This window comes from Micromys minutus (assembly GCF_963924665.1).
Source record: "Micromys minutus genome assembly, chromosome: 16".
NCBI classification, from domain to species: domain Eukaryota; kingdom Metazoa; phylum Chordata; class Mammalia; order Rodentia; family Muridae; genus Micromys; species Micromys minutus.
This window is the reverse complement of record NC_137985.1, coordinates 11,810,872-11,955,050: the sequence shown is the minus strand read 5'-3', so window position 1 is coordinate 11,955,050 and position 144,179 is coordinate 11,810,872. Positions and strand designations below refer to the sequence as shown.

At 43.7% G+C, this 144,179-nt stretch overlaps 1 protein-coding gene and 1 pseudogene across 6 annotated transcripts; both read left to right on the top strand.

The window, feature by feature from the left end:
- Window positions 1-64,805: 64,805 nt before the first annotated feature.
- On the top strand, window positions 64,806-123,649 carry DEUP1 (deuterosome assembly protein 1; the record flags this gene model as incomplete). Of its 5 annotated transcripts, XM_080929867.1 has the most annotated exons (13): window positions 64,806-64,834; window positions 76,696-76,867; window positions 78,021-78,116; window positions 79,729-79,860; window positions 85,387-85,500; window positions 86,362-86,604; window positions 95,518-95,663; window positions 99,081-99,186; window positions 103,723-103,917; window positions 105,120-105,206; window positions 112,952-113,148; window positions 120,694-120,805; window positions 123,473-123,649. In XM_080929867.1, the coding sequence occupies 13 exons, from the start codon at window positions 64,806-64,808 to the stop codon at window positions 123,647-123,649; spliced, it is 1,806 nt and encodes a 601-aa protein (XP_080785993.1). The 5 variants fall into 5 exon arrangements, with proteins under 5 accessions (XP_080785993.1, XP_080785994.1, XP_080785995.1 ...); XM_080929868.1 differs by lacking the exon at window positions 78,021-78,116; XM_080929869.1 differs by lacking the exon at window positions 103,723-103,917.
- On the top strand, window positions 90,080-91,016 carry LOC308430825 (serine/threonine-protein phosphatase PP1-gamma catalytic subunit-like; annotated as a pseudogene). The gene has a single exon. The product of its transcript is annotated as a serine/threonine-protein phosphatase PP1-gamma catalytic subunit-like (transcript).
- Window positions 123,650-144,179: the final 20,530 nt, after the last annotated feature.

Here is a 144,179-nt window from a genome sequence, read left to right as displayed (position 1 = left end):
GTGTGTGTGTGTGTGTGTGTGTGTGTGTGTGTGTGTGTGTGTAAATGTTGGTAGGGGTGTGTGAGTGTGTATGTGAGGGAGAGTGAGTGTGTGTGTGAGAGATAGAGTGTGTGTGAGTGTGTCTGTGAATGAGTATGTGTGAGTGTGTGTATGTGAGTGGGTGTGTGTGAGTGGGTGTGAGTGAGTATGTGTATGTATGTGAATGTGTGTGTGAACACATGTATGTGTGTGAATGTGTGTGTGAGCATGTGTGTATGTGAGTGAATGTGTATGTCTGTGAGCGTAAGTGTGTGTGTGTGAGTGAATGTGTGTGAGTGTGAGTGAGTGTATGTGTATATATTTAAGTGTGTGTGTGAGTGTGTATGAGTGTGTGTGTATGAGTGTGCTCGTGAGCGTGTGTTTCATGTTTGTCTCAATACTGGGATTGAACCTAGAGTCTTCCTACCAAGTGAGCCCTTCGTCACTGAGCCACATCTCAGCACATTTTTCTTTTCTTTTCTGAAATCGAGTTTCACTAAATTGCTTATGTTGGTTTCAAAATATTATTCCTCCTGCCTCAGTCTTCCTAGTTGCCAAGTACGTATCATCTTGTCTGACACAAAGTCGCCGTTGCAATACCAGCCGCCTCTATGGCTGAGGACTGGGTGTCTCGGACTCTAAATGTTTACAGTCTTTGCAAAATAATGAAGAAAACATATTTTCTGAAATGTTCATTAAATTATTGTACTTAGAATCAAAAGGAACTCACATATTAATTAAAGACTGTTGACCCATAAGTAGTAAGTTTAAACTAATACTAATGCACCCACTATGATCCCTTTTTTAAATTATTTACATGTGAAATTTTGTCAGGAATCATTGTAATCAGGTTCCTTTGGGGCTGGACAAGGTTAACATTCCAGAGACTGCGATCTGAGCTGGAACACTGGTCACACTGACTGACCTAAGGGGTGTCTGGGAAAGCATAGCACAGCTAAGAAAGAGGAAGGTCACACTGAAGAGCGGCCTCACTGAGGTTTGCATTGCACCAGACTGACTGCTCTCAGAATTGTGGAGCAACAGACACTGTTAAACCTGTAACGTGGCAAGTACAACTGAGCACAGAGGGCAGTGTGTCGGGGAAGTCTTTGGACAAGCACGCTAAGTCATGAAATCTTCTAAAGGCTCACATGCAGAAGGCATTGAAATGTCCCCAGATCATCCGCTGTCCTCAAAGGCAGAATTTGATTTTGACGTTCACACTATAAGGATTGTGACAGTCAGGAAACATGCTAACCCCATACCTCCCCTGCTTCCTACCCACGTCACATTCGCTTTATGCCCAGTTCGCCCTGAATGCCCAATGGCTCCTGTGAGTTCTGCTTCCAGTAAAGATTGCCCAGTGGGTTCCTGGAAGGGGACCATGGGCAAAGCTGAGCTATATATTCACTCCCCTTGAGCCCTCTTTATAAAGAATACCGTTCCTGACTAGGGAGCTGTACTCTCCCATGTTGACCTCAAAACGCCTGCTTTCTTAATAAGTAGCCTTCAGGAACCAAGTTCCATTCAGTGGGTGTCTGGTAAAGAGACTGACTACTTGCAGTTCTCTGGGCTGGAATCTGAAATGAGGGTGTCAGCAGAGTTCAATCAAGGTGAGCCTTGTCTGCGACACTGACTTCTCAGTGGGTCCTCACATGCCAAACAAAGACATGGCTCTCAGAGGTCCGTTTTGTAAGTATTGATCTTGTCCATGAGGCTGTCACCCTCATAACCTCTCAAAGACCACACTTCTGGTCTCACTGGGATTAGGGTTATCTGGCCCTCAGCCTGCTCATTCTACCCACAAAAGCAAGCAAACAAACAAAACCAGGAAACGGTTCTTTCCTTATTCTGCTGCCTGTAGTTAGTTCCTCCGTGTGCCTCTCTTTCGTCCCTCAGTACTGTCCCTCCATGCAAGCCTCTGCACGTGTATATCTGGGGCCTTGCTGGTTTCAGTGACGGGCAATGAATAAGTTATGGAATTCTAATTTACAGCTTGGAGGCTACAGTCAACATACAGTGTGCACAGTATGCTGGAAATTTACAAACGTAGGTATTCAATGAGCTTACTATATATTGATGGCACAAAGGTACCACACAAAGTGATGGCTGTGTTGCTTGACTAGGAGAACCATATTTCACAGTGTAGTATCTATCAAGATACCACATATGGTACACATACATTCAATTACTTTTTTATTTATATATTTTTGTTTTTGTAGGACATGGTCTCATAGAGTCTAGGCTAGCTCTAACCATATGATGTAACCAAGGTTATCCTTCAACTTGTTCTTCTCCTGCCTTCATTCACCCCCAACACACACACACACACACACACACACTAGGGGAACGCCGACACTGGTGGCACAGGCCTGTAATGTCAGCTACTTGGAACGCTGAGAAAAAAAGGATGGTAAGTTCAAGGTATGACGGGACTACATGGTGAGTCGAAGCCAGCCAGCCTGTCTCAGAACAAAAACAATAAAATAGGGCTGGGGCTCTAGCTCAGGGATACATACAGCATTTGCCTCCTGGTGAACACAAGTCTTAAGACCACAGAACATCACAGGAAATTTTATTTTAAAAAAAAAAAAAAAAAAAAGGAGAGGTAAAATGCTTCAGACTAAGCAACTTGCCCCAAGTGTCACCCTTGAAACCGAGTGCAACCATGGCTCCAGGAAGATGTCCACTGCTCTACCTCACAGATCCTCAAGGTCCTGAGCAGGCCTCTGAGTGCTGTCCACACTGCCCCTCACCGTACAGTATGTGTCAGTCATCACACATCTGTGAACTTGTCCTCATGGGAGCAGTGAACAATCAAGAAAGTCACTGTGCCCCTAAGGGGACAGGAACTCCACAGGAAGACCAGCAGAGTCAACTAACCTGGACCCCTGGGGCTCTCAGAGTCTGAACCACCAACCAAAGAACATACACAGGCTGGACCTAGGCCTCCCCGCTCATATGTAGATGTGCGGCTTGGTCTCCGTGTGGGTCCCGAACAACTGAAGCAGGGGCTACTCCAAATGCTGTTGCTTGTATGTGGGAATATGGTCTACTAGCCTGGCTGCCTTTGTCTTCAGTGAGAGAGGAAGTGCTGGGGAGGTGGAGACACCCAGCAGGGGCCTCCACCTGCTCAGAGGAGAAAGGGAGGGGGAGGGGGAAGGGTTGTGGGAGGGGGTGACCTAGAGGGGGCAGTGAGTGGGATAAAAGATGAATAAATAAATAAATGAAATCTAATGTAAAAAGAAAGAAAAGGTCACTGTGGAATCAGGTACCTAACTGCTGCCGATGTCGCTCCTGACACACAAACATACTATTCACATTCAGAAAATGCACAGAGGAAAAGAGACAGGAAATGACTCATGCTAAGAGATGAGAAGCACATGAATGGCCCAAACAGCTCAGATTCTAATAAATGTGTGGTTTCAGATACTTGGGTGAAAGACAAAGTTTTCCCATTCTGTTGTAAGCATTATATCTCAGTTAACCCATGAGGATGTTGTTTCACTGGCTGTCTTCGAATCAAACTTGTCCTGCTGAGCACGCACAGCTGGATTTCCTCTGGACACTCAGACCCTCCTGTGTAAATTTAACTCTCTGTCTCAGGATTTTAACATCAAGGTTGGCTTGGGATTTAATTTCACAGGCTGCGCCTGTCAGGTCGTGTGGAGCCCACTTTCATCACACTTCAAAGGGAGAATGGGAAAGACTTCTGCTAAGCAGGTCACTGGAGAGCCGTGTTATTCGTGAGGAAGTCTGCAATCCCGGCACCTGAAGCTCATGTGATCCGAGGTGCATGCTTGCCACTTAGACACTGTTGAGAATACCAGCCCCTCTGAGAACCCCAGCTCCCAAGGGAAGCTGGCCTAGAATACACAGGTCCCTCGTGGTCCAGAGTGAAGAAAATGAGCCTCAGCATCCAGCCTCCACAGTGCAGACATTAGAAAGCTTCAGGAAGAAGTTCCAGTAGGACAGTCACATCCCAATCCCTGCAGCTCGTGCCACCAGACCTTTATGGGACTTGGAGAGAGGCTTTTTAAAAGGGGTGGCATTGAAAATGGGGGCAGGGGAAGGACCTAACCTGTTTCCCTACAGCCTGGTTGGTAGCCAAGCGCTCTGTCCTCGGTTAATAAACAGAGTGCTTTCCGGCCAATCTCGTTTGCAGTTGTTGAAGTAGATGAGGATCTACCTGTCCTCAGCAGACCCAGGCCTTGACTTATCCTTAACAGAGATACCTTCTTATGAGATTACTAAGCAGAAATTTACCAACTCAGTCTCCCAGCTTTCTTTAGTCTTGGTGATTTCTGACTGTGTCTCTTGCTCTCAATTTCTTGCTCTTTCTTATCCCACCCCACAATTCAGATGAAACAGGTTCCCTTCTGAGTTGAGCGGTATCTATAGGTTGGAGATGCTGACCCAGCTTGCCTGAGGAGTCTGCATTTTTCTGTCTTGTTCCAAGTGTACCAGTTTGAAGAACTTATGTCCTCATCTAACATGAAGCATGGCTCTGAGTTCTGCTAAGTCCCTTCTACCATCAAAGCCGCTCTGGTTTTGGTGTTGTTCACAGGGACATACATAGTTACCAGAAACAAAATCTTAAGAACATAAACTGAAAGAAGGTGTTAAATTCTTAAAATGCATCTTCCTTCCGAGATCAACTGAACACCTACCTCCCAGGAAAAAACGGAAAGTTGTCAGACACTTTGACTCTTAGTAATACGTTGTGTGTTTCTTTTTTTTAATGTTTATTTATCATATGTAAATACACTGTAGCTGTCTTCAGAAACACCAGAAGAGGGCATCAGATCCCATTACAGATGGTTATGAGCCACCATGTGGTTGCTGGGATTTGAACCCAGGACCTCTGGAAGAGCAGTCAGTCCTCTTAACCACTGAGCCATCTCTCCAGCCCACGTTGTGTGTTTCAAGAACCCATCTGACTCTCCAGCCCCGTGCAGCTCCTTCAATCCTGAATCCCTGAGAAAATGTTGGTGTTCCACCGGTGAACAGCTTCCTCTTTATGCTGCACAGAAGCAAACAGCAGGCATCTGTTATGTTAGCAAACAGCAGGTGCAGAGCACAGGGCAGGTGAGGAGCAGCCACGTGCTCCACAGCTGTTCTCAGGAAGAGGCACCATGGTGACAAGGCACACTCAGCAAAGGCTATGTAGCTTCTTTGTCCCCTCTAATTGAGAGTCATCTTGCTATAAAATTATACTTTTTTCTTTTTTCTCCTTTTTTCTTTTATTGAAAATGAATAATTTTCTTACATATATCTTAACTACAGTTTCCCTCTCCTTACTCCTTCCAGCTTCTCCCAACCACCCCTCCCATCCAGATCTACCTCCTTTCTGTCTCTCATTAGAAAACAACCGGGCTTCTGTGGTTTAATAACAAAATAAAATAAAAATAGACACATTGGAATTAGACAAAATGAACAAACAAGAAAAAGAACCAAAAGAAAGTATAAGTCACAGAAACCCACTGAGGAATCACATAAGAAAAAAAAACACTAAATTGGAAGTTTACATATATGTATGCATATAATCTGTAGAATAAAAAAGGAGGTAGATAGATGCATACATACATACATGCATACATACATACATACATACATACATACATAGATTCATAGATACATAGATACATAGTTAGATACAGAGATGCATATGTGTTTTGTTTTTATATATAATAAAATTGTTTAAAATATAATTGGGGAAAAAAACAGGAAAAACTCTGTAGGGGCTAATTTTGTGTTAACTTGACACAAGCTGGAGTTATTACAGAGAAAGGAGCCTCAGTTGAGGAAATGCCTCCAGGAGACCCAGCTGTAAGGCATTTTCTCAACTAGTGATCAAGGCAGAGGGCCCAGCCCATTGTGGGTGGAGCCATCCCTGGGCTGGTAGACTTGGGTTCTATAAGAAAGCAGGCTGAGCAAGCCAGGGGAAGCAAACCAGTAAGTAACATCCCTCCATGGCCTCTGCATCAGCTCCTGCTTCCTGACCTGCTTGAGTTCCAGTCCTGACTTCCTCTGGTGATAAACAGCAATGTGGAAGTGTAAGCTGAATAAACCCTTTCCTCCCCAACTTGCTTCTTGGTCATAATGTTTGTGCAGGAATAGAAAACTTGACTAAGACAAACCTTGACAGGATGTTATGAGAAAAGAGACTTCCAAATATGGTGTTGAGCTCATTTTCTGCTGGCCATCTACTGACGGACATACAGCCTACCCTTATGAGTAGTTTGTTTCCCCACTGAGACTCCCTTGGAGGAAACTAAGTTTTCATTTGCAGAGATTATCAATGGAGATTGCTTCTGGGTTCGGGATAGGGACATGTGTCCAGTTCTCCTTTCGGCTCAAGGATCTCTTCGGGGCAGACCTGTGCAGGCCCCGAGCATGCTGCCCCAGTCTGTGAGTTCCTATGTTCATGGATCCTGTTTACATAGAGAGCCTTGATTTTATTGGTATCCTCCACCCCTCTGGCCCTCGTATTCTTTCTACCTCCTGTTTCTTGAGAGTTTGGCTGAGCCCTGAGGGAAGGGAAGAAGACATTCTGTTTAAGGCTGAGTGGTCCAAGGTCCCTCACTCTGTATAATGTCTGGCCATGAAGCTCTGCATTTGTTCCCAACTACTGCAGGGGAAATTATTTTGATACTGGCAGAGCAAATCATTTAACTATAAATATAGCAGAATGTCATTAGGAGTCATCTTGTTCCTATATTTCTGGGGTTTTGTTTATTTTGGGTTTTTGTTGTTGCTGTTGTTTTTAAGAACAAATATGTAGCTCCCTGAGCTATCTAGTCTCTGTTCTTGAGACTAAGCCATGCCAGGTATGGGTTCCATGTCATGGAGTGAGCCTTCAGTCAAATTAAATATTGGTTGGTTCCTCCTACAACCTTTGTGCCACCACTGGACACCATTGTCAATCCAAGAGTTTGTGGCTGGGTTATGTTCACATTTCTCTTTTGGTAGCATGCAGAGTACCTTCCTGTACCAAAGACGCTAACATGTAGGGGTGAAGGCTCCCCATATGCAGAAGCCCAGCTTCTCCATGTTCAATGAGTTGTGTTTGAGATATCTTCAGCAATAGAGACTTTCTTTCAGTTTATGGAGAGCTGTTATATTGGCAACAGCCTGGGTTTTTTGGTAGTTCTTATGAGACCCTTTGGCCAAAAACCCAATTACATGAAATCTATTCCCAAAACTGGAAGCTTCATTTGATGACAATATGACTGTATTTTTAAGGACTTTATATCAGGTTTCTTTAACTAAGCAAGAAAGCAAGGGTGGCAATCCTCACAGACTTTATGGAACTCAAAAGATTGTAAATTAATTCAGCGCCATTATGACTGGGATATGAAATGTCCCCCATAGTCTCACCTGTTTGAACACTTGGCCCCAGTTGCTGGTGTCCTTTTACTTAATGTTGTAGAACTTTTAAGAGGTGACTTTTGCCTAGAGGAGGTTACTAGGGCAGGCAGCTTCACATCCTCTGTTTCCTCTCCAGCATCCCAAATATGTAACAACTACAAAGTCTAGCACCAAGGCCAGAGGTCCACCCGCTGCACAGAAACTGCAATAAAATGAGTAGTTCTTTCTCTGAGTTGCTCCTAATCAGGTATCTGCAGACAAGGTCAAGAAAAAGTAACTAGAAGACATCATGTGGCTCCTGGCCATGCTGCAGTGCCTGACTGTTGTAGTTTCAGCTTTGTCGTGTGATAAAACACCCTGAACAAACAACAACAACAAAACTACTTAGGGGAAAGAGGATTTATTTAACTTACAGTTTCAGGCTACAGTCCATCAAAGCAGGAACATCACATTGGCAGCAACTGAATGCAGCTGATCACACCCAGTCAAGAAGATAAACAAACAAATGCACACATGCTTGCTCATTTCTTTGTGCTCAGCTTTATTTCTCCACTTTTATACAGTTCATGATTCCCTGCCTAGGGATTGGTACTGCCCATGGTAGCCTGGATCTTTCCACATAAATTAATTAAGACATTTCTTCATAGATATGCCCACAGGCCAACCCAATACAGGCAATCCATCATTGAGGCTCTCTTCCAAGGTGATTCTAGGTTGTGTCCAGTTGACAATAAAACTAACCATCACACTTACCAAGCTATAATTCATTAAGATTGCATTTCTTAAGACAGGGAAGAGTAATCAGAAGGCAAAGGAGAACCTACCAGGTGCCTAAAAAGGAGCAGAAACAAAGGTTGATGAAAGCACAGAAGAAGAAAAGATTAGCTTTTCCTTAGCGGACAGTGAGAACTTCACAGAGATGGGCTATGCTATCATAAACATTGTCATACACACAAACACATTAACTGGTACTGATGGAGTCTACATAGTTCAGATGCACTTTTATATGATTTTTTTCATTTTTGACTCAGAGAAAGGATAATTGAGAGAAATAGAACTGAATAAGAAAGATCCAAGGTGGCAAAAATGAGGTGTGGCTTGAAGGAGGAGTTGGTATCTTAAACATCAGAGTAATAGATGTCAAAGTCATTCAGTAGCTACTGAGGTTCTCTGAAAGCAATGGTTCAGGAGTCATGGCAGCAGATGTCCTGCTGGAGATCTACTGGGACTCTCCTTCAGAGTGCTATCACGGTTTGGGCTAAGTCTCAGTGCCCTAACGGCTGCATGGGAACAGCTGGAGGCAGGGTACACAGCCAGCATGTAAGGTGCTGTGTTGGTAAACACCAAGTGCAGTGTGAGGTACTATCCCAGGAGCTGTGCATCATATGTGAGTGGTGTGTCTGAGTTGGTAGGACTTGCAGATGAACACGGCTGGAAGAGAAAGCAGGCAGACTGATACTCAAGAGCCACACTTGGACGATGGTAGTGTGCTTGATCAAAACTGGAAAGACAGAAAGTGATCAGGATTAAAGAATGAGATCCTTAATCTGGTTTTAAGAATCCTGAGTTTAAGATGGTACCAGGTAACCTCAGGTAGAAGTGGATAGAAAATGTCTGTCCAGAAATCTGCTGTCTGGGGATTTGATTTTATCTGCATACACTTTAGAACTGAAGAGACAGGATGTGTAGTATAATCAAACTTTGCTTTATTGAGATAAATAGATGGCAATGTAGAGCAAAAAAGTTTCCAGTAATAAATGTTGACCAGATACACAGTGGTGAGAAGTCCATGGTGGATTCCTCGAAGCATCAGACAGACAAGGAAATTGGGGGCACAGAGGCAGTAGACACAGAAGATGTTGATCCAGGAAGGTGTTTTCTCAGCATTGCTGCCTTGCATTCTTAAAGATGATAACTTTTAGTCTGGTTAGATGTTTGTGCTGTGGAATACAAAAGCCAGACACTGGCTAACTTAAACAGGAAACTAGGCAGTGTCTGAGGAACTTCTTGGGCAGTTAGGAATCAATACGTAGTTTCACTGCATCACAAAAACTTGAGGGAGAGAGGAATGACAGCTCAGCTCTGTCTCCAGCTCTGTCACTGAGAAGGAAGGGTGGGGCTAGAGAGCAATAATATTGGTAACAGGGGCTTCACAGCCACTACTGTAGACCTGTCGACCAGTGAGAGGTTTGTGAATTAAGAAATGTCTTGGACCTTGAAAGAAGGCTCAGCAGCTGAAAGCATTAGCTGCTTCATCAGAGGCCCTGGGTTGGGTTCTGAGCACCACATGGCTCACAGCAGTTTGTAATGCCAGTTCCAAAACACTGGATGCCCTGTATGCTATCTACTTATATGTTGTCTTGTTTTGTTCTGAGATAAGGACAAACTGACAATCAACAGACTGGGAAAAGATCTTTACCAATCCTACATCTGATAGAGGGCTAATATCCAATATATACAAAGAACTCAAGAAGTTAAACTCTAGAGAACCAAACAATCCTATTAAAAATGGGGTACAGAGCTAAACAAAGAATTCTCAACTGAGGAATATCAAATGGCTAAGAAGCACCTAAAGAAATGCTCAACGTCCCTAGTTATCAGGAAAATTTAAATCAAAACCACTCTAAGATTCTACCTCAAACCAGTCAAAATGGCTAAGATCAAAAGCTCAGCTGACAGCAGATGTTGGTAAGAATGTGGAGAAAGAGGAACACTGCTCTACTATTGGTGGGATTATAAACTAGTACAACCACTCTAGAAATCAGTCTGGCAGTTCCTCAAAAGATTGGATATAGTACTACCTGAGCACCCAGATATACCTCTCCTGGGCATATACCCAAAAGAAGCTCCAACATCTAACAAGGACACATGTTCCACCATGTTCATAACAGCCTTATTTATAATGCCCAGAAGCTGGAAAGAACCCAGATGCAATAGAGGAATGAATACAGAAATTGTGGTGCATATAGACAATGGAATACTACTTCTCTATTAAAAACAATGTGTTCATGAAATTCCTAGACAAATGGATGGAAGTTGAAGCTATTATCCTGAGTGAGGTAACCCAGTCACAGAAGAACACTCATGGTATCTACTCACTTATAAGTGGATACTAATCCAAAAAGCTTGAATACCCAAGAAACAACTCACACAACTTACGAAGCTCAAAGAGAAGGAATGGCAGAATGTGGATGCGTCAGTATTTCTTAGAAGGGAGAACAAAGCACTCATGAGAGGAAATAAAGGGATGAATAGAGGAGCAGGGATTGGAGAAAAGATCATCCAGAGACTGTCTTACCTCGGATCCACCCCATATGCAGCCACTAAACCCAAGCACTATTATAGCTCATGCCAATAGTGCTTACTGGCAGGAGCCTGATATGGATGCCTCCTCAGAGGCTCTGCCAGAGCCATACTGATATAGAGGAGGATGCTTGTAGCTAACCATCGGACTGAACAGGAGGACCCTAATGAAGGAGCTAGAGAAAGGACTGAAGGAGCTGACAGGGTCTGCAACCCCATTGGAAAAACAAAATTATCAACTAACCAAACCTACCACAGCTCCCAAGGAATGAAGTACCAACCAGTGAGTTCACATGGAGAGAACCATGGCCCCAGGTGCACATGCAGCAGAGGATGGCATTGTCTGGCATCAGTGGAAGGAGAGGACTTTGGTCCAGTGAAGGCTCGTTTTCCCAGTGTAGGGGAATGCTAATGTGCTGAGGTGGGAGAAGGTGGTTGGGAGAGAAAGCACCCTTGTGGAGGCAATGGGAGGGAGAGGAAGGACAGGACCTGGGGAAGGGAATAACATCTGAAATGTAAATACAGAGAATATCCAATAAAAAATGAAAAAAAAGAGATAATATCACGTTGCATAGTCTGATCTCAAACTTACCATGTGATTGAGGATGACTTTGAATGCCTGTTTCTTTGCCTTCCACCATTCAGGAGCTGGGATTACAGGTGTGTGCTACCACACAGGACTGATGAGTGGGCCTCAGCACCAGAAAAGGGGAACGATGATCACTCCCAATAACTCAGTCTCTCCCAAGACTTTCCACCCCTACTCTTACTGGATATAAACACAGAACACACACACACACACACACACACACACACACACACACACACACACACACTCGCACATTCAAAACATCCTAGAACTTTAGACTCTGCTATAGTTTGGAAATATCTTGTTTCCAAACGATTTCTGTACTTGAAGCTCTATCTCCATTGTGGCAGTATTAATATGGCAGAGCTTCTGAAAGGTGACCATGGTGTGCACATGTGTAATCTCAGCAGGAGAAGCTAAGAACAATGAGGTCAAGATCGTCAAGATCAGTCTACCCAGCAAGGGTCTAGGGCCACCAAACAAGAAAGAAAAAAATGAAAAAAAAGGGAGGGGGGAAGGGAGAGAGACCAGGGGAGGAGGGATGGAGGGAAGTGGAAGAAAGGCCGAAAGATGGAGGGAGGGAGGGAGAGAGGGCGGGAGGGAGGGAGGGAGGGAGGGAGGGAGGGAGGACCAGGTGAAGGCAGGGAGGAGGGGAGGAGTGGAGCAGAGAGGGTAGAGGCAGAGAGGAAGCAAGCATCAGGCTTAGCTAAAAGTAACCAGCCATGGGCAGCAGCAACCCATGAGTGGATGGCTTCCTGCTGCTTCTCAGGTCTTTGGGGACAGGTCAATTGTCTGCAGTGGCTGTTGCCCCTACACAGTGGCCTCCACATGTGAGGACCCAGTCAGCATATTTGTTACACTGTATTTACCCAGGGAGCCCTTGTCACTAGAATTGTTAGCCAAATAAACTTTTTTTCTTAAATGTGACCCAGAAACAAGCCAGGATCCTACCAGAGCATCACATAGACTAAGACAGACTCTAAGACATTCAAAACTTTAAAGCAGATATTAGATATACATTGACATAATTTTGAGTTGCAAGCCGTAACCCTTTGTTTACCTAAGTGAATCCGGACATCCACTGACATGGTCCACTGACAGGCCAGCCCTGGGTTCTCATGCGGTTAAGGGAGTGATAACACTGTGAATGTGAAGACACGTGTCCTGAAAAATGCCAGCTACCACAGAAAACACCGCCAAAGTCCTTGTGGGGGGCTCTGGCCTCAGCTGCTATCATGCTCACACAAACCCTGCTCTCCGAAGCAGGATGAGAAGGCTGTACGCGAGAGTCGGGTACTCCGTTATGGTTCAGGGGGCTCTGGAGCAGGCTTAGCTCTTCACCCATGGACGGCCTGAGTCCTAGGAGTCCTCAGAGTGTAGTGGCAGGGGCCTTGCACACTCCTGACACATAGCAAATGCTCTGTGAATATTAATTTCCCACTCTTTCTTTAATGGATATAGGTGTCTCTATAAATTCTAGTAACAGAATATGAAAAATTAAAATCTACTTTTTAAATCGAGGGGTAGTTATCTCAGGAGAACAACTACAGCATCTCAAGGCACACGTCACACTGTCCATTTGCCATAGCCTGCAAAGTGGCAGGACCCACCACCCTCACAAGTCTCTCCAGCCCATGCCTTAGAGGGATGGTTAACTATGCTGTGGGCTTTGCTGCCACCTTGTGGGAAGTTGAATTATTACTGACTGAGCTAGGAAGCAATTGTGTAGGTGTCTGCATGCAGTTAACAGTATCAAGCTCCTAATGGGAGTTTGTGTGAGCGGAGGTTAAAATAAAAACACAGAAAATTCCATGCGATCTGCCCAGTTACAGACACACAGATGCGGAGAACATTCCTTAGGAGCCTCCAGTAACCTGGCCACTGAAACAGGTCTGGCACAATGACAGGTGACTTAGATCGATGCTTACTGTCGTTACCAACAGGAAGCAATGGTGCCTACTAAAATAAATCAATAAAAAGAAGTCAGCCTAGCCAGCTAATCACATTTCCCCGTGTTTTCACTCATAACTTCTTACCTTGTTCTTAGAAAGACTTATGCCATCGCATACATAAAGAAGAAATTCCTTCTTAGGAAGAACAACGCATGTTAGAGCTGGAGGGGTTAGGAGAACCCCAGCCCCAGAGTTCTTTGCCTGGTCTCTGGATACTGTGGTGGGATCATCAGGAAAGACTTTAGGATGGACCGTATATCTGTTGCCTTTTCTATTATCGTGTTAAAATGCCCTGAAAAAAGACAAGGCAGGGTTATTCTGTCTCACAGTTCAAAGGCATACAGTCATCATGGTGGAGCAGAAGCTTGAGGTCACGGTACTTCCAGGGTCAGGAGGTGAATGCTGCCAATCAGCTCATTTCGTCCTTTTTATTCTGCCTGGCAGCCTGGCCTGTGGAGTAGAGCTGCTTACAGCAGCCCAGTAATCCCACCTCCGATTCAGTCCAGCAATCCCACCTCCGACTCAGCCCAGCAATCTCACCTCTGACTCAGCCCAGTAATCCCACCTCCGACTCAGCCCAGTAATCCCACCTCTAACTCAGCCCAGTAATCCCACCTCCGACTCAGATTAGCCCAATCCAGAGAGTCCCTCACAAGCATGCCTCATGGCTTGACACTTCAGTGGCTCTCAATCCTGTTGGGTTGACAAATGATCAATATTAAAATCACTGACGGTAACAGTTCTGCATGTTCAAAATGTCTGCTCACCCTAGAGTAGAAAGTAGTAGGTGAAAATCAGGTTTCTGTGAAAGTCCAGCTCGGTGAGTAATGAGTTTCTTGAAGTTACTTACAGATGCATGGGTGACTCGTGGGTGACTCGTGGCAGCTACAGCACCAGAGGTCCCTGTCAGCTTACAAGCAGCCATGTTACCAAAAAGTCCCAGCCCTGTGGTTTACAGTTTCTGTGTCCTTTCTGAGAAAAGGAGACCAGAGAGGATGTCATTAGTGCCCCTGAGCCCTGAACCTTGTGAGCCTTCCTCCTCCCTCCACAGGAAAACTTTAACGGCCCCATCTCATGAGCATCTCCTGCAGGTGGCCAATGATGATCCGATTCAAGACAATGCAGAGCAAGCGAATATATATGTATATGTATATGTATATGTATATGTATATGTATATGTATATGTATATAATTTTAGTTTCTTTGAAGTAATTATTTAAACCTGTCACTTGTCACTTTGGGCTACTGCTAAAGGTTCTTCCCTTTTTATTTACTCATGTGTATGAGTGTGTTTGCCTGCATGTGCACCACGACTGTCTGGGACACTCGGAAGCCTAAAGAATTCGTGATCCCCGTGTGCCAGAATGATAATATTTGTGATGGTCATGAGCTGACATGTGGGTGCTGGGAACTGAACCTAGGTCCTCTGCAAAAACAAGTGCTCCTGACAGCTGAGCCATTGCTCCTGCCCATAAAAAACATAATCCTTTCTTAATCCCTCATTCTATAAAATAAACCTCCTTAATTTTCACAACAGGAATTCCATTTCTGGAAGGCTCTTTAAACTTGCTTGGTTGATTCTAAAATCCACAAAACATAGTTTACAAGTTGCTGCACACAGCTTACTTTCAACACTGAATATGTATGCTTCCTTTGCTTTTACATTGGGAAAATGCATCTTAGCAGACATAAGATTTAGGGATAGCGTTTCATGTACACAGAGCTTTGAAGTCAGCCAATGGCATTCACCACATGGCATGCCTTGATTTCAACAGTCCTGTCAGATATGTCTGGAGTATTAATATTTATTTTATAGATCAGCAAACAGGAGGTTCAGAGAGGTAAACGAAGCTTGAGGTCAAGTATCTGAAGTCTTGAAGGTTGGATTGCAGTCTGAGTTTTCTGGTCGTGGGCTCACTAGGGGCACAGCAGTCAGTGGTCAGCACTGACCAAGAGATCAATGGGGGAGGTGCTCTGTGAAAGAACTCCTCACTTTCTTACAGGGGTAACAACTAGCACATACCAGCGAGCAAAGCCCCTGAAGGGAGAGGACAATGAACAGGGAGTGCAGGCATCATGTCTGAGTCAGCGGTGCATGCCCGAAATCAGGGGAGGGGGAGGAGCCAACAGGAGTCCAAGAGAAGTGAGCCTTGCGGTGCACAGAGATGGAATGTGTCTCCTTTCTGTTTGATTCTCTAATCTGGAGTGTACATGCACATTTCCCAGGAGACCCTCTGCCCTTGCCTGGCCTGAGGCTGGGACAGCCAGAGGAAGGGGCCCCTGGAGTAGTAAGCCCTTCCTTTCTACAGTCATTGCTCTCCAGCAGGAAGCTGGGATTCCAAGCAGACTTGGGTCACAAGGATCCTAATCCCGACACTAGGCAGACCGTCCTCATGGTGGCAGTGTGGCCTTAATTAGCGGCTGCTGGTACCTGCAGGTCTGTAGAGCTGCTCTAAGTGACCTGCTGACGCTGGGCCTGATGTGGGTGAATGTTGGTGTTTCTTAAGAACTCTGTTCCCGCTTCTTCAGACCAGTATTTATCTATTCTGTGAGTGTGTCGCTTTAAAACCTACTGAACATAGTATGAGGAAACATAGCTCAGGTATGAGGGAATGCAAAGATTCATCTTTAATTTTAGTAATTTATATTCTGCCCTAGGACTGGGTCTAAATGCCCAGTGAAAGAGAGATGATGTGTTACTGTAGCCAGTACTGAGCGCTACAGTGGTGACACAGTCTTCAAATCTCATCCTAAACGTGGCTTCCATCCTAAATGCTGTGGCCCTGGCCCTTCAGTCAGGTTGTGTACCTCTGTTCTGTGGCATCTCAGGTCCCTGCAGGTCTCTGCTGTGTTGTTTATTCCTTGATCAGCCATTTCTTTCCTGCCCAATGGAACAAGATGCTCTGACAGGAGGCACTTCAGCCCAGTCCCGCATCCCATCCCCAGCATCCGTCAGTAAGGTCTGGCTTATGGTAGGAGGCTCATAAATGCTGAATGAAGGAGAATGGGGGTTCCATGGTGTCTGCAACACACACACACACACACACACACACACACAATGTCTTCATTTTCTAAACCAAAGAAAAGCATCCATTTACCAAGATTAGTTATAAATCCACCATGTGCTCTAGATTCCCTTTTGCTCCTAAAGGCCATACCAAAATCCTGTACAGGGGAGCTGCGACCTGTCTTGGCCAGCTGGGCCTATTGTGCTGCTCAGATGATACCAGCACCTGTCACCAGCATCGCTCTGTCCCCACCCAAACCCCAGTTGAACATCTCATCTCAAACCTGCCCACAAGGAGTGCCTCAGTGCTACCTGAGGCCCAGAGTACACAGGCATCCTGCCCTCCCTAGTCCCTGGAAAGACACTTACAGGTCAGGCCACACCAAGTTTAGCCCCTCTGCTAGATCTCTCCACCCAAGCACCCCTGTGGTTCTTCTTGTATGGAAATATTTGCAGGGGAAACATTTGCAAATAAACCATGGCTGACTAGCAGCTTCACAAAAGAAAGCACCAGCTAACCTTTACAGCTAACTCCTCCTGTTAATAAACAAATGTGTGTCTTTGAGAGCAAACTTTCCAAGATCTCTCCATAGTCCTCTCTGCAAGTAACTAAACAATAAGATGATAAGAATCTAGACACTCAGGATTCATTTTGAGTCTCAGAAAATGGTCGTGCACCACATAATGACATTTTAATCAACAGCAGCCGATGGGTTGTGGTCTCTTACCCTCATAATGCATCTAAGAAATAACTATCCTTGTGATTTCAGTCTACTTTCTATGTTTAATATGTTTAGATACACAAATATTTGACATGGCTTGTAGTCTACACAACAGTCTACAAACCAGGTTTGTAGCTTATAAGTAATGGTCCCTACTACACACATCAAGAGTGTAGTGAACTTTACCTCAAAGACCAGGAGTGCAGTGAGCACCACCTCCAAGACGAGGAATACAGTGGACTTTACCTCAGAGACCAGAGATGCAGTGAACTTTACCTCAGAGACCAGAGATGCAGTGAACTTTACCCAGAGACCAGGGATACAGTGGACTTTACCTCAGAGACCAGAGATGCAGTGAACTTTACCTCAGAGACCAGAGATGCAGTGAACTTTACCTCAGAGACCAGAGATGCAGTGAACTTTACCTCAGAGACCAGAGATGCAGTGAACTTTACCCAGAGACCAGGGATACAGTGGACTTTACCTCAGAGACCAGTGATGCAGTGAACTTTACCTCAGAGACCAGTGATGCAGTAAGATCCACCTCAAAAACCAATGTATACACTTTGCCATGGAGACCATTTGAAGTGTAAGGGTATTTTACAATGCTACCACAACTGAAATGCAGACAATGTGTGTCTCAAGGTGGGTCCCAAAGTCAAACATCTCATGACCATGCTTGTATCCTATGAGACAATGGAGATCATGTCTTTGAGCTCTCCTTGGGAACTAAAGTCCCGTACACACACAGAAGACTGTTATCACCAACTGGTGATTTCTGTATTCCTCAGCCAGAGAGATGACAAGATAAATGACTTCTGGGGGCTAGTCCAATTCTCTCATGATAGCTTTTTAGCTAAAAAATCATCCCATAGCTCTCCATTAGTCTAGAAAGCACTGCTGTCCTAAAGAGGCACCCATGCGGGAGTTACACATCTTTCTCTTTCATCCTGCCCTCAAATTCAATTCTGAGGTCTTAAAGCATTTGACCTGAAACTGTGAAGGCAGTAGACGAAGAAGAGGCATCATAAGTCTCTGTGCTCTCAAATCCTGTGACTTATCAAGACTTCTGTATGATAACAGCAAACGTCTGTGTCTGCCTCTCCTTAACCCTTTCATTTGAGACCATTTATTTGGCACCTACTCTATACGTGCGTCATTCTCAATATTTCTTATATTGATAATTGGCTACCAACCCCCCCAAGTACTGTCGTGATAACAGCTGATATTTGGTACTTTTAGCTCACAGATCTCTCCCCTCTCTCCACAGAACATGCCCAACACTGTAAATTCATCTTTCAGAGCCCAAGTCATTGGTAGGGGAGATGGCTCTGTGGCCACAGTAAGTACTGGGACCTATGTGTAGATCCCCAGAACCAATGTCAAAGTGGACTTAACTGTAATCCCAGTGCTAGAGGGTAGAGACAGATGGATTTTGAAATGTAAAGACTTGTAATGCCCAAGAATCTGCTGGTCAGCCGGTCCTGCTGAATCAGGGAGCTTTGGGCTCAGTCCCTGTTTCAAAAAATAAGGGAAAGAGCCATAGATGAAGACAGCCCAGTGTCAACCTCTGGCACACGTATGGGTGTGTGTGTGTGTGTGTGTGTGTGTGTGTGTGTACTCATGCACACATACCCATGACACCCCCATTATATACATACTAAGCGTTATACACTGAGCCCCAATCACTGAGCTCCTTCCTCTTTTCTCTGTTTTCTCTGTCTGTGACTGCTTTAGGGAGAATGTCGCCACCTCCTTGCAAGGTGGTTCCCCACTGCGCCACAGCCTGTTGATATTGTTAGAGGAAAGGGTTCTGAAAGCCGGAGTGAGAAACACACAGAGATGAAAGCAACAGAATAAAATCTCAGCGTGAGACAGAATAAAAATGTTGATCTCATGAGCGGCCGCCTCCTCTGCAGTAGCCAGAGAAACAGCCAGTGTGAAGAGTCTGAGCAGGGGTGGGGACACGGGCTGTGTACCTGCCTCTCAGACTCTGAACATGCAGAGGGACCATTTCATCTTAATACTGAAACTGTTGGCAACCCAGTCGGCATTTGTCCTGTGCCTGCCATTCCTCGTCTCCTTTCCTATTAAGTTGTATCTGCTCTACCTGCTGCCTCTTCAAAAACCCAGCTGGGTTTGGTCCCCTGTTCTCCTAAGCTGGTCGCTATCCCCAAGGTACGGGTCCAGCAGATACCAAGTCAAGCAGTTCCCTGAGGGGGGTGCGAGGGCTATAGGGAAAATGGGGAAGAAGACTCAGAGACAAAGGTTAAAAATCCGGAGGGGGCTGTCCAGTCAGGACTGCAGCAGCCCCGAGTTTGATTCTCTTAGGCTTTATATACTTTACAGTATCCTGGGAAACAAAGTAACACGTTAGCTGAGACAAAGGCTGATGTACATTCGATATCTGTACCCATCGGGGGCCTTTCTATTCCTTCCTGTTCCTTCCTCCAAGATCAACAGGACATTTCGCCCCTTACACTGAGCTTTCAGTCTATCCACTCTTATCATTCCATGCATCGGCAGGCCAGGAAATCTGCCAGCGGACGGACCCTGGCCTGACTCGACTCTGCCTGACACGCAGGCTCTCACAGAAGCAGACAAAATGGCTCCTGATACCCCACTCCCTATAAAAGTTGCTATGGAAGAGGCGGCAGGGCCAGCTACCCAGTGAAGAAAACCCCCTCCCTGAAGAAATTTCAAAATCTACACTAGTTTTATTTTATTTTGAATTTTCATGTAAATGGGACCACAAACTGGGGCTTTTTTCATGTTTGGCTCCTTTTGTCCCCAGCAGATTAGCCTGTGGGAAGAACTGTGGGGTGGTTCTTTTTAGTGATTGACATTGGAAGGACCCAGCCCACTGTGGGTTGGTATCACGGGAAGTCCTGGGTTGTATAAGAAGGCCACTGAGCAAGCCAGGAGGAGCAAGCTAGGAAACAGCATTCTTCCCTGGCTTCCACTTCAGTTCCCGCCTTGAGCCTCCAGTGACCAACTACAACTTGAGAGTTATTACATGAAATAAACTCTTTCCTCCCCAAGGTGCATTTGGTCATAATGTGCTTTATGACAACAATAGAAAGTCTAACCAGGACAGCCTGGAAGGGTCTTCCTTGTGGGCTACAGGAGCTGGGGCTTGCCTGTCCAACAGACTAACACTGCAGCATGCTGTGGTTCACGGAGCCATGTTTCCAGCTTGAGGTCATTATGAATATTGCTAATGGAGACATTGTTGCTCCTGTGACTGAGTGCATAATTTCTGTTGGGTCAGTACCCGGATATAAAGGGCAGATTTTGAATTCAGAAGTCAGGCAACTGGGAAGGGGTAGTGAATGGGACATCGTTGGCACATAGGGAGAGTCTCAGTAATCAAGGAGAATGTTCCCAGGCTGTGATTCCAAGATTCACCATCCCACTCAAGTCAGGCTTATAAAAACTGTCCTCTTGAAGGAGAATGTTTACCCACAGCGTGTGTTTCAGGGAACAGGTGCCTGAAGGACACTAAACCCACTACTGTTTGGATTTCTACCGTGGGAAGCATAGAAACAGATTAGAAGGCCACATGATGGAACGGATGCAGCAGAGAACAACTCTGCAGTCAGCCCGATGCCTGGCAAAGGATTTGTCCAAACTCACAGGCACGGGCTGGATGGACTGCTGTTAGGGAGGACTATAGAGCTCTATGTCTGAGCTGTGAGGCGGGGGCAGCCTTAGGAGAGGAAGCCTCTCTAAGCAGGTGCCGGTATGGACAGAGTGTTTGGTCTGACTGCTGCATGTGCCAGCATCCTTCTGCCAGGCGTAAACTCTAGTCAACGGTGTGTCTGCCTGTGCAAACTGAGGATGCCAGTCCTCTAGTTAGCACTGTGTCCCCAACATCAGCACCCGTGACTCTGTGAGTGCTCCTACCTACCTTCCTACTTTACCTGCTGTGTCTAAGTTCAGGCTATTCGGCTTCTACAGCCTCAATGCTTGATTCCTGAGTGCACAGGTGGAAGGTCAGGCCGCTGTGTGACCTCAGTTGCCTACTCTTTGGGCAATGCTTCCTCCTTCTGGTTGTTATCTCCTCTGCCTCTCTCCTCCCCCCCACCCACACACAAAACAGGATTCCCTAGATCCAGATTCCAATGGCTGTGGGAAGGCTGGCTACTCTGGAGTAGAGGCCCACAGATCATAGAAACAGCCTCATAGTATTTCTGTGGCTTCTCAGAGACTTATACTGTCCTCTACAGAGGCCCAGGCCCAGGGGCCACATGGGCATATATTCCTGAGGTAATAAAATTAGAAAGAATGATTCTTTAAACTTGAATGTTTACGTCATGTGGTCTTTATTTAGACCACTGTACACTCTGGGCAATTCTGCTTAAAGAAACTTGCCGTTGACCCCTTGCCTGCTTCTTGACCACTGATGAATTAGAGGGTTGGGGTTCTGCTTTGTAAATGGTACTGTCTGCAATTTAAGGAAATATTTATTGAGGTTCAACCTGGGCATATTGTTGAATAAGACAATATGATCACCATCACACAGTTGTCTGACCTCTGGCTTGATACCACATGGGATGCTGGGTCACAAAGGCCTCCCTGCCCGGCACAGACACAATCAACTCAGAGCACAGAGTCTGTCGGTCATTTTCTTATTCACTGCTCAGTGGGGTGTCCAGCTCAGGCATCTGTGAGTGTGAGGCAGGGTCAATGGAGGAAGAAACTGCCAGTCTAGCTGTGGAAGGTCATGAATTCTTAAAGCAGGCCTGAAAGAAAAACGCATACTGCTTCCCGACCCCCAACAAGGTTTTGAGCATTTATTTTGAAAATGGGTTTGTTACCAAAGCTAGCGTGGCTGCCTCACGCTCAGTCCCAAAAGTTAGCTCTTGCTACATGGTGTCTTCTCCCACACTATTTTATCAAGAAGACTCCAGCCAGAGGAAGCCCCTTAACCTTGAAAATTCCAGATATGAGCACTGCCACCGGACTACTCTATAAATGACATAGTCTCAAGTGTTCTCTTCTGGCCCCACAAAATGCCCAAGATGCGTCCTACGTTGCTCCAGCACACACATGTTTATGTTCACGGCACCAACACCTGACGGAGCAGCAAGAGAAAGAAGTCTGAATATTCACTTTGCACACTCCCGCCATTCCAGCCACAGACTGGAAGAGCTGAAACGAATAAGCTGTTATGAAAAGCAAAGGATGCAAAGCCATTTGAGCTCTACATGAGCTGAAAAAGAACCAACCGTGGTGGTTTGAATAACAAACGCCACCCCCCACCCGACCCCAGAGTCCTGCACTGGAACGCTTGGCCCCCAGTTCGTGGCGCTGCTTGAGGAGGTTATGAACCTTTTAGGAGGGGCAGCCTTACTGGATAAAACACTCACTGCAGGGCTGGGGTGGTGAGGGTCTTAGCCTCACCACGCTTCCAGGTGTTTCTCTGCTCCCTGAATATAGTTGAAGATGTGACCGCCCAGCTTCCAGCTATGGCTGCCTGCTGCTGCCACTCCCCACAGACCCCACCCGACACCCACTCCTGTCACATGGACTTTCCATGGAGAAATCAATCCCAAATAAACTGTCTTCCTTTGGTCACAACAACAGAAAAGTACCCAATGCATCAACAGGTTACCGACCATAGGGTTTCACTTGATTTTTCTTTTGGGTTTTTTGGGACAGGGTTTCTCTGTGTAGCCTTGGCAGTCTTGAAATTCACTCTGTAGACCAGGCTGGCCTCAAATATCTGTCTGCATCTGCCTCCCAAGTGCTGGGATTAAAGATGTGTGCTACCATTACCACTAGCACCACCACCACCATTATCACCACCACCACCACCACCATCATCACCACCACCACCACCATTATCACCACCATCATCACCACTACCATTATCACCACCATTATCACCACCACCACCATCACCACTACCACCACAACCATCACCATCACCACTACCACCACCACCACCACCATCACCACCATCATCATCACCACCACCACCATTATCACCACCACCACCATCACCACCATCATCATCACCACCACCACCATCACCACCATCACCACCACCATCACCACCATTATCACCACCACCACCACCACTACCATTATCACCACTACCACCACCATTATCACTACCACTACCATCACCACCACCATCATCACCACCACCACCATCACCACCATTATCACCACCATTATCACCACTATCATTATCACCACCATTATCACCACCATTATCACCACTATCATTATCACCACCATTATCACCACCACCACCACCATTATCACCACCACCACCATCACCATCATCATCATCACCACCACCACCATTATCACCACCACCACCATTACCTCAGCTCTGATTTCATCTTTATAATAAATAATACAGCTAAACCTACTAACACGGCGTTCAAGAATACACATGCAAAGTCAGATACAATGTTAAAAATGATGCACCCAATAAAAAGCTGAAGTTGATCCCAGCTGTGGCACGTTCCTCTCTACCTCCTCTAATGTTTTGGGTTCCCAAATGAGAGACACACACGCAGCAGGGCCTCTTCCTAACATCTGCATGGCTAATCCATCTCCCTCCGATATTGCTGTGCTATTACTTACTAAATCCTATCGTGGGCCTCTCTCCCCTGGCTCCTACATGGTGCTATGCTCTCTGTCCCTCACCTTCTCAGATGTGGGGCCTCTCTCCTCCTTCACCTCCTCCTCCTCTTTCTCCTCCTCCTCTTCTTCTTCTTCCTCCTCCTCCTCCTCCTCCTTCTCCTCCTCCTCCTTCTTCTCCTTTCATGGCAGATCGCCTTCTCCTTCCTTTGGTCCCTCATCTAGAAATCCCAAAAGTTCCACCTCTGTCTGCCCTGCCCTGCCCTGCCCAGCCCTTGGCTGCCAGCAACTTTCTTCACTGGTCAGAACCTTCTGGGAGCAGGGTCCTAGTGTCCTATGTGTGAACTCTTGTGCAAACATTTTGAGGGCCCAAATTAACATAATACAAGCAGCCACACACTAGACCAGGCAGTGGATGTGGATCTAGATTTGTGAGCTACTTACAGATTAGTTCCTTTGCATTGTTAACTCAGGATTATAATACATTCCCAATCATAAGAAGGGAATAACCCCCAAAAGATATCATACCCCCCTAGTGTGTCTGGTGTTACTGATCTTTCAGTGTAGTCCAACTGTCTCTCTACCCAGGCAAGTTGTCTAAGTCAGCGCATTTAGTCTCCAATCTGACTCTTTTTACCATGTAGAAGGCAGCAAATTATAAACTGTAATTCCAGGTTTCTTTCCAGCCAAAACAAATAATCAGATGAGAGATTGATTCAGACCTGGACCACATAGCAAGAAAGTGGGGAGGTCACATCTGTTTGTTGATTGGACAACAGCTTTGGCAGAGAGGTTATGGGCTCAGGAGCAAACGGCTGAAGCGGCGGCGGCACCCGGCATCACTAGGCTTGAAGGCCCTGCCTGCAGGGGTGTGTTTGGCTCCCGGAGTTGTTCTTGGAATTACAGCTAAGAAAACAATTCTCTGGCTCTGGCTCCTACTGATAAAACAAGTCGTGTAATACCCTTCAATAAATGTCCTGTTTTAAATTTTTCAGAACAGAATCTGTTCTTCACAAGTCAATATCAGTTTATACACTCTTCACAACAGAATGTCTTCTCTTTTCTGACTCAAAGAATAACTGAAAAAGAAAAGCAAATGCCATTGTTTGGTCTTCTTTCTTTTTCTTTTTTATAAGCTTTATTTCGGTCAAGAAAGACTTAGAGCAGGTGGAAAGAGAGGTTTACTGAGTAAGGAAACCTGTTCTCCGCAAGTGTGAATTGTGAGTCTGAATCCACAGCACACATGAAGAAGCTAGGCATGGCTGAATGTGCTCATGACCCTAGCACTAGGGGCAAAGACAGGCGCATCCCAAGAGCTCACTAGTCAGGTAGCCTAGCCAAAATGGTGACCTTCTGCTTCAGAGAGAGACTCTGTCTCAGGTTATGAAGGCAGAGTGATAAAGCAAGACAAATGACATCTACTGCAGACTCTGTATTCGCGCGGACAAGTCTGTCCCCCTTCATGCACACTCACATATATGCTCCACACACACAACACATATACGTACTAAAAAAAAAAGGCAAGAAAGCAAAGGAATGGCAGTATCCCCATGCTTCAGTTTAAATAAGACTGACCCTTACATCCTGAAAGTGTGGCAGATAAGAATATTTATACTTCAGGGTTCATCTTTTGTGAGCCAGATGACAGATGACTTAGCAAATCCTATCAAATGCCTTTACAGTGAAACCACGGCATGCTTGATTATTAAAATTCTACAAATGTTGAAAAATGTGCGGCGGTATAATTAAATAAACTTCAACTTGCTATTAATGTCAGATCTACTGAGAAAAACCCTAACCCACATTTATGAACAAGGCTTGTCAGAGTCCGATAGTGGCCGGAAGTGTGTGTGACATGAGCAATTACTCAGGCAGGTCAGCATCCAGCTAAAAGGATTCAGTAGGGTGCCTGTTCATCTTCAGAGAATGGCTTCATACCCAGGCAGGAGTCCTGCCTGATTATGCGTCCTGACTCTTACCTGGGAGATGCTCCACAGGAAGTAGTCTCAGCAACCGGCACTTCTGGAAAAAAGCCTTCTGCTACCCACATGTTGAATCCATGGTAAGATGACAACCTAGGGCAGGAGAAACTGCAGAAATATGGTCACAGCAAGGCCACCTCTTGCTGCTGGAGTCATTTCTTATGGCTGCTTTCTATTTGAGTAATATAGGTTCACATTAAAACTTAGTTCAGCATAGCAAAACATACTGCTGAATGAGGCAGGAGGGTCACGAGTTTAAAGCCAGCCTGGCCTGTGTATTAGCTTTGAGGGTAGGCGGAGTTACACAGACATCTTGCAAAAGTATTTCTTTAAACCATCAACTGTGTTAGGAAGACACGCTGAATCGGATGACACCATCCTGTGGGCTTGCGACTCATATGGAATAAAAGGGGATGAAGGGGAGGGCGGGCAACCAGCGTTCATCTTTCTCTACTTTCTGCTCTCCCCAGATGTAAGTGGGCAGGATAATGCTCTCAGTGCCTTGGCTTCCCTGTCCTTACTGTGTATGCCTCCTAACTGTGAGCCATACGAAACATTTCCTCTTTTAAGTTGCTTCTTTTCTAGCAGTGGGGGAAAGTCATGGCAATGGGGAAAAGCAATACTACAGACACTTGTCAGACACTGGCGAGAATAACCATTTCCGAGGTCTCACGATGACTGGGATGGTGCACACACATCTTAGCTTCCCTGAGCCCCTTCGTCCATTAGAAAAATATTAGAAATTATGTTTTATAACCACATGGACTAGATATGTTCATGGCCCCGACAGTACTGTGGGTCACAGGCATATGGGAACAGTATTGTACCTAGTGGATAAGGGGACACTGGGAATCCTAACGTCTCTGAGGATTAGACAGGAGGAACTTTAATCAAACATACTGAAATTTCATCATTTCCTCTAAGAACACATTGGTATTCTTTAAGGCCAGCTTTGTGTATCTTTGAAAACATATGACCAGTCTGACAGCAAACACTCCCTGTTTTAAGCTGTCAGTCTCTAAGTGGTTGTCATTCCCATCCCAAAATTGATGTGTTTTTACTTTTTTGTCTCCCTCAAAGAAGTATATGACTTCATATTGGCTCACCGTAAGGATGCGAGTAACTTTCAAAATTGCGAGTATCTCCTCAGAGCATCAGTAGAGGAGGCCTGATCGAAAAGGAGATAGAAAATTTATCAGAAGAAATTATGAAAGAGCTGACAAAAATTCAAGGAAAGGTAGCAATATATGTGAACGATGTATTCCGACTTATTCCAGATTTAACCGGCTTCAGCAGAGTGACTTGGCTCCACCTACCACTAGCCTTCAGGAAGCCAGCTTCCTTGTGTATTCCAGCCACTCTAGTGCCTGGAATGAAATAAGCAAAGCTCACGTAATGCTATTTATGAAGTGGATAAATAGCAATTATAAATACAACCGCTTCTCTGCAATTCTGTATATTAAAATATAATTACAATCTTTTTTGAGAATATGTTTTAATATGAATTCAACTTGTATTCAGTAATTTAACATCTCTTCTTAGTTGGTCTTTGACAGATCAAGTTAACCAAAGGCTAGAATTTCTTAATACTTTGGGGATTAGAAATTGTTCTAATAACCAAAAGAATATTTTGTTTAAATCTATGAATTATGTACCTCCAAAATGGTACATAAAGCAAAGTTAGGAGGGAGCTTAACAACGATCAGACAATAAAGCAAAAAAGATCTCAAGTAAAAAAACTATAGTTGTACCTCAAGGCATTCCAAGCACAAATCAAATAAAAAAATTAGTAAAAGAGAGGAAATACTAAATATCAGAGCAGAAGGAAAACAGACTAAAAATGCACAAGATCCGTGGAACAAGGCACTCTGCTCTTTGCAAATATAAACAAAACTTAAAACACTAACAGAATCCTTCCACTTGCATTCCTCTGTAGTTCTGTATATGTTTTCTGTCTGTTTATCTTTTTCTGTACATTGTTTTTGCTTTTCACCTAAGCACTTAGGCGCCATCGGTGTGGCTCCCAAGCAGGAGTCTCCCTCATTGTCTGGACCTGACACCCTCGCCACTGAGAGCCAGTGACTGATGTCTGTCATTACTCATCTGAAACAACACATCTGTTCAGCCCAAACCTTCGGAGAGCAGAGATTTATTACACATTAGCGACTACTTCAAACATTGCAGATTAATGAGGCGTGCGAGACTACTTCAGACTTCCCTGGTCTCAGGAGTTTGGTAAACACAGCAAGCATTTCAGTCAATGTTGAAAGGTCAGATGGGGCCCAGCAGGCCTTATTTATGGAAGGACTGGTTCTATCCAGTTCTGGGCCTGCCCTTTTATATTGATAGAAGATTCAAAAGATGGTTCAGGGTTACTGCACATGATGCCTTTCTCAGGGATAAGAAAACTCTCCAGCCAGCCACCTTCAGGATTAGGCATGCTTCTGCGGAGTTATCTGAAAATGTAGAGGTTAAAGGTCACCTGTCTGTTCCTCTTATCTTAAACACTTGTCACGCACTATGAACACCAGAGACAAGCCTGCCTAAATATAAAGACAGAGTTCCTGCATCAAATGCCAGATACTCAGAGAACTGGATTACAAGAGCAATCAGCATTCTTGGAGCATCCATGGAGTCCTGCTGGGAGAGGCAATGAGAATAAGACATTTTTTTTAATGGCTGGTTTCACCTGTATGGTTGGACTCTCAATTCTGCTGTGGACTCCTGAAATCCAAGCAGACGGCATTTTGCTCTGTGCTTGTGGAAGAAGTTTTAAGAAGTCAGTCATGGGCTCCCAACTGCTTGAAAAAAAAAAAATCTCTTTCTGTTTTTTGTCAGAGCTTTCCCTGACCTCCTTTGGAACCTGAGCCACTGTGGTGCCACACCCTATGTGCACTCCCAGTGCAGTAGCTGACTATGTGTCATTCTTCCATGTTCTGTCTGTTCTTCCCATGTCCTGAGCCTGCCAAGGTATGAACTCAGTAAGCACCGTTTTAATGGACCCATGAATAAAGTCACTGGAGAAGATGTTTCTAATGAAAGATGGGGAGACATTCGTGAAAACAGGCTCAAACTTTGCCACACCTTTTAGGTGACTAACTGACAGGAGAAAGAAAGGGGAAAGGAAAGATAGCAGCAGAGCTTACGTGGGTTAAACAAAAACATGGAACCTTTAGAAAGATGACCCCAGGGCTAGAGAGATGGCTCAGTGGTTAAGAACACTGACTGTTAACTTTCAGAGGTCCTGAGTTCAGTTCCCAGCAACCACATGGTGTCTCACAACCATCTGTAATGGGATCCGGTGCCCTCTTCTGGTGTGTCTGAAGATAGCGACGGTGTACTCACATACATGAAATAAATAAATAAATCTTTCAAAAACCAAACCAACCAAACAACAAAAAAGATGATCCAGAAACAATGACCTCCTTACTCTACCTTTCTGAGAGGTTTGCTGTAACCACATCCCTGTGTGTCCAGCCATCTATCTAGCCATATAAAGCATTGGCAAACATCATTACAATTGACAATCTCCCTGTCCATACAGAAGAGTGTCCCAGCTCCAGGTAAGCCACTGATATCAACTTTGTGCTTGGCAATGATCATATAGCCAGAAACAAGAAAAGTATTAGCCTTGCCTCCCGTGGATTCGATATGATAGTAAGTAAAACAGCCACTAAAAATTTTAAGTTGATATAAATGATTAAACCTTGGATAAGCGCCATATCCACAGTCTTGTTATAGGTATTTTAAACTGAGGTGTGACCAGATGAGTGTGCTCCAGAACAATAAAGCCAGCAATGGGGGTACACTCACACACGCACAAAGGTGAAACCAACCATCAATTTTTAAAATGTTTTCCTTTGGAGAGTAGAAAGTTAAACATAAAAATTTTAAGCCTCAAATTCATTCCTTATGTGTTTTTAGGTCTGTGGCTTGTCCGTCTCACAACAAACTTCAGTCTTCATCCGCCTCCCAGTGGATTGTGGAGCATACTGTTTTCAAATCACTGTGTAGAGTAATTTTATCGGACAGCTTGACCTGACTAAGCTATGTCAGAAGGGTACTGGCTATTATTTCTGGGTGTTCCTGCCTTCAGTGGTGCTTGCTAACAGGTCAGTACTTGAACCAGTGGGGTGGATAAAGATGAGCCTCTGGCAGTGTGGGTGGGTGTCATCCAAAGCGCTAAGGATCCGAGCGAAACTAAAAAGGCAGAGAAGGGATAGGTTCACCTTCTGCTTAAGTTGGGACAGCCATCTTCTCCTGCTCTGTACATCAGGGTTCATGATTCTCAGCCCTACTTACCGACTGGGACCAGCTGACCAACACTTCAGTGAGGAGGTGAACTCAGAATGCCTTCAGGAAGAAACAAAAACAGCATTGGTTTTTCTGGGCCTCAGGCTTTCAGAAGCTAGACCATGGAATTTCCCCCACTTCCTGTTTCATAACTGCATGACCTAGTGCTATATGACAACATACAGATAAATTCCTCTGTATCTCGAGTCCCTTTCCTAAGATTTTCACTAAGTTCAGAGTAAGGCACTCTACACTCAAACACCATTTTGTCAGTGGGAAGACTTTAGAAAGTTACCCTCTTTGACGAAAGAGGATATTCTTTCTATACAGGCCTACAGAATGTAAACATCAATACTCTAAAGAAAGAATGCACAGACGTTAGAGATTGGATGATGCTGGAGAAGTAGCAAAGACAAGGACCAGAAGAGAAAGGACTGCGGGGCTTCTGTCACAGAAGGCTCCATTAGAGATGAAGCACAAGCTAGACCATCTCCACACTGTCTCCTCTCTGGGAGGAGACTAGAGACATCAGATTAGATTTTTATCTTGGGAGTTTGGGGGACTTAGATCACGTCACAGATTATTAAAATAGTGAACCTTATTTCCATCCATCACTGGAGGCAGATGTCATTCATACCCTCAGCAGGGTACCAATGAAAAGAGAGATGGGAAGGGAGCCTAGGTGTAGAACAGGGCTGAAAAAGGAGAACTTGTAAGGCAGCCATTAATTCTAACCACGGCACTGCACTTGGCTGAGAGTGTGGCTGGAAGAGGGGGAATGCCTGCACCTCTGGACTTGAGAGACAGAACACATGTAGGTCCAGAGACACCCTAGGAAAGTTCAAAGAAAGTGTCAACAGCCACACTACTAACAACATATTTGCCTATGGGTGGGCCCATCCACATAGAGTACATCTCAAGGTAATTAATTATTCATCTCAGCTCTTCACCTTTTCCCTTCTACAAGTGAGTACACTTTAAATGTTAAAAATCCTGCTCATTGATTGTTACAATCACTTTAACTGTGAGTCTTTCATTAATATTTTTATAAATCTTTTAATTATTTAGAAATAGAGTTGTATTGCATTGTTTGGTGGCACTTCAATTTTGTGGCTGTCAAATAATTTCTACTAGTTATTAACATAATAATTCATTGCACAAAATAATGGGTTTCACTCATTATGACACTATTCTGCACATATGTCATGTAACCTGATTTTTTTTTAAATGTAGAAAGCACAAAACATTGATGAGACCTGGTCTTTTCATGTTTTCTCAGCGGAGATCTGCTAAGCCTCTCTGATAACTGTGGGACAGAGGATACAGAGATCTGAGAACACAGCTTATCCAAAAACACTCAATAGAATTTCTCTTCCAGTCAAACTTTAATACTTAAAAATAAATAAATAAATAACTCACAGGCATTTTCATTTATGACAAAACAAATATTTGGTTGTTTTCAATAAGTTTAGTCCAGAGTTCAATTTGATGAAGGAAAATGGAGGAAGAGTAAATCTGGGCTCAGGGGAGAAGGGAAGAGGAGCAGAGGGAGCGGAACTGTGGTCAGGATGTACTATGTAAAAGATGAGGGGCAAAGGTTGCATTTGAGAATCTCATCTCCCTGAGAATGTAGGGAAATAAAACACTCTTGATGCTCTGACGCTCTCTGGTAGCTGTGGTGTAACCAGCAATCTGTAACCAGCAACAATCATAGCAAATACACTCTAGAAGGTCCAACAAATGCTACTTGTAAGCCATGTGTGGTGGCACACACAATCATGAAGTCTTCATGAGTAGTTTAATGTCACAGACTGGTATGTGCAGGAGTTTGAAGCTGAATTTTCCATCTGCACAGTTCAGAGTTCTTAATTCCTTCACCCATAACCTAGTCATCGTTCCATTCTCTTCGTGTTCCCCTCTGCTCCGTGTGGACTACTGACTCTGTGAAATGTTCTCCCCTGCAGTGTCCTCATGGTGACCTGCTACCTCAAGAAGACAGGAGAGCCAGAAATACAAAAGTTTGTCCAGGAAAGGCTTAGCTTAGACATTAGGAAGGAAGGCTAAGACAAGGTCACAGATATACTGGTTCCCAAAAATTTTCAACTTCCAGCTTCAAGCAGGTCACGTGGTATGGCGTAGAATCAAAACTGTCACGTGAGCATCGTTTTTGGTCCTTGCTCACTAAGAAGACTAAGCACAACAATATGTTTACTTTGGAGCAATGTGTTAGTTCCCTTTCTTTACTGTCATGAACAAATCCCTGACCAGAAGCAGCCTAAAGGAGGGAGGGATTACTATATGCCTTACAGTATATATACATATGGAGGGGGATATATCCCATGATAGAGAAAACAGGCATGGAGGATAGAGCAGGAGGCCACTGGTCACACTGTGATGCAGTCAGAAGCAGAGAGTAGACAGAAAGTAGACTGAGCTATCAAACCTCAAAGCCCTACTTAAGCAACCAACTTCCTGTATTTAGGCTTCACCTCCTAAATCTTGCATAGCATTCCAAAGCCACATCTAAAGCTGGAGCCCATGAACCTGGGGGTAGGGGGTAGTTTACATTCAAACAGCAACTGCTAAGAATGAACTCGAAGTGAACTGCGCTAAGTGAACCGCACTAAGTGAACCCCGCTAAGTGAACCGCGTTAAATGAGCCCCACTAAGTGAACCGCACTAAGTGAACTGCGCTAGGTGAACTTCTGTGACACAAACCAACCCTGACAAAACCCAATGCGCCCAGCACCACCAAAGTGCTCCGATTAATAAAAGAGCCTAGAAGCACTCATGAGAATATGGAAGATAATATTCTCTGGACAACTCTGGACAAACAGACGCCCACTAAGAGCTTACTGGAAACAGTATCTGAGAATGAGTCTGAAAGACTTGCTAGTTTTTCAAACCTTTAGCCTCTTGGAATCCTCTCCCAGAATCAACCCGGATCATTTCCGGATGAAGATTTAATGCTAGAGTTTGACCTAATAGAGGACATTTAAGAAGCGCACTAAACATGACAAATCCCTTTTGTTTCACTGAGAGTAAAAGTTCATCACTCCAGGTAAGCACTATCTGCTTGCTTTAATTGTTGTGATGCCCAAAGAGCTTTGTGGCTTCATCTCAGCTGCCAGGAGACTCACAGCTTCAGTGTATCATAGAAAGTCAGTGACTAGTGCACTTCAGGTGCCAGAACCACTGGTGTATCTACTGTTTTAAATAGTTCTATTATCTTTTAAAAATATAAACTATTTAATATGTATTTCTAGTATTCGTGTTATTCTGGAGTATTTTTGAGATATTAGGTTAAACCATTTGAAATTGTTGTAATTTCTTGAGATGGGATCTCGCTATGTAATGCTGGCTGGCCTGAAGCTCAAGAAGTAGACTAGGCTGGCCTAAAACTCATTCTCCAGTCTTTGCCTGTAGGATTAAAAGTGTGTACTACCACACCCAGATGTTAGAATCATTTTCCATCTACACAATGAGCAATTCTAAATGGCGCGGCTTAGAAATCAGAATTAAATGCAGAATGAATTAACCCTCAGACCCTTCCTTGGTGCTTGGCAATTCTTCTTCCTGCTTTAGCTAATCTCTAAATGTCCAGTGACAGTATGGTGGCTCCCCCCCCCGCCCTCCCAGAAGACTAGCCTCATTGCCCTGTGCTTACTACCCTATGTCACACCTCTAACAAGGTAGATGTGTCGTCTCTGCAAATTCCTATAGAGAAACCACTCGTCCTAGTGGGTAAAACCCATGCCTGGTGGGTTGAATCAGTGCTTCCAAGTCTTGCTTCACTGAATAAGAGCATGTAATTCATGTATAACTTTTTCTACCTTGGCTCCAGTCACTGATTTTTCTAAAAATAATTGAATAGAGTTTCCTAACGACTTCTCATATTTTACATCTTTCCCTCTATTAATACTATGACCTTTGAATGATATACACTCTCCTTATGTTCTATTCAGGTAGTATTTACATTTCATCTCAGTTTATGTTGACCTGGTAGTGGCTTTTTAGCTTTGCATGACGATAGTCTTAAGGTCATTCTTGGATGCTTTCCAGATTTCTTAAATTAAGTGAAAGATATGTTCAAAGAATGTCCTTGACTACAGTCCTCTCTGGTTTGGAATTGCTTCTCTTAATGAAAAGACTGTCTACCCCAACTTTGTGGCAGATAACCTTGAGGTCGGTTTATTACAGACTCTTCCTTTGTGCCAATAACATTATGACTGCTTTCAGAATTGTCCCTATTGAGTCCTAGGAGCAACATGAGCTTGTGGAGAGCTTTTTGGGACCACTGGACAGTTGGTCCCCAGGACATCACCAGGACAAAAGAAGCAAGTCAAGGCAGGAATCTGACTCTGGCCCTGGGGTCAGGAAACTGGATTAAAAATATTTACATTTGAAGCTCAGGGCAGGATCAGGGGAAGTAGGTGTGGCAGTCTCTTTGTTTCTTGGAAGTCACTTTTGTTTCTGTCTCCCCACCTCACCCCCCCCAAAGATGTTTACAGAATTTTTGATTATTGGCTTGCTTATTCCTTGACTCAGAACTGATCTTATCTTTCTGTATGTAATTAAAGTGGTTTAAAAGAGGACTAAAATGTACCAATTTCTCTTCAGCCTCATAACTGGCTGGAGTCATGTTATAGTTTTGTCTAATTGTCTTTTTTTTTTTTTTTTTTTCTTTCAGTCTTTGCTCCTGTGCTGGGGAACCTGTTGTTTGACGGAGCTGGTTTTGGTCAGGAGCTTAACAATGATAAACAGCCCCTCTCCTACATGGAAGCAGTAGATGGGGTAAAGGTAATGTCTGTCCAAACTGAATCTCCGTACAAATCAAGTGATGCCTTATCTAAAAGGAAGTCGTGGGCTGGAGAGATGGTTCAGGGCTTAAGGGTACTGACTGCTCTTCCAGAGGTCTTGAGTTCAATTCCCAGCAACCACATGGTGGCTCACAGTCATCTGTAATGGGAATCTGATGCCTTCTTCTGGTGTGTCTGAAGACTGTGATAGTGCACCCTTTTACATTAAGTATGTATTTAATTAAAAAAAACATGGAAGTCATGGTTTAGGTGGTCTGATATTCTACATCAAGATGTTCCTGGTGCTTTTGGTCCTGGCTGGCAGTTGTAGTAGCAAGGATGTAAACTTTCTGGGGACCCTTAAGTGAGCCAGGGTTCATCACCAAGAAAGACAAGCATTCCAGTCTGATGTCACTGATCAACTCCCAGCCCTTGATTAGTGAGATTTTCCAGTGGTTCTCTACACCTCTTCATTTTGGAGGTTCTGTCAGTGAGGGCCTCATCCCAGGGACCTCACTGTGACTTCCTCACTGTGCCAATGTCATGGGTTCAGTAAACTGAAATTCTTACCATAATTGTCTGATATAAGCTAATTTGAACAGCCAACTTACATCAATGTCCATATGCTTTAGGGTATTAATTTCTGTTTAAAAGCAAAAGTCCTTAGTTTGCATTCTTTTTCTACCATTCAACAGCTATTGATCTCCTTAAATCGATTAGTGCCAATAGACACTGAATAAAGCCACCCCCTCCAACGATGTATATATCCTTATATCTAAACCTGGAAATGTTACCTTTTATGGAGAAAGGGACTTGGAAACATCAGAATCCTGAAATGAGATTGACTTGTGTTTCATATGCTACCCAACTGTAATCATGGCAATCATTGTAAGTGGTAACTCTGGTGAAGAAAGATTGAAGTAATACAAGCCAGGTCAATCTGTAGAAGCTAGAAGAACTAAGAAATGGGGTTCCACTTTCAGGATTCTAGAGGAATCGGCCACATCAATACCTCCATGAAGATCTATGGGAGGAATTTGGAGGAAGGAAAGGGAAAGGGGTGGTATTATATGTACGAGAGTTCTCTAAAGGAGCAGAACTGGGAACAGGGGTGGTATAACAATGGCTGTCCAACGGAAAACCCAGGCACCCAGAAGGTGTTAGTAAATGTTCGGTCCACGAGACTGATGTCTCAGCTGGTCTTCAGTGTGCACTAGAATCCAGAAGAAGTGGGCTTTAATGCCAGTAAGAGCAACAGCAAGCAAACAAAAAGCAATTGGTTCCTTCTTTCATGTGCTTTATATAGGGTGCCAGCTGAAGGTATGGCCTAGTTTAAAGGTGGACCTTCACACTCCAAATGATTTAATTCTAAAATTAAAACTTGGGTTTTAGTTAATACTAGATATACTCAAGTTGACAACCAAGAACAGCCATCACACTATATATTTAAAATTTTTAACCTAAAAACTAAAAAAGAATTACAAAACAAGATATGTGGTATTGCTGCTCTGATATAAAGCCTTCAAAAAGTTTTCAGTATCTTTGGCTCCAGATCTTAAGTTGTTAACTTCACCCTGCAAGGTCTCATCAGATCTGCCTCTATTTCTAAGCTTATCTGAATCTTGCTACCAACCCTTGGTCACTGTGTCCCATACACAAGTTTCTATCTTTTCTGTTTCTTCCATGCATTGATTTTTTTTCTGGGCTCAAGATCTTGAAACCTAGGTTTCTCTCTGTCTGTGTTGTGTTTTCTCCCTGTTGCTCACTTGTCCAAGCAACAATCTTATTTCCTGCTGTAAGTGTTGCCATCACAAGGCACCTCCACTGAGCACGCAGCCTAGGACAGAGTCCAGGTAAAGTTACCCTCATAATAATTACAGTAACCTGAATTTTATATATATAAATCCTTGACACAGGTGTTACCATGGAGACAAGACAAGGAATTAGGACCATGATCCAGCCTTCCTTGTACATCACTGGCACCCCACAGGTACTTTCAATGGCTCTTAGAATGTGCTGAATGAATGAATCCGTGAACTCATAGGCAATCATAGTCAAGCGTCGTATAGTTCTAAATAAAATGGTGCTAGGTTGGAATCACCAGGAAAAGAGGAACTCTGGGATCCTTCGAGAGTTGAGGAAAGCTAATCCAGGAAGTACTTATCTAGGCAGAGGATGAGTGCGAGGTTAGCAGGTCCTGATAAAGCCTGTGGAGAGAAGCTTCATTGCTTATGGCTAGGCTAGGACTGCAGGAATAGTGTGCAGGGGCCAGGAGGTCATGAAATGGTCCCACTTGGATACCAGTGAGAACGTGGCTTTGCACTGTGACACTGAGGCCAAGAAGCAGCTAATATCTTACTAACCTTGAACAGGTGCATCCATGAAGTGGAAATCCCATACCAGACTGACATTGCCTGCAGAGGAAATAACAAAGTGGCTCATGAGTCCCTTCATTCTGCTCCTACTGAGGCCGGGCATTGCTTCAAGGGGACATGGCTTGAAACTCACAGCATGCTGGAAGCTTTCTTTAAAAGTCATTCACACCAGGTCCTCTCTCCAGTTCCACTCATTCCTGCCATTGACTCTCTGCCATTGCCACCACGTAACCTGCCCAGCCTGTAGCCCATGCCGTCATCTCCATTATACCAGGATTCCAGCTCTTCTTCACACAAGCTCTCACATCCCTAGTGTAACTGCTGCTTTCCTTAAGAAAACACCGTTCTTCAAAATATACATCATGCCCAAGATCCTGACTCATGTGACCTAGTCTGAATATGCTTGTTCCTTTCACCAGTAAGTTCAAGAATTAATACATAAGATAATAACAGAAATATCTTCATGGTCATCCATTAACTCAGGTGACTCAATGTCCTCAAGTCACAGAGTGACATAGAAAACGAGGAGGCTTCCTCTCTCTTGGTTATGTGGTAGGCTGTCCGAGTAACTGCTGGAAAGTCTTCTTGGCATCAGGAAAGATAATCTGAGGCTAGTACCAAGCTGCATGTTGGCAGAGCTGGGACCTAACATGCATAGCTGGAAGCAGTTTATCTTGAAATGGTTTTTTGTAAAGGAAATAAAAGTGCTTCTTTAGTCCATTTGAGTCAGAGGTAGCAGTGAACTTCTGTATATTCCCTGAACCAGCTCACAATGCAAAGAAAAATGCACAATGGCGCCAAGCAAAGGTCACTTGATTCTTCCCTGGGAGTAGACGGAGAGGTTAACTTCCAAGAATCAAATGGCTCCATCTTATGTTGGAGAAGAGGGAAAAGGTTGGGGGGTTGTTCCTCTAAAATGATGGGCAGCTGCTTTGAACAATAATCCCCAAATCCCTTTCTTCTGTGGCTCAGAATAGGGCTATGGCTAACAACACCTGAGTTATTATGAGATACTCAGTACCCACACTGCCATGGTCCACTATGATTGATTATTTCCTTCCCAGCATTTTATACCTACACGTTTATTAGTTAATGAGGCCACTGAGTGTTTTTTTCCCAAGCCTGCAAATGTATTTTCTAGGAAGATAGCAAATCAGAATGTGACCTTCCGAACTTCAGTTTTAATTACATAATGTCTTTATGGGAAACTGAAGTTTCCAGCCAACAAGGCTCTTCGGTTAACTGTTTTTTATTTTAATTCCATCCATTTGGTGAATTATCTATGTAACTTGAGTATTTCTGAAAGGCTCAGACATCTTTAGCATTTTAAAGAAACATGATCATATTATGGGCAATGCCTGCTGTTTCGAGCTGCATGTGGCACCAGTGAGAAAGAGGAAGGAGGCAGGGAGCACATCATCTGTGTCACAGCTAGAGAGATGATTCACGACCTCTGAGTGCCTCTTTACCTTCCCGCTCCACACTTCATTCAGCCTTCCATCATTTTGCTGGATTACCACAGAGCTACTGAAGTGGCTTCCTTTAAAATCCCCTGTCTTCCTCCAGTGCAGGCTTCACGCCATTTCCACACATAAATCTCCAAGATGCACTGCTCCCGTTGTATCTCTGTTTCTTTCAAGAGCCTTCAGGGACCCTCCACTGCCAGCGAAAATCAATGACACTGGGGAACTCTGGTGTTCAAGAGCGTTGTCATGTGAGCAAAATACACTTTTCAAACTTTGTTTCTGATTGCTCCTGCAGGTTCCCTATGACTCGACCAACAAAATTTCTCTCTTCTCCCAACTCCCACCCATCCAACCTTGGCAGCAATCTTCTCAGAGCCTGGCTCCTGTCTGGCCAGCCCATCCTACCTGTTTCTTCCTTTGTACTTACCCTTCAAAGCACATCTCAAGGGAAGGAGCTCACTCTGTGCACACACACTGTGGACTAGGTACCAGAGGGAAAGGCTAGGGAAACTGCTTCTGCTTTCAAGGATTGCTATTCCCAGGAGTTTGCCAACTTTACTGAGCCATGAATGTCAACCAGGAAGGAAGAAGAACCCTCACCTCATGTTAGTGACTATGAAAGAGAAAACATTCCTGTCACTTGTGAAAGGTAGCAAGAACTATTCACAGCAAGAGGGAGCTTTGACTTACTAGAGAAAGTGTTCTCACCTCCAAACACAAAGAGGACAAGAAGAGAGGAGTGCCCAGGAAGAGAGCGATGAAGAGAGGACACATGGAGGCTCGTTAGACCAACTGAAGAGGATTCTCCACAAACTGCAGACAGTAAAGGGCACTAGCATTCAAAGTCCATCAGACACAAATGGGATTTTGCCTAATAGATTCATGTAGATTCTGTTAAATCTAGACTAAGTGGAGTTAGAACAGAGCCAACAATTGTGACCTACACAAAACAATGAACACCAAGTGTATGATTTGTGTTTTATTCAAGAGAGATGACTCGGGTGTTGCTCAATTATGAGTGCCAGAGTTCAGCTCCTAGTACCTGAATTAGGCAAAATGCTGTAACTCCATCCTTTCTTCCCGTTCCCCTTCTCCACATGCACATCGACTAACACTCACACAGAAAATGTATCATCCTGTCCTAGGTGGTCTATTACTCAAAAGAAAGGTGTAGAGGAACAGAACTGACTGAAAGAATACGTGTGTGTGTGTGTGTGTGTGTGTGTGTGTGTGTGTTTGTGTGTGTGTGTGTGTTATTAGAGTGGTTTACAGGCTATGTCCAAGTAGTCCAACAATGGCTGTCTCCCAATGAAAAGTCCAATAATACAGAAGATGTTCAGCCTTCAAAACTGAGTGTTTTAGCTGGTCCTCGGTATATGTTGGAATCATGAAGAAGTAGTCTCTAATGCCTATGAAGTGAGAGAAAGGCCAAGCAAGCAAAAAGCGAAGTTTCTTTCTCCCTTGTCCTTTATGCTACCACAAGAAGGTATGACCCAGATTTGGGGTGGATGGGTTTTCTTACCTCAGATGATCCCAATCTAGATTTAAGTTGGCTTGTCTTTCTGTTAGTGATATGGATAAAGGTGGTTCTCCACCCTCAAATGATCCAGTTCACTAAAATTCTCACAAGTGTGCACTTGGGTTTTAGTTCATGTAGATCCAGTCAAGTTGACAACTATGAAAAGCCATTACAGATGGAGCCCTATAACCATAATTTCTAAGGCTCCACAATTTATATTACTACCACATTTATGTATTCCTTGCTTTAATACAAGGACTTAGACTTACTTTCTCTAGTCCAGATTTGATTTATATCTCAATTTGTTGTCTGTGTGATCAGAAGCATGCACAGAGATTCATTTAGATTCATAATAAAACCTGGGCAGGTCAGAAACAATCTTTGGCTATATCAGGGTCATACCTTACAGCATAGCATCTTAATTATGACTTCCTACTCCTTGGAGTGCTTCCCAAATTGACTGAAGAGTTCCTTTTCATTATCTAATCTTGTATACCTATGTTCTAATTCAACAAACACAGCTTAAGCCCGAGTTCTGCACCAAGCACTAGTCCACACAGTTGCCATGGTAGTGGGGAGCCCTGTGGAGTCTGCTGTCTGAACAGGGTAAAGAGTGAGGTGGTAGTCATAATGCACCTCAAATAATTGCCCCAAAAGTGAACATTAAAGAAAGGAAGCAGAAATGAGTCAGTCTGTTCGTTTAGGGGGTTGGTTGGTTTGTTGTTTGTGATCTGGTTGTGCTGTAGCTGGAGCTTTAACTAAGCAAGGGCCCTTTTGCCGCTGCTGCTTTTGTTGTTTTTGTTGTTTTCCAAAAGAACTGATAGATATGTGGTCAACCACTGTTCAGAGGACAAATTTAAACCCCAATTTACTTCACCAAGGTCTCTGATTAGCTTCAAAGAGGCCAGTTCATGGAATCTCACATGCAAGCTTATCAAAAAAATACTCATTTGACTTTAAAAACTCATTTCTTGATACTACATGAGCTCTATTCTCCAGCTGCCTCTTTTGCATCTCCATGACTACTGAACCATACAGGCAAGCTTCCTTCCCCCACCCATCTTCCCTGCTCTCTGAGCCCCCTGGAACAAGCCAAGCTGCCCTGAATGCCTGCCATCCCAGGGGCACATCCATTCCCCTGCCACCACTCTGCCCACTTTCATCAGACCTGAGGCTGAACCACGCAGAACCATATAGCCCAAGGATACCCATCAGAGCTCTGCCACACCAAGACCATTGAGGTTCATCCCCCTTCCAATACTGACTACAACAAGAACATCAAGGGACCAAAACTAACTACATGGCTAAAGGCCCTCGAAAGAACTCAATCAACAAGAGCCAGAGTAACATGACACCTCCAAAGCACGGGACCCCTCTACAGCAAGCCCTGGATGTCCAACTACAACCCAAACACAAGGAAAGGACCTTCAATCCAATCTTATAAAGATGACAGAGGCCTTTAAAGAGGAAATTGATGAATCCCTTAAAGAAATGCAGGAAAATTCAATCAAACAGGTAAAGAAAATAAAACTGTGCAAGACGTGAAAATGGAAATAGAAGCAATGGAGACATGAACTGAGAAATTCCTGAAGATGCCTTGTGGATGGAAAGCGAATTATTAAGACAAAATGTTTGCATCAGAGACTCCAGCTTGGCCCAAACACTGCTGTTTGTCTAGGGTGAGGAAACTCTTGAAAGCTCATTTTCTGTGGTTCTGTTTTGTGCTAACAATGACAGCCAGTGTGTTAGCAACAGACTCTCTTCCTTTACATCCCCCTCACAAGTCAAAGCATCTCCCTTTCTCTCCTACCTTCCATATGCACCCTGACATTTCCAGCATAGAAACAGAATGTGTCAGGGGCTATATGACCATCTAGGAAGAGATGCTGTTCTCATCAGCCATGCCACAGCCGTCAAACTATGCTCCCGGTGTATTAAACTCTGATATTTTAACACGAGGAAAAGCCAACTTGATAAAGGTTAATGCCTCCTTGATATTTATACACTTGACTGACGTCAAAAATGCATTTTGAAACTCTGAATCTTGAATTAATAGGACAATGTGCAAAGATGGCATGACACCATTTGTAATTCATTAGCACACACTTTACAACACATTAGTACCAAACGAGGAATTGATCACCCTGGTCCCAACAAGCTTCTGCGCTTCATCTTTGCTTATTATCTAGAACTTGAAGGTTTAGAAATGGATGTCCAGAGATGTTCCCAAATGTTTCTAGCAGATTAGAAATAAATCAATTATTCCAGCCACCTGCTAGGTATAATATATTACCTGGAGAAACATGTCTACGCAGCAGGCATACAGCATATGTTTGTCTCCTCCGGAGCAGACTTGGAACACCAGATTGCTATGGTGTGAATGAATTGTGACATGATCTTAGTAATTTGGGGATAACATCTGCCACACTGCACCTGGCACAACGTCTCCCTCCCATGGTGAGTCAGCAGGTGATTAACTGTCCCTGCCACTCACGTCGTTTGAAACACTGCCTAGATAACCCCACATGGACTGTCAACAGCTCCTGGAACAGATGGAGATCTAACCATGTCATGGATTTCATAAGTTCGTTTTCTGCTGAAGCAAAATCCTCTAGAATATTATGTATTTTAGTCACCACTTCTCTTGGGTCTCCAAATACCAGTCTCTAATTGACAGATGTATACTGTCCAAAGCAGAAATTTAATGGCCTAATTTACTTGATTCTTACTTCAACTATTTATGTCTTTATTCTTTAAAAAGGGTTTCCAAACGTGCAGATTTGTGGACATCACCACGGGTTCCTGAGCATAGAAACTTTTGTAAGGAGCACCGCATGGGAGCTGAAAATATCGACACGCCGAGTATACTTCAGTTATTGTGGAGAAAAAGGATGCACCTGTATCTGGGGACCAACAGGCAGCTTCAAGTTTATTACTGTTTCCACCCACTATAGAGGGTTAGCATTTAGTGTAAGAGTGCAATCTCAGACCCACATAATTGAAGAGATGCACCTTCTCCTCAAAGTTGTCCACTGGCTAGCCACGACACACGTGTGCCCTTACACACACACACACACACACACACACACACACACACACACATTAATGCATACATACATGAATGTTGTAACATTTTTATTGGATATTTTCTGTATTTACATTTTAAATGTTATCCTCTTTCCCCCCACTCCCATCCTCCCTCCCCCTCCACTTGCTTCCATGAAGGGGCTCCCTCTCCCAACTACCCTCTCCACCCTTGGTATTCCCCTACACTGTGAAAACTCACCTTCACTGGACCAAAGGCCTCTCCTATTAATGACACAATGCTGTCCTCTGCTACATATGCAACTAGAGCCATGGGTCTCTCCATGTGTGCTCGGTGGTTGGTGTTTTAGTCTCTGGGAGTTCTGGAGGGTTTGGCTGATCGATAATGTTGTAACATTTTTTAAGCACTGAGATAGCAATTGTCTGTGTTTGGACTGCTAACTGTTAGGATAACTGGTTATGCAGACAGTTCTAAGTATTATATATACATGCCAGTGTGCTGTTTTCTCATTTCTGTTGTAACTGTATGATAACAAACTTCCATATACTGATGTCATTATGTTTTCATGACTTATTTCTGGAGAATCCAGTCTTAAAACTAAAGCTATAGGTTTAGAAAAATAGTGTGGGGGTTGGAGTGTTGGTCTCATAGTTAAGAGCATTCGCTGCTCTTGCAAAAGAACTGTGTTCCGTGTCCAACACCAAATGGTCGCTCACAATGGTGTGTTCCAGGAATTTGTCTCCATTCAGCCTTTTCAGAAACTGGCCATGTAAGTGTGTGCATATATGCATACAAACATTTATAATGATAAGATATAAATAAATGAAAAATATCTAAAATATCTTATATGCAGGTGTCTGTGGTGACAAAAAGAAGATACTAGATCCTAGGAAGAAGAGTTATAGGTAGTTATAAACCACCAAACATGGATGCTAGGAACTGTCTCCTGTCTGTGTGTCAAGTGGTCTTCATCATGAGCCAGTTCTCCAACCACTGTTTTGTTCTAAGGCTGGGTCTTGTTGGGGGTCTCAGGCCAGGCTAAAATGACAGTGGTCCCCCTTCTCTTTCCTAAGGGCTCCAAAGCACAGGCCACCACACCTGGCCATTTACCTGATGACTAGGGATGTTGAGCATTTCCCTGATGACTAGGGATGTTGAGCATTTACCTGATGACTAGGGATGTTGAGCATTTCCCTGATGACTAGGTGCTTCTTGGCCACTCTGTATTCCTTGGTTGAGAATTCTTGATTTAGCTCTATACTCCATTTTTAATAAGATTGTTTGATTCTCTGGAGTCTAACTTCTTGAGGTCTTTGAATATATTGTATATTAGATCTCTATCAGATGTGAGATTGGTAAAGATCCTTTCTCAGTCTCTTGACTGCCGTTTTGTTTTCTTAACAGTGTCCTTAGCCTTACAAAAACTTTGCAATTTCATGAGGTCACATTTATCGATTCTTGATCTTAGAGAATAGGCCATTGGTGTTGTGTTCAGGAAATTTTCCCATGTGCCTATGTGTTCTAAGCTCTTCCCCACTTTCCCTTCTAATAGTTTCAGTGTACCTGGTTTTATGTGGAGGTCTTTGATCCACTTGGACTGAAGCTTTGTACAAGGAGATAAAAAAGGATCTATTTTCATTCTTCTACATGTTGACTGCCAATTGAACCAACACCATTTGTTGAAGAGGCTGTCCTTTTTCCATTGAATGTTTTTAGCTCCTTTTTCAAAGATTAAATGAACATAGGTGTGAGGGTTCACTTCTGGGTCTTCAGTTCTGTTCCATTGATTTACCTGACTATCTCTGTACCAAAACCATGAAGTTTTTAATACAATGCTTTGTATTATAACTTGAGGTCAGGGATGGTGATTCCTGCAGAAGTTTTCTTGTTGTTGAAAACAAATTTTGTTATTCAAGGATTTTGTTATTCCAGATGAATTTGCAAATTGCTTTCTCCAAGTCTATAAAGGATTGAGTTGAACTTTTGATGGGGATTGCATTGAATCTGTAGATTGCTTTTGTAAGATGGCCGTTTTTACAATGTTGATCCTTCGAATCCATGAGCATAGAAGATCTTTCCATCTTCTGGTATCTTCTTCAATTTTCTTCTTCAAAAGATTTGATCTTTCAATTGCTTAGTTAGGGTCACACCAAGGTATTTCATATTGTTTGTGACTTTTGCAAAAAGTATTTTTCCCTAATTTTTTTCTCAGCATGTTTATCCTTTAAGTAGAGGAAGGCTACTGATTTATTTGAGTTAATTTTATATCCAGCCACTTTGCTGAAGTTGTTTATCAGCTGGAAAAGTTCTCTGGTGGAATTTTTGGGGTCACTTAAGTATACTACCATGTCACTGGCAAATAGTCAGATTTTTATCTCTTTGAATTTCTTTTGTTGTCTAATTGCTCTGGCCAGAACTTCCAGTACTTTATTGAATAGGTAGGGAGAGAGTGAGCAGCCTTGTCTAGTCCCTGATTTTAGTGGGATTGCTTTAAGTTTCTCACTATTTAGTTTGATGCTGGCTACTGTTTTGCTGTATATTGCCTTTACCATGTTAAGGTATGGACCTTGGATTCTTGCTCTTTCCAAGACTTTTAACTTAAAGGGGAGTTGAATTCTGTCAAATGCTTTCTCAGACTCTAGTGAGATGATTGTGTGTGTGTGTGTGTGTGTGTGTGTGTGTGTGTGTGTGTGTGTGTTTGTTTGAGTTTGTTTATATGGTGAACTACGTTGATGAATTTTAATATATTGAACCATCCCTAAATCTCATAGGTTTAGGTATGTTGTGCTTTCATTTTCATTAAATTCTAAAAAGTCCTTAATTTCTTTCTTTATTTCTTCCTTGACCATGTAATTGTTGAGTAGTGCATTGTTCAGCTTCAATATGTATGTGGGCTTTTTGCTGTCTTTGTGGTTATTAAAGAAGAGCTTTAGTCCATCATGATCTGAGGGGATGCATGGGAGTATTTCAAACTTATTATATCTGTTGAGGCTTGTTTTGTGACTGATTATATGGTCAGTTTTGGAGAAGGTGACATGAGGTGCTGAGAAGAAGGTATATTCTTTTGTTTTAAGATGAAATGCTCTATAGATATCTGTTGATTACAATTGATTCATTACCTCTGCTAGTTCTGCTGTATCTCTGTTCAGTTTCTGCTTCCATGATCTGTCCATTGGTAAGAGTGGGGTGTTGAAGTCTCCCACTATTATTGTGTGTGGTGTAATATATGTTTTGAACTTTAGTAGGATTTCTTTTATGAATGTGGGTGCCCTTGTATTTGGAGCATAGATGTTCAAGGTTGAGAGTTGCTCTTGACAGATTTTTTTCCTGTGATGAGTGAAAAGTGTTCTTGCTTATCTTTTTTGATAACTTTTGGTTGAAAATCTAGTTTACTAAATATTACAATAGCTACCATGTTTTTTATGTTGTCTTTGGCCCCTGAGATTCTTCTTCCGTCTCTTGTAGTTTGTTGGTGATGCTTATATCTATGACTCCCGATTTCTTTCTTATGTTTTCTATCTCCAGGGTTGTCTCTTTTGTGATTTCTTTACTGTATATATTTACATTTTCAATTCTTTCACCTGTTTGGTTGTGTTTTTCTGTAGTTCTCTGAGTGATTTCTCCTGGTTATCCTGTAATAGTTTAAGGCAGTTATTCATGTGCTTCTCGAAATCTCTATCATCATCATGAAGTCTAAATCTTGTTTTTCTGGAGTGTTGGGAAATCCACTACTTTCTGTGGTGGGAGAACTGGCTTCTGATGTTGCCAAGTTGTCTTGGTTTTCATTACTTGATTTCTTGTACTTGGTTCCCATTGCTTGGGTTCTTTTACTGTCTTGTTGTCAGTGATTGTAGATGATCTTTATGTTTCTGACTGGTGCTTGTATCTCCTGTGAGTCTGAGGGCCTGTGGGTACCGGAAGGAGATTGCTCCTGGGTGTTAGGCTGTATGTTGGCAGGCAGTGAATTCTGATAGCAGTGACTCAGTTCTGTCTTTGTGGGCTCAGGTATAAGAGCTTTCATGAAGCTTTATTGGGAGCTCAGCCCTCTGCCCACAGGTCCTGAGTCCTAATGGCGGAGATTTGGCTCTCTCTCTCTCAGCCACTAAAAACCCTTTTCCAGAGAACAACATTCTCCCTGCACTTAAAGAACTCCCAGTGTTCCCTCACAGGACAGCCAGCGAGCCTGTCTGTTAGGCTCACCCTTGGTCCCGATGGAAAAATGCCTGTGCAGCTGATCTGGGAGCTTGTTGTACTTTATAGTGGGGTGGGGGGTCTCGCTCTGCTCCTCCGGGAGAAGAGGAAGGTAGTTCCACACTGCAGGTCCCAGGAAAGGCTGCTTCTGGTGTGCTCTACCTGGCCACTGAAGTTCAGGCTGGGAGGCATGGGAACAAATTTCAGCAGGGTGCTGCCAGACCTGTGAACTCTGGCAGGCCAATGCTCAGCAGGGTACTGAGATTAAAGCCCTGCTGGCCAGGTCAGGCTGTGAAGCCCCAGCCAGGGTGTCAGGAGCAGTGCAGGGCCAGCAATAGGGCTCTGGAATTTTGTGTTCACGAAGAACAAAGGAGTCAGGACCAAGGAGAAGGTTTCAACAAGTGTCTTTATTTTCGAATGCCTCTCTCCTTTGTTCTGTTCTTTTTAAACAGCCAGGGATCCAACCACCGGATTCCCATTCATTTGCCTCTAAGATTAGCCATAGTTGTTTTTCTAATGCTGTGTGTGTGTGTGTGTGTGTGTGTGTGTGTGTGTGTGTGTGTGTGTGTGTGTGTGTGTGTGCAGGGGAGGGACTTAGAGAGTGGCTGATCTGGCTAGAGTCTAGGTGGGGTTTAGGGCATGCCAGGAGCCTTGTACATCTGCCCCATTGTGGTGCGTCTGGACAAAGTGGATTTACGATCGGAAGTTCAGAAAGCACCTGCAGTTGACAGTTATTTGCATAACCATCGTCGGGGCTTCGATTGATATCAACCTCTTGTATTTCCAACTTTTTACCCTTCAGACACACAGGAGCTCATCCTCCGTGGGTAGATCCTGAGACCTGGTTGTGGAAACCCAACCCTCACTGTGGGCTGGAAAAAAACCCTTTTCTAGAGAGCACCATGCTCCCTGGGCTCGAAGAACTCCCCGTGTTCCCTCCCTTAGCCTGTGTGTCAGGCTCGCCCTTGGTCTAGGTGAAAAAGAGCCTATGAAGCTGATCTGGGAGCTCAGCCTCCTGCGGGCGGAATCCTGGGTCCCGGTGGTCTCCACTTTCTCTTCTATGCAATTCAGTTGAACTTGAGTTTTGTGCAGGGTGATAGATATCTATTCCCATTGTTCTATGAGAAGACATAGTAACCATCACTATTTGTTAAAGATGCTTTCTTTCTTTCCTTTTTTTAATTGTATAATTCTGGCGTCTTTATCAAAAGTCGGGTGTTCATAAGTGGGTGAATTTATGTTTCAACCTTTGACTCATTTCTACTGATCAACCTGAATATTTATTTATATGACAATACCTTTTGTTTTGTTTTGTTTTGTTTTATTATTACTATAGCTCTGTAGTACAGCTTGAAATCAGAGATGGAGATACCTCCAGAAGTTCTTTTATTGTTCAGGATTGTTTTAGCTGTCCTGAGGTTTATGTTTTTCATGTGAAGTTGAGTATTGTTCTTTCAAGACTGTAAAAAAATTTGTTGGATTTTGATGGGGACTGAATTGAATTTGTAAATTGCTTTTGGTAAGATAGACATTTTTACTATGTTAAGCCTGCAACTGATCCATGAGCAGGGGTGATCTTTTCATCTTCTGATATCTTCCTCAACTTCTTTCTTCAGAGACTTGAAGTTCTTGTCATACAAGTCTTTCTTTCACTTGTTTAATTAGACTTATAGCAAGATATTTTATATTATCTGTGACTACTGTAAAAAATGTTTTCTTTATTTCTCAACTGTCTTATAATTTGTATATAAGAGTTCCTGTTTTTTGTTTTGTTTTTTATGTTTTGTTTTGATTTGACTTTTTAGTTAATCTTGTATCCAGCCACTTTGCTGAAGGTATTAGTCAGCTGTTTATGTTCCCTGGTATAATTCTGGGGATCATTTATGTATGCCATCTTATCATCTGCAAATAATTGACTTCTTTCTTTCCAATTTGTATCCCCTTGATCTCCTTTATGGTTTTATTTCTCTAGCTAAGACTTCATGGAAAGAGGGGTCTTGTCTCTGATTTTATTAGAATGTCTTTGATTTTTTTCTCCATTTAATCAGATGGTGGTTATTGGCTTGCTGTAAATTAATTTATGTTTAGGTGTGTTACTTGTACTTCTAATCTCTCTAAGACTTTTATCGTAGAAGGATGTTGAAAACTTTGTCAAAGGTCTTTGCAGAATCTAATGAGATAATTTTTTTTCTTTCAGTTTGTTTATATGGTGGATTATATTGACAGATTTTTATATGTTGCACCATCCCTGAATCTCTTGGATAAAACCTACTTGATCATGATACATAATCTTTCTGATATGTTCTTGAGTTAAGCTTTCTAGTATTGAGTATTTTTGCATCAGTGTTCATGAGGGAAATATGTCTATGATTAATTTTTGTTGACTCTTGGTGTGGTTTGTGCATCAAGATGACTGTGACGTCATAAAATAAATTTGGCATGTTCCTCTTGTTTCTATTTTGTGGAATAATTTGAGGGATATCAGTATTAGCTTTTCTTTGAAAGCATGGTAGAACTCCATGCAAAAACCTTTTCTGGCCATGGGTTTTGTTTGTTTTGTATGGGAGACTCTAATGCCTGCTTCTATTTCTTTATTTAGATTGTTTATCTGATCTTGATTTAACTTTGGTAGGTGGTATCTATCCAGAAAAATTGTTCATTTCTTTTTGATTTTCCAATATGGTGGAGTACAAGTATTTGAAGTACTACCTAATCATTTTCTCAGAGAGTGTTGTTACGTCCCCGACTCTGATCATTTGCATAGTCTCTCTGTGTTCTGTAGTTATTTTGGATAAGCATTTGCCTATCTCAAACTCTTTGCTTCATTGCTTCTTCGTATTGTTCACTTTGTTTCCAATGTATTAATGTCAGCCTTCAGTTTGATTATTTCCTGAAGTCTATCCCTGTTAGGTATGTTTGGGTTTTTTTGTTTGTTTGTTTGTTTTTTGTTTTGTTTTGTTCTAGAGCTTTGTTAAGTCCTAGTATAAGATCTAATTTCTTTGTGAAGGTACTTGGTGCTATAAACTTTTCTCTTTAACACTGTTTTCTTTTTTTAAAATACTTACTTACTTTACATATGAGTACACTGTAGCTGTCTTCAGACACACCAGAAGAGGGCATCAGATACAAATACAGATAGTTGTGAGCCACCATGTGGTTGCTGGGAATTGAACTCAGGACCTCTGGAAGAATTAAGTCAGTGCCCTTAACCACTGAGCCATCTCTCCAGCCCAACACTGCTTTCACTGTGTCCCATAAATTTGGGAATATTGTGCATTCATTTTCATTGAATTCTAGAAGTTTTTAATTTCTTTCTTTTTTTCTCCCCTGACCAAGTTATTGTTAAATAGAGAGTTGTTTGGTTTCCATGAGTTTGTAAACTGTTGTTTCTGTTGTTGAATTTCCAGCTTTAACCTGTTATGGTCTAATAAGATACAGGGAATTATGTCAATTTTCTTGTATCTGTTGAGACTTGCTTTGTGACCACATATGTAATGAATTTTGGATTAAGTTCTGTGAGGTACTGGGAAGAAGGTACATTATTTTGTGTTTGGATGAAATAGTCTGTAGGTATCTGTGAGGTCCATTTGGTTCGTAACATCTGTTAGCTCCATTTGTTTTTAGTTTTTGTCTGGATGTCCTGTCCATTGGTAAAAATGGAGTATTGAAGTCTCCCACTATTAATGCATGGGGTTTGATGTGTGATTTAAGCTTTAGCATTTTTTTTTTTTTTACAAATGTTGATGCCCTTGTATTGGGGATAGATGTTCAAAATCAAGACATCATCTTGATGGGGTTTTTTCTTTGATGAGTAGGAAGTGTCCTTCCGTATATCCTTTCATTAATTTTGGTTGGAAGTCTATTTTGTTACATGTTAGAATAGGTACACTATCTTGCTTCTTGAGTCCATTTGCTTGTAAAAAATATTTCCAATTTTTTACTCTAAGGGTAATATCTATCATGTTTCTTGTTTGTAGCAGATAGATCGATCCTATTTTCTCATCGATTCTATTAATCTGTACCTCTTTATTAGAAAATTGAGTAGAGGGCTAGAGAGATGGCTCAGTGGTTAAGAGCACCGACTGCTCTTCCAGAGGTCCTGAGTTCAATTCTCAGCAACCACATGGTGGCTCACAACCATCTGTAATGGTTAATGTTATCTGGTGCCCTCTTCGGGTGTGTCTGAAGACAGAGACAGTGTACTCATATAAGTAAAGTAAATAAATCTTTAAAAAAAAGAATAAATATTTTTAAAAAAGGAAATTGAGTAGATTAATATTAATGACCAGTGATTTTCAATTCCTGTTATTTTAGTGGGAACAGTGGTGGTGGTTGTGGTGGTGGTAGTGGTTGTGGTGGTATGTGTGTATGTGTTTGTGTGTGTGTGTGTGTGTGTGTGAGAGAGAGAGAGAGAGAGAGAGAGAGAGAGAGAGAGAGAGACTTTTTTTGATTTTGCTGGCATGAGATTATTTGTTGTGTTTTCAAGAGTGTAGTTAGCCTCCTTGGAATGGAGTTTTCCTAAGACTACCTTCTATAAGGTTGAATTTGTGAATAAATGTTTAAATTAGACTTTATCATGTAATACCTTGTTTTCTTCATCTATAGTGATTAATGCTTTGCTGGATATAGTAGTCTGGTCTGGCATCTGTGGTATTTTTGAGGCTGCAAGACATCTACCCAGGCCTTTCTGGCTTTTTGAGTCTCCTTTGAAAAGTTGAGTATAATTCTAGTAGGTCTGCCTTTTTATGTTATTTAAACTTTTTCTTGCAGCTTTAATAATATTTTTTCTTCATTCTGTATACTTAGTGTTTTGATCATTATGTCTTGAGGAAACTTTCATTTCTGGACCAATCTATTGGTGTACTGTAACTTTGCAGGCATATACTTCTTAAGGTTAGAGAAATTTTTCACAATGATTTTGTTTAAAATATGTTCTGGGTCTTTGAGCTTGGATTCCTCTTCATCTTCTATTCCTATTATTCTTAGATTTGGTCTTTTCATAGTGTCCCAGATTTTCTGAATATTTTGTGTCAGGAATATTTTAGATTTAACATTTTCTTTGATCAATGTATCAGTTTTTTTCTCTCATATCTTCTTTGCCTGAGATTCTCTTTTCCATCTCCTCTATTCTGTTGGTGATGCTTGCATCTGTAATTTCTGTTCACTTACTTAGATTTTCTATTTCCAGAATGCCCTCAGTTTCTGTTTTCTTTGTTGTTTTTATTTTACTTTCAGGTCTTGAATAGTTTGAGTCACTTTCTTCATCTGTTTGTTTTCTTTTTCTTGACTTTCTTTAAGGGGATATTCATTTCCTATTTAAGGACTTCTAGCATCTTAATAAAGATGGTTTTTAGTATTTTTGTGTCTATGTGTGTACTTTGGCTGTGTTGGAATAATCCATGATTGCTGTGGTAGGTTGGCTGGGCTTTGGTGGTGCCTTGAGTATTGTTGATTATGTTCATATGCTGACTTCTAATCATCTGGGTTTGGGGTAATTATAGATAATTATAGATTTAGATGTCAATTTCTGAGTTTATTTTTGTTGGATGGGTGTTTCTCCCTTGGTTTCTGCGTCATTTCTGGTCTTCTTGAGTGAATGGCTTATGGTTTTGGTGATAGGTGAGTTCTCAGGTCCAGTACGGTGCCTCTGCTGGGGCTGTGGATGCCTCTGGGATTCTGGGACTCTGGAAAGTGGCATGGCCTCTGGGGTTCCAGGTACTGGCATGGTTTCTAGGGGAGCAGAGGGTTTCTTCTGGAGTTGTGAGCCAGTATATGAAAATGAGGAGTGGGGTTGCCGTTGAGAGGTCTCTGAGGAAGCCCTGGATTCCACTGTCTGTGACAGGGTCTACTGGGGTTCTGGGTACTGCATGACGTCCTGCAGAGCAGGGGGGGCTTCTGTGAGGTTGTGAGTGAGGTAATGGAGGTGGGGGAGGGGTGCTGTTGTCTCAGCCCACACAGTTCATATGACATAAATCTGCAGCTTAAAATGGACGAGTGATTGAATTAACAATGTTCAGAAATACAGTTTCCACTGATCTTTGTGCCATTGTCTTTAATTGGGGAAAACATTTACTTAATTTAGTTATCTTTTTCCCTCCCACTTTTCACTATTCAATTACCACTTGACAGTTCTCTAAGTTCATTATCTTTAAAGAAAAAAAAAAAAAAACAAAGATGCTCAGCTTAATCTGCTTCTAAAAGTAACCAGGGATTAGGAAAAAAAATCTTAAAAAGACGAGACCTTGTTAGTTATTCTAATATTAACTACTGGGGACTTATAGGCAGTGCACTGTGTGTATATCTGACCAAATGTAAGCTTTGTTACAACCCTGTAACCGCCCCTCCATGGAAATGAGAAAAAGTAGTGTTGGATAAAGTTGAGTGAGTTAACTCTGTAGGACAATTGCTAAGGGTACCGTTTAAATCCAGACTTTTATCTGTATGAATTCATATTCTTCTCTCAGTCCTCAGCTGACTTAGACATAACCATTTACTTCACTGTTTTCCCACCCTGAAAGGGAAAGTGACGGTTTTCCATACATAAGTCCCACAATTTAAATAACTCCAATACTTTTATCTTTTGGGAAAACAGAAAAATGGCAGCCACTTATAACTATTGCTTATGTTTTTATTAACTTCTAGAAAAAAATAAAAGATTGAGCGAGATAAAATTATATTTTCATTTTGTTTGTGGTTTAGAAGCTCAATGCAGCCACCAGTGAGTTAATGACCTGTCTCAGTTCATTTTTGGTTACTTGCTGAAGGTTGAATACTTTATTTTTAAAAAAAGAGTTTTCGTTTGACTGATTGTTTGGAAAACTAAGAATTTCCAAGCCTTGACAGAAACCTGGTCTTTGAAGGATTTAGATGCTGTACCCACCATGGCAGATGGTCCCCCATGGAAGGGATCTGTGTGAGAGAAGCTAGCAGCATGGTAGACAAACTCAAATTTTAAAACAACTGTTCTAGTCCCAGACTCCATTTCCATTAGATAAACGTAAGTCCTTCCAAGGATGGTGACCTGTGACCTACTAACCTCCTGTAGACCCCACTTAAAACTTCCAGCCCACTGTAAAGTGTCCAAGCTGCAACTTGACCATGGATCAAAACGAAAAAGGATTGAAACATTTAACCACAAAGGGAGAGAAAAATGAAATTTAAAACAATCTCCCTGTGATCATTCTTTACTGTCAGAGGATTTATGTCAAGCTGTGAAAATTCTCTCAGTCGAGTCCGAACTAAAAGTGAATAATGAATCTTAACACAACACCACATAGATAAGATAAATAGCTTCCTTAAGAAGCAATTTGCAAACTTTCAGAAATGATTTGGGCTTCAGGAAGTTGAGGTCACCACAGACTAGAGATGACACCTTCCAGGTCTATGAGAATATTGTAAAATTATTTTTTTAGGAATGTGACTCCTAGTAATGTCAAAATTTACATGTTCCACCAGAATGATGCAAAATAATGATTTTTAGGGACGATAACTTCTAGTAATGTCAAACGTTCTGAACAGAACAAATGCATGATGGGCCTCATGGAGTTGCTGGCACGGTATGGCAGAGCACTGTAAGTTGGTTTTATGTACAAACATTTCCATGCCTCTTTTTTTCCAAGATCTGTCCATGACTTTTCAAAAAATTTAGTCCAAAAAAGAGGCAAAAAAAAATAAAAATAAAAAATGCTGTATCTTCCGTTTTCCTGCTGTATGTGGCAAATCTGTGTTCCCTCAATGCTGAACCCGGGTGTGACCTAGAATAATGACTTATTTCTGAAATAGCCTACAGGCAGCAGCAGCAGCTGTGGGAGCAAACCAGGAGCAAAACAAACAGCGGAAAGCCGCACAGGACAAAGAGACGCAGCCACGCCAGACTAGACAACGACACAATGAACAACGCGCCGCCATCTCTCCAGAGCAGACTCGACGGTGTTGGTGTGAGACTCGGACATCACAGAGAGATTCTCAACTCATGGCGGATGTCTCAGTAAAATAAATTAGTAGCTTATGAAAATAATAACTACGATCAAGACTCAGGACCCGCCTGCACAGGGCTGAACCCCCAGAGAAGCCTTGCAAGTGCTCTCCCACCTGAGCCCACGGTAAGCCCTAAGCCTGTCACACACCCTCACCGGCTGTCCCGGGAGGGAGCACCTGGTGATCTCCTTAGCAGATAGAGAGGTGAACTGTGGGATCCGGACCAGCGAGAGGTCACGCGACCACCAGCCGCATGCACATGGCTGAGCACCCAGAGAAGTCTTGCAGGAGCTCTCCCACCTGAGCCCACAGAGACAGAACGGAGTGCCTGCAGTCAGAAGTCACGACCTGCCCTCAAAGAGATAAACATCCAGAAGCAATTTCCTTCCTGAGCCTACAGGCCCTCAGATCCACAGGAGAGACAGGCTCCAGTCAGAGACAACAAGATCACCTGTAATCACAGACAACAAGATGGAAAGTCCATACCTTAACACAGTAAAAGCAATATACAGCAAACCAGTAGCCAACATCAAACTAAGTGGAGAAAACCTTGAAGCAATCCCACTAAAATCAGAGACTAGACAAAGCTGCCAACTGTCCCCCTACATACTCAATATAGTACTGAAAGTCCTGGCCAGAGCAATTAGACAACAAAAAGAAATCAAATGGATTCACATTGGAAAAAAAGAAGTCAAAATATCACTATTTGCAGATGATATGATAGTATACTTAAGTGACCCCCAAAATTCCACTGGAGAACTTTTACAACTAATAAACAACTTTAGCAAAGGGACTGGCTATAAAATTAATTCAAACTAACCAACCGCCTTCCTCTACACAATGGATAAACAGGCTGAGAAAGAAATTAGGGAATCAACACCCTTCACAACAGTTACAAAGCCTATAAAATACCTTGTGATGACCCTAACCAAGAAAGTGAAGGATCTATATGACAAGAACTTCAAATCTCTGAAGAAGAAAATTGAATAAGATCTCAGATGATAGAAAGATCTCGCATGCTCATGGATTGGGAAGATGAATATTGTAAAAATGGCCATCTTAGCAAAAGCAAGGTACAGATTCAACGCAAACCCCATCAAAATTCCAGCTCAATCCTTCATAGAGTTGGAAAGAGCAATTTGCAAATTCCTCTGGAATAACAAAAAACGTAGAATAGCGTAATCTATTCTCAACAATAAAAACACTTTTGGGGGAATCACCATCCCTGATCTCAAGCTATATTACAAAGCAATTGTGTTAAAAACTGCATAGTATTGGTACAGTGATAGGCAGGTAGATCAATCGAACAGAATTGAGGACCCAGAAATGAGCCCACATACCTATGGTCATTTGATCTTTGACAAAGGAGCTAAAACATTCAATGAAAAAAGGACAGCCTCTTCAAAAAATGATGTTGGTTCAATTGGCAGTCAGCATGCAGAAGAATGAAAATTGACCCTTTCTTATCTCCTTGTACAAAGCTCAAGGGCAAGTGGATCAAAGATCTCCAGATTAAACCAGGTAAACTGAAACTATTAAAAGAGAAAATGGCAAAGAGCTGAGAACACATAGGAACAGGGGAAATTTTCCTGAACAGAACAATGACTTATGCTCTAAGATTAAGACTCCATAAATGGGGCCTCATAAAATTGCAAAGCTTCTGTAAGGCTAAGGACACTGTGAAGAAGACAAAACAGCAGCCTACAGATTGGGAAAGGATCTTTACCAATTCTGCATCTGATAGAGTGCTAGTATCCAATATATACAAAGAACTCAGAAAGCTAGACTATAGAGAATCAAATAATCCTATTAAAAATGGGGTACAGAGCTAAACAAAGAATTCTCAGCTGAGGAACATCGAATGGATGAGAAGCACCTAAAGAAATGCTCAACATCCCTAATCATCAGGGAAATGCAAATCAAAACAACCCTGAGATTCCACCTCAAGCCAGTTAGAATGGCTAAGATAAAAAAACTCAGGTGACAGCAGATGCTGGTGAGGATGTAGAGAAAGAGGAACACTCCTACACTGTTGGTGGGGTTGTAAAGTGGTACAACCACTCTGGAAATTAGTCTGGTGGTTCCTCAGAAAATTGTACATAGTACTACCTGAAGATCCAGCTATTCCACTTCTGGACATATACCCCAAAGATGCTCCAACATATATAATAAGGACACATGCTCCACCATGGTTATTCATAATAGCCAGAAGCTGGAAAAAACCCAGATGTCCATCAACAGATGAATGGATATAGAAAGTGTGTACATTTACACAATGGAATACTACTCAGCTATTAGAAACAATGAAAGTTCATGAAATTCTTAGGCAAATGGATGGAACTAGAGACTATCATCCTGAGTGAGGTAACCCAGTCACAAAAGAACACACATGGTATGCACTCACTGATAAGCAGATACTAGCCTCAAAAATCTCTGAATACCCAATACCCAAGAAACAATTCACAAACATTATGAAGCTCAAAAAGAAGGAAGGGCAAAATGGGGATGCCTCATTCTTTCTTCTAAAAGAGAAGTAAACTCTCATGGGAGGAAATGCAAGGTCAAATGGAGGAACAGGGATTGAAGAAAAAAATCACTCAGAAGCCACCTCACCTGGGGATCCACCAAATATGCAGTCACCTAATCCAAGCACTATAGCTGATCCCAAAAAGTACTTACTGGCAGAAACCAGACAGTGATGCCCCCTCAGGGACTATGCTAGAGTCATATAAATACAGCTAGCATGCTTGCAGCTAACCATGGTCTGAACTTGGGGATCCCAATGAGGTTGCTAAAGGACCTTAGGAGCTGAAAGGAATTGCAACCTCATGAGAAGATAACAACATTATCAACCAACCAAACCTCCCAAAGTCCCATGGAGTAAAACACCAACCTTTGTGTGCTTTGAGAGACCTATTGATCCAGTTGCATATGTAGCTAAAGATAGCAGTGTCTGGAATCAATGTAAGAAGAGACTTTTGTTCCAGAGAGGGCATGTTTTCTCAATGTAGGGGAATACCAAGGCAATGGAGTGGAGAGGGAGTTCCAAAGGGGAACATTGTACCTTTGTGAAGGCATATGGAGGGGGAGGGGAGTGGGCAGGGTAAAGGGATAACATCTCAAATGTAAATACAGAGTATCTAATAAAAAAGAAAGAAAAGAAAAGAATAACTGCAAAATTATAGAGTGTGCATTCACATACTGGTTGTTATTTTGATTTCTGAGGTGGGACCACTCAAAAAATTGTAGCTCAGGCTAGCCTTGAACTTGCTATGTTGCTGAGAACAAATATGCTTAAATTTCTGACCTTCTGTCTCCAACCATCCAAGTGCTGGGGTTCCAGATGTGCCCCTACATCCGGCTTTCTAAATAAATCTTAAAGACATAGCTATTATTGTATAAACAACTGTATTGTGTTCTTTAGTTTTCCTAACATTATTTGCAATAAATGGTCTTTAGTCATTTCTTATTTAATCTACTTGTTTGCGTCCCCATTTCCAAAAAATTAAAACCTAAGAAAAATTTAAAAATATTTATATGTAACACAATTTGCAGAGGTGGGGGGTAAGTTAATTAAGGAAGGACTTATATTATTGGTAGTAGACTTAACTACTACATCTCAACAAGTCTTTGAATTAAAACAAAAAAATCTTAAAGTATTAATATATTGTAGGCTGGGATTATAGAAAAAAATGCAAAGGTGGCAGGCCCCAGGTAAAGATAAAGATGCCAACTAGGAGACAAATTCTGAAAATAGTTCATGCCTGGAAGTCTGCTCTATGCTGATTCCAGCAGAAGTTTCTGCACAAGATCAGGGTCTCAAAGAACCGACTAAGCAATAGGTGAGGTACGGATAGGAAGCTTAACCTGTACAAATTAAAAAGCATTTAAGAAGTTGGAAGAACAGAATAGAATGCATGTGGCAAAGCAATACAATCATATTAATAATGTGTGACACGTTCTGTTGAAAGAGCTAGAAAGAGATAACCATCTGTGTCTCATCCCCAGACTCTGAAAGGCTACCAACTTTCATTGCTGTCACTGTTTCAAAAACACCCTGTCAAGAAGCAATCTAGGGGAGAACGTGTTTAATTTGGCTCACACTCCCAGGTTATAGTCCCTCACTGAAGGGAAGTCAAGATGGGAGCTTGAGATGTGACATCACATTTATAGCCAAGAACAGGAAGAGAATGAATGTGTGTGCTCATTTGTGTACAGCTCAGTTTGTCAACTTCTTACATGGTTCTGGAGACCCTGCCTAGGGAATGGTACCACCTACAGTAGGCCATGTCTTCCCACATCAGCTTACTTAGGATAATCCTCCACAGATATGCACACAGACCAACCCATTGTATATAATCCCTCACTGAGACTCTAGGTGATTCTAGGTTTCATCAAGTTAACAAAGCTAACCAACACAAACACTGAAGACCAGATTAACTGCTAAGCCCTGATTGATACAGTTTTTTCCCAGATGCAGGTTAATAATTCCATTTATATTATATTTATTATATTACATTAATATTGTTCTATATGCTACTAGAGTTGCATGACTAAATACATAGACAGCAGTGATCAGGGTTCACAAAGCAACAAAAGGAAATTCAAATGGCTTATGAGTCTGTGAAGGTTTGATTAGGAATGTCACTGGCTTTGGGGTTTTAAATGCTCACACTCAGACCCAGTCCCTCCCTCCCTCCCTCCCTCCCTCCCTCTCTCTCTCTCTCTCTCTCTCTCTCTCTCTCTCTCTCTCTCTCTCTCTCTCTCTCTCTCTCTTTCTCTCTCTCTCTCTGTCTGTCTGTCTCTATCTATCTATCTCTATCTCTATCTATCATCTATCTATCTATCTATCTATCTATCTATCTATCTATCTATCTATCTATATCCTGATACCTTTGGATCCAGATATAGAACTCTCAGTTTATTCTCTAGCACCATATCTGCCTGCATGCCACCGTGCTTCCCATGACAATGGACTAACCTCTCTAAGCAAGACCTGGTTAAATGCTTTTCTTGATAAGAGTTGCCATGGTCATGCTGTTTCTTCACAGCAACAGAACACTGACTAAGACAGTATATAACAGGATTGGGACTATCTGTAGAAGTACTATTTGGCTTAATAAATACTTTGTGAAATGGCTCAATGGATAGAAGCACTTGCACACAATCATCAGGACAAGAGTTCAGACCTCAGCACCCATAAAACAGGCTAGAAATACCATGCATGTTTTTAAAGTCAGAACTGAGTCAGAGACAAAAGAATAGCTGGAGTTTGATGGCTTCCAGCCTATCCAAAGAAACATGAGTCCCATGCTCATGGAAAAACTCTTCTCAAGAGAATAAACAGGTAACTAGAGAAAGATGGCCCCACACATATGGATCATGTGCACACATATGTACACATGTGTATACACTCTCACCGACACATACAGAAACAAACCTTTTATAATGAGACACAGATGGTGACATATAGAAATCTGTATATTTAGTTGCCTAAGAGGCTAATAAAAACTATATATATTTCCTTCCTGTATCAGTCAAGAAAGCCTAAAAACAATGAGATCCAACTAGCACTCAGTGCCCAGATATCTGCTTCTAATTACATTCTTATCAATTGTCAATAGCTCTTCAGCTGTGGGGCAGGACTCATCCTGACTCACTTTGTTTTTGTTCCTGTTGTTGAATTAAATAGATGGTAACTAAATAGAGAACTTAGACTTGGGAATTTCCTTCCTTTCCTCTTCTCTATCTTTTTTTTTCTAGGTAAAAGGAAGAGAGTTGAAGGGGGAAAAGGGGGAACAGAGTAATATTATAAGAAATTAGATGTATTAGATAGATTACTAATTATTCTTAAAGTATTGTATAACCATAATCTTACATTGATAGAAATTTTTATAATTGATAAAATTGAAATTATAATTTCTTACATTGGTACATAATTTATATATTGATACAAATTTAAGGTTTTCAATGGTATAAATCTTTGTATATTGATACAAAATTTGAAGTTAATATTGTTACTCTTAGAAAGGCATTATGCCTATGAAACTCATTTAAAAATACAAGGCTTGGATCTAGTCCTTCTACAGCTGCCATCACAAACTGTTTAGGATGACTAAGTAGTGCAAGTTAAGGGCCAGATAGTAAACTCATGATTATATTAGATTCCGATTTAATTATGATAAGGTGTTTTCAATATTATTGAGATAGAAATAGCTAAGAATAGTCAAGGTTAACCAGTTCAGATATGCTTTATATAGATAGTCTTCAAAAGCATCAGAAATCCACCGAATTTGGCAATTATATCATTTCATTATTATTAGATTTTTTACTAAGAGACATGTCTGCTCCTGACAGTACCCCCTTCACAGTTCAAAGAAGATACTGAGCATTATAACCTCAATATAGAGTTACTCCAGTGGTGGTAAGGTAGCCACTGGGCAAGAATTGTCCTAATTCATCTACAGACTACACACACACACACACACACACACACACAGAGAGAGAGAGAGGGGGGGGGTTAGTCAACAGTTTAGCGCTGCCAAGACAGGGTAAGCTGGTACTTCATAGTTCCTGTTTTACTTAAGGTCTGTCAGATGGTTCTGGGCCAGAAGGCTGAAGACAAATGCTCCACTGTTTTGAGGAATGGGGACTGTCTAGGTTGTCAGCTGTCTCTGAAAATTGATTAAGTTTTGAAAGCTATGCTTTGTGCTTCTTATATATTTGGGTAATGTTTAATTCATTCTCGGATCTCTAATGAGATTGAAGACTAGTTATAGTTTCATAATCAAACTTGTTTAACATTAAGGAAGATGATCTAGATTTGAAAGGATGGTTGTCAGATGGCAATGAAAGTAAAAAAACAAAACATAATTTAGATATAGAATTGTAGACTCTTTAAGTTAGGATAAGTGTTGTTAGAATAATGTACTTAAATTCACAAAATTGATGGACTGAATGTTATTAGTGTATATCATACCTTATAGTTTACATAACTGTTATTACTATGTTCATTGTATATCTGAGAGAAAAGGCCTTTTTAGTTGGCAATAAAGGGGAAATATTGTAGATTTGGTTTTATGCTTTTATTATGTTAATTGGGTTCCAAAAATTGCATGAGAATCCTGTATGTAAGAGGGAGGGTCCTCCCCCAGCTGGTTCTGATTGGTAAATAAAGTTGCTGGTGGCTAATGGCTAGGCAGGGAGACAGGGGTGATTCTTTAGGATTTATGGGCAAGGAGACCAAGAAGAAAGAGAATCGCTGTGCCAGGAAAGGAATAAGATGCAGGCTTTAGAGCTACAGAAGACAGAGTACCAATCTTGTAAGAGCCAGGGAAGGGCAGCCCCATACCCCACCCCACTGGGTCTAGGGTAGCAAAGATGGAATACAGAATTTAGTAAGGAGAATCAGAGGGGAGGTGTTAGCAATGTGGAAGTTTGGAGTGGCCCAGTCATTGAGCTGATTAAAGCATATTAAATATAAGGGTGTGTGTGTGTGTGTGTGTGTGTGTGCGCGCGCGCGCGCGCACGCGTGTGTGTATACATACATATATATACATATAATAGTATGTGTGTTTTTTGTGTATATGTATATATATATATATATATATATATATATATATAATAACAGTACATGTATCAGTGCATGTGAGATTTCTATATTGTGTGTTTTCTGTCATATATACATACATAAATATTAATATATATGACTTGTATAATAGTAAATGTATCAGTGTACTGTGGTTTCTATATCATATGCATGTACTTCATATTCTCTCTATATATATTCACATATATATGTATATATATGGTATATACTGTTATTTTCTCGGTGAAATCAACAGGGTCAGGCTGAGATTCTGTCATCAATTATGGTTGGAATGTGGCTGAAAAAGGAAAGAATTTGGAATCAGTTACCTAGGACCGGGCTTGGTTCCCACCATAAGAAGCTTACTCTCTTGTCTCCAATACAGCCTGATCCACCTGACTGGCAGTTTTCCAAGGACGCAGAGAACTGTGAGGAAGAGGGAGGTTTAAATGGCGCGAATACAGTGATAGTGGAGTGAGCCTAGCCTATTCCCAGCTGGAAGTTACAAGGTGAATTCAAAGGGTCTTTGCCCAACCAAAGGGTCTTCCTTTCCCAACTCTGGTCTAGTCTGGGAAGAGAGCTGAGGCCCAGGGTAAGGAATCCCGGTTTCTGTGGCGCTCCTGGTGGCCCATAGCCTCTCTGGTTGGGCAGTGTCCTCCCCGCTTTTCTCTCGCGCCCCTGGGTGCGGCAGGTGGCAGGTAGCCGGGATGGGCGGATCTCTCTCAGAGGCACAGGACTGGGGACTGACCCCGCCAGTGCTGGGGAGTTCCCGCCGGAGGGAAGCAAGCTGGTGCGGAGGCTGCGTCTCCATGGCAACCCACAGGGGACCAGCGGCCAACGGGCGCTGGGCGGGCCCTGCGGGCTGGACCCGCAGGCCAGACAGGGGCAGACCTCCCCAGACAGCAGTACAGCAGCACAGGTAACAGGCGGTGGCTTTCTGGGCCCCAGGACCTGCCCCTCCCCTAGGGGATGGCCGGGACCACTGCTTCCAGCAGACCCAGGGATTGTACCTCAGTTTTCCTCTTTTATTTGTCTGAACTTTCTGATCTAGTTTAGTCTCCTGTCACCTCCAGTGTCTGCCCCACTGCTGCAACTCCTGTGGTGCTAAATAATCTGAACGGAGATTCCTTCTCTTCCCTTCTGCCTTCCCTCCCTTCCTTCCCCTTCTTCCTACTTATCCTGTTCACCTCCCCTCTTCCTCTCTCTTCTTTCTCCCCTTACCCTCTCCTCTCTTTCCTCCTCCTTCTCTTCTTCCTCTTCATCCCCTTCTCTTTTTCCTTCCCTCCCCCCTCCTCTTTCTCAGGTACTTAACTAGTTCATCTACTTCTTAGGAAGGTTAAGTTCATCTTAATCAACATTTTGTTCATTTATTCTTATAAGTCAGTCACTAACGGGACAACAGTGGGGAGAGAGGTGTGGGCTCCAAGGAGGAAGAGGGCATTCAATTGCCCTGCAGCTAGAGTTGAAGGTGGTTTTGAGCTACCTGACCAGTGCTGGGGTCCTCTCTCTGCAGTCTAAGCACAATGACCTCCCACCTCCAACTGTTGGACCAGTTCTCCAGCTCCTGTTCTTAGACTTTTGTATTAAGTTTCATGCTTTATCCACTCTTTTAAAAGGTCAAGAAAAGCTAAGATGTAAACTCTGAGGGCTTCTAGACAATTTGCTTCTCAAAGCAGGACTTAGGAACTTAGGACTTAGCAAGGCTACAGACACCTAGCTGCCTCAGAGTTAAGGAGGAATGCTTACCGGTTGCAGCCAGTACTACAGTTTGCAAACAAATGCTGAGCCAGTATTCCTCTTTGTGTGGAAGCCTCAAGCCAAAGAAACCCCACCCTTGCTCCACTGTGGGCCTTTGCATGCTCAGAGAACCCATACTAAATGGCTTGCCAACAGCAAAAATATCCTATCTTATATTAATAAGTGTAAATATTTTATAATTCTAAATAATTTTCCTCCACACAGATTAAATATCAAGAAGCACCAAGCCAGATGTAGACGTATCTTGGCATGGAGAACCAAGCCCATTCGACAGCAGGGTAAGTGCTGCAGAAATTCTACTTAATTAGCTCATCTTTATGCCCAGAAGTCCTGGAGGAAGTGAGAGAGCTCTGACACGAATTGTTAAAAGGATGTGATAGTTTGGGAGGCAGTAAATAGACTGGGAAAATCTCAAGTAAGTCATGAGGTATCTATTTGTGTGAGTCTTTCGGATGTTGAGTCTGTACCTGGAAGACACCACTTCCCAACTGATAAGCTGGCATTATAGGTTCGAGACCCACGCTGGCTTCCTCACCCTTTAACATGTCCATGGCACAGCACTTCCCGGCCAGCTTGCTCTTTTCTTGCTGTGATGTGATATTTCCCTGCTCCTGCTCTTAAGACTAGCCACATTTCCTCAACATTTAAACACAGCCCCCCCATGCGTATATTTCTGTAGCCCAAGAATCGGGTATTCTAGAATGGGGCTTAGAAAACATCCGCTGTGGTAGGAAATGGATTAAATTCCATTTCACAGTGATTTGTCTTGCTTCTTCTCCTGCATCAGCACCATGAAGAGCTCACTAGACATCTGGCCTCTTCTGAACTCAGACTGAGGCAGCAGAGGAACTTCAGAGCCCAGTCCTGAGTGTGGCTGCTTTTGACACTAGTCCCAACTCTAGCATCTCATTTCCAGCGACTCTGCTCTGCCTGTGACTCTGACATGGAGTAAAGGAAGTAGAGAAGCATGAACAACTAAGACTACATTTTGAGCCCTGCCTCCTGGCCATAGCCCTTATACGAAACAAGAAAGCAGCCCATTACAGTAGAGCTGGAGCCCCTGAAACACACACATACACACACACACACACACACACACACACACACGAACACCAAATGCACAGCCTTAAGTAACATGGAAACTCATCTCTGTATCAGGGTGAGTGGTTTCCTCTCTACACCCAAAGTGGTTGTTCCTGTTCCAGCTCCAGCATGGTGACTGTTTGCCTTTCATCCTGGTAGTGGTCGTAGTGTGCTGGAAACAAGGGCAGGAAAGAGTTTCCTTCTAGGAGTCTGCCTAGAGATGTCGGGCTTCCCCGTGTTTACTAACCTTGGCCAGAACTCATTTGCACGTAAGTTGTAAAAACAGCTCAGAAATGTGCTCTCCAGATGGGCAGCATATGTCTAGCTATTGTTTGGAAATTCCATATATAGTTGGTGCTAGACTCAGGATTGCTCAGCTTGCCCAATCACTTTAATGCCTCTGTGAGGCTGTAAAGAGGATAGGAGAAACCATCCTCTAATTTGTAATCTGGTTATTTTCTCTAGACTAGTAATCTGTGGATTCACTCCACAACGCTAATGAGCTCGAATTCATGGTTAGTGGTGCAGGCATGAGGGTAGAGGGTCTCCATCGCCTCCACATTCATGGTTAGCGGGTAGAGGGTCTCCATCACCTCCACATTCATGGTTAGCAGGTAGACGGTCTCCATCACCTCCACATTCATGGTTAGCGGGTAGAGGGTCTCCATCACTTCCACATTCATGGTTAGCGGGTAGAGGGTCTCCATCACCTCCACATTCATGGTTAGCAGGTAGAGGGTCTCCATCGCCTCCACAGAGCACTGAGGGCTGAGCTGTCGATGCTCAGCTCATTAGGCTGATTCAGTGAGTTTTCAGCCTGTCAGTTTTTTCAATATATAATGGAGCCATAGCCAACCACACTTATGGTGGGTCTTTCCTCCAGAAACCCCATCACAGTTGTGCCCCAAAGCACGTCTCCCAGGTGATTCTAGATCATGAAAAGGTGGCAGCCAGTAATAACCATCCCAAGTTGCAACTTGCCTCCCATTAATTTTGCCTTTGTAGGTTTAATGCTTCAGATGAAAAATATCCTTTTGCCTCATGTTAGTAAGACTTGCAAAAGGGGCAAACTTTGTGGGTTCATCCACCTTTGTCCAAAGCCTCGTTCTCTGTGGACAAACTCTTCTTATCTTCCAGAGAACTGAGTTAGATTGCTTAGTAAAGAGCAGCCTCCTACCTGGATTCTAAAACCCCTCCCAACACGGCTTTTTCTGTGTGGTTTTTATTTTCATATTTTTATTGGTTATTTTATTTATTTACATTTCAAATGTTATCCTCTGTCTCAGTTCCCCTCCACAACCCCCATCGCCTCCCCAATCCCCTGCCTCTTGAGGGTGCTCCCCCAGCCTGCCCAGTCCCACCTAATCACCCTCTTTTAACCCTCAAGGGTCCTTCTCCCTGCCCCCCCCAAAAAAACACAGAGTCACAGCTTTAGTTGATCGTTTTGTGATAGTTTAAATACAGTTTTATTTAAAGTTGGTAAAAGGAAATTCCGATTTTTCTGATCTAAGACCCTACAGCAGGACCATAATGAACAGTAACAGTGTTCTCTTCCTATAATTGAAAATTCTTTTCCACTGCAGTGGCTTCCAGCTAGCCTAGACCACACCTTCCTGGCCTAGACCACACCTTCCTGGCCTAGACCACACCTTCCTGGCCCAGATTACACCTTCCTGGCCTAGACTATACCTTCCTGGCCTAGACCACACCTTCCTGGCCCAGACCACACCTTCCTGGCCCAGACCACACCTTCCTGGCCTAGACCACACCTTCCTGGCCTAGACTACATCTTCCTGGTCCAGACCACACTTTCCTGGCCTAGACCACACCTTCCTGGCCTAGACCACACCTTCCTGGCCTAGACCACACCTTCCTGGCCCAGACTACACCTTTCTGGCCCAGACCACACCTTCCTGGCCTAGACCACACCTTCCTGGCCTAGACCACACCTTCCTGGCCTAGACCACACCTTCCTGGCCTAGACTACATCTTCCTGGTCCAGACCACACTTTCCTGGCCCAGACCACACCTTTCTGGCCCAGACCACACCTTTCTGGCCCAGACCACACATTCCTGGCCTAGACCACACCTTCCTGGCCCAGACCACACCTTCCTGGTCTAGACCACACCTTCCTGGCCCAGACCACACCTTCCTGGCCCAGACCACACCTTCCTGGCCTAGACCACACCTTCCTGTTCAGACCACACCTTCCTGGCCTAGACCACACTTTCCTGTCCAGACCACACCTTCCTGACCCAGACCACACCTTCCTGGTCCAGACCACACTTTCCTGGCCTAGACCACACCTTCCTGTCCAGACCACACCTTCCTGGCCTAGACCACACCTTCCTGTCCAGACCACACCTTCCTGTCCAGACCACACCTTCCTGGCCCAGACCACACCTTCCTGTCCAGACCACACCTTCCTGGCCCAGACCACACCTTCCTGGCCCAGACCACACCTTCCTGGCCTAGACCACACCTTCCTGGCCCAGACCAAACCTTCCTGGCCCAGACCACACCTTCCTGTCCAGACCACATCTTCCTGGCCCAGACCACACCTTCCTGGCCTAGACCACACCTTCCTGGCCTAGACCACACCTTCCTGGCCTAGACCACACCTTCCTGGCCTAGACCACACCTTCCTGGCCCAGACCATACAACCCTTGCCTAGACCTTACTTTCCCGCTCTCCCCACACTGCTCAGTACGGCCCCCTAATATCCAATTCTCATCAGAATAGTCTCATTTAACAAGTTCCTCTCATTTCTTGTGTCTTTAGTGAATAACAAATGGAAAAAGAGATAAGTGTTCCTGGTGTGTGGTGTGGTGAAGGTAGACTCAACGCTAGCATGGGGTTGATTTCATGGACTGAATTAGTGACTTTGAAAGACAAAAGGAGGGCAGAAAGGAAGGCAAATGCCTTTGAAACAATATAATAAAAAGATTAAGAAGTACCACCACACAAAATACATTTGCTTGCACTTTTTAGAGGGCACTGTTGGGTATATTGGTCACTCGTTAGGTTAAAGACGAGAGACCTGAGGTATGCAGACCTAACCATAAACACTGGCACCAGGCACATCTAACCTGACCTAGCTTTTAAGCATGTTCAGCTCCCTAGACCAGTTGAGAGACTCTAGTCAGTGCACCTGGCACAGGAAGCTTAGCAATGTGAACAGCCTCAGGAATCCTCGCCTCTGAAGAAAGGAGTGATCTCATTGGATAGCAGCTAATGACAAAGCCATGCCTTTCTTCCACCAAAGTCAACAGAAAGAGGAAAAGCTAGTAACAGAGTTAGTAAAGAAAGGGCAGACCAAGGGTGACCAAGAACCAACAGGAGCTGAACTTAACCCAGTGACAGCAGTGTGCATCTCCTGTCACACCACAAGGACTGGAAGAGCATCTCACGCAGGAAGTGATGTCAAAGTCAGGAAGTGATGTCAAAGTCAGCAGAGCAGCATAAACCCCATATACAGAAGACTGAAGGAGAGGAAGTTAAGAGTTCAAAATTAGGTAGATGCAGGATGGTGCGAAAAATTATAGAATACGAGACAAGCAGAAATGTGTGGGACATGCAGCCATCAGCAAGAGCTTCCTGACCAGAGCCTGGGGGTCCTGTGAAGGTGACATTGCTTAGGTAGCCTGGGCTTTGCGTTAACAGGGGTGTTTGCTGTTGTTCCCACAAACTCAGAGAGGAGCTGGCTTGGGCTCCTCTTGCTAAGCATGACAATGCAGTGGAGACAGAACAAAGCCCGGGAGTGAGCTCTGTCATGCAAATCCCTTCCAAACCTTCCCTATAGTGATCAATGACAGGCAAACACCCACCTTGACTGATCAACTTACTTGATCCTTAAAGTGGATCAAGAACAGAAAATCATTGGTCAGTCAACAAAACCACCAGTTCAGAAAGAACAGATGATCCAATTACCCACAGCCCAGGGCTGTCCAGATTTCACTTCAAGCCAGTCTCAGGAGACACGTACGTACATGTTCTTAGAATGGCAAAATTGGGGAGATGCTTTGAGCAGCAATGACACCGAGGCCCCACTTCAGTGTTGAAGACCCCATGTGCTAAGAAATTATTATTCCAAATACCATAAAAACTATGAATATGTAAGAATGAAAGGGTAGATATTGTCCCTTCTCTATTGCTATAACAATATAGACAAAGCTGGACAGTTTATAAGGAACAGAGGTCTGTTTACCTCAGTTATGGAAGCTGCAAGCTCAAGAACTCTTCCAACATACACTCCCTGTCTGTTCTCTGTCTGCTCACCTCCCTGTCTGTGCTCACCCCATGTCTTGTTCATTTAAAGGTAGCTCACGATGTGGAAGGTCATCACAGAGGACATCTGTGATGTGTACATTGTAACATATCATCCCCCATTCAGAGAAAAATAAAGGTGATACTTGAGGTTTTCCTGTCAGTGAGGACCCTGAAATGTCATAGAGCATTTCATCTCTGTTGAGGGTTCCCTTTCACTGTCAGTTCAAATGCTCACACACTCCTGCACCCCTCCTTCAGAACAAGGTTTATAGTGCGTCCACATCCATTAAGCTTCTCGACAGTGACGAGAAAACTGGGTGGACAATGAGCCCCACCACACTCAGTGTGGGAATCAGCACTGACTACTGCTGACTCAGGAAACACCGAAGGCAATGGAAAACAGCCATGTGGAAGGAGGAACACGTCTAAGGAAAAGCTCATCCACACTTCAATAACAGTTTTCAGCGAGGGAACCATGAAGAACAGCACTTCTGTTGTCCTGGTGAAGAGGAGCCATGCTGGCCATTGTGAGCTTACGGGGTCATGGTGGACAGGTTCTGGGTCACCTCCACAGCCCCTTTGCCTGCATCTGTGTCTCATGTGTAGCAGTACCTGATGTGAGCCACCTTTGAAAGGCCGAATTACAAATTAATTTGTTTCAGAGCAAGTTTTCTTAAGAGATTTTGAAAAAGGTAAGGGCTCCTGAGATTGCTCGCTAACCTTGAAAACCTGTTTTCAGATGATTCTGTGTCTGCTGAAAAGATACACTCTCTCCCTGACTCTCTTCTCCCACGAGGGCCTCCTTAGAGAAAAAAATGAAGTAGTTGCTCAATCCCAGGATTTGGGAGACTGAGGCAAAAGTTGCTGTCCTTTTAAGGCCATCCCGAGCTGTATCCAGAGTTCTGAGCCAGCCTGAGCAGCACAGTGAGACACAGGCAAAGCAGTCCCAACACAGAGGAGCCCAAACAGAAGTCTGTGCTTCACGGCTTAGAGGGAAGAATCCAGCAGCCGCTGCATCACCCTGGTCACGTCCAGATACATGCAGAAGACATGTCTTCTATGAACCCCATTTTTATTTCCCATTTACATGTTCACAAATGACATTTGTATATTCCTGGGAGGTACAATTGAGGAACTGAGCCCTGTACACACAAAGTAGTACTTCAACTGAGCCGAAGCTGGTGATTGTGATTAGGATGTCTGTCCTTTCTGACAGGCAAACAGAAGCTTGATTAGTCAGTCCTTGTGCACCAGTGGTCATCCTCACGGTGCTGTGTGCCACAGGGCACCGGAGCTCTGCTGTCTGCAGTCCGAGTCTCTGTCTCATCCTCTCTCCCCCAGTCTGGCAATGGTCATGCCATCAACATCTGTGAAAACTGCTGCTCCAAGGGTACAGGAATCCATGGTGTCTGCCTTCGGTCTGTCTATCTGTCTGTGAAAACTCACTCCATTCATGTGTTCACGAGTGTCAGGACTGCATAGTTGTATTACTGAATTTCTCCACTGGGCCTTTGTGCCCCCTTCTCTTTGCCACCTGCTAGTAGACATTTGGTTTGAGTCTATATCCTGGCTCTTGTAAATTGTAATAAATTTGGGTTGTGGGTGCCTTTTCCACATGTAAACTTAGTTCATCTCAGGTGTAAAAGCTGCAGCGGGGTTGCTGGATCATAGAGCAGGTCTACTTTGTATTTAGAAACATCCACGGTGGATACATTCATTGATATTCCCACCAATGCTACTCAAAGGTTCCTCTTGCTCATCTTATCACTTGCTCTCTTCCTTTTGACAATAGCTGTTCTCACTGTGGTGAGACCCAGATAGACAGAGCAGCCCTGGGCAGAAAGTACCGCTCCGGTCATTATATCCGGGAACACAGTGAGAGCCAGCCATGCATGGCACCGGCATAAAGACAGACTCGCGCGCAGACCAAGGAAGCGGAACAAAGTCCAGAAATAAGCCCATGGGCTCAGGACCAGCTGAACTTTTACAAGTCACTAGAAAAATGGGAAAGGACAATCCTTTGACCGAACTGCTGGGCAGGCTGGATAGCTACATAAAGAAAGAAGCTACATCTCACCAAACACAAACCACAGCTCAGACTAGATTCAAGTCTGAAATGTGAGACCCCAAACTTGAAAACTACTAGTAAAAGACACAGGAGAAAAACTTAGGGTCCTTGACCTTGGCAGTGAATTTTTTATAGAACCCTGAAGACAGAAAACAAAAACAGAAATTAACAGATGAGATTCCATCCAAACTAAAGAGTTTCTTCCTAGCAACCAACAGACACAATCAACAGAACACAGCGGCCAAGGAACAAAATACAGGCAGCTAGCAGACCAAAGGCAGCAGCCAACAGGACAGGCAAATGTATTTGGAAATTACTTATCTCACACGAGGGTAATACCTAGAATGCACAAGAAACCCACGCTGGGAAAAAAAAGAAAAAAGAAAAAAGAAAAGAAAGAAAGAAACAAGAAAAGAAACCCACGCTGTGCAACTTCAAAACTCAGACAGCACAACTGAAAAACTAGCTAAGGCCCATGCCTTAGGTCTAAACACAACCTCATCCCTTCCCGCTGCACCCCACCCAGCTGACCTTTGCTGCCCACACCACTGAAATCATCAGGTTTCTGTGCCCTTCTTCCTGCTTTTCTAGATGTTAAAACCTGACTGACACCTAATCCCCAACCACCCCGTCACCACACAGGCCCTTTGTCTTCTCCAGGCAAAGGGTTAATGCAGAGGGGTCTAGTCTGATCCCAGAGTCTTTTCTACTGAACTGTTCCCACAGAGAAACCCAACAGTAAAGACTGAATTTGCATGCCTTAAGCAAACACAGCCCACCCAGTCCCCACGTCTGATGACTGACTCTACGAGCTTCTTTCGCTTCTCTGTGGGCTCCTCAGTCAACTCTTCTAAAATTGAGATACAGTAATAACTACTTAGGGGGATGTTGAAAGGATCCGTAAGAGGAAGTAAAGAAGAATCCTTGACACATTATAGCTGGGTGTGCTGAGGGGAGAAATGAGGTTATGGAGACCAGCCATGCCGAGCTACAAGACAGAGAATAGACTGTCACTCTTTACTTTTATGTTAAGTTCAGTAGGACTGCAGTTTTAAAATCCCAATCCTTTCCTCACCAAATGCACATTTTCCTGCCTTTCTGCTTCCCATGCAACCCCAACCCCATCACACCTCCCTGTGTATCAGCAGCAAGCAGTAGCTGTGGGATCCAGGCTGTCCTGAAATTCTCTCCAGCAAACAAGCCTCACTCTAGTTCTCAGGACATGGGCAGAATAGAAGCCAGTTCCCTATAGAACATAGCCATGTTGCCAATAGAAACCTCTAGGGAAGTGGTCCTCAGTCTTTCTGATGCTGTGATGCAGTTCCTCATGTTGTGATGGTCCCCAACCATAACATTATCTTGTTGCTACTTCCGACTGTAATTTTGTTACTGTTAAGAATCACAATGTAAACATCTGATACACAGGAGCAAGATGTGTGACACAGGACCCTGCAGGGGTCTCGGCCCACAGGTTGAGAACTGCTGCTGGAGACCATGCCCTCCGTTGTCAGTGTGTCCCCTTTCATTCTCTTGTTCCTCTAGAATGGCCATTAAACTCTGCATACAGCATTCCAGGTCTCCTCTAGCCGGAAATTCCATCGTGTGAAACAGACCTAAAGACCTGTGAACCACAAGATCAGGGAACCACAGCAATTGCCTCCTCAGTAGCAATTTCCTGCATAATTTATTTTTCTACTTTCCATGACAAAATGTCTGTCAAAATCAGCCTAAGCAAGTGTCTTACTTACTTCTCTATTGCTATGGTAAAACACTGGGATAAGTTACAAAATAAATTTTAACTGGGCTTATGGTTTCAGAGGTTTAGAGTCCATGGTGAGAGCTAGGTGATTACATCTTGATCTAAAAGAACAGAGACCTAAGTAGGGATGAGATGAAGCTTCAGATTCCTCAAAGCCTGCCTTCATGACACTCCTCCAACCACAGCCCAATCATATGAGCCTATGGAAGCCATTCTCATTCAAGCCACCAAAGGAAGAAAGTTTACTTGGTCTCGTGGTTTGAAGGGGTTCCGTTCATCACAATGGGTCAGACAGTGCAGCTGGTGTCGTACAGCTATAGCTGGAAGCAGGGAGATGAATGCCAGTGCTCATGGGCTTTCTTGATCCAATCCCCCTCTTACTCAGTCCAGTCAGCTGACCCCCGTTTAAGGTAGATCATCCCTCTTCAGCTAAACTTCCCTCATGACACAGTCACAGATCCACCCAGAGCGGTGTCTCTAGGTGAGCCGACAGTCTAGTCATATTGACAATGAAGACTGAACATCACACATTCGTTTGCAGATAGGCAGGGCCGCCTATGGAAAAGCTTTGCAGAAGAGGCTAGACTTTGGGTCTGCTGTGGCCATGGGCATAGAGAGGTTTTGAGAAAGAATAACTAGGAGTGAGGTATCCCAAGGGATTGGTTTGAGGAACATACTTGGCTTTCTCTAGTTTCATAGCTGGAAAAGAAAAGAAAAGAAAACAAAACAAAACTCAAAGCCCAGTGGCCACATCCCACCCTCTGGGGAGGAGACAGCAGACTTGGTGGCTTGGCTCCTGAACTGGCTGGTGAGGTCGATGCAGGGCAGAGTCTGCTGTCACAATGTCTGGCCACCATTCACTCGAATCTCCAGGTCCTGATGCTGAACACTGGGAAGACAGTGCACAACTGGAACTAAGCCCACATCATGATGACACCATGATCTGTGCTCAGATCCAGATGACCTCGGATCACAGTAGGACTAGAGAGTGGAAAGACGTCACTGTGAAAACAGCACCTCTGACCCTCTCTGTTGAAACTGCTTCATCTCAGAGACTGACAGTTGCCTCTTCAGGGAAACAGACCTGTGCTAGGTGACATCATTGTGATGATTTTGCAAAATAGATGACAAACTGCAGGAATCACTTAATATTTGTTATTGAATCACAAGCTTTTTAAAAGCCTACTCAATCTGATCAGCGCTGTGTGGAAGACAACTCTCTTATGAAATTCATGTGGAAAAAATGCACATGCTGCACCAAGAGGGGAGTCAGGTGTTCTGTGTGAGTTCTTCCACCCTGGGAGTCTGTGTTCTAACTTACCATACCATAGACATAGATGGGACATAAGCCATTCACTTAGTAACTTAACAATACCAGTGGAGTAGATTCCATTATTCCACACTCTACTTTGGGCCAGTACTTTAATTCCCCTAACATGTTGCATTTCCACATGCCAAAGAATTGAGCATTTGATGCATGACAGGGTATACTCACATACTAGAGTACTCACCACATGCAGGAGCACTCACCACATGCTGGAGCACTCCCTCTGTGCTGGAGCGTTGCACTGGGTGATAGTGAGATAGTGAAGAACAAAACTCACAGCTCTTTTTTTCTCAGAGCCTACACTAACAAAGAAAAGAAAACTTATTTACACTAAAGAGTAATACAAGTAGTTATGAAAAAACAATGAAAATGCAAGGTTATAGTTCTGTTCTTCTCAACATCGTGACTCCAGTTAAAGATTAGTCACATTCTCTGTGAAAGAATTGACACACTTCCTTTCCATGAGTTTAAGTTTTAAACAAAAATTGAAAAAGCCTTTGGGGTCTTAGTCCAGGACTACCATGAGATGCTTCCAAATGCACTTGGTACATAGCCCCTTTCTGACATCAGGTCTTATGAATAAACTAAAGAGACAGCATTGCTCAGATGGCCTAGGTAATCCTAGAAATGCAGGATTTGGAGGAATATTGTGGTCAGTACCATAAATTTCAAGCCAGTTCTTGTAAAAAGAAAAGACCTGCACATAGGGCTCCACAAGTAGGAAGCTGAGAGCAGTGTCTGGCCCTCTGCAGATGAGACCTTGCACCTGACTGATGTCCCACTGTGCCTGTCAACCTCCTCGAAGTAAGACAGATGTCTCTGTGTGTCTGTTTTCACTTGTTGGATCCCTAAGTGCTTAGCATTTTTCAGAATTACCATATCCCCTAGAATTGGTGTATTCTAAAAAGATGGTGTTTGCTTGTTAGAACTGGCTTGGTTTCAATTCTGGCTTTTATTTTTTTGAGCTAAGTGTCTGGAACTCACTATATAGTCCTGGGCAATCCTTTTGCGTCTGGGATTATAAGTGGGTGACTTATTTTTTTAAGATAAGTGTATATGTACTGTGTTGGTTAGTCTCATGTCAACTTGACACAACCTAGAGACACCCTTAAAGGAGGGAACCTCAATTGAGGAAATGCCTCCGTAAGATCCAGCTGGAGGGATGTTCTTAGTTAGTGATTGATCAGGGAGGGCACAGTCCACTATGGATGGTTCCATTTCTGGGTTGGTGGTTCTTTCTCTATTAGAGAGCAGGCTGAGCGAGCCATAGGAAGCAAGCCAGAAAGAAGCACTGCCCATGGCCTTGGCATCAGCTCCTGCCTCCAGCTTCTGCCTTGCTTGGGTTTCGGTCCTGACTACATTGAAGGATGAACAGCAATGTGGAAGTGTCAGCCAAATAAACCCTTTCCTCCCCAACTTGCTTCTTGGTCGTGATGTTTCATCACAGAAACAGAATCCTAACTGAGACAAGTACTATCAGCTCAGAAATGCACTTTATTTAAGAGCCTAGCAGTAGCTTCGAGGCTTCCTTCTTAACCAAGTGCTCCAGTGAAGGAATGCTGCACAGGGTAACAGAGGAATGGGTCCTGCCCCTTCCTTCTCTTATGAAACCTCCTGTGCTGCTTTTCCCAGAGCTTTGCCTTGTGAAGCTGAGCTTCAGGAGCTGATGGAACAAATCGACATCATGGTAAGCAACAAGAAGCTGGACTGGGAAAGGAAGATGCGGGCTTTAGAGACACGCTTAGATCTTCGGGATCAAGAATTGGCCAACGCACAGACTTGCTTGGACCAGAAAGGCCAGGAGGTACTGAGCACACGTCAGTAATTGCCCATGTACCAAACTCACCTGTCACAGTTCTGTCAGCAAATGTGGTGTTAAGTGTATGCTATCAAATCAGTGCAGAGACTAAATCAGGCACTTACTGATGGAGACAGACTTAATCACATCTGCTCTGCCAATCATGTAAACAGATGTTTCCAATACGTGTGAAATAGCATTGGAAACAATGTAAAAATGCTTTGGCTTTGGTGACCAAATGTCTTCCTCCAGCAGAGTTCAGGGGCATTCCCTGCTTCTAATCTGCTAGAAAATATTTTGTTTATAAAAAAGCATATCACGAATAAATTGCCAAAGGAGAGTCTGTGGGTAAAAGCGTGCATGTGCACGGGCACATCCTGGTAGGTGTGCACGCCTCCTCCCATGGCTGCTCAGTGCTGACCGGGTGCTCACAGAGGAAGGTGAGAGAGCACAGGCCTTGGGCTTGAAGCACATGCAGATGTACATGTCCGACCCTTCAGGGAGAAGCATCAACCGTATCATTGCAGAGGCTTTCATCAGCCACCGTCCATCTCTGTTGACTTCTGGATGGAACTGGTTTTAAGGCTTGGGGATCAGTGTTTCGAGGGTAAATGTGGCTGTTGGTTCCTGTTTCCTTTTGCAGGAGAGGCGGGTCCACTGGTCCTGGCATATACAAGGGCCTACAATGACATTTTAAAGGAAATAATCCAAATTCTTAACAAATACTCCTAAATGTTCTTATGTTCTCATTAATATGTTAGTTCTTATAAATTACAACAACTACCCATAGAGCCCCTAAAATTATTAGGAATGGAACCTAACCAACAGGAAATCTTTCTACATTAGGAGAAGTTTTACACGAGGAACAATACACAGGCTCCCAGACACATGATGTGAGGTAAATTCTCGGTCGTCATTTCAAATGCAACAGTGACAAGGATCTTGTTAAGCACACTTCCATGTTGCCCTGATGCACAGCCTGTGGGAGGGCCAGCTGTGTGAACTCAGTTATTAGCATCATTTTAAGAACTGCAGGACAAGCATTTGCTCTTGGCTCCACGGCGCTTTCTTGTGGACAGCATTTCTCCTTCGCACATTTTCCGATTTCCTTTAAGGTCAAGTTCAGAAAGAGCTAACGTAAAGTTTGTCTTTAATGTAGGTGGGGATACTTCGACAGAAGCTGGACAGTCTAGAAAAATGTAATCTAGTGATGACTCAGAACTATGAAGGACAGCTACAGACCCTAAAAGCTCAAGTAAGAGAATCTGTTAAATGCAACTTTATGTTTTGGTACATATTTTGTGTTAATGTTGAAATTTTTTGTTTTATATACAAGCAAATGTTCCTGAGTGTTATTTGCCTGTTTATCTCTGACTTTCATTATCTTATAGGTCCTAATTAGTCTCTCTTAATAGACTGTCAGCTTAGATACCGTCTGCACTGCCTTCACTAGTATGGCAGGGTACTAGACAATTAACTTTCTGTTTCTCTAGAGGCAATTTCTTATCATTATTAGTGATGAGAATAACAAAAGCCAAAATTCTCTTCTGTGGCTATTTCCTAATAGGGATAGGCTTGCTTCCATGGCAACCTAAAATACAGATGTTTGCTACTATGAAGTATTAACTGAAAGAACCAAGTAGATCTTGTTACTGATAGGTTGTTCATCAATGGCAACACTTGTGCATGTGCCATGAGAGGGGTGCCGACTTCCTTGTCACCATCACTGTCAGCCCCGATTAGGCTCTCCTCAATCTTGTCTCCTACCACAGATGTCCCACAGGACAGGAACCGCTCAGCACTGCAGTATAGTATGTGAGTACATGAGTCAACAGAAACGGTGATTTCATTGTGAACTCTTAGCAGCAACTTGTCTTGCAAAGCAAAGATTTCCTACAAAATAATCTAGTTAAAGGATCCTGAAGAATTCAGTGTTCCTCTGTAAGCACGTTTTCTAGAAAGGGGATTCACCCATTAAGAATAGAATAGGAAATATTTGAAGCCACTTACTTAGCTGATAGGATCTTACAAACTAATGATCTACATTTTGCCTGTAATTCAGGCATGTGACACTAGAAGGCAGCTTGTATTACAAACTTTCTGAGCTGAAACCAGAACATCTAAGACCTATGACAACCAAGCCTGGCTTTCCACCTGCCTCCCCCCACCCCACCTCTATCCCCCCACAAAGATGGCAAACCCAAATCTGAAGTGATTATACAGGGATGTTGAAAGTAAAAGGAAAGACAAAACCATGGTGTGTTATATGTTTAAAAACATAAGGCAGATGTGTTGCCAAGACGATTCAATAGAATAGACAGCACTTCAGCAAACGCCCAGGGAAGGCTGAAGAACGCAGAAGAAGAAGCAAGAGTGATGGACTCAGGGTCTGGCGGCAGCTCAGCAGCCACAAAAACTTATTTCAACATGAAAAGAATGAATAGGCACACCCTCGGAAGCCTCCTCGGGTGCTACGATCCAGTGCTGTAGGCATCTGTGAAAGTGTGAGCAATGTCACACCAGCTGTGTTATTGAGATTAAAATTGCCCACACAAGATGACATTAAGTAAAGGTAAGGAAATTCCATGTGTGCTTTTAGAAAAACTGTTAGTTTTGCTGCCTACATGGTTAAAACAAACATCAGGTGAGCCATCGGTTAACAAAGGCCCAGATCCACAGACACAGAAGAAGAGTCCTGTTCAGCCTCAGTAACTGAGTTTTAATAACAGGTCCCATCCTCCATAACTGGAATATTTAAGTTTCACTGCACTTTCCAATCATAACTTAAGTTTTTGAAGAACTATGTGACAAAGAAATAGCGTGGGAGCCAGTTTTATGTCACTGTCATTGTCTCCTGGCCTCTGCAGTTTTCTAAGCTAACCAATAACTTCGAAAAGCTGAGGTTACATCAGATGAAGCAAAATCAAATTCACCAAAAGGAAGTCTCCAACAAAGAAGAAATGCCCTTTGAGCTGAGCAATTTGAATCAGAAACTAGAGGTGAGTGCACGCGCCCACTTTCTTGTGTCCCTAAGGTGGTTTGCTACAGATGGGCAGGTGTGGGCTTGGCTTCCAGGCATACAGCACTAAGTATGGCCTCTCAATGCATGTTCTGTTTTGGGCATTTGTGAATTAAAAGAATAACTGATTTATATTATATCTTATAAAAATATTAAGAGAACTAAAAAATGTACAAAGATTTTTCAGCTGTTGAGGGAAAATGAAGGGCACCCTTGGGCTCAGTTAAACTGAATACATCATAAATCTTTTAATGTCCATTTAACTATTAGTTACTAAGTCCCAATGAGCTACTAAATGTTTCAGAGTAGACCAGAAATCCCAGGTTTTGTTTTGCTTTGCTTTGTCTCCTTAAAGGCACAGTGGTCGTCCATTTAAGTTGTCCCATGTCACCAAAAACTTCTAAAGTCCATCTCTGAAAAGGTTCAGTTTGCTAGCAAGATCCTTCTTCTCTGCCTTTCAACTTCATGGCTTTAGAAAACCCAAAGCAGCTGTCTTTCTCCTGCACTCTTGAGAAGCCCTGTGGAGAATGCTGAAGGTGCAGTCTCTGTGAGCCCCTGACATCTGGAGTGCTGGGCTCTGGTGCTGCTTTGGGTCACTTTCTCCTTAACCTTTGTATTACTCAATTCCGTTTCTTTCATTTTTCTCAGGTCCTCAGCCAGTGGCCCATGTCCAGCCAACAATCTCATTACTCATGAGCTCGGGGCCACCCTGTGCCTCCCAATGAAGGCCAGAGACAGTTTAGGGATCGCTAGCCTTTCTCATCTTCCTACTCCCGCTGGACTACCCACCCTTCCATCCTATTTCTTCATCTCCATGTTCTTTTTTCTTACTCCTTCTGCTCCAAAATCCATGTCAGAGACAGTTTAGGGATCTAAGCTGTCAGAAAGGTCATCCCAACAGACTAGCAGGTGGAGACCACAGCCATGGAACTAGCCAGCTTAGTAGAAAGCCTAGGTCTCACCGTCCAAAGCCCCAGATTCTACATCATTCTAGGTAAGATAGAGTTCTTCAGATATAAAGTGCCACCCAGTGACTAGCACTCGAGGAAATCCTAAAGCCTACTCCCAGGCCCTCAAGGGGTATGGTTGAGCCCTGGGTGTGCAGGGGTGCTCAGGCACCAGCTCCGTGGAACCTGCCACTTCTTGCCATGAAGGTCAGAACACTATCTGCTCATCTATCTGGTTGGTTCTTTGTAAGCTTCTGAAGGGGACCAAGATTTAGGTACATGTTTCTGACATCCACATTCTCATGGATATGTTTCTATTCATGTCAAAGCTTTCTAAGTAAATGTGGTATAACTTGAATGACTACAAAGCATCCTCTATGGCTGTTTTCACACAACCATCTGAAAAGGGCATGTAAAAGACGGACTGTCCTTGTCTCAGAACATGCAGCATGCTGTCCTTGGGGACAAGCGTGTATCATACTATCCCTGGGGACACTGTGTGCACGCAGTAGGGAAACGTTATGGCTTATAGCACAGAACATTGACTGCACCGCTCTTTCACTCTCTCTGACACTTAGGCAGTGCTAACCTCCATCTTTCCTTCAGTAAATTATGCTGATAAGGCCGGGGGACAGCTCCACTCATAAAGTCCTTTTCTCAAAAGCATGAGGACCTGGGTTCAAGCTCTAGAATCTAAGTGTAAAAGCTGGGTGTGGGTACACATGTGAAATCCCAGCACAAAGGGGACTGAATAGATGGTGCCTACGCACACTGGCCAGCCAGCCTAGCTTTAGTCACTCAGTTCTGGGCCAAGTGACACATACTGTCAAAAACCAAGGTGGACAGCTTTGAGGAATGACACCTGAAACTGGCCTGCCCTTTGGTTTTCCAATGTGCACAGGCACGTGTGCACGCACACAGACACACACACACTCCAGAAGACACCATACGTGTGTGTATGTGCCTGCGTGCATGTGTGTGTGTGTGTGTGTGTGTGTGTGTGTGTGTGTGTTGAAAGATAGGTATACAGACAGAGATAGGTACAAATGTATAGATATAGAGAGATGTATATAGGTAGAGATAGATATGAATATACGGATAGATAAATCACATTTAGGGGTGAAAATGCATGAGTGCAGAAAGTTCTCTGAAAATACTTGGACAAATAAGAGTGAGAAATTAAAACTTTTCATGACAGTTAGATTGAGTTTAGATCATGTGGTTTTGGTTACTCTGTACTTTTATGTAAGTATAAAACATTCTAATGAAAAGTTAAGATCATTTTGTGAATTGTAGAGTCACTCACACATCACTAAACACCATTTCCCAGTGTTTAGAAGAGGGACTCCTCCTCTTTAAAAGATTTAATACTCTGGTTATCACCAGAAACATTCCCTTTAGTGACCATGGCCTGTCAACCTAAGTCATTCAAAGAAGACTTTATCACCATAAAAATCCCCACTGGGGAGCTGGATGATCCACAAGGCTGATGTCTGCATCATCCGTACAAACATCCACTCCCGAAGACAGCATGCTGGATGCCCAACCTCAAAAGCAATGCCTCTGATTATCCAAGGGATCAGTACCCACTGATAGTCTGTGGTACTGTCTAGCCGTCCTGGACTTCATCTATACCTGTTTTAGTTCTTATGAGCTAAGGTTAATGCTACTGCCTTCCCTAAAGTACACTGAGAGAATATTTATTTTAAGATTATTTGTGGTTAAGTGTATTTACTATCCAAAAGATAGTTTCTAAACCGGGCAAGTGGATCGCATCTCTAATCTCAGTACCTGGGAAGCTAAAGCAGAAGGATCTTGAGTTCAAGAGCTTGGGCAGAGTACTGAGACCCTATCTGAAACAAAACAAGGCAAAAACAAAAAATAAATTACTGTTAAAGTCAACCCTATTCTATTTTTTTTGCTATTTTCCTCAAAAAGTTCTTTTTAAATTAAAAAAGCTTTCATCAATCCCCAAAGTTAACATAGAAACTAATGGGTTTTCTCACAGCATCATCATAAATGTTAAAATCAAATTCTTGAAATCTAACTTACATTGATTATTAAATTTTACCCAGTTCTGTTTAAAGTGTAATTTTATAAATGTGTCATTGTTCCCTTTGCTACTTAATGCTTATATCCTTGAACGTCAGAGTCAGTCCATAACACTAAGTGGATTATCTCTATTACCCTAGTAAATGGAGTCTGTCATAAGGTACATTTTATACGTGTAGATGGGGGTTGTGTGATGTTACCACCACTTAATTTCAGATTGCTTTAATTACTATAAAGTCTTCCTCACGTGCAGACTTCCTTCACTGATTAGGACTTGTATATTAAAAGAAAAAAGCAAACTTCCCCAAATATTCTTCAAAATCATTTCTGTGTAGGAAATATGAAAAGCACTGTTTTTCTCATTCTAAGCAAGACACAGTTTGCATTCTCGGAATCAACACAAAGCCCAAGCCAATGCCTGCAGCCATTTTTAAAACACTCCAGCAGAACACACCACGTTCCAACTGAACATGGAAGGAAAAATATCCCTGTGGCTTTTATGTGACCGTTGCATTGTGCTTATGTGCTGTAAATAGCTTGCTTATGTGTGCATGCTGTTCTTTTAAGAGTGGGGCAGGGGTCAGTCATAAAATTGGTCCACCAGGCACTGTAAGCACAGCGTGAGCCGTCGGTCCTCTGTGCTTGTTTGCTACAGTCTGGACAGAAGGGCACACTGCAGAGGCAGCCCATGGAAAAGCGCCTGCAAAGCTTTACGCTCTATACCATATCACCTGAATGGGCACGTGAGCAGCTGGCATGCTGAATCCAGATACTCCCACATTTTCTTCCCCAACTGACACTTGTTCCCCCAAGTGAGCTGATTTTAGCTTCACCCTATACATGGTAGCTAGCTTTGAAAGCCAGAGAGACCAATAAAGTCACCATCTTAGCTCAGGCCGCTGTAGCAGAACTCAGAGACTGGGTAGCTTAGACAAAGACCAGCAGGATGAGATGCTGAGGTGAGCCTCCTCTGGGCTCATGAAGAGCAGGAAAGGGGGACATGAGAAGACGGTCTTCTCTTTGTTGGGGTAGTATGTGTGTCCATAAGGATGTGCATATGTAGAACCATAAGTCAAAATAGGTGTCTTCCTCATCTCTTTCTACATCCCACCCCCTTTAAAGATAGGATCTATCACTGAAACCCTATTTGGCTAGAATGTCCAGCCCAGAGATCCTCCTGCCTCTGTTTCTCCAGAAGATTGGGATTATAATGAGCACCAATGCATTATCCAGAATTTTTATACACTGGGTGGGGATTGAACTCAGGTCCTCATACTTACATAGTAAATGCTTTCCCAGATCCCTGTCTTTCTGTCTGTCTGTCTGTCTGTCCTCTTCCCTCTCCCTCTTCCCTTCTCTTCATACTTCTCCCCACCTCTCTTTTTATTTTTATTTTTCAAAACAAAGATTCTCTTTGTAGCCCAGGCTGCCCTGGAACTCAGAGACCCACCAGATTCTGCCTCCCAGCTGCTGAGATTAAAGATGTGCACTACTTTGTCTGTCCTGCTCCCTGTATTTCTTAATATTTTACTACAAGGGCCCTCATCTAACTCATAACTCAATCGCTCTCAGAGGTCCAGCTTTCAGGTTCACTACCATGAGCATTAGGCTTCAGTGCATGGATCCAGAAGAGACACAAAGCCTGAGCTCACAAAACTTGATTAACAGACATTTTATCAAAGGAATTATTTTATTTTTAATTATGGGGAGGGTGTGTGCATATGAATGCTGCTGGTACCTGCTGAGGCCAAAGGTATCAGATCCCTTGGATCTGGCGTAGGTCCTGGAAACTGAACCCTCATCCTCCAAAAGAGCAGTGCATGCTGTTAATCACTGAGCCATCTGTGCAGCTCCTGACCCCGCCTCTTAAGCAGTGAAAGCATGTGTCCAGTGACTGAGCGTAGAGAGAAAGGGAACTGTCTGAGGCACGGGCAAAGGTTGTCTGAGTCCCTCTTGTTACTGCTCACCCTTGCCATGTGACCGATCTATGCTTTGAATAATGTTCAGCATTTCTATGTATGTTAAAAATTCTACAATTTCCTCAAAATGGAATACACAGGTTAGGCACACCTATTCTGAAAATTTGAAATCCTCAAATGTTCCCCAATCCCAGGCTTTTTGAGCAGTCACACAATGCCACAAGTGGCACAGGAGACCATGGGAGGCCACAGCATGTGTGTATCAAACACAGCACATACGCCCACTCTTTGGCAGAGGACACACAAGGTGTGGGCAGCAGATAAGTGCGTGTTAAAACTTGGGTGGCATCAGCAGGGCATCTCATTCTTAATATGCAAATAACCCAAAATCTGAGATGAAACTACCTGGTCCCAAGTGGTTTCGATGCAGGACGCTGCACCTGCAGTAATTAAGGTGCGATTCCACCAATTTCTTGTTTGTTTCCCTAATAGATAGACTTATTTTTTCTTGTAATGAAAGAAGAAAGTTTATTGTACTTTGAGTGACTAATAGCTTCATATTTGCTCACCATCTCCCCATTTTATTAGGAGTTCAGAGCGAAGTCGAGGGAGTGGGACAAGCAGGAGATCCTCTATCAGACCCACCTGGTGTCACTGGACGCTCAGCAGAAGCTACTATCTGAAAAGTGCAACCAGTTTCAGGTAAACGATCACTGTTGTCTAAATGAAAAGCACCCCAGAGGTTAATCACGGCCATCCTTGCCATTCAGTACGGAGTCTACTTACGCATGGAAATGTGAACTGAGAGGGACAGTAGCCATCATGGGTCCGGTGGCAGCACGGCCATCTGAGCCCTTTGTGACCATGACTTTAGCCTCTGGGTGTGGTTACATCTTTAGACAGTTTGGGCAAACGACTAGAAGCCTGCACTGTGGGGGTCACGGGTCATGAGTGTGAGCCCAGCCTGCACTGTACAAAACTCACACTCACAAAAACCCAAGACAAACCCAAAGCAAAGTATCCGTCTGTACCGCTTGTTTTCCATGCCCCAGCTACCTGCAAGGCTAAGCATGTTCTTATGTACACGTTAGCATTGTCACTTTCTCTCCTGCATGTGATTCCCCCATGCTCCATGCACTTGGCTTTGAGCCACTTGCTTTTCCTGTTGGTGTGTAGAGATTTTACATAGTAAGAATTGCAAAAAACAATTTCGAGTGGCAATTATGTTTTCCTCAGTCTGCTCCTGGTTTTCATTTCTTTACCATAGAGACATTTTTGACTAATATGTAATTAATATTTTTCTCTTTTATAGCTTCTAGATTTTCTTCAATGAAGAATAAGACCTCTCCCCCTCCAGGCCCCTACCCTTCCCTATAGCTTCACTGCAGAGTTATGCAGATGCATTTTCTCTTCACATCATCTGAAGTTGAGATTAGAAACAAGTATAACACTTGTCAGTACAAGCCAAATGTCATACTAGAAGGTCTTTGCTAATTCTTTGTCTCTGTGGAAGCTTAAATATGATATCCTTCACCCCATTTACCTGGTGGTCATATTTCTCAGAAACAGGCACAAAATTACCAAATTCAGCTAAACGGGAAAAAGCAGTGCGTAGAGGACAGCAGCCCTGAGATCCCCCGCCTGGTGTGTGAGTCCGATCCCGCCTGTGAAGCCACCCAAAGAGATGAGCTCATCATCGAAAAGTTAAAGTCGGCGGTGAGTGAAATAGCACTGAGCAGGAACAAGTTACAGGATGAAAACCAGAAGCTCCTGCAAGAACTGAAGATGTACCAGAGGCAGTGCCAGGTAAGGGTCTGCGCGTCCAGCTCCCCTCCAACCACCAGCAGGCCGCACCGATGCAGCCGTGGCAGGGATCCAGGCTACAGGACGGCCTTGCCACACACAGACTCCAGTCAGACCTCCCTCTCTAAGTGGTTCTCACCCGAGTGAATCCAGTGGTCCAGTGGGAATGTTAGCCTCTGGAGTCTTGTAACAGCACAGTGACTGTGTAGCATTACCCCTGCACTGGAACAGCAGTCACAAACCTTTGTGCCTGAAACCCACACAGCAGTACCCAGCCACCACCCTTCCTCGCCTATCCTCCGTGCATGGTTAGACCTTGGGGGCAGACCTGGAGCTACTCTTTCTGCGCTCTCAGTGTTTGCTCCACCTTAGTGTGCTTCCCGTCACTGTAACAAAACACTCGAGGTAATCCAGGAAGATTAAACCTTCCTTTAGGCTCGTGGTTTTGGAGGGACCTGGTTACTTCTGGTCTATGGTGGGGCAGAATATCATGGCGCATGGGGTAGACTAAAACCTCATGTCTCATGAGCAAAGGGGAAAGAGGAAGCTGAGGTCCTCACTGGACCCCATTGCCCAAAGGTCCAGCCACCTGGCCTGTAGACTGGAGGTTAGGACTATAGCACACAGGCCTCTGGACAACCATCAGTATCTGATCGTCAGATCCGGTCTCTGCTGAGCAGTCTTCTAGAGCTGAAGGTCATCATCAGATTGATAGGCTGACAAGTATTTACCCAGCTTTGTCTTCCTTAAGCCAGCTTTTACATTCTTTCTTTCTACTGTTTGCCATTAGCAATGAGAGGTTTGGACCCAGCAGCCTTTGAAATCAGCCTCTGCTGAGCCCATCCTCACCTGCGTGCGTTCAGACATTTGAGACATCCTCACCAGCCTTTCTCTGCTTCTGCTCTAACTTTGCCACTACCAGATGTGTCTTTCTACCACTTTCTCCATCCACTTCTCCCATCTCTCAGCTTTTCTCATTTCCCCCATCCTAAAGCACACTATCTGGGCAGAACCTGTCTCTCTGAAATATTCTACCCTGTAGCTTCTGCTCTTCAACTCCCAGGATCATTTCTTAGTCCTGGGCAGGACTCCCCATCCATGCTGCAGCCTCACCTACAGAGCTCTCCTGGAATATCTGCATCAGAATCTCCTCTTCCCCTGAGTCTGGGAGGGCAGGAATCACAAGGCTTCCAGTGGCATTTCTGAGAGACCTATGTCTCCATTCTACACTCCAGCTCTTTCTGGAGAAAGACATTATTCTGACATAAATACAGAATCTAGAATGCAGATGTAAATGAACAAGCCAGAGAATATTGAAAATACTAGATGCTGAAGAAACAAGGCAGCCCTCCAGACACAGGTCAGAGTGATGGCATCTTCTCTAGTTTCACCACAGTCTAAGACCAGACCTGTTCTTCCTGGAGGTTGGCCAGGGTCTCCAAGTATTCAGCCTGCTGGTGACCCACCTGTGAGAGCTCTCTGCACACTATTGGGTCCAGTAGGACCCTCTCCTTCTCTGAGATGGGACACTGGTCCTAGCTTCTGTCTGAAGACAATGTAAGCATACATTTCATTGCTATCCTCACTGATGTAGCCTGACCCAGGATCATACTCAATGAATAAGTGGGGTCCCCCCAAAATACTCTGCCCTCGACTTCATTTCAAGCTGTAGGAACTGAAGATCTTTGTGTTTCGTCTCTACTTGGGGTCTTTTGGGCTCCTCCAAGTCCTTTCCCTGTCGGTCGGCTGAGCCAGTGGGGACAGACAAGAGCACCCATGGGACCTTGCTAGCCAGGCTGTCTTGCAGAATTGTGATCTTCAGGTTCAGTGAAAGACCCAGTCTCCCTGTCTCGATAAAATAAGTCAAGGTAGAGAGCAATAGAAGTTACGCAAGGTCCAGCCCTGGCCTCCACATATACACAAGCACTCTCATGTCACACGCACACACACACACGCACACACACACACACACAAATCCCATATATTAAAAACCAAACTAAATTATTGTGGAACATGTCTGAGAGAAAAACTATCAGCTGTCCTGATAAAAAAATATTTTTGAAAAGTAATTCAAGATTTCTCTTTGGAAAAAGCACCACGCACCCTGCTTCTTCGACCTGTCTTGTTCTTCCCACAAATGTTGAGAGTCTGCTGTTTGTCGGTTCAGTTGAAATCACTGCTCCTTTCAGAGCACCAGACATGTTTCTAACGAAACAGATGGGTCTTAGATCTGTTTTTCAAAATTTGCATTTTATCAAATAAGGATAACTAGAAGTAAATAATCTTGGAACCAGAATATACGCTTGGAAAAAAATAAGTCCTTTTCGTCACCTGACAGAATGTTCCACGTCTCTCATACGAACTCCCCCATTTCAGCCACTGCAGCACACGAGACGGCAGCTGTTCCGTGTCTCCTGGAGGCGCTCACACAGTGGGTGTACATGTTTACTCCCTATGCTGCATGCCCCTCGTGTTTCTAAGTGTGCAGTGCTCCCCACTAGAGGCTAATGACAAAAATAAATAGCCCTGCGTCTCTCAAACATCTGTGCCGGGACAGTTTAAGGGCATTCGCTGGTTAACATATCGCAAGACCTAGAGTCATGCTGCCTAAGACAGCACAATCCAGACACAGCTCCAGTTCACATTTGGGTCTTTGTTACTGGGCTCTGCTTTGCTCCGTTGTTTTCATTTTTGAGGAAGGGTCTTATGTAGCCCAGGTTGCCCTCACACTCCCTGTATAGTCTAAGGTGACTTCCAACTTGTCATCCTCCACTCTCTGGACTGAGATTTGGGGTACACACCATATTCGGTTTTCACAGAACAAAAGCTAGAACCCAAGGCTTCATGGAAGCTTGATAAACACTGTGCCAGCCGAGCTCCATAGTCAAACCTGGTGTAACATCATCTCGTAGCACATTAAAGAACCTCGGAGAAGTTTACTGTATGTCATACATTTATTCAAACCATGCGTGTGTCAAAACATTGTCATCTAAAATGTAATCAAGATGCAAAACTTATTGAGATATCTTGGACTTCATATTAAGTCATCAGAAATCTGTGTATATGTTATGCCTACGACATACCTACATTTCAGTGCTAAATGCCTGATCTGTATTTAGATTCAATAAAATATCACACTTAAGGGATTTTCTGGTACTTAAATTGTTCCAGGAATGATAGAGAATATCCCCCAAACAAAATCATTTACCAGACACCTGACACGTTGCAGACAATTGATCCGTCTCTCATACAAAATTGTACCAATTTCAAAACTGCATCCTAGTTTAAAAATCCATTAATTCAGTGGTTCCAGTGGCAAGAGGAGGAAGAAGTGGGAGCGAGGTGGCTGGGGCGTGGGGGATCCGCCGAGGCTGCTGCTGCCACCACCACCGCCACCACCACCCCTGCTCACGGGGCTCTCGTGGTGTGAGGAAAGAGGATAAGTGAGACCCAGGTACAAACCAGTGGTGGGACAGCAATGGCAGATATCGATAAAGTCAACATCCACAGTATCACCCAATGGCTGCTGGAAGTGAGAGGGTCCAAGCCTGGCAAGAATGTCCAGCTCCAGGAGAATGAAATCCAAGGACTCTGCCTGAAGTCTTGGGAGATCTTCCTCAGTCAGCCTAACCTTAGAACTTGAAGCACCACTTAAGACATGTTGTGACAGCCACGGGCAGTATTATGATGTGCTCTGTCTGTTTGAATGTGGTGGCTTTCCTCCAGAAAGCAACTATTTGTTTCTTGGGGACTATGTGGACAGGGGCAAACAGTCACTAGAGATGATCTGCCTCTTGCTGGCCTACAAAATCAAGTATCTCAGAGGAAACCATGAGTGTGCCAGCATCAATAGAATCTATGGATTTTATGATGAGTGTAAGAGAAGATACAACATTAAGATAAAACGTTCACGGACTGCCTTAACCACTCACCGATAGCAGCCATCGTGGGCGAGAAGATACTCTGCTGTCATGGGCTTTATCACCAGATCTTTACTCTACGGAGCAGATTCGGCGAATTATGAGACCGACTGATGTACCAGATCAAGATCTTCTTTGTGATTGTTTGTGGTCTGACCCCGATAAAGATGCCTTAGGCTGGGGTGAAAATGACAGAGGAGCGTCCTTCACATTTGGTGCAGAAGCGGTTGCAAATTTCTCCATAAGCATGATTTGGGTCTTACATGTAGAGCCCTCAGGGTTGAAGATGGGTATGAGTGTTTTGCAAAGAGGCAGTTAGTCATTTCTGTTTTCTGCACCAACTACTGTGGCGAGTTTCACAATGCGGGCGCCATGATGAGTGTAAATGGGACCCTCGTGTTCCTTCCAGATTTTAAAGCCAGGAGAACTGTCACACCACCATGGGGTATGAACACAAAGCAAGCACTGAAATTGGTGTCACTTGACACTACCTAGCTGGGACTTGTAACATAGGGCAACCTTCCTTTTTAAACTGTGATGTGCTGGCCAGCTTGCCCAGGTGGACCTGTCGGTGCTTCTTCATTTTGACCACTGCTGGCACTTGTTGGATACAGCAGCAAGTGAAGCATTTCATACTCAATAAAGTGTGCGTGCGTGCGTGTGTGCATGCATGTGTGAGTGTGTGTATGTATATGTGTGTATGCATGCATGTGTGTGTGTATGCGTGTGTGTGTGTGTGCGTGTGTGTGTGTGTGTGTGTGTGTGTGTGTGTGTGTGTGACCTCTATTCCCTTTTCGGACAGTCTGGTGATGGTGTTAAGCTGTACACCCTGGCAGTTTATCCTGTCTGAGGGGAGAGTGCACAACTGATCTTTTTTAAAAACTTAGTATAAATCATGAATAATGTAAATGCTTGTTTTCTTTAGGACATAAAGAGAGCCCTAGGATGTGTGAGTCTGTCCATGCAATCGTCAAAAGTGCATTCTGTTGAACATTTTTTTCAAGTTTGTTTGCAAGGGCCTGCTTTCCCTCACTGTCTCGTCGTGTACAAACTAGTGTCTGCAGCTGTGGCAGCGGGAGTGACCCGCCACCCACACTGCCCAGGCTGTCTGAAGCACACTCCCTCCCACGGCACACTTACTGACGACTAAAGCCATTCTCTTCAATGTCTGTGAGTCCATCCTAAAGCCAAGGACATGAGACCAGGGCATCGAGGCTGCGTGCACAGGCTGCCTCCGTGGGGACTCAGAAGCAGGTTATTTTAACCAGCAATAGTGATTTAGTGCTGGGTAAGCTCTTAGTGATGGAAGTTAATGACACTTTGTACAGTTCCCATACAGTCTACTCACTGAGTAATCTCTACAGTTGGATCAGGCTGGACCCGTCCGCTCAAAAGCTTCAAGTTGCAGAAAGAACAGTGTCCTGTGCGAGTGACTGCCAATTGCTTGCTTTGGCTACATTCCTTATTCTGCCGTGACACTGAGGCTTAGAAATCAAAAGGAACTAACTTGCTGTCCACTGGTTTATACAGAACGATGTATCTAGAACAGTATCTATGACTTTTTAAAACTATGACCTGTTAGAATGAACCCGTTTCCACGGTGCCCACGTGGAATGCCATGTGCTGAGGATGATTTCAGACTTATTAAATGTGATTGTGTTAATAAAGATCCATTGATTCTCATGTCAACTCGGGCTTATTGAATCCAAAGACAAGAAGATAATTCTAGATTTATCAATATCAGCAAATCCTTCTAATTGCTCTTACATTTTTGCAGCCAATTTACAGAATGCCGTCAACTACAATCTAGTTCACCTATTTATCCAATTGTTGTTACCGATTTGCATAATGAGATGTTTCCATCTTAACACCTGTGGCACTGTATCATCAAGCGGCATGTTTTCTTTCTGGATGCTCAGCACTACAGACAGATGTGTCTAGTGACTGAGGACAGACCACTCTGTCAACCAGGTCCCAGCCTGGAGTTAGGGCCTTCCCACTCCTCTCCCTCAGAACATACACACCCACTTTCTGCCCCCTGATTTGTGCTTTTAAAGCCCAGACTGTCCCTTCTTCACCTGCATGACACAACAGGTGACATTTACAATAAAGTGAACTGATTTTTAAACAATAAACAACAATCTATTGTTTCATAAGGTAAACTGCATTTCTACTGTATAATTTATTGTTTCATTAAAATTTTAACTCTATCTGAAAAAAATCCCTGCTTTTCAAAACAGAGGCATCTAAACTAATCTCAGAAGACTATGTCTGGAAGCATAGTAATTGGGCCCTTCCCACACCCAGGCTGAAAGGCCCTTGGGAAGGTGTATAGTCAGAAGGTTTTTGTTTTGAAGAACAGTTCCAGAGAACTCCCCTCATTTAAGTGTAATCGTTGTTCATGAAATTGCCCAGAGTAGGACCAACCTGTCAATGCCATAAATCCCAGCCATAAACAGGAATAGATGTCACACATTGGGGATGAGCCCTGGGAACTTACTGAGGGAAAGCGCCCAGCTACAGGAGCTGCATGCTGTGTTTAATCCCAGGGAACTGTCCCACTGCTGCAGCAGATCATCCAGCAGGCCATGATGGTCCTGAGCCTCAAATGGGTCCATAGCATGGTCAGGGGATGCCAGCCCGGCTGTCCAAGACCCGCTCCTGACAGCCAGGCTCTGAGCTCCCCTTATCCTAATGCAGAACTTGCCTCCTTCCCTCGTGCTAGGGGGTGGGGTCTCTCTGCAGGTTCTCTCACTGTGCTTTGGGCTCTTTCCTCCCTTCCCCGGTTTGAAGAGCCCTGCCCACTGCTGCTGCCCTTTCTTCCTGTCCAGAGCCTTCCCTTCACTTTGAACTGCTCAAGCCTCTTGTGGATCACAGGTATTCCCAGTTGTTTGGACATAAGTCCACCGCAGGGAGCAGGAGGGGAAGAGGCTAACTTATCCTGCCGCCAGCTGCGCCAGGAGAGCACCCTGATGGCTTCGGTCACCGATTATCGTCATTTACTTCCTGTTTTATTAATCAGAAGGACCAGCATTCCCTAGAGCCCACACTTTGTACTCCGTCACACCCCACTGCCTCAGGTTCACACATGGCGTGGCCACATTGACTCATGTAGCTTGGTCGTTCGTTCTTGTCTGTTCATCCTGGGGGGTGAACAGTTTGGGGGCGATTAGTATCTGGGCTCCAGAGCGCATGGTAGGAGCGCAGTGAAGATTTGTCCAGTGGGTGAAAGGTGAAGCGAAGCTCGGTGAGACTGGGGGAGGGAAAGAGAAAACGTGCTTCGATTAGAATGAGCACACTTCGGCTCACTCATAGAAGGAGATGTGAGAGAGTCACAAGGGCCTTCCCTGAGTATCTGGTCACTTCACACTACCTATGGTACGTATTTCTACCTAACTATCCTTGGTCTCAGGGAACCAGAGTATATGGTCTAGAGGAGATTTGGATGGGATGCATCTATGACTATGAGAAATTCATTACCTTCTGGTTAAAGGATTTCCAGTGAGGTCTTTTTCTTACATACTCTGTGATTTCTAAATAAAGCTAACAATGCAATGATTAAAAAAAGTGAGTACACTGACTGATGGGTGGGAAGTGCTTTTCATTTTTAAATTCTTTGACAGTTCTATGCATGTATATAGGGGGTTTTGGTCATTTTCTCCATCATACCCTCTCTCAGGCCCATCCCCCTACACTGCCTGATAAGTTTATATCAATGTGTGTGATGTGTGTGATGTGTGTGTATGAATGTGGGAGTGAGTCTGTGTGTGTGTCACTGTGTGTGTATCTGTGTGAGTGCAAGTCAGTGTGTGTTTGAGAATGTGTGTGCATGTGCACATGTGTGAGAGGAAGGGAGTAGTGTGTAAGAGTGAGATGGGGTGGGGAAATGCATATGAGCATGTGTATATGTGTGAGAGAGAAAGTGTGTGTGAGAGAGAGAGAGAGAGACCGAAACAGAGAGACAGGAGACAGAGAATGTGACCTTGTGGGTTTCATAAGGATTGCTTCCATGAGCACGAGTGTGGACTTATTTATCAGAACACGGGTGCCTTGCCTGTGGCTACACCATGGGAGAAAATGAATTCCCCTTCCCCAGTAGCCATTAATAACCAGTAGCTTCACAAGGAGGAGTGAGTCTTCGAAAGCTTTCTCTCATCTAGAATGGAACGTCACTGGGCCCTGTCTTGCACAGATAATCAGATGCTATGAGTTCATGAGCACAGTGGTGATTTCATGTCCACTAGACATCATGCCAAGGAACTTCCTTATCCTCAAGCCCTTACGTTCCTCCCTCCCACGATGTCTCCTGAGCCTAAAGGGTTGGGTGACATAATGTCCCATTTGAGGCTGAGTACTCACCGTGACTTACTTTCAGCATTTTGACCAGTAACAAGTCTCTGAATTAAGCACCGCCCTCTGCAAAAAGAAGCTTCTTGGACCAAAGTTGAGAGCATTGCTAACTCACAGATATAAACAAACATTTAGAAGGCAGTTTAGCATGTCTTTACGTCAGTAAAGTAACAGTAGTAGCTTCTTCCCTGGGAAGACTTAGTGATCTCCCCATCACCTACGGACTTTTTACCATGTTTACAACCCCAGGCATGAACTCCTTCCTGTGGAGCAAGCCTCAAAGCCAATCACAATGTGACTGGTTAACTCCTTAGCATTCATGCCAACGTTGCACCAGCAGGCTCATGTCGCCTCGGCATGTGGGTCACATTCAGAGTCCTCTATTGGATAAAACCACTGATGATCCTTCTCCCATGGCAGCCTGAATCATGATCTGATGCTGAGAAAGCTACCCAGCAGGAGGAAGCTACCAGTCTGATTTTCCTGTGTCTTGCACCTGAAGTACATACTTCAGCAGTGGGTCCAGTGGACAAGCAAGAGCAATAGCAATATCCCGCACTGTTTAAGGGCTAGACGTTAAGTGGGTTTTTTGTTAATGTTTGTGCACCATAATTCTAAAGTAATCATCAACAAATTATTAATGCAGGCCATGGAAGCAGGACTGTCGGAGGTGAAGAATGAGTTACAGTCACGTGACGATCTACTGAGGATTATAGAAATGGAAAGACTGCACTTGCATAGGGAACTGCTGAAAATGGGAGAACTGCAGACTGCTCAAGATAACAGGAAAAGGTACAGTTCTCACACTGGATGATAGCTCGGGAACCTCTCAAAACAGTACTCACGTGTGCAGGATGTGTGTGTGCAAGACGTGTATGTGCAGGACATGTGTGTGCAAAATGTGTGTGTGCAGGACATGTGTGTGCAGGACATGTGTGTGCAAGACATGTGTGTGCAAGACGTGTGTGTGCATCCAAGGCCTTCACATTTGACCTAGAATAAAGTTGAATCCAGCTGCATTATTTAGGACAGAGTTTGTTCTGGTAGAAACAACAGTGTAGAGCTGGTGTTAAATTATACATTTGCAGAGAAATTTGATTTATTATTTATTCTAATTGCTTCTACCTTATTTGCCTATAAGCCTGATGCTAACGTTTTCACTTGCTGATGGTATGGTAATTATGCCTCTGCACTCATGACCTATAGCTCCATATAAAGAGTCCTAGATAGATGGCTCAGTGGTGAAGAGAGCTTGCTCTTCCAGAGGACCCTACCTCAGTCCCAAAACCCATGCTGGGTGGCTCACAACCACTTGTAACTGCACTCCCAGAGGACCTGATGCCTTTGTCATCTGAGGGCATCTGCACTCATGTATACAAACATACATACATGCATACATACATACATAATACATACATACATAATACATACATACATAATACATACATATAATTTAAAATAAATCTCTTCTTAAAAAGCAGTTACTAACACTGATTTTCCCTTCTTAAAAATAGGCAAATAGGCATATATTGCATATCCACAAAAAAGTGGGTCTTTTGAGAATTCTCAGTATTTGAGGTTTTCAAGAGATGGTCTGATTGCTTTAACAATTCACTGGTGTATAACTTTCTTTTGAGAATCAGAAAGCTAATGAAACAAATGATATGATTTCTAAACATCTGAATAGCTAAGTGATCTATTTTACTTGAAGATAATTGTTATTGTTTTTCAGGCAGTAATGATTTCTTCAAACTTGTAGGTCATGGGAACACGGAGAGATAGCTCAGTGGTTAGGAGCAAAGACCGGCCTTCCAAAGGATCAGGGTTCAACTCCCAGGACTCACATGGAAGCTCATGACCTTCTATATCTTTAGTACCAGAGGGTCCAATGTCCTCTTCAGACCTATGCTGGCATTACACACACTGCATGCAGGCTCATATACATACAATAAAAATAAATCTTAAAAAATAAATCCAGTGTCAGGCCAGGCATGATGGTGCAGGCCTTAAAATCTGAATATTAGGGAGGCAGAGACAGGCAGATCTCTGTGAGTTCTAGCCCAGCCTGGTCTACAGAGTGAGTTCCAGTCAAGCCAGGTGCTACAAAAGGACAAAACTAACAATGTTTCCTACACATCTGGCCAATCCAAACTCTTCCCTGTCTTCTGCCAAACTGAACACTTTAGTTCCCAAACTGTGCACCCTCATTTGGAGGGACGCCCTCGGATGTCTGGGTCTGAGACTTGATGCTGCCATGTGTTGAGGGTCACGGCTTTCTTCTGTGTGTCACTCTGGCTTTCCTCTTTCAGTCTGGTTCCTGTGCTGCTGCCTGTCTGTCTGCTGTCTGGCTTTTTTTGATTTGGACTCTGCCCCATCTCTATGGCTTCCTAAGGTGAAGCAGCCAGGAGGACTGACGTGGTGGTTAATGACGCTTTTGTTCACTCCCCAAATTTTTCTGATGAGGATAGATTTTGTTTCCATTCCCTTCTTTTAGGTCATGAACACCATGAGATGACATGTTTTGCATCATTAAGAAATAATTCTAATGTCCTTTCCCTAAACAAAAACCCACACCTTCTTTAACCATTTGCACTAGCATGATCTCCTTTTCTTCACACCTGTGCACATAGGAATCACCTGTTTTCCATTTGATCAGTGAACTTGGCAAGTTCACCACAAAACATGGTCGGTTCAGTACTGCAGCTCTTGAGAATGCTTGGGAAGAACCTAGAAAAGAGAACATTCTTTTCTTCCTTTCCAAACCTCACTTAGTGAGAAATTTTAAGACCACTTTAGAAACTGACGCTTCAGAGAAACGTTAGGCGACATGGAAAATGCTCAGAACACATTACTCAGTGAGAGACACAGGACACTGGACAGTAACTCGAAGTGCATACTCTGATGATAGGAAAAGCATGTAGTATGTACTCTGATCACACAGAAATGATATGTAGTGTGTACACTGATCATATGAGAAACGTGTTCACTTGTATATACAGGGGAGAGAATGGCATTCACAGAAAGGGTGAGTCTCTGCTGGGCTAAGGAAACCCGACTGTGGGAGGTGTGTGTGGCTGGGGTGGGGGATGAGGAGAATGACAAGTGTGGTGGCCAGAAAGATCAATGACCTCCCAGGGATCGCCAGGACTCTGCACCTTTTAAGAGCTCCTTTATTTCCAGTTTCTAAATTAATTCTCTCTCCGCCATTACTGAGATTTGGAGCTGTGTTTTTCATTTGTGTAGTTTGTGTTTTGGATATTGGGAATCTCCTCAGAAGCCTCTGCAGAGCCAGTTACATGCACAGGTGACTCCTAGTGAGTCACAGAGGCTTCGGTGGTGGCCCCCCTAACTTCAGTAACTGCTGCCACTGTCATTCAACTTGGTGCTTTAATGGCTGCTTCTGGCTTACCCTCTGGAAAGTGACTCTCACCAGCTGAGATTCTCTGAGCACCACATGGGGTCATAATCATTCTTCTCCTGGGAGTTTCTACTCCCTCACTACCCCACCCCAACATTAACAAATGGCTACCATTCCATTTAACAAGTAAAAAGCCAAAACCCAGGCACATTTGAGTTCCCTCCCTGGCCACATGGTCAGATGTCCTGTGTTGAGTGTTTCTGTGAACTGTGTGCCTCCCGTGCTCTTTCGACACGACTCTTTGCCTCAGTGCATCTGTCAGGTCAGCAGCTGAGTTTATTTTCAGTTAGGTGTCCATGCTATTTTATTACAGAAAGCAGCCTTTTCTTCATGTTCAAAAATCTTATCCACAGGGGAAAGAGAGATGGCTCAGTGGTTAAGGGCACTGGCTGCTTTTTTCCAGAGGTCCTGAGTTCAAGTTCCAGTAACCACATGATGGTTCACAACCATCTCTACTGGGATCCAACGCCTTCTTCTGGTATACAGGCATACATGCCAAGTACTTAGATTCACAAAATATATGAATAAATAACCTTAAAATGTTTAGGCTCATTTTAATATATGGTCAAAATGCCTATTAACTGCTCTCTTTTCTCCTATTAAAACTGTGCTCACTCGGAGACAGAAATGCTCTCAGGATGGAATTATTAGGATGTGCAGTTTGTATAGTTAGCAATGTTGTCAACCTTATAACAATAAATCTCTACAGCATCCATGATCCACACTAACAGTATAATTACCAGTTCACCCAGTTAAGCTTGAGTGTTGCCTGGTTTATTTGTCATTTGTAGAGTTGAGTCGTCATATTCTCCTTCTACTAACGAACCAGAAAGGAAGAGGAAGGAGTTGTTCTCAATGATCTCAGATCAACCCGATCATGAGAAGAAATTAACTAAGGTAAGGAATATGACAGGCTCCATTCCAACGGCTCTAATGTCTCTGCAGAACACTGGTTCTAAGATCTTCCTTCACCATCTTTCTTTTACCTGCTGGACTTTCTCCAAACATAATGATCTGCCAAGCGGTTAGTTCTGATATTCTGTCTAAACACAAATCTTCAGTTATTCTGTATGGGGAGATTCAGTGTGGAGGTATGGCCTAGTGAGAGAGCCCAGGGTGGTGCTCAGCACATGGTGACCTTGGGGGACCTACTGACCTACACATCTCAACTAAGGGTCTTCATCTAGGGTGTGGTTAGTACTGTTTGGATTACTCGTCCTAGGGAAGAATCAACAAATGTCTATCGCTCCGGATGGAGCTCTGACTATAGGCCAAAGAAGGCTTATTTTGTAAACCAATGAGTTTCCTGCCTCTAGAAGGAGGCAGTGCATGTGTGTGTGTGTACTTACAGGATAGTGTGTGATTCAAGGGCATCTGCATCACTGAAAAGCCCATGCAGGAAGGGTCACACATCACAGAAACTGGTCCCTGGGGCTCCTGGCAGCCACTCACTAAAGTCCCCTGGTCCCAGCAACTGTTGACTGCTTACAACAGTTCAAGGTCTTTGTGAGCCTTACCTTACAGTGTGTTGTATGAGTTTCCTGGGCCTTCCAAGCTCTGCTTTTTGTTTCAACTCGGGAAATAGTTACACAGCTTCTACCACCCCGAGGTTATAATGGGTGCGAGATGAGTCAGTACCCACTGACACTCTTGTGGTTCTTGCCATGAGCCAGGGACACTGCCCCAAGGACTTAACATCATCTTATAAAATTAATTCTGCATCATCCTCTTTTTGCCTTTGAGAAAACTAAGATGTAGAGAAGTTGAAGAGATTCTCCCATATAACACAGATAATAATAGGTTGAACTAATTTTGAATGTACACTCTCTCACCCAGACACTGCGTACTTACCTCTGTTAAAATTCGTGAGCTAATGCAGATTACACGCTGAGAACAAGACCTGGCTCAGAGGTTCGCCTGGCAGGTGTAGGTCACTCACTGATGGCTGGGCCACACCTACACTTCTAAGGGCCTGGCAAGGGCCAAGCACTTTGCCAGGAGCTAAACACTTGACTTGGTTCTTACAGAGCCTGGGGTTCTTTGTTCTTCTCCAGCCAATACAGGAATACACTGGAGGGAAACATCTTAACTAGGTGCAGTAATTCACACAAATAATCCCAATATGTGTGGAGGTTGGAGCAAGAGAAACACCACGAGTCTGAGGACTCTCCAGGCTATGTATCAAGATCCTGACTCCACCCTTCATCCCCTTAAAGGCAGCTCCTGGGAGAGCTTTGTGTCTGAGAACAAATACAGATCCAGCCTAGGAAACTTGTTATAGAGCAATTGCCATTTCCTTCCTGTTTTTAACACTACCGCAAAACCCACTGATTTTACTGATTTTACAAATATAACACTCAGCTGGATGGTGGTGGCACAGCCTTTCATTCTGGTATTTGGGAGACAGAGCAGACAGAGCTCTATGAATTTGAAGTCAGTCTGGTCTACTGAGTGAGTTTCAGGACGGCCAGGTCTACATAGAGAAACCCTGTCTCAAAAAACAAAACAAAACAAAAAACCCAAAAAAACAAGTAGATAAATAGATAGATACCCTGTCTCAAAATAAAACAAGTAGATAAATGGATAGATAGATAGATAGATAGATAGATAGATAGATAGATAGATAGATAGATAGATAGACAGAGAGACAAATTTTTTCAAAACCTGCTTTTTACTGACTTTCCTCAAGACTGTGTCATGGTACAAGGAATGTCTAACAGCCCCTATGAATGTGCTCTCCTGGACCACAGAGGCTTCTGGCAAAGAACTACAGAGTAAACTCAGGAATCCTATGAGTGAGGCTCTTGGGTGAAGGGGAGGCTAAGGCACAGATCCTCCGAGCTCCTGGGGGCCCAGGCAGCTGCGCTTTGCCGGGCAGTAGTGGGTGGCTGGGCTATCCAGCTGCAGCTTCCAGACGTATCTGCAAACAGCCTTCTATTCCACTGTACCAACACTGTCGAGGAACCTCGTGAGTGGTTTTTCTTCTATGGGTACAGAGCTGTTTTACTCATTTTGTGATAAAATTCACAATTTAAACAAGCCATGTCATTGGAAACACAGATGAATCAATCTCATTAAGAAACATGCTCTGTAGAAGAGTGTACTCTTTTAATATCTAACCACTGTAAACTAATAAAAAACCTTAATCCTCTTTCAGGATAGCATATTTATTTTCTTAATTTTCTGAGCTTCATTTTTAAGAGGCCCTTGTTAAATTATACCACAGGGACATAAACAGTAAAACCCAGACTGCCATACTGCAAAACAATATGGTTGGTTCACCAGAGAAACTTCCAGAAGGAAATCTAGACACGGGGGGAGGGGAGAGGGCCGGGGCAAAGAGAGTCAGAGGGAGCAAGTAAGATGGCCAGTAGATAGAGGGGCTTGCAGATAACCTGAGTCCCATTCCCAGGATTCAAGGTGAAGGGGAGGGAATCAAGACCTGTGATTTCTCTGAATCTCCACACATGTGCCATGGCATGCACGTGTACATGCAAACACATGTAATTTAAAGTGACCCATAACATATACTGGGACTAGAGCCCACCTCTGAGACTCTTGCTTTGGGGGGGTTAGACAACCAATTCCTGGTTCCTGTTTGCTGAATGACAAAGTTAAGACCATGCAATGTCTAAGTCAAATTTCTAATCCTAACAATTAGAGCAGGACCAGATAAGGAGTGGATGGTACCCAGCCTGGGAGGCAGGAGATTGGCCTCTGGATACAGGTACTCTGCATTAAGTCATCTTTCCCTAGGGGTCAGTCCTGAACCTTGGCTGTCCCAGGGTGTAACCCATAATGGATGGGGACACAGGTTCTAGAAAGTGACCACCTTTCATGAGGACTGTAACTAGAGATTATGGGGTTGGATGAAAAGACCAAAGGGACACAAAGACAGAGTGGACAATTTCACATCTGAATTCTGCCTGAAAATATTTGGGGATATGGAAGAACTGGTCATTAAGATGCTCTCATGGGATTCTGGGAAAAAAGAGGAAAGATAGAAAGGAGGGGAGAGACCCTTATTCCTTTAGGAATGTACACTGAACTTAAAGGGAAATACAGTCTCTTGTCACCTTTAAGTTTCTGAGTACATTCATAGAAGGTTCTTTGTGGGTTTTCTTGACTTCCCTCTCTGGCCTTAATTCTCAGGGCACAGTTGATCAGCTCACACCAAGCTCCCTCGGTGCTCCTGGCTCTCTGGTCCCCACCTTGGCTGCACTCCTTCCTGTCCCCTGGCTCTCTGGTCCCCACCTTGGCTGCACTCCTTCCTGTCCCCTGGCTCTCTGGTCCCCACCTTGGCTGCACTCCTTCCTGTCCCCTGGCTCTCTGGTCCCCACCTTGGCTGCACTCCTTCCTGTCCCCTGGCTCTCTGGTTCCCACCCTTGGCTGCACTCCTTCCTGAGAGCCTGTCCCTTGGTGCTCTGACTTCATCCTCCCTTTAGTATTTTGTGTGATGGCCTCTGCTCTGGGAAGATCATCCTGATACAAACCCCACCCCCAAACCCAGGTGAGTTAAGCACCCTCCAGAACATCCCCCAAACAACAAATACTACCCTGTGATATAAATATGTTTACCCCACCCCCACCCCCTGCCACCCTATATGTGTGTGTTCTGAAAGAGAGTAAGCTATCTGTGGCCCTCAAAAGTGAGAAGCAGTGAGTTGGGTCTTTAAAACGATGCCTAGGAGTGTGAGCAAGGTATGGGCAGTGGGGATGGAGGGTCTGAAAAGGGGGCCTGGGCTTTTGCCGGTTGGATTTGGAAAGGTCCAGGCCCAACAGGTTCTGTTATGAGAAGACATTTCAACCAACACATTAGGCTTAGTGTGCTTACGGCATGGTTCTGAGACAGTGTGACGTCACCGCCACCACAGCAGGGCTCATGCTGCTTTCATTTTATGAAAAATATGTAAACAAAGCCAAGAACCGTGAATTCCGGTCTAGAATCTGGCCCTTTGCTTCTTGTATGCTTGGAGCAAGCTGCTGACACCCCTTGGGTTGCTGTTTCTACATGGGGCAGTGATGATGGCCAGACTTTGTAATGTACACCCATGATCCCAGAACTCACCTCAGAGCATGAGGAGCCACGGACAGGCCAGTCTGGGCTGTGCAGGTAGACCCTGCCTCAAAACCACAATAAAGCTCTGAGTAACAATTTCTGTCCAGTCTGTCTGTCTGTCGGCAGGGACTCTGCACATGACAATCAGGTGGTGAGGTTTGGGGGACTGGGAGGAAACTTAGAGAGCTGCTCCTCAGTTAGCAATAATCAGAAGAGAGGAAACTGACTCAGGCGCCCCTTGTCCGTTAGCATTGATCCGAAGTAGGCTGTCATGGGCCACAGGCAGTCTTGGGCAGGAGGACTGAGAGAGTCCAGCATAACCTGTGCTGCTCTGTGAGGGAGGGGCTGCTCACACCTCCGCTCACTCTCACCAGATGAGAAGCCAGCTCTATCAGGACGAAGGCCTATGCTCTGAACAGGAACGGATGAGAAATGAGATCTCGGAACTCACCCAGGAACTTCACCAGAAGGAGGTCACTATAGCAACTGTCATGAAGAAGGCTGCCCTTCTGGAAAGACAACTAAAGATAGAATTAGAAATAAAAGAAAAAATGTTAGCAAAGCAACAGGTATGCATGCCTGTGGGACAGCACTCTCCAGGGCTGGCTCCTGCTCCTGGACATTCTAGCCACGCTCTGGATCTGTTGGAAGCCTTGGCGTCTGGTCAGTGTTTGAGTCTTGCCACATAAAACCCTGGGCTGTGGACAAAGTACTGTCAAAGAAACACTAGGGACCGACCAGACGGTGCGCACATGCGTGGTCGGCCGCATGCCCAGGTTCTCCCGCAGCTGTCTTCCCCCTCCACACTGCCCTGTTCCTCTCTCAGTCATCTGCTATAGGACCTTTGCACGAAACTTTCTTTTTTAGAAAGCAATTCCAGCTTGCTTGAAGATCTCTCACCCTCCATTTAATAGATTGTCCTTAGTGTTTTAAACATGGAGGCTTTTGACAGCACGGGCTTTATGGCCCTTTTCATTCTAAGTCTAGGTGATTTCAGAGCACAAAACATGAATGAAGACAGTTTCCATAAGAGCAGTTCAATCGTGTGTATTTACAGAACCGGGAAGGATGGATCCTTCATCCAGTTAAAGGCCACAGACTGACCGTCTGCACCACACACGGGACAGCAGCACCGGGCACTGTGTGCCAAGGCGCTTTGCAGATGGTCAGAGGCAGATGAACAAGAATGACTCTGTTTTCATTTTCCTACCGCCATCTTTCCCAGACTCTGTCAATGCGCATATATCTTCTAATTCACAAAAGTAAATATTTTTAAAGCAAGCGTTTTATATGGAAATGAGCCTTAGACATACAAAAGAGCAGGCCAGGTATGGAGGCACAAGCCTGTCACCCCGACATTTAGATAGACGGTATCAGGGAAAGAAGAGCTGCAAAAGCAAGTCATAGGCACACAAGGGAACACGGCCAGAACACCAGAAGGAAGAATTAAGCGGAAAGCCATATACTGCTTACTGTAAACGTTAATTGGGCGCTGAAGAAGTGTAATGGGCAAGAGTATTTTCAAAAAGTTTTCTTAATTGTGACTATAATTCCTATACATGAAAAAATGGAATTTCAGACTTGGAAGGAAAAGTAAATAATTATTTAAGTGTTTTAAATTTAGCACTGCTCAAACGGGGGGTGGGGAGGGCAGATGTTTCTCTCCTTACCGCAGAAAGTATTTGCACCCCCCTCCCACGAGTTAATTAACAAGATAGCGAGCTTCCATTGTAAGTTTTACAGGTGCCTTTTATATCTGCTAATCTTTCAGGTCTCCGATAGAAGATACAAAGCTGTGAGAACAGAAAACACACACCTGAAGGGAATGATGGGCGATTTAGACCCTGCACGGTACTTGGTAATACCCTGAATCCATTCCTCCAAACCGAACAGGAGGCGGCTTGGCTGGGCAGGGCTGACCCTCTGTGTGGTCACAGAGCATGCGTGGCAGGAGCGCCGAGCTTCGCACTTCCTGCCGCAGTGGCTTGCCCAGGCTGGGCCACCTGGCTTGGCCTCGTTTCTGATCATTTCTGAGATGTGCAAAAGCATCCTGTGTCCTGGCTTTTAATCCTGCAGTTGCTTGAAACCCTATATCCTAGACCGCGGGAATTCTGTGCCAACCTTATGCTCAGAGAAGCCCTCCCCACAAACCCGAATAAGAATGATTTGTTCTGTTCTTGCCTGATTCATATTTGGCTGACTTGTTTTGTGGCTTGTCCCTTCAACTTGATGACAAGCAGGAAGTTGGCCTGACCAACAGCTCAGGATAGAGCAAGCAGTCAGTGTTCGTTGACCGAATATATGAGTTAGGCCCTGGCTCTACCTGTTCTCATAAACAACTTAATGGCTCCGAGCCTCTCACTTCTATTGTGTGATGGTTGAATTTTGTAGAATTTTTGTTGGTCAAATTTTGAAATATTAGCATTATGTGTTATATTTTCTTTCATTCACTTAGAGAATGAAAAATCCTACCTTTATTTTTGAACTGTTCAAGGAACAGAAAGGTAATATAAAAAAATTGGACATCATGGCTGCTTAAGCTAGCCTGTTCCTATAGTCATAAGAATGCGAGCAAGCGGGTTGAGGCCTTGGCCAGCCCCTTCTGAATGTTCTATTTCTGCCATGTTGTGCCGCTGTTCTCACATGAGTCCGTATTCCAGCGTCAAGACAGTAGAAGCATCTGGAAGCACGCTCCCTTCTTCCTTGAGCATGGCTGTGGATCCTGTGATTGGAGCACAGATGGATGAAAAGGGAAGCTTGCTGGTCCCCCTGTCCACTGCATTAAACACCTGCCTGTCACCTCTGCCTTCTCATTCCTTAACGTGGGACACAAAAACAAACCCCGGCTCAGTGGAGAGAGATAATTTATATGTATACATACATACATACATACACATACATGTTTATATTGTATATATTTGTGTACGTATGCACATACTGAAGTGGCATATAGGTATATATATGTGTGTGTATGTATGTATGTATGTATATACATATATATATATATATATATATATATATATATATATATATATATGCACACAAACACATATGTACATCAGTTCAATCCCAGTGTTTGTCTGTACAGATCTCAGGTCACCATAGGGCTGGGGGGCTTCACTTTGCTCCTGAAGGCATTTGGCTTTGTTCATTTATATCATCTGCTTTTTAAAGAAGTAAAACACACAAAACTAGAAAAGCAGCCGCTAATTACCCACCCACCAATTCCCCCAGCCCCGGGCTGCAGAGGGAGCTGGGCGGACAAGTAAGTGGCGCTCCTATGGCTCCCTCAACCCGACCATTTGCATAGCTCAGGTGGGGAGATTAGCAAATAGCCGAGTAGCTGGAGCACTGCCCAGGGCTGACCTCCAGCTGTGTGTGGACAGCAGTATAAGTCAGCGAGGCCTGGGAAAGTTTATACTCATCCAACTGGACGTAACCGTGATTAGCCCAGTGTGTGCAGGCAGGTGACTTCAGAGCACACAGTGTGTGCAGGCAGGTGACTTCAGAGCACACAGTGTGTGCAGGCAGGTGACTTCAGAGCACACAGTGTGTGCAGGCAGGTGACTTCAGAGCACACAGTGTGTGCAGGCAGGTGACTTCAGAGCACACAGTGTGTGCAGGCAGGTGACTTCAGAGCACACAGTGTGTGCAGGCAGGTGACTTCAGAGCACACAGTGTGTGCAGGCAGGTGACTTCAGAGCACACAGTGTGTGCAGGCAGGTGACTTCAGAGCACACAGTGTGTGCAGGCAGGTGACTTCAGAGCACACAGTGTGTGCAGGCAGGTGACTTCAGAGCACACAGTGTGTGCAGGCAGGTGACTTCAGAGCACACAGTGTGTGCAGGCAGGTGACTTCAGAGCACAGGCCCTGCTTCAGCCTCTCCACGGCTTGTCTCACTGTCAAACAGTAGACAGCAATGTCTCGGTTTGTATCAACCACTTAGTATATAGTATATTTACACACACATACACATACCTGTGCAAGCACACATACATGCTTAATTGGGAATTTTGTCATTAATAATGAAGGTCACAGGGATAAATGTTGGGTTCAGCATTTAAGAACATTTGTTGCTCTTGGATAGGACGTGACTCAGCTCCCACTCCCACCCAGCAGCTCACATCTGCCTGCCAAGTCCAGTTGCAGGGGATCTGACACCATCTTCTGATTCCTTCAGGCTACTGTATACATAAGGAGCAAGGTGTGCGCCTGCACACACACACACACACACACACACACACACACACACAGATACAGACACATATTTTTTAAAAACTAGGCTCACATACACAGACACATTTGCACGTCTTATTTTTGTTTGCTCCAAAGTGCCTTTCTACACCAACTGGCTCAAGCATTTTTTGCCCTTTGTGATAGTTTTATAATATTCCATGGTGTGGATATACCAAACACTAGACTTTTTCATAACTATTTTAGCTCTAGTATATTTGAATTTTTTTTTCATATTTTCACCTGAATAAATATCTTCAAAAAAAAATTCCCACCATGTCTATCTTGGAGCAGCTTCCAGAAGGAGGAACCATTGGCTCACAGATATGTGTGCTAACGTTAACACTTGGAGCCTGTTCCTTCTCTTGTATGCTGTGCTTTGCCAGCACTGTTCCCATGGTAACTCTTCCTAGCACTTTGATGGGCAGCTCCCTGACAACTGGTGGGCCCCATTAGTTGGTAGTTTGTAGCAAGGTGAACTAGATACATGTTATGCATATTTTTCTCTGATGTTTTTCTTTCCTTGTCAATTTTTAAGAGCATTTCCCAGTCTGCTTTCTGTAACTTTGTTTTCCCCATAGGAGAAGTTTTAAACTTTGGCTTGTCCAAAGTCACCGTCCCTTGATGAATGTCTTTGGAGCTTCCTTCTTTGGTAGCAGGGTTCTCCACATGCACATACATGCTTCTGTCTTTTTTCAGAGGTTTCATCTTTTCCATCCAATTGTTCGAGCCATTTAAATTGCATTTTGAAATGCAGTATGTAAGAGCACAGTTAAAATTTTCATGCATACCAAGCTCAGTGTGCCAGGTTTCTCCGTGTAATTTCCTGTGGGTTCTCTCTGAAATTGAATTCTTTTTTGTATTAACTTTGAAGACTTAATGCTTTTATTATAATAGGATATTGCGTGACTTCCCATTTCTTTCTAACAGTTTCCCAATAATGCAATTTTTCTTTGAATGGTTTGTGTTTTCTTCCTTTAAAAGTATTTCCCGGGTTACTTACACACTTCCTGTCACTGTTATAAATGAAGAGTTTGGCTTTTAGCACATCAAGCAGCTAATTGCTAATACTGAAGAAGGTCCAATCTAGTCCATGCCTTGGACAGGACACGGTGCTGCTGTAGTTCAGCTGCCCCTCCCCCACCCCCAGTGCCCACACTGCTCTTGTTACACAGACCTCCAGGATCATCTTGAGCCCAGACAGTACTTACTGGAAATGACTCTAGTTTCTGACTATAAATGTCACACTTTTGGAGCTTTGAGGGATGTAAATTTGTTTTCCATTCATGGTCCTGTGCTGTTCTTTCTGCTGCTCGTGTTTCTCTGAGCCTTTTCAACAGATGACTGTGTGAGTCTTCCCCTTCCATTTGTTGACGTGTTAGGGACGATGGTTGACATATTTCCTGCTTTTATCCAAATTTAGGTTCCTGGGATAAATCTTCCCAGTCCTAACTTAGGTTGATACCACAGTGTGTTCGCTTAGAAACAACAGGACATTCTAATTCACAGAGGACACCAGGAGGAGGCCAGAAGTCCCAAACACATGTCTTTAGGCCCACACTCCCTCTGATCTCTGTCTCAACTGGGCTGTGGCAGTCTTGGTGTTCCTGAGCAGAAAAATGGCTCAATCAACGCTCTTCTCTCTCAGTGTGCTGTGGTTCCATATCTGAACCATCCCAAGATTCTCAGGAGGATCTGAAGGAAAAATCTGTTTTTCCCTTCTGCCTGGGCATTCAATTCAGGTTCTCTGTGAAGCCTTGTTATAAAATAAGGTCATATTCTGAGGGTTTCGGGGCCAGGACTTCAACAAGCTTTCGTAGGGAGCCACAGTTCAGCCCACAGTCCTCACGCTCGGTCAGTTTTAGCACAGTACTGGGATGGGTGTGACCACACTTAAAAGTAAGGTTTGTCCATTGCTCACTGTAGTTGTTTTAACATTACTCAGTTTTGAAACATGACTGGGGGGCGGGGGATGTCTGGCTGTGGGATGTCTACTGAAAAACTTAGACCAGCCTTTACCTTTCCCTCTCAGCTCGTTCAAATCTCTTTATTTCCCTGCCTAAGATAATCGTTCAAATCTCTTTATTTCCCTGTTCTTGGATAATCTGTATCTTTTCAGAAAACGTGTCCAGTTTATTTCTTTACTACTGAAGTCTGTTAGAGCCTACAACTTCATTCATCTCCCATACCCCAAGTTCTGTTGTTAGGCTTTCCTGTTTGAGATAGGGTCTCATTACCTGTCTGAGGCTGACCTTGAACTCCTGTCTCAGCCTCCTGTGTGCCAGGGTTACAGATATGAACCATTATACCCACTTCTGGTTTCTGTGTCCTTTCTCTCCCAGTCTTGGATAATTGAACACATTCTCGATCATCTGTTTTAGCTATGGCTCATACATCCATCTTACTAAAAGTAATGGCTTAGAGGTCTATGACTTGGATAAATCAACCTTTGTTCTTATTTTGTTGGCATAATGGTTTGCATCTATCTATGTTTATGTACAAGTGTGTAGTCCCGGGGCAGCCAGAACACAACATCAGAGTTCCTGGGACTGGAACTGCAGATGATTGTGAACTACTCTGTGGGTGCTGGGAATTGAAATCGAGTCCCCTGGAAGACCAGCCAGGACTCTTACCTACTGAGACCTCTCTCCAGCCCCTGGTTTTATTTATTATTAGAGTTTATCAGTTTCAAATTGCTGGTTCATTTTACCTTGTAACACTTTTCAAATTTTGTGAAACGAAGGAAACTATTATCCCTGTGTATTAAAATTCTATAAGTACAAATAGTCCATAATCAGATTACTGATTACTTCAGCAATAATTATAATAGATAAATATAAACATAAATGATTTGAACTGAAACTTCACCTTAGGCAGAAAGAAGCAAAATATATACATTATTTTCATACTTCTAACATTTGTGATATTCGGATAATATTAAAATAGTAGTTGGTCTTTCTTTCCATTTTTTTTGGGGGTGCATGTATGTCTGAATATCACAGGCATACATTGCTTGCAGAGACCAGAAGGGTGTATGATTTCCTGGGGCTGGAGTTAAGGTTAAGGATAGTTACCAGTTGCTGGGAGCCAAACCTAGGCTCTCTGCTCTTACCCAGTGAACTATAACTCCTGCAGCCCCAGTACTTGAAATTGGTCCTATCTAAACGAATACAGATTTGTGAATGTTTCTGGTTACCTAATTCTGAAGGTCCTTGCTTCCTTCCTTGGAAAAGCAAGTTGACCAGAGATGCCCGTGCAGTGGGGAGAAAACCACTTTGCAGGCCGCTGCCCGGCAGGCAGCTCCCTTTAGCAGTAAAGAAAGATGCTGGGTCAGCCACACAGTATGGATGGCTGTTTCTCCAGGTCTCGGTAGGATGCATTTCCTAAGCTGCCATCATATGCACTATTAATATGACAGTATGGATGATTATTATATGCAGCTATTCACAATGTGAGGAGGTTTGAAATGAGTGTTACTCTATGTAGATGTTCTCAGTGCTTGGGAATTCAGGGACTTCAAAAAGAAATGTTAAATCTCCAAACATTTAGTTTTTCTAGGCCTCAAATCCCAAGTACCTGGAGCTTCAAAAGCAATGTGTTGCTTGAGCCAAGCAGTTTATGCTACGGTATTGCTGCAGACTGTCAGCCATGTGCAGCTGGGGATGTTCAGTACACAGGGCTGGAGCACAGAGAAGGACGCACGAGCACCAAACACACTTTCCTGCTTGCTGTGCGAGAACAGTCCATTTTACAAAGCTTTATGAGAAGAGCTGCAAACACGCACATGCTCACATGTGCGCATACAAACAAGCAAGCATTCACACGAGTGAACACACACGCACACTCACACACATATAAAACACACCTGCCCTGGAAACTTCCACAGTGTCTAGTTAAAACAGCCTGGGAAATCTCTAAGCCTCTTGTTTAAACCATCCATTGTTTAATTTAAATATATTTCATTTTACAGCCTCAGAGGGGGCATTCACACATCAGGTAGCAGAGCTCTATGAACCGACCATGCTCCCAATGTGCAGTGCTGGCTCTGTCTCAGGAAGATGAATGCAGCAGAAGGGCCCAGTTCCAACCCCATCCACAATAGGTTCAGCATGTACTTTGTCACATCACCCAGCCGCAGGGCTGAATGTTTTCATCAATATCCGATTTGAATAATTGGAATAATTTATTATTTTTACTGTCTTCTCTGGTTTTATAGCAAAACTAACAGCAAAAATAAGCTGAAGAATTAAATGTGAAATAATGAAATCATAAAACAAATAGAAGAAAGTGAGAGTAAATATTTAATAGTTCTTTAAAAAGAAAATGAAATTGGAATGTGAGGCACAGAAGAAAGAGCAAAGGAAAGATGGCATTTTACTAAATTACAGCAATGAAGTCCCTTTATAGAGAAAACACAGCATATACCACAATTAAAAGTTTAAAAATATATTTTAAAAATCGCACACACACACACACACACACTTTCAAACAACTGGAGAAGCTCTGGGTTTCTACCTGTAGAGTTAAAATGCGTTTTGACATTAAGAAGCAGGAACTCCTAAGTGGGAAAACGGCCAAGGAATACAAGAAGCAACCGAGACCACATAGAGGGAAAATCGCCAAAAAAGACATAGATACACACTCAACTCAGTGACGAAGGCTCCTGTTCATCTGCCATGGGCAAATCTGACAAATAGCAATATTCAATTGTTAGTGGATTAAAATAAGACCTTTAGGTCATTATTGGTGGAAATGTATGAGATTTGTTTAAGGATTTACTTTCAGGAGAGAGAGAGAGAGAGAGAGAGAGAGAGAGAGAGAGAGATGTCCATTTCCCGTTGAAGGCCAGGTGTCAGATCCCCTGGAGTTGGAATTGCATGTAGCTGTGAGGTGTCCAGTGTGGTGCTGGGAACTGAACTCTGGTCCTCTAGAAGAGACTGTAACGTCTGCAGCATCTCTGCAGTCCAGCGTGCATGAGAGCAATGTAGCCCAGGGAAATCACTTCCCACTGAGCTCCTCGGAGACCTTCATTGAGTTCATCCTAATGTTCTAACAGTGAACCTAACCTTCCAGTGAAGGTCCAGCTCTACTGATGACTTTGAAACAGACTCTATCTTCAAGCATGGCAGTGATCAAATACCCTTAACACCTCTTTAATGCAGCCATCAAAAGTCTTTTAAAATATATTTTAATTAATTTATTAAAACTAATAATTTCATTTTTCTCTAAGATCTTTGGGGGAAACAAAGAGTTCACAGAAAACACATCACCTGGCTCAAATGAAAGGGCCTTGCCAACTTAGGAATCTAGACACGGAGAATGAGTGTCCCATGGGCATCCACTCAGTGGGGGTCTGTTTTACTCCCCAGACTCTGGACGTTAGTACCAAGGAGCATCCGCGGTACACGTCCATTAACAAGCTTGAATATGAGAATGAAAGGCTCCGAAGCGATCTCGCCAAGCTCCACATCAGTGGGAAGGCAGTGTGGCCCAACCAGAGCAGCTGTGATGAAGCAGGGGCATACGTCTACCAGAGCCAGCTGAAGATGGAGACCGGGGGAGACAGGTATGCTATCTTGGCCATAAAGAACAGACATTTAGAAATCCCTTGGGGGAAATGTATAATGTAACTCGGCGGGCGTTTGTAATCTGTGTGGTAGTGATAACACAGGAGTCTGGAAACACTGTTTTGTAAAAAGCACAGACTGACGATAGCTGACCAGAAATAACGGTGAGCGGGGTGCAGAGCCCCTGGGCATTTCTGTTTGCTACTCACTTCAAAACGCTCGTACAAGAAGACATGCTCTACAAATAAATCACCTTACTTTTGAACACCACGACAGTGGGGCAAACTAGAATTTATGTTAGATCTGATATTAAAGCAAAGTAGAAAACACAGGGAGGTGACCCTTCTTTCTGTCCTCCCATGATGCAGGCGCTTAGGGCTGTGTTTGCCGTGGCGACTTAGGGCTGCTCATCGGCAGTGAGAGCAGAGCCTGGAAGAGCAGTGAGAGCTGTCTACTTTACTCCCAGGATCTCTAAAATGGGTCTGCTCGCATCCTGAGTCAGTGTGCTAGCAATGAGCCACGCTAACCCGGTTTTCACAAAAGGGCTCTGGAGGCAGGGCAGTGCTTCCTCAAACCTACAAAATGCTTCTCAGGGCCATGAAGACGCTGATTTACATTGTGGGTTTCCAAGAAGGGATATGGTATGCCGCCTTCGCCAAACTTGTCTGACATGAGCCTTTCATCTTTCATGATGACTAAGGTCCAGACCTCACTGCAACTTAACCTGTCCCCAGGCACCCGGGACCTGTCCCCAGACACCCAGGACCTGTCCCCAGACACCCGGGACCTGTCCCCAGACACCCGGGACCTGTCCCCAGACACCCGGGACCTGTCCCCAGACACCCGGGACCTGTCCCCAGACACCCGGGACCTGTCCCCAGACACCCAGGACCTGTCCCCAGGCACCCAGGATAGCATGAACACCTAGCAGTGCTTTTAGTTTCTTGTCTGCAGAGTTAGTGGAGAGTGTATGAGGGAATCCATGTAGTATGTGTAGTTGCATGTGTCTTGATCACCATCACTAATACTATTAGTGATGTTGCATTTGCAAATCAATACCTTAATGATGATTCGTGGTGGCTAAAATGTATATTTTTGTGACCAAGCTATAGCCAAGCCTGAAGTTTGAAGGTGATGCCAGGGCTTTTCTTGGTAGCAAAACTGATGGAACGGACTAAAATAGGGGGTATGAAGTCTGGTCAACATTATTTTTTAAAAAGATGTATTTATTTATTTTATATATGTGAGTACACTGTCACTCTCCTCAGACACACCAGAAAAAAAATTGGATCCTATTACAGAGGGTTGTGAGCCACCATGTAGTTGCTGGGAACTGAACTCAGGACCTCTGGAAGAGCAGTCAGTGCTCCTAACCACTCAGCCATCTCTCCAGCATCTCTCCTTTTACTATCTCAATCCTTTGATTACTACAAGGATGGATTCTTTTCAATTTTAGGTTTATTTTTATGCATGTATGTTTTGTCTACATGTCTGTATGTGTCCCGTGTGCATGCCTGGTGTCCACAGAAGCCAGAAGTCAGGGATGGATCTCCTGAAACTAGAGTTCCAGGTGGTTATGAAGCACTACTACCCGGGTGCTGGGAACCAAACCTTGGTCTTCTGCAAGAGCAACAAGTGTTTCTAGACACTGGAGCCACCTCTCCAATTCCAAAGATGGATTCTAACAATTCTAATGCTTCTTGAAACTAACCCTGAGTCTCTCCAAAGTGCTAAATTAACCCCTCATAAGAAGGGGAAAAGTCAAGGTACTGTGGTGAGGGTACCTTGGATAGGGTGTCACTGTGGTGGTACTATAAGTATGGGTACTGTGGTGGGTGCCATGGTGGGCATCCTGTGGTGGGGTTCCATGATGGGCATACTGGTGGGGTGCCATGGTGGGCATCCTATGATGGGGTGTCATGGTGGGTATACTGTGGTGAGGTGTCATGGTGGGCACACTGGTGGGGTGCCATGGTGGGCATCCTGTGGTGGGGAGCAATGGTGGGCATCCTGTGGTGGGGAGCCATGGTGGGCATCCTATGATGGGGTGCCATGGTGGGCATCCTGTGGTGGGGAGCAATGGTGGGCATCCTGTGGTGGGGAGCCATGGTAGGCACACTGTAGTGAGGTGTCATGGTGGGCACACTGTGGTGGTGGTGTCATAGTGAGAGTGCCATAGTGAGAGTAATGTCTAGTGGAGGTGTCCTAGTGGTGATGCCTTGAGGACGGTGTCACGGTAAGAGTAATGTCATGTGGTTGTCATGGTGTGGGGGCCATTGTGGAGATTCCACGGTGACAGTGATGTGGTGCAGGTGTCAAGGTGGAGTCTCATGGTTGGAGAACCATGGAGGGAGTGTCATTGTGGAGGTTCTGTGGAGCTCCTACCTCTCCTCACTCCCTGGAGCACCTCTAGTAGCCTCAGGTGAGAGGCCCTGCCATTACTCTGCAGTTTGTTATTTCAAAAATATTTTTCTTGCCCCTCCACCTTGCTATGTCAGGCAGTATAGCATGTATTAAAAGTGCCCAACAAAACAAGATAGTGGGGACAGAGGCAGGAAGAGGGAAAAGGCTCAGCAGGAGATTATCTTAATAAGCAGCCTGGAAAACCCTTCCCACTGCAAAGCTGTGCTCTGCCTGTTCGGTTTGCTGGAAGTTTCATTAAATTTGCTTTAATGCTTTGTCTGATTTCAGTGTTCTTCAGTGACCTGATTTTCAAAAGAAACAGCATTTCAAATGTCCTGAATAAATTATTGCCATGTAAAACCCACAATGGGGAAAAGTTGTTGGGATGTGGGGACACTTTTGGAAAACAGGTAGCTCTCTGACAATGCCAACAGTGGAAAAGGAAGTCTCCCTTACAGCCTGGCTCACGGAGTCAAGTAGCAAAAGTTACATGTACATATGTGTGCATGTGCATGCATATGTGTGTGTGCACACATGTATGTATAAGTATGTGTGGTATATATATGTGTATATGAATGGGTGGTATGTGTATGTTGTGGTACATATGTATTTGTATATGTAAACATGTATATGTCTGTATGTATCTGTGCATGTATGCATATATGTATACATATATAAAACAGTGTATGTATATATATATATGCTGTTCATACATGTATATGTATGTTGTGGGTCTGTGTATATAGGGTACAGCCATATATTTGTCAGGCATAAATTAACCAGAAAATACCCATCATCTTTACATATCAGTGTGTTAAGCTATTTGGAGAAGAAAAGGCAAAATCGCTCCACAAAACAAGGTCACAGTTTGAGGAATGATCTCTTGTCATGGAGGAAACTCCCAGTGGTTGGTGGTTTAAACAACCTGTTACTCATCCCTAACTTCTGCTGTCTTTCACCTCTTTCTGAAATGATATCTTAATGGTCACTCACTTGAAATCTGAAGCACTTTTAGGTGACTCAAAGCATTTAGTTTCAAGAATAATAATATATTCATCACTCTAAAAGTTGTATGAGACATAATGGAATTTGGTTAAGATGCTCTGAATAGTGTTCTTAAAAGAGAGTGTTTTGAGCTTGTGGGATAATTTATAAGCTGATTTAAAGTGCTGGGGCCCAGAACTATTAATATATAACTAATTTTAATGACAAACCAATTTTGAAATAAATGAAACTTGTCTTTATATGAGAATACACACTTAAAGTGAAGCCACAGGGGCTGGCGAGATGGCTCAGTGGTAAGAGCACTGACTGTTCTTCCAGAGGTCCTGAGCTTGGCTCTCAGCACCCGTATCAGGTGGCTCACAACCTCCTTTAAGTCCAGTTCAGGGAATTTGACCTTTGACCTTCACCAGCACCTGCATACAGTAGGGGCACACTAGCCCACACAGGTGCACACTCCAATAGTAAAACCCCTGGTTTAAATTCTTATATTGTGAACCGAGGAGAGATTAGTAATCAAAAATTAATCATTAAGATGGTGTCATATCTAGTTAATATATTGTTTAATAGGAAACCCTACAAAAATTAGCAGGTTTGTCATTACTGCTTGCCACGTCCCTTAAGAAGGGATGGATCTAGAAGCCAAAAATAAGTTAAGAAAACTCTATACTGTGGTGTCAGCTAATAAGGCACAGAACACAGCAGACCAAGGGATCCAGGCCAGGAGACAGTGCAGGTCACAGAATGGGGGGCTTCTGGAGACCGAGAAGACAAGGCTGGGAAGAGGTCAGTGGTAACGGATGGATTCTCATCCCTAGCTAGGGCATCATCCCTTAGTCCAGCAGAGGACCTGGAGGAAAGGCAGGGGCCACATGTGAGAGGCCTTGCAAACTGTAGTCAGGACCTCACGCTCATGAGGAGTTCTGCCTCCTCTCCAAGCAGATGAGCCTACCGTGCTTAGCGGCCGGAGCAGGGCCCGTGGGAAAGCCGCTTGAACAGTTCAACCTGTGAGTGGATATTAAAAGCCTTCCACAGTAATTTTTAAGCCCACTTTAAATGGATACATGCAACATTTTGTGCAAGGTGGTTTTATGAAGTATTTGAATAGCTGTGTTCTAGAAGAGCTTTCAGCTATAAAGATGATTTAAGCCAAAGCACTTTACTTCATAATGTAGTCTTTTCCTTCAATCCCAATATTTTATTGATCTTATAATATAAAAATATTCCTCCATAAATTTTAGTAATTATTGCCATAAAGCCATCTCTACATCCACAGCAAAATGGAAAACTGTGATAATTATTTAGATAATTTAGAACAAATAATACTTTAAATTTTTTCCATATAGTTGAGATTATATATACACACATACACACACACATACATACACATATGTATAATGTTTCTCCGACCACCTCTGTAATGGTCTTGTTTTCCACCCTGAGGTGCAGACAGTAGACACAAGCCAGAGCTTCTGTGAGAGCACATTATGCAATTGTTTCTGAGCAGTTTGAGCTGTGAGCTGTTTCAGCTATTGTTCATATCATAAACCATGTTATTTCCATTTTATTTGCTGCTTAGTTTCCATGGTAATTATGATGTGGGATAATGGGGGGGGGAGATTTATTTCAAGATAAGTAAAACGGAGTAGCACATTTTGTTTGTTTGTTTGAACTGATCTGCAGAGGCCTAGCACGAGGCTTCCTGCCATTTGTACGTAGACTCGGAGTCTGCATGAGCAAGTCTACGTGGACCGGGCTCTGGATGACAACAGAAAACCACAGTGTGGGGGGTTTCTGTTGTTTCAAAACACAGCTTTGAAATGGCTAACACCTGAGGGAACCTGCGTCCATTAGTAAGGATCCAGAGCCTCCAAACTGGTCTTTATGTCTTCAGGGTCTTTGGTGGTTTAAATCTAAGCCCATTTACATTTAGTCAAACAGGCTAGGTGGAGTGGTCTTTGGTCCGATTTTAAGGGATATTGTTTTGTTTCATTATTTGCTTAGCTGCGTATTTGTTGGTTTGTTTTTTGTTTGTTTGGTTTAGTTTGGTTTGGTTTGGTTTGGGGGGGGGGGCTTTTTTTAAACTTACATTTCTCTCCCTCTCAGGCTTCCTTGGTTGCCTGTAGTTCCGTGTATGGAGCTGAGACACCATGGCCGTCCCATCCACTCTGGCATGTCCATTGGTGTCTTCATTGCTCTGTTCGTGTTGGGGAGTCACGCTGGGGAGACCCTATGGGTATGATTTCCGACATTCCTAGGAGACAGTCTCCCAGCAAACCACCCTCTGGTTCTCCCAGTCTTTCTGCTCTGTCTTCTGCAGTGTTCCCTGAGCCTTAAACACACCAGCTATACTGTAGACGTGTGCTCTGGGAATGGGCTCCACAACTCTACATCTTGATTAGGTATGATTTTCTGTAATGGCCTTTGACTGTTGCAAACACAAGCGTCCTTCCTGAGGGGTGAGGACTGCCATATAGAGAGAGTTAGGGAATATGCTGCTTTAGTAAAAGTGTAGGTTCTCCTCCAAGATCCATGACTTCACTCGTCCTGAGGAGCTGGCTAGGTTTCTAGCACCAGGCACGATTACCCTCCTGTTGAGTGGCTCTTAAGTCCAATTAGAGAGCTGTTATCACCATGGGAGCCACTACTGCACACGTAGGCTTACCGTGCCGTTCGACGTGTTGATGTGGTTCATAGGTGTCAGAGCCACAGCTGTGTAACACTGTTGCCTGTTTCCCTACATTAGACAGACTGAGAAGTTTATACTTAGGGCTATATAAGCATATACATATATGCACGTAATAATTCATGGAAAAAGAGGCCATGATTTTGAAAGAGAGTAAGGAGGGGGTGTATAGGAGGCCTTAGGGAGACAAAAGGAAATGATGTAGTTATGTTGTAATCTCAAAAATAAAAGAAAAAATTCACAAAATGATTGGAGTGGGCCTGGTACATAATAAACTCAAAGGCATATAATCCCATATTCAGTGAAGCTGGGGTGTCGGGAGGGCAAAGGCACGAGAACAAAAAGACTTCACGTTCAGGAACAATCTGGGGAAAAGCCTACCTCAAATAAAAGACACAAATAGAGCTGGGGTGTAGCCTGTGGTAGGGCATGTCACCAATGTTCTTTGCAAAACCCTGGGTTCAGTTCCCCAGTACCAGAAAGGAAAAGGAAGTAAATGACTGGGTGTATAGCCTGCAGCCGGCACTGTGTTCTATGTGCTTTGTATGCACGGACCCCCCCCACACACACACACACCTGTCCTGAAAACCATTTCCAAAAGCAAGAGAGAAAGGCAGAGTAAGAGCATGAGGAGTCTGGGAGGGCATGTGGGAATCGGGGTGTAAGTGAATCCAGAGGAGCCCAGGGGAGCCGGTTAATACAGTGACACAGTTCCCCATCCACAAAGCATGTCTTGTTATGCACACCTATCAGCGCAGCAGAGAACCTTAAACTATCTCCTTAGAACAGTCCTCCACAGTGCTGGTCTGTCTTCTAAGGTTTCTGTCAAATGTGCCTCAGTGATTTAAATGGCCTGGAAACACAAAATCACCACATGGAATCAGGAAGGCTGAGGCTACCTAGCAACCATTGTGTTTTCTGCCTCTTCCTTCTGCATTCCAAGTTTTTAAAGTGAATTTGAGATTATTCAGAAAGGCCATTTATCTTCAAAGAAATACCCAGACAAACTCAATCATTTGATTGGATCTCCCTAGTTAAACATTAGAGAAATCAAAACCTTCAGCTACAACAGGATCTGGTGGGTAGTTTAAATGACTCCCATTGCCTTGTTTACTGGAATACTTGGTTCCCACTTGGTGGAACTGTTTGGAAAGGATTTGGAGGTGTGGCCTTGCTGGAGGAGGTATGTCCCTGGGGGAGGGCTTTGAGGCTTTAATAGACTTACGCCATTCATTCCCAGTTAGTTCTCTGCTCTATGGTTGTGGACAAGACAGCTTTCAGCTGTCCCTTTGCTCCATCCTTGTGAACTCTAACTCTTTGAAACCATAAGCAAAATTAAATACTTTCTCCTACAAGTTATCTTGTTCATGGTGTTTTATCACAGCAATAGGGGGTAAAAAAGAAACTAAGATATACTTAGGAAGGGCACTGATATCCATTTCATCTCTTTTAGAATTAGCCAGGACTGTGAGCTGAACAGAAGCCCAACACCCTTGTCACCTTTGCCATTTCAGACCAAAGAAATAGCAGGTCCATTGGTTGGTGACAATGAAGTCCTCCCTCTGGTGAGTTCCTGGAAGCAGATTTTTTCCTTTAAGGGTGAATTATTTAGTACTGAGTCTAAGATAGAAAGGGACAGCTAGATTAAAATGTCACTTTGTGTTTTGAGGTAGGTCTCATTATGTAGTCCTCTTCACAACTTACGATGTAGACCAGACCTATCTCAGAGATCCACTTGCCTCGGCCTCCAGTGGGTTAAAGGTGTGCAGTGCCATTTCTAAAATAAGGTCATTTGAATATACCTACCTCAAACAGAATGAGAACCTGATACCTCATCATAAATCAATGGCTATGCCTTTTAGGTTTTTCTTTGTTTTTAGTTTCTTAGAGAGAGGATCTCACTCTAGGTGAGACTAGAATTCAGCACATAGCACAGGCTGGCTTTAAACTTGGAGCAGTCCTCCTAAGTCAGGTTCTCAAGTGTTAGGATGACAGGCCTGAGCCAGCAAATCCAGATAGGTTTTAACATATAGTAGCACATATGATTTGCACAAGAACATATGCCTGGTCATCTCACAGAGCATCAGACTAACTCCTAATCCTCTGAGGTAGGAGAGGTTAGCCAGGAATGCAGACCACGTCCAGTGCAGAGAAAGCCCTCCCCTCTCCACATTCAGTGGAACCCTGTGAGGTCTAGAAGGCACAGGGAGACTGTGTTGTGTTATTGAGAGGTGGCTCATGTCCTGGGCTCAGGTGGCCTTAGCGTCAACAGAAGCTTCCTAAGGAGCTCTCAGTGAGTGAGCCACTCTGTATTGAATCCATAGGTAGTATCCGCTGGGGCTGCCAAGGACTTAGGATGGGACAGGTACCTGCTAGATGCTCTGTGTCGTCCTGGGCTCAGCAGCAGGGGAGGGAATAATCTGCAGAGCATGCTGGCTTCTGCTACAGAGGCCATAATCTCAGTCTGGCCTTAAACTTCTGCAACACGACTTCCCCTGAGGCTTATAAAATGTACAAGGCATTCTGCCCAACTGAGATTTCTCTAGAACGGGATTTACCACTCACCTCAGTGGCAGGGTTTCTAACCTATCCTGAACCACTATGGAGCCCCGTTTGTTCGGCCTTCTGTGCAGCCCAGTGCACAGAACCTTGGTGCGTGTTAACTTGTAGTCTGCGTGGATATCCCTATCTACCTCACACAACCTAAAACGTGCCAGGCCCCTGGGTCTTGTGTAAGGCTTTGTTTCACCCTCTGGAGTGTGCATATTTTCAAGCCTTGAATTCATGGGCTTCACTAGCCTGATTGTTATCCCTCAGGAATGGCCTTTTGAGTGTCCAGATCAACAAGGCCCTACAGACTTCACTGTGACACATAGCACAGGGTAGGAACGTGGTGTCAACAGTGTACACCCCACATGATGGACGGCTGCTTCTGATCCTCTTTGCCCTGGACAGAGTGTGTTTGCCCTGTGTTTGCCCTGCTCGGTGTGTTTGCAGACACTGCATGTTCCAGGCTGTTTCCTGGGTTTGGGTGGGGAGGCTGCACCCAGCGCAGAGGTACGAGTGTTAAATCCCACCTCTGAAGCTCCAGGACTCTGCCGTCACCTGCCGTGATCACAGGTTTTTATGTGTTGATGAACTAAACCATCTAATCAGGTTCACTTCCATAAAGTTTCATCCTTCCTAACGAACAGAAGCAAAGGGTAGCAAAGGCAGCCTGGTGCATTGGTGCACACCTGGAAACTAGCTAGCATTATTGGGGTCAAAACAGGATGATCAGGAATTCAAAGTCATCCTCAGCTACATGGCAAGCCTAGGCTACATGAAACAGTTCCAAAGACCAGTGAAGAAGAAGTACAGATAAAAGAACGGAAAACAAAATATAATTTTAAAATAATTTTCTATCTTTAATAAAATATTGTCTTTTATTTCATAACATTTTCCTGTTGTTTAAATATACACTAACCACATCACAAGCTGTGAAATGCCCACACCTACCAGCCAGGCACACTGGACATCACTCAGATTTCTTCCTCTAAGCCAGGCTTGTGAGGGAGGACCGAAGACCAGTCCCACACACACACACACACACACACCCCTACACACCCATACACAACCCTACACACCCCTACACACCCATACACAACCCTACACACCCCTACACACCCATATACAACCCTACACACCCCTACACACCCATACACAACCCTAAACACCCCTACACAGCTCTACACACACACACACACACACACACACACACACACACACACACACACACACATGAGCCACCTCCACCAGGATATCCTCAGCCAGCCTCGTTCCTACCTAACCCCCTAGGTGTTCAACCCTCCTCATCAAACCTAATCCTAATTTCTGTTTCTGTATGAGCCATTTATGCAACTGCTTTGTCTTCACTTCAGATTAGGGAACTGCCCGTGTTCTGAGTTGTGTGTCAACAAAGCGTCTTCTGCTAGGAATCCCTGGTACTTATATCCACCCTAGATTTGCAGCTGGTCACTACAGTTTCCCTTTCTAGAGCTCTTTAATGGGTTGGTGCTGAGATGTCTTAAATCCCTGAGGGTTTCATTAGCAAGGACTGTGTTACAAGGGGAGAAGGGCTGTGCCCAAAACTTGGTATGTCATTAAGCTGCAGGGTGGATTGTCAGAGACGTGCTTGCCTACAGTTGTAAAGGCTCTGTATTGGTCTGGCCTCACTTTCCCCCTCTCTTCAGTCTCCACCAGATATATCCTTCGGGGCTTCCCTGGCTGCACAGCACTTCCTGATGGAAGAAGAGAGACGGGCCAAGAAGCTTGAAAAGCTGCTCAACACACACATCGACGAGCTAAAGAAACACACCGAGTTCACGCTTAACAAGTACACCAAACTCAAGCACAGCAGACACATATGAGTTTTGCACCTTTTCTGTTTGCTTCCTCTTCATGAGGGAAAAAAGCTTCCGAGAAATACTTGCAAAGCAGACTCACAGAACCAAGAAATCTGGTTTCGTCTCCACTTCACTTCTATAAGGCAGCTAGAATAGGGTTTTGTTCCATAAAGTTGCTTCTGTTTCTGCATTTCACACACTAATTGTTCTGTTAGGATAGAATAAACATGTCTAGCCCCAAAAGGTTTCTTTCCTGTCTAAGGAACAGTTTGGGATTGAAACTGAATTATTTCTGACTTTAATCATGTATGCTAAGGTCCCATTTCCTGTGTAACAGGCAGAGAAGAGGAAGTGATCAACTCCACATGTGAGGAAACTGTGCAGCAGCCACTCTGGGCTGGGCACAAACCCAAGGACTTCTGAAGTGAAAGGACTATGTAGACACCCTCAGATCTGTTCAGAAGCAAATGGATATGCCTTTGCTGCTTTTGCACTCACTTTTGCAGTACGCTGTCCTAACACCAAGGACTTTGAAGGTGCAGTGTGCACAGTAGAAGTCCCTGTGCCAGAGCTGTGCTGCCACTGAGACACAGTGAATGCCTCTGCCTCCTCTGTAATCCCCACTGTTTGTAATAAATAAAGGGATGCAAAATTCAACTGCTTTGCAAGTGGCCAGTTTCTACAAAATAGCAAGAAAGTGAACAATGAAATTCTCATAACAAATACAAAAGGATGATAATCCGATACCCTGTTCTTTAAAGATGGAATACACACACAGACACTGAGACGTGTTATAGTGTGCATGTATGTTCACAGCACACCGCACCACACACACACACACACACACACACACACACACACACACCCCACATATCAGCACCATTTAAACTTAAGCATTTGATAACAGCAAAACTAGTAACTTAGGGGTTGGCATGGTGCCTCGGTGAGAAAGAGGACTTGCTGCTCTATCATGAGGACCTGAGTTCAGACCCAGCAACCATGTAAAGAGGCGGGACATGGCCATGCATACCTGTCAGCCTTGTGCTACATGGAACAGAGACAGGAAACTCACTGGGGCTTGCTGACTGATGAGAGACCCTGTCTCAAGGAAGGAGTGTGGTAAACGACGGAGGGGGACACCTGACAACGGCCTCTGCATGCCCCCACAGGTAAGCACATGTTCACATGCATTTCTGACTCTTGGCTCTCATTACAATAGTACTTTCTGTAAGCAGGCAGATAGTAAATAAAGATATATTCAAAACATCAGAAGAGTTCTGTGCCTTTACTGTGCCCACAAAAGCCCCTTGTGAGGAAAACCATAGGATTTTGTGGTATCTTTATATTGTGGACTAGTTTCTAGCCCAGGCACAATGAAAATAGAACATTGTTTGAAGCCTTGAGGTTGACCCTGCACTGTAGTGAATTTGTTTTACAGCTTGTGTTATGTTAATTGTGTTTCTGAAATTACATGGGAACTCACATGTCAGATGCTGAGGTTCCCAGCCTCCAGTTGGGCTTTGACTGGTAAATGAAGTTTCTGGCAGCCAGTGGCTGGGCAAATAGACAAAGGCAAGACATTTTGGATTCCTAGGCAAGAAACACAGGAGGAGGAGAAGGAAGGTACCATGCAGAGGTGGTGGTGGGTAGGAGGGGCTGTCCAGGTCTGAGAAATATAGGACAGGGAGATAGAGACACTGCTAACATGGAAGAGTTAGTGATCAGAGCCCAGGAAGGCTGTAGTCCTGGGTGCAAAGCAGCAAACATGGGGTGTAGATTTTAGTTAGCAACAATTCAAGAGTATAAGTAAGGGAGGTGTTAGCCACGTGGAAGTTTGGGAGTAGCCCAGTCATTGAGTTGTTTAAGGCATGTTAAAATAGAACGCTGTATGTGTGTCTTTCATTTGAGAATCCAGAGCATTGGGGTGAGTAGCAAGGAACGCGCACGCTGCTGGGAAGATTAGCGGATAAATCAACAACAGCAACATTGCAATGCACCGTAAAAATAAAAAGGACTGAGACTCCAGGGGCTGGAGAGATGGTTCAGTGGTTAGGAGCACTGGCTGCTCTTCCAAAGGTCCTGAGCTCACCTACATCTTGTACATACATCCAAAAACCAAATAGAAATGATTAAAATTCACTCTTTCCTAAGCCCTGGACTACTTGAGTCTCCTCAGGGAAGCTTTATAGAGGAAGCTTGTTAGCTGAAATCAAGATCTCTAGTAATCAGCATTCTTAGATCTTAGTAGAAGGAGAGGGACGAGTGTGTCCTCGGGACCAGTGCACGAGTTTATCAGTTCATGAGAAGCCTTGCTTTAAATTGCCCCTTCAGCACTCCGGCCGATACCAGCCTCCATTGTTCAGTTTTCAGTTTTTTTTTTTTTTTTTTTTTTTTTAGCAAGAGGAGAAAACGCAAGAAAATAATTAATGAGGCTGGCAAGATGGCCCATCAGTTAGAGTATTTTAATTCCTAGAATCACAGAAAGGTGGACGGAGAAAGCAGACTTCACAAAGGTGTCCTCTGACCTCCACAGGCAAGCTGTGGCGTGTGCAAGCCTGTGCGCACACACAGACAATAGGTGCTTCTTCTTCTTTAAATTAAGCTTCTCACTTATCCCATGTGTGGTTTCTCAAGTGAGATGACCTGCTGCCTTGGTCTATTTATGCCACTGTAGCAAAATACCTTACCTCAGATAACTTGTAACAATAGTTTGCTGTTCACAGCTCTAGAGGCACAGATGTGAGCTGGGGAACTGTTATGAGAAGGTGAAGGAAGAGATCAAGGTTGTGTTTCTTTCATGAGCCAAGGAATGCCAAAGATTGACAGCAAACCACAGGCTGAGAGGAAAGAGGCCAGACCCCAGATTCTTCACAGCATGCAGTGGGAATCCAGTCAACACCATGATTTCAGACTCCTCAGCCTCCAGACCCATGGGACAGTGTGTTCCAGCTATCTGAGCCACCACTCCGTGATGCACTGTTAGGGCGGCTCAGTGCCCTCCCATATCATGAGCTAGAGCTGGGAAAGCTGTCAAAGTATCAAACCAAATAGCCTTGGCAAATCCCTGGAATAAAAAAGACTAATCCAGTCAGAAATCACAGACAGCTGAGGCTTTGATGGGCATAACACCTTGGCTCAGTGGTGAGGACTTGCTCAAAAGCAGGCTTAAGCAGTTCTAAGAGGGAAGTTTAGTAACAAGATGCATGTATTAACAAATAAGAAAAGGCTCAAATCTCTCCAGAATCTAGGAGCATAATGTCAAAGAGGAGGAGGAATTGGAGGAGGAGGAGGAATTGGAGGAGGAGGAGGAAGAATAGGAGGAGGAGGAAGAGGAGGAGGAGGAGGAGGAGGAAGAGGAGGAGGAGGAGGAAGAAGAAGAAGGAGGAGAAGGAGAAGGAGAAAGGAGAAGGAGAAGGAAGGAGAAGGAGAAGGAGAAGGTGAAGGAGAAGGAGAAGGAGAAGGAGAAGGAGAAAAAGAGAGCTGCCAATCTCATAGGAACAACCAAGTCAGAAAGTTGTCTCTGAAAAATAAATCAATAAAATTGACTTATCTATAACAAGACTTACCAAAAAGGAGGAGGGGAGTAAATTACCAACATGAGAACAGTATAAGTTCTAACACAATTGTTATCAGAAAACTAACTTGAAATGTACCAAGTCCTTAAAGCAAAAACAAATCAGTATGAAAAGCCTTTCAGAAACTCACACTTTGTAAGCTAGTTAGAAAGATACTTTTAAAGGGGAGAGTTTGAATGGAGGTATTCTATGTGGGTAGATGCCGCTGCTCCTAGCATCCATTGGTTATTGGGTAGAAACCCCATTGTCAGGTGTGGGGTCTTCACTCACATCTGCTACTCAGGGAGGCCCCAGAGGGCCTCAGAGCAATATAGGCTACTGCCATTATTCTGTGACCACCCAAACTAGGTGGTAAGGCCTGAGGACATCACACACTTGGGTTGCAGAATCAATCGGCCTAGAACTGACCTAAAGATTCCATCCTTGCTGGCCAGATTCTCTGCACTAGCAGGTGTTGTGTGGACGTGAGAAAAGTCATCTGTGGCCTTACTCAGCAGTGAGCTCCACCACAGCACTGACACGCAGGCAAGATGTGCCCACTGGTCCAGCAGTGGCACGTCTGCTAGAAAGAAAAACAACATTATAAGTGGACTTAGACCCTGCTCAGTTCATGCCTGGTACTACAAACTGGGCCTAAAGCTCATGGCTGGAGAAGACTTAGGCTCTAGAGAGGCCCCTACTGTTGCTGTTTTGAAAAATGGACATGCTGTCAAACTGCCTTCTAAAATATATATGTTTAGACCAGTGGTTCTCAACCTTCCTAATGCTGCAACCCCTTAATACAGTCTCTCACTTTGTGGTGACCCCCAACCATAAAGTTATTTTCTTCACTATTTCTTTGTTTGATTTATTGGATAGTTTATTTACATTTTAAATGTTATTCCCTTTCCCATTTCCTCCCCCCTCCCATCATCCTTCCCTGGCTTCTATGAGGATGCTCCCACTCCTACCTAAACACCCTGGCATTCCCCTACACTGACGAAACAAACCTTCATAGGACCAATGGCTTCTCCTCCTATTGATGCCAGACAATGCCATCCTCTGCTAAATATGTGGCTGGAGCCTTGGGTCCCTCCATGTGTACTCTTTGGTTGGTGGTTTAGTCCCTCGGAGCTCTGGGAGAGTTGGTTGGTTGATAATGTTGTTCTTCCTAAGAGGTTGCAAACCCCTTCAGCTCCTTCAGTCCTTTCTCTAACTCCTCCATTTGGGTCCCTGTGTTCAGTCTGATGGTTAGCTTCAAGCATCCTCCTCTGTATCAGTAAGGCTCTGGCAAAGCCTTTCAGGAAGCATCCATATCAGGCTCCTGTCAGCAAGCACTACTTGGCATCAGCAATAGTGACTGGGTTTGGTGGCTGCATATGGATGGATCCCCAGGTGAGGCAGTCTCTGGGTGGCCTTTCCTTTATTCTCTGCTCCTCTCTTTATCCCTGTATTTCCTCCCGTGAATATTTTGTTCCCCTTCTATGAAGGACTGAAGCATTTGTACTTTGGTCATCCTTCTTTTTGAGCTTCATGTGGTCTGTGAATTGTTTGGGTATTCCAAACTTTTGGGCTAGGATCTGCTTATCAGTGAGTGCATACCATGTGTGTTCTTTTGTGTCTGGGTTACCTCACTCTGGATGATATTTTCTAAATCCATCCATTTGCCTAAGAATTTCATGAAGTCTTTGCTATTTCTTAAGTGTAATTTGGCTACTGTTATAAATCATAATATGAATCTGTTATGCACATGGCCTTTGGCCACCCCAGTGAAAGGGTTGTTCCAGCCCTCAAAGGTCACAGCCCACAGGCTGAGAGCCTCTGATTCATACCCATAGATCATTGCTGCTACTCCAAGTCAGAGACCTGTCTTTCTGCACAGGCAGGAGTTAATGCAAACACTGCCATGCTGAGACCCAGTGGTCTTGAGTGTTCATCCTTTTCTTTTTTTAAATTACATACTCTATATTTGCATTTCAGATGTTATCCCTTTACCCTGTCCTGCTCCTATCTCCCCTCCCCTCCATTTGCCTTCACAAAGATGCACTCCCTCCTAATCGCCCTCTCCACCCCATTGCCTTAGCATTCCCCTATATTGGGAAAACATGACCTCCCTGGACCAAAAGCCTCTTCTCACATTAATACTAGACACTGCTATCTTCAGCTACATATGCAACTGGATCAATAGGTCTCTCTATGTGTTTTTAAAGGTTGGTGTTTTAGTCTATGGGAGTTTTAGAGACTTTGATTGGTTGTTAATGTTCTTCCCATGAAGTTGCAACCCCTTTCAACTCCTTCGGTCCTTTCATTAGCACCTTCATTGGGGTCTCAGTGTTCAGTCCGATGGTTAGCTGCAAGCATGCTCAGCTATATCTGTATGACTCTGACATGGTCCCTGAGGAGACATCTCTATTTGGTTCCTGCCAGTAAGTACTTCTTAGAATCAGCTGTAGTGTTTGGATTTGGTAGCTGCATATGAATTGAATCCCCAGGTGAGGCAGCCTCTGAATCATCTTTTCTTCAATCCCTGTTCCTCTATTTGACCTTGAGTTTCCTCCCCTGAGTGTTTTGTTCTCCCTTCTAAGGACTGAGGCATCCACATTTTAGCCTTCCTTCTTTCTGAGCTTCATAGTGTCTGTGAATTGTTTCTTGGTTATTCAGAGATTTCTGGGGCTAGTGTCTGCTTATCAATCAGTGCATACCATGTGTGTTCTTTTGTAACTGGGTTACCTCACTCAGGATGATAGTCTCTAGTTCCAGCCATTTGCATAGGAATTTCATGAAGTCATTGTTTCTAATAGCTGAGTAGTACTCCATTGTGTAAATGTACTACACTTTCTGTATTCATTTCTCTGTTGAAGGACATCTGGGTTCTTTCCAGTTTTTGGCTATTATTTAAAAAAAAGGCTGCTATAACCATAGTGAAGCTTGTGTTCTTGTTATATGTTGGAGCATCTTTACGGTATATGCCCAGGAGTGTAATAGCTGGGTTTTCAGGTAGTACTATGTCCAATTTTCTGAGGAACTCCCAGACTGATTTCCAGAGTGGTTGTGCCAGCTTACAACCCCACCATCAGTAGAGGAGTGTTCCTCTTTCTCCGAATCCTTGCCAGTATCTACTGTCACCTGAGTTTTTGATCTTTGCCATTCTGACTGGTGTGAGGTGGAATTACAGGGTTGTTTTGATTTGCATTTCCTAGGGATGTTGAGCATTTCTTTAGGTGTTTCTCAGCCATTTGATATTCCTCAGTTGAAAATTCTTTGTTTAGCTCTGTACCCTCATTTTTAAATAGGATTATTTGATTCTCATTAGTCTAGCTTCTTGAGTTCTTTGTATATATTAAATACTAGCCTACTCTCCAATGTAGGATTGGTAAAGATCTTTTCCCAATATGTAGGCTGCCATTTTGTCTTCTTGACAGTGTCCTTAGCCTTACAGAAGCTTTGCAATTTTATGAGGTCCTATTTGTCGATTCTTGATCTTAAAGCATAAGCCATTGGTGTTCCATTCAGGAAATTTTCGCCTATGTGTAGTAAGCTCTTCCCCACTTTCTCCTCTAATAGCTTCAGTGTACCCAGTTTTATGTGAATGTCTTTTATCTACTTGGACTTGAGCTTTGTACAAGGAGCTAAGAAAAGATCTATTTGCATTCTTCTGCATGCTGACTGCCAGTTGAACCAAAACCATTTGCTGAAGAGGCTGTCCCTTTTCCATTGAATGCTTTTAGCTCCTTTGTCAAAAATCAAGTGACCATAGGTATGTGGGTTCATTTCTGGGTCTTCAGTTCTGTTCATTGATCTGCCTGCCTATCTCTGATTAAATACCATGCAGTTTTTAAAACAATTACTTTGTAATATAACTTGAGAACAGGGATGGTGATTCCCCCAAAGGTTTTTTTATTGTTGAGAATAGATTTCACTATTCTAGGTCCTTTTTATTCTAGATGAATTTGCAAATTGCTTTTCCCAACTCTATGAAGAATTGAGTTGGAATTTTGATGGAGTTTGAATTGAATCTGTAGATTGCTTTTGGCAAGATGGCCATTTTTACAATGTTGATCCTTCCAATCCATGAGCATGGGAGATCTTTCCATCTTCTGAGATCTTCTTCAATTTCCTTCTTCAGAGACTTGAAGTTCATGTCATACAGATCCTTCACTTGCTTGGTTAGGGTCACCCCAAGGTATTTTAAAGTCTGTGTGACTCTTGTGAAGCCTGTTTATCCATTGAGTAGAGAAAGGCAGTGGATTTGTTTGAGTTAATTTTATAGCCAGCCACTTTGCTGAAGTTGTTTATTAGTTGTAAAAGTTCTTTGGTGAAATTTTTGGGGTCACTTAAGTATACTATCATATCATCTGCAAATACTGATATTTTGACTTCTTCTTTTCCAATGTGAATCCCTTTGATTTATTTTTGTTGTCTAATTGCTCTTGCCAGTACTTCCAGTACTATATTGAGTATGTAGGGAGACAGTGGGCAGCCTTGTCTAGTGCCTGATTTTAGTGGGACTGCTTCAAGTTTCTCAACATTTAGTTTGATGTCGGCTACTGGTTTGCTGTATACTGTTTTTACTATGTTTAGGTATGGGCCTTGGAGTCTTGATCTTTCCAAGACTTTTATCATTGAAGGGATGTTGAATTTTGTCAAATGCTTTCTCAGCACCTAGTGAGATGATCATGTGGTTTTTTGTTTTGAATTTGTTTATATGGTGGATTATATTGATGGATTTCCATATATTGAACCATTTCTGAATCCCTGAGATAAAGACTACTTGATAATTTGTGAATGATTGTTTTGATGTGTTCTTGGATTCAGTTTGTAAGAATTTTATTGAGTATTTTTGCATCGATGTTCATGAGAGAAATTGGTCTGATGTTCTCTTTCTTTGTGGTGTCTTTGTGTGGTTTAGGTATGAGCATAATTGTGGCTTTGCAGAACGAGTTAGGTAGTGTTCCCTCTGTTTCTATTTTGTGGAGTAGTTTGGAGAGTATTGGTATTAGGTCTTCTATAAATGTCTGATAGAATTCTGCACTAAAGCCATCTGGTCCTGGACTTTTTTTTTTTTTTTTTTTGGTTGGGAGGTTTTTGATGACTGCTTTTATTTCTTTAGGTGTTATGAGACTATTTTGATGGTTTTATCTGAACCTGATTTAACTTTGGTACCTGCTATCTGTCAAGAAATTTGTCAATTTCCTCCAGATTTTCCAGTTTTGTTGAATATAGGCTTTTGCAGTAGAATCTGATGATTTGTTGAATTTCCTCAGTTTCTGTTGTATGTGTCCCCTTTCATTTCTGATGTTGTTAAATTGGATACTCTCTCTGTGCTCTCTAGTTAGTGTGGCTAAGGGTTTATTGACCTTGTTGATTTTTTTTCAAACAACCAGCTCTTGGTTTTGTTGATTCTTTGTATAGTTTTTTTTTTTTTTTTTTTTTTTTTGTCTCTATTTGGTTTATTTCTGCTCTTAGTTTGAATATTTCCTGCTGTCCATTCCTCTTGGGTGTACCTGCTTCTTTTCGTTCTAGAGTTTTCAGGAGTGCTGTCACGTTGCTAATGTACGCTCTCTTCAGTTTCTTTTTGGAGGTGCTCAGAGATATGAGTTTTCCTCTTAGCGCTGCTTTCATTGTGTTCCATAAGTTTGGATATGTATTGGTGTTATTTTTGTTAAATTCTAAAAAAAAAAAAAAAATTCTTAATTTCTTTATTTCTTCCTTGACCATGTTATCATTGAGTAGATCATTGTTCAGCTTCCATGTGTATATGGGCTTTCTGTTGTTTTTGTTGTTATGAAAGACAAGCCTATCAGTCCATGGTGATCTGATAGGATGCATGGGAGTATTTTGATTTTCTTGTATCTGTTGAGGCCTGTTTTGTGACCGACTATATGGTAAATTTTGGAGAAGGTACCGTGAGGTGCTGAGAAGAAGGTATATTCTTTTGTTTTAGGATGAAATGTTCTATAGATATCTGTTGATTACAATTGGTTCATAGCCTCTGCTAGCTCTGCTGTATCTCTGTTCAGTTTCTGTTTCCATGATCTGTCATTGATAAGAGTGGGGTGTTTTGAAGTCTCCCACTATTATTGTGTGTGATGCAATATATGCTTTAACTTTAGTAGGATTTTTTTTATGAGTGTGGGTGCCCTTGTATTTGAAACATAGATATTCAAGGTTGAGAGTTCCTCTTGATGGATTTTTTCCCTGTGATGAGTAAAAAGTGTTTGTCCTTATCTTTTTTGATAACTTTTGGTTGAAGATCTAGTTTATTCGATATTACAGTAGCCACTCCAGCTTATTTTCTGGGACCATTTGCTTGGAAGGTTTTTTTCTCAGCCTTTTACTCTGAGGTAGTGTCTGTCTTTGTCTCTGAGATGAGTTTCCTGTATGCAGCAAAATGCTAAATCCTGTTTATGTATCCAGTCTTATAGTCTATGTCTTTTTATTGGGGAATTGAGTCCATTGATGTTAACAGATAGTAATGAATAATAATTGTTTTTTCCATTATTTTTGTTGTTAGAGGTTGACTTATGTTTGTGTGCTTTTCTTTTTTTGGTTTCCTTTTATAATTTTTTTTTTTTTTTTTTTTTTTTTGCTTTTTCTTGGGTGTAGTTTCCTTCTTTGTGTTGAATCTTTCCATCTATTATCCTTTGTAGGGCTGGATTTGTGGACAGATATTGTGTAAATTTCCTTGTGTCCTGGAATATCTTAGTTTCTCCATCTATGGTAATTGAGAGTTTTGCTGGATATAATAACCTGGGCTGGCATTTGTGTTCTCTTAGGGTCTGTATGAAGTCTGTCCAGGATCTTCTAGTTTTCATAGTCTCTGTTGAGAAGTCTTGTGTGATTTTGATCGGTCTGTTCTTTTTTGTTACTTATCCTTTTTCCTTTACAGCTTTTAAGATTCTTTCTTTGTTTTGAGCATTCAGTGTTTTGACTATTATATGTCTGGAAGAATTTCTTTTCCGGTCCAATCTATTTGGAGTTCTGTAGGCTTCTTGTATGTTCATGGTCATCTCGATCTTAAGGGTAGGGAATTTTTATTCTATGATTTTGCTGACGATATTTACTGTGCCTTTTAGTTGAGAGTCTTTGCCCTCTTCTATACCTATCATCCTTAGGTTTGGTCTTCTCTTTGTGTCCTGGATCTCCTGTACATTTTGGGTTAGTAGCTTTTTGGTTTTTCCATTTTCTCTGAATGTTGTGTCAATGTTTTCTATGTTTTCTTCTGCCCCTGAGATCCCCTCTTCCATCTCTTATAGTCTGTGATGTTTGCATCTATGACTCCTGATTTCTTTCTTAGATTTTCTATCTCCAGGGTTGTCTCTTTTTATGATTTCTTTACTGTTTCTATTTGTTTTCAATTTTTTCACCTGTTAGGTTGTGTTTTCCTGTAGTTTTTAGAGTGATTTTTGTATTTTCTCTTTAAGGGCTTCTATTTGTTTATGTGTGTTCTCCTGTAATTGTTTAAGGGAGTTATCCATGTGTTTCTTGAAGATCTCCATCATCATTATGAAGTATGATTTCAAGTCTAAGTCTTGTTATTCTGGTGTGTTTGGCAATCTAGTACTTGCTGTGGTAGAAGAACTGGGTTCTGGTGTTGCCAGGTTGTTTTGGTTTCCATTGCTTAGGTTCTTTTGTCTTCCTCTTGCCATCTTGTTTTCTGTGATTATAGGTGATTTTGTTGTCTCTGACTGGAGCCTGTCTCCCCTGTGGGTCTGAGGGCCCGTGGCTCAGGAAGGAGATGGCTGCTCTGTGTGTGGCTCTTTGCAGGCAGGCAGTGAGTTCTGATGGCAGTGACTCTGCTCTGTATCTGTGCGGCAGGCTCCTTGAGGACTCGGCTAGGAGAGTGCTTTGAGGCTGTTTATGGAGCTCAGGTGTTTGCTGGTAGGTCCTGAGTCCTGATGGGGGTCACCGGGCCCTTTTGCTGGGCCAGAAAGGACCCAATCCCAGAGTGCACCATGCTATCTGACCTCCAGGCACCAGGCATTCCCTCCCGGGACAGCTGGTTGGGTGTGTGATTGGTTCAGGGCTTACTGTGAGGTCAGGTGGGAGAGCGCTTGCAAGCCTGTTCTGGGGGCTCAGCAGTCCTGAGTTTTGATGGTGGTCACCTGGCCCTCTCACTGGACCAGAAAAAGCTGAGTGTTCATTCTTAAATGGGACACACTACCTACCGTCCAAAGGCTTGCAGACATCACAGGAGATGTGCTAGAAAGAAACGGAGTTCTGTGAAACACTGGCTTCTTGGTGCTTTGTGGCTGGTGTACTCATCCGCATTGGCTGTGGCCATCTATGCAAGCGAGGTCTGCACCAAATCGGGCCCATCAATACTACAGCCTGGGAGGAGAGTGGTGTGCAAGGTGCCCTTCCCAGGTGACATACTAGTGCCAGTCAGTGGCTACTGGGGGAGGAGTGTAGCCACTGATCAGTTGCCCAATACAGTAAGAAATCCCATGCTTGTGCACAGGGGAGCAACCCTAATCAAACCCCGTGGGTTATTTTTTAAAAAGGGGAGTGTGACAGACAGCAAAAGAAATAAATAAAACCCCTTCTATCTGAGGTTGTATAATTTCCTAATAGGAAGTCACAAGGGATCTGTTTTTGAAATTCTTACTACTAATAAATAAGTCACGGGGTAAGCCTTCAGGATACAGGATGACCACACAGAACCTGATTGCTTCTGCATATAGCAATAATGGATGTGTATAGTGAGATAAAAAATATTCCTCTTGTGATTACACCAGTGAAAGGCCCACTAGAATCTTAATAAATGCGTGTAGAAGTTGGATTCAATAAAGCTGTTGAAAGCTGAGATCACAGAAACCAGGAAGAGCGGCAGGAGCCACAGTCTGGATTGAAAGGTGGTGTGCAAAGGGATAAGCAAAGGCTCAGTTTCCCATTTATAATATATATTATTTCTCTCACAATCCCAGCAAGAGGTTTTGGTTGGTAGGAGTGAGATCATTCTAAAGATCAGATGGAAAGGTAAAGAAATGATAGCATATTTTTAAAATAGAAAACTATGAAGTCACAAAATAGAAGTGAGTGTATCTAGTTTCAAGACAATATACAGCTGCTCCTCAACTTGTGAGACAAGATAGAGTCACATCCTGACTCACTGTAAATTCAAAATATCCTGAGTTGACAACGCAGGCAGTACGTTTAACCCTCAACCTTGGACGCTTAGCTACACCCTCTTACACACGTTCACAGTCGCTTTCTCCTGCAGCTGAACAAGATTGCCAAGCACAAGTCTACTTACAATAATGATAAATGACATTGTACACACGTCACAGAATTCTGTGCTGAAAGAGGAGAGCAGCCATCTTGTGAACAACATTTGACATCATGACAGAGACCACAGGGAAGTCACTGTGACCAAAGCAGAGCCGTTAGGAGTGTGGGGCTCTTGTTAGCTGCCTTTCCTGTTATGTGATAAAATACCCGATAGAAAGAACTTCCAGGAGCAAAGCTTGCTTTAGTCCGTGTCCACCATAGTGGGGAAGTTCCACCCTGAGAGCTCAGGCAGCTACTCACATGCATCATCAGCCACACAGCACAGTGATGGATGCTTGCATTCTTTGTTATATAGTCTAGGATCTCAGCCCAGGGAAGGATCTCACTCAGAGGGGTCAGGTCCTCCTGCCTCCTCAACCTCATCCCCCACTGGCCCTTCTCCTGGGTGATTCTAGATTTCAAGTTAACAGTTGAAAAGGACCATCAAAAGTACTGGCAAAGACTCTAGGAAAATTCCCACACAAATTTGCCCAAGCATTCTGAATACAGAAGAGGAAGGACAACCTTTCAACAAATGCTGGAGGGACTAGACCTCAAAGGGGAAAATGTGCACCTTATGGTCAAATTAACTTTTTGAAATTAATAATACAATTAATAATTGTGCAAAATAGACTGTGTCAGGTGTGATGGCACAAGCCTATAATCCTAGCACTTAAAATGTCCAGGCAAAGATTCTGAGAAGTTTGGTCAAAGTCATCCCGAACTACTCTTTGAGACCCTATTAAAAAGCAACAACCAAAATAAAGGGGGGCTGGGGGAATGGCTCAGGTAGTAAGGTGTTTGCCATGAAAGCATAGAGACATGAGTTCAGATCTCCAGCATCCATGTAAAAACCAGGCACTGTGGCATGAGCCTGATATCTGCATGGGAATGATATCTGCCTAGAGCTGCTGGTCAGCCATCTTCAAATACTCTGAGAGACTGTCTTCCCAAATTACATAGAAAATGATAGAGAAAAATATTCAACACTGACCTTCGACCTCTAGACAGGAACACATAAGTATACATGCATATATCACACAAATCATAAACATAAATGTGAAGTCACAAATCTTTTTTTTTTTTTTAGAAAAAAAATCCTAGGATAAAAACTATGGGATCTGCAGCTATGCAGGGTTCTGAGATAAAATAGAAAAATGAAGATGCATACAAAGGTAAACTGATAAAGGGGGAGCAACCAAAACCAAAAACATTTGCTCAGCTAAAGGCCCCGTTAGGAGGATGAAAAGAAAACCCACTGGGAAGCATTTGCAAGTCACATAGCTGACAAGAACTAGTGTCTAGAATGTATAAAGATCTCTCCAAACCCGACAGCCGACAGTCTAGTTAGAATACAGTTAAGAGACCTGAAGACCCCATTCACCCCACCTCACCAAGGAGAATCCAGGGGTGGCAAACAGCACCCAGGGAAAAGGCTGAGCATTAGCCTCTTGGGAAATGCTAATTAAGCTATAGTAAGACTCAGGCTACCTGGCATCAAAAAGCAAAATGTGAAAATATTCAAAGAAGACTAGACAGGTAACTCAGCAGGCTACACTTGCTCTTGCGGAGGACCCAGGTTCAATCCCAGCACACACACTGCAGCTTGCAACTATAACTACAATCGGGAACACTAATGTCCTCTTCTGACTTCCACAGGCACCAGGTAAGCATGTGGCACACATATACGCACGCAGGCAAAACACTAATATACATAAAATTATAAAATAAATCTTCAAAAATATTTTTTAAAATATTCAGACAATCAGATTTAAAGGGAAGAGAAACCGGGGTAAGGGATAATGTAACCGCTAGTAGGAACTCAGGGGCGTGGGAAGCCCTGTGAGGACCTGCAAATCACCCCGGTGGCAGGCTATCAGACACTCAGGATAGGTGTAAGGAAGTTAATCTTGTGGGAGCAAGGTAAGGGGTGCACACAATCCCAGCATCATTGCCCACAGTTCCACATGAATCTACAGCTATCTCAAAATAAAAATTTACTTTCAAAAAACAACTATTTTCAGCCCCCATCTGCTCAAACAGGTGGCAAGCTGGATTTGCTCCCTGGGCTGTGCTTTATTCTGTAGAGCTCAGTACAAACAAGAAAGGCCATGTTCACTAAACAGTACTGCTGGAGAAAGCTCTCCCCTGGGTATGACATGCCACTGCCCACTGGATTGCTCAGCAGTTGTGATTACCCACTGAGACCCACTGGGGATCAGACAGACGGATGTTCCTTTATGGACAGTGAAGGATTCGTGGGGCCTTTCAGAGAGACGTTTCTTCCCCGCTGCAGCCACGGATAAGTTGTTCACGTTCCTGTAACTGACTGCTCACCCATGCTCCTGTAAATAAGATTTGGAGTCTTCCGGCTCCTTGTAATCATGCCGTGGTTTAATATTTGCGCTGTGAACCCATTTCACTTCCCAGCCTTTGCATCCAGTCATTTGGACCATAACCAAGCAGACAGAGGCTTCAGGTCGTTTGAAAAGATCCGTATTTAGACACGGGAGAGATGACAGTGCTTGCTGTACAACGTGAGGGCAAAGGTGAAGAGCCAAGCGTGGCCGAGAGCCACAGCACTGTGGAGGGCACACACTGAAAGATAGTTTGGGCTCTCTGCAACCAGCCTAGCTTATTTACGTTCTCGGCATAATGGCGCATAGTCCCCATATCCCGTCCAACAATCATCCTTAGTCCTGTGGACAATGCCCTGCTCTAATGGGAGCAAGGTCTATCTCAGCGTTACAATCACGTTCCCCAGAGTGGTGCAGTCTAGCGCTTTCAACATACTCGGTGACCTTCAGTGCGGTCTTTGTTTAGTTAAGGGTGGGAGGGCTTTCTGTTAAGATCCTTTGTCTTTTTTCTAAGTGATTTATCTGTTTCACTTTTGAGTTTCGTTTTCTACACATTTGGGATATCAACCCATGCATGATCAGAGGTAAAATTAGTAGTTTCTCATTTTGTTTGTTTTTAGGCTATTTATTATTTCCTGGTCTGTGCATGTGATTTTTGTAACCTCAGTTTGTCAACTGTAACTCTGAGGTCCTTACTCTAAGGGAAACAAAACAACTAAACCCTCCTTGTCTTCCTTGTAGGTTCATTTGGGAACCCTGTGTCTCCTCTCGCTGCGGAGCGGGCCTGCACATGCGCAGTGCGAACAGCACTTCACTTCCTTATACGCCCCATTGGCAGTTCCCGGTTCCATTGTCTGCACATGCGCATTGCGAACAACACCTTCACTTCCTTATATTCCCCATTCAGTAGTTCACTTTTCCACTGTCTTTCAGTAACTACCATTCATTATGTACTGTGAGCTCTAAAGAATGTAAAGTCCTAAGGTAGGAGTAAACACAAAGCTTCTTATGCTCCCTCCACTTTCTCCCCCACTTCCGACTTGCGCCAGCTTTTTTAAAGCCATAATCCCAGACCCATGACCACAGAACAGTGATTCTAAGTCTCAGTGTAAATTCTTTTGCTATATTTCTCCCTTGGATGTTTGAGCTCCATCACCTTACAGTTTCTCAATAAAATGTTCATTAGAAAACAGTTTCCACCCCCGCCCCCTTCACAAAGGCTTCTTCTGTATTACCGTCAAATGTTAGCCATCACCCACCAGAATGCACATCACAGAAAAGCAGGAACTGGACTGTCTTCTCACTGGTAGGTAGCTAAAGCCAAGAATAGCCAGCACAAGGTTACCACACTGTGAGCACCCGAGATCAAAGAGCCCAACTGGGCAAGAGCCACGGAGCTCTTGCCCATGCCAATCTGTCTTCCACACCCACCATTTATTTTTGGTTTGCAATGAACTGATGGGGGTAACTCTGTGTGGTTCCCCATGTTTGTCTTGCTAAGCATTTGCTGAAACTTTTGAAGCCATAGATTTTTATTTTTTATCCAGGTTGAAAATTAAGCCAATTTGAATGAATGTTTCCAGGTATGTTCTTAGGACTGTATGTTTCCTGTTGAGGACATGTTGCTCTGTCATGTCTATTATCTACCAGATCAAACTTACCAGTCTTATTAATCTGATCTTCAGTAGCTCCAGTCCTCTCTTACCTCACATACATTTGAGGCCAGGTTATCAACCCACACATCTTCAATCACATCACACCTCTGCTGCCTGTCCCGTGTCCGCCACCGTCTGCCCCGCAGCTATCTACCTTTTATTTCAGCGCTGTTGCAACTGTTGCCATGGGTTCTGTTCTCGTATGCCTGCCTCCTCTCACCCCATCTTCTCGTTCTCCATTTGCTCCATACTTCTGCATTCTGTATGTCTCCGCAGATGTGCCTATGTCTTTGGAACACCGATCTAGGATTGTGTGAAGCAGGCAGTCTAAGGTCTGCTGATTCCAAGTGCAGAGACTGAAACAGGCTGGCTGGGCATTCCAGCAGCCAGTGACAAAGCTGGAGGTGGATGTGTTCAAAATGGGAGAGTTTACAAAAGAATTTCATGGCTGGCTTTCTTAATTTATTCCATTCTGAACCAGCTGGCAACGTGAAAACCAGGTCCAACTGCAGAAACTTAACAGGCCTTCTGAAATAGCCAGGTGACCCACACTGGAAAAGGAATAAAGTTGGAAACAATTTTCTTGCTGGGAGAGTTCAAAGACAGACAAGCTTCACAAAACGGTGGGAAGAGAGGCATGGCCAGAGTCTTGCCACTTTTACCAGCACTCAGGGGTCCCTGGGACCCAGTGAGCATGATACGGCAGCTGGAGAGATTAAAAGCTTTTTTTTGAAAAGACTGTTCTTTCCCAAAGAACTGGCAGGCAGAGAAATAATGCAGGCCAGCACCTGATATGCACTGATATCAAAGAAGTTTACTGTGGAAGACCAGATATTGCACAAAAGACTCATCAGAAGAAAGCAGGGCCCAGGCAAGCAAGTGTGCAAGCCAAACCAGCACAGTCACTCTAATATCAGAAACACGAGGACGGGGCAGTCACCTACAACACATCTCCACTCTTACTGCAGACATTCAGGAAGGATGTAGAAGACAGCTCTCATATATTTCCTTAATCTGAAGATATGCATCTCATGTCTGATGTTTGTACAGCGGTCTGTGACAAATACCTCCAAGAACACAGAACCAGCCCAGCTCCTGCAGACCGAAGCCATATTCCTGGTAACATCAGCAGACTTGTCACAAGAGACAGCATCAAGAAATAGCTGCCGAGGATGCAGACACACAGGACGGTAGACATAACCAAGATACTTCCTTTTCCTCTTCTAGCAAGTAAATGATATAAGCTCCTCTGGGGAATCGGGGGAGAACTGTCTAATTTTGCCAACAACCCAAGATAAGTGTCAGCATCTCCAATTCACAGGTGAGTCTGGCCGCCACAGGAAGCAGAGAGGGGAACATGCCATCCACCCTCTGAACTAGCAAGGGAGGGATTAGAGGCAGCCTTTAACTCAAACTGAGCCTCGCCTTCTCTCAGTGCAGGCTCATAAGTAACCACAGTCACACACAGGGCAGGTGGCCAGCCATGCAGGGTCCCTGGAAGCTTCTATCTTCAGGGCTTCTGGGTCTCTGAGCTCTGAGAGAAACTCTAGGGGTGGTGTCTGAGGTGATATGAGAATCTATAGCCAGGCATACCCACACAGGCGCCTTGCCAGTGTCAACACTGAGAAAAGCCTGGTCTGAATTCTTCACACTTAGTTTCACATGCCAGCAACTGGTGGGTCATGGTGATTTTGTTTAGTATCCCTATTTCCAGCCTGATTTCCCTTCTGGAACACGCTCAGTAATAAGGACTGAGCACCAAGAGTCCCATATTCCACTGTAGAAATCAGCATGACTCTGACACTCCTGATAAATAATTTGTTTTCTTCACAAAACCATGAGTCACTGGGGATAATTGAGAATTACCATGTGCAGTCACATGGGCGAGCACAATTTACCCTGAAAACTGATAAACTTCCACGGAGCACATCCACAGTGAACAGACATTTCATGCAGGCCAGGGGGTCGCTCATAAGATTAATTTCAAAAGTCCACTTCCAGCCTACCTTCCCTGAGCATGCCTAGTCACTGACTCTGGGAAGCCAGTTCAAATCCTTCCACCAAACAAGAAGAAAACACCGAGTCAGGCAGGACTTAAAAGCTCATCACATGTATATCCGGGGATCTAAGCTGCTAAAAAATGCCCAAGGATCAGGACTCCTTGTGTGTTCTATGAGGTCTGCACATACGGACAAGAGTAGAAATGGGCATTTATTGAGCTCCTGAGATGTACTGGATAGGATGCTATGTTGGTTTTGTATTTCAATGTATCCCCTAGCAGCTCAATGGTAATATGAACAGATTTGACTCCCTACAGGCCAGATTTGAGAACCTGAGCTTGCTTAGCTAGAAAGCCAAAAAAGTGGAATCCACAAAAATCTGCCATAAACTCATACTTTTAGGTAAGTCAAAATCCAGAGGACCAACGAATCCCCCAAATGTTTACATAAGGAGCCCACAGAACAAACATCTCTCTCCATGTCTCCTGAGCAAGGCTCCTCTTCACCCGGATGAAGACTTGTGAGTATGCCTGTTAGGTACCCTGTAGTGGAGGCTGGACTCATCTACTAATAGCATCTAAGATGCTGCACCGATCTCACCAGGCAAGGCCCGTTCCAATACACTTGGGCAGTGCAGAATTGAGAATCATTGAAATACAACACACTACCATGGAGACTCTGGAGCTGGCCCTCCCAGGTTCACCTCCTTGGCTTGGTAGCAGAGTAGCAACTTGAAGCTCATTAGCATAGGCGCCTTTCTCAAAAAGCACAGCTTGTAAAACTGGGAATGCAACTTCAGGATTCTGACCGCCAAAATGTAATCTGAGTCAGATATCTGGGGTAGTTACCATTGAGCTCTTTCTGGTGAAAAATAAAGACATACCATTGTTGCCTGGAGCATGGAAGCCTGTCTGTCACTCAGCTGGATAGGAGAAACACGCCTCAGGAAAGCATACCTCAGCATGAGGTTTAGTATAGTGGTCCCTTGGCCACTGATCACCACCCCCACTAGAAAAAATCCCTTTTGTACTGACCTTTCCCATATCCTGCAGCTGTGGGTGTGGTTGAGAGACAACAGCTAAATTATTGAGGATACAAATCCAAGTAAAAACATTTTCTGTCACCTCTGTAAACTACAGTTCCCAGAAATAGGCTGAACATATGGGAAAAAGGGTCAAAACAGAACCCTGAGTTCCCCACACTTGAGAAATTTTTTTTACACACTTCATCAACCCTAAGTGACCACGTTTTTTTGAAAATCTGTATAGAGGGCCACTGATACTTGGGTGGGAGATTGTACCAAACTGCTCACCCAAATTAGCATCTGCAGACAGCAGCTGGATTCTTTCATTTTCTCTCCAGGAAAGTCTCTCTCCAAGAGTCCCCAAGTATCCAGCAATGCCTGTGCTGTCAGCAAGACATGGGACCATCTCTATTAGGAAAACCAGCCTCTTACTGCAAACCTCTCTGTAATAAGCAGGACAGAGCTGAGGGGCAAACAAGGGGCAGTTACCAGGAACCTGGTTTCCAAGGAAGCAGCTACATCAGGCACCAGGAACTGGGAAGCCAGCTGCTAGTATAACAGGAGGACCTGGTCAGTTTGCATTTAAAACCCACCTGGAATGACAAAAACCTGCATCCATCAACTAAGAACAAAAGCTAGCCAGACCTTTTACCTACTGGACTGTGTTTCCGTTTGCAAATGGGGCCCAGCAGAA